General features: G+C 41.8%; 2 protein-coding genes across 2 annotated transcripts; one reads left to right on the forward strand and one right to left on the reverse strand.

Annotated features, from left to right (window-relative positions):
• The first annotated feature begins 20,499 nt into the window (after positions 1-20,499).
• Positions 20,500-34,114, forward strand: SGO1 (shugoshin 1). Its single transcript, XM_016198780.2, has 8 exons — positions 20,500-20,892; positions 22,142-22,290; positions 22,371-22,567; positions 25,477-25,553; positions 27,210-27,268; positions 28,237-29,046; positions 31,473-31,659; positions 31,862-34,114. Coding segments are annotated over exons 1-8 (1,602 nt in total). The 5' UTR covers positions 20,500-20,890; the 3' UTR covers positions 31,983-34,114.
• A 5,278-nt stretch (positions 34,115-39,392) lies between these two features.
• On the reverse strand, positions 39,393-112,479 carry KAT2B (lysine acetyltransferase 2B). Its single transcript, XM_087824922.1, has 18 exons — positions 112,192-112,479; positions 90,110-90,236; positions 80,074-80,219; positions 76,392-76,484; positions 74,898-75,079; positions 69,723-69,914; positions 65,272-65,378; positions 61,425-61,550; positions 61,058-61,194; positions 58,674-58,882; positions 57,513-57,639; positions 53,481-53,591; positions 51,118-51,261; positions 47,027-47,141; positions 45,476-45,512; positions 45,176-45,239; positions 44,993-45,077; positions 39,393-41,481 (listed from the first exon to the last, which is right to left on the reverse strand). Exons 1-18 carry the CDS (start codon positions 112,477-112,479, stop codon positions 41,288-41,290), a joined length of 2,484 nt encoding a protein of 827 aa, XP_087681048.1. The 3' UTR covers positions 39,393-41,287.
• Positions 112,480-121,896: the final 9,417 nt, after the last annotated feature.

Raw genomic sequence — 121,896 nt, forward strand, 5'->3', positions numbered from 1 at the left:
GCTATTTCAAAGGAAAAATAAGCTTAAATATAAGTGGACAATTACACCTTTTCCGGGTTTACTATGCAAGGCACTGGTTTAAATGCCTTATATTACCTCATTAAATCCTCACACCTTATTATATTATCCTGTTTTAACAGAAGAGGAACTGAGGCACAGAGAGGTTAAGTAACTTGCCAGAAGTCAACCAGCTAGTAAATGATGGAACCAGGATACAAACCCATGCAGTTAACCTTAGTGCTGGACTTCTGCTGTCCTTTCCTGTGCTATACTCTCTCTTAAATTTAGAGCGTCTCCCTTTTCAAAGTTACAGTCATTCAAGTGCTATCTATGAACGTCAAACCCTACTGCCATCCTTCACTGCTTCTATGACAATATTGCAAGATTGATTTTCTTTTTTTAAGTCTATGTTCAGACACCATGCCTGCCACTTAACAAACTGCATGGATCTAGGCTTATCATTTAAACTCTCCAAGCCTCAGTTTCTTCATCTGTAAAGTAGTACCTACTTCACAGAACTGTTTTGAGAATTAAACAAAAAATGCATATAAAGCACTTAGCTAAGGGCCTGGCTCATAGCCAGCACTTGATAAACATTGACGATCACTATTACTAAGGTTTTAACGTTCAACAAAGGGAGGGCATGCATGTGGTGCTCCATTCAAGAGTCAACAGACTTCCCTACATCGTTAAACCAAAAATAATTTCATATTTGATACAAGGCTGTGTTAGTTTTGTCTTGTTTTGTTTATTTGAACACTAAGAGGGGCCTTTCAATAACACAGATATGCTCCATGAAATAAATGATTTTACTACTGGAGTTACAAATCTTTCTGATAGATTAAGAATATAAATTAAATAACAAGAAAGTACCTGTACCCTTTAAGCTATATTTTTGTATTATATTTTCTAATGGTATATAGAATGAATGATGGTGAATGAAAAATTAAAGTCCTTATGCCTTTATTTCCTTCAGCGCTCTTTACTAAAGCCAAGAAACAATTCTTAGAAAACATCTAGAAGTAACATGCCCTATGTCTATGTTCTCCCTGTATATACAAGAAATACTCTTTAAAATGTTTTTATCCAAACTTACCATCCCTTTATTTGTGAGTATCCTTAGTGTTAGTGGTTTCCTAATTTTTAGTCACCTAAAGACAATGTCAGTCTTGCCTGGCCAGTGTGGCTCAGAGGTTGAGCTTTGACCCAGGAACCAAGAAATCACAGACTTAATCCCCCGTAGGGGGCATGCAGGAGGCAGTCAATGGATGTTGTTTCTCTCTCATTGACGTCCCCCTCTATCCCTCTCCCTTCTCTCTTTCTCTCTAAAAAAATGAATAAAAACATTTTTTAAAATAAATAAATAAAGACAATGTCAGTTTTAACCATGTGAGGTGCATCATGATAGAATGATTTTTTTTTAAGGTAGAATTATTGTGGAGCTAATGAAGTTTACGTTTCAGGGCTCCTCATTTGCATAGGGCCCTTCCAGAGCCCTGCGATGCTGAGTTGGAGGAACATTTAGTTTGAGTTTATAGGAGCTGCTTATGTGGTTTGCAGTCACTTACTTCCCTGTTATTACTGGCATTCCTGATATACGAGTGGATTCCAAAATACTCCCACTGCACAACTGTAGTGGATTTTTCAACACTGTTTTACTAAGGTGAGAGATAGAAGTTATTTAATGATAAAACTGGGGTGATCACTTCGTAAGGTATGTAAATGTCTAATCACTATGTTGTATGCCTGAAACTAATATAATAATGTATGCAAATGTAATTGAAGAATAATTTTTTTTAAAAGATGTCCTATAGTGATATGAACATGTCTATGGACTCCAGAACTGGAATTATATGGATCATAGAGAAGACACAAGATTGCAAATATATGGAGCCAGAAGCTAGTCTCCGGAAAATTATTATGCATATGTGTTGGCAGTTAATTTAAAATACATTATTTCTCTGGATCCTGTGATGTTCTAGGGTTTTAGGTGGGGTTTTTTTTTTAGATTTTCTAAATTTTTAATTTTGTATTTTAAATAAATGTGGACATTTGTGCCTGGTTTTGCACTTGTAATTTTGTGTCCTTTTACATAAATGAGACCAAAACTGCAGAGGGCTTCAAGGTCACGTCCTACAAAACCTGGACCTACCCTAACAATAATGTGTCACAGAAGGCTAATTATCCTATATCCACACTTCTCCTAGATAGAGTCACCTACAGGGTCAAATGAAATCTTTCTCATTGCAAAAAAAAACACAAGTAGTTTATGAAAACATAAAAAAAATACAAGTGTGAGAGTATCAGAACCAAGTTAAATTAAGAAATCTTTAAAAACCACCAACTACAATTCTTTTTCACATGTCATTGTAAGGGTCCATATCAACACTAATTTTATCATTCTATTTGTATATTCAAGAAATATATATCTTAGCTAAGACCTCTTAAGAATGAAAGATATTAATCTTATTTCAGAATTGGCCCTTTTGAAGTATGTCTACTACCTGAGAGGAGAAGTTGGCAAAATGTAACCTTGATGAAGGGACAAAATTCTACCTACCTACCCACACATAAATATAATCATCTGTCTGAATTTTCAATTTTGGGTAGGTCAATATAAAGAAGACTCTGATCCAAAATTTTTCAAGAGTTCAATTCATTCTTGGGAAGGATTTCCCAAGTCTATCATAGCCTTCATTTAATGACCACCCTAAAATTTCATCTTAAAGGTTTTAATCAATATTTGGTGCAACTCTAAAATCTCCAGCCTTGCCAGAGAACCCGAAAGGCAGGTAGCCATCAACAAGCACTTGTGTAATATCTACTGGGTACTTCGTTCTAGGCATCATAAAAGTCTACATTGATTTTACAGTTATTGACTTAGCTAATGAAATGATTGTGGGCTTTTAGGTACCATGTAAAATATGCTAAGATATCATTGAATCAGTAAAGGACATACCCTGACTTCTGGGGCAATGAGTTTATAGTGTTGAATTCAGCTTGATGAAAATAAGTAAAAGATCTTTCTGCTCGATAAATTTGGCATTTACTTAAACTCTGGCACAATAACAAAGAAAGCCATAAAAATCGGTTTCCTCAAAGCAACTGGGGTATTAGTCTTAAATTTTGCAATAAAGTAATTTTTCCCAAGAAATCTGCTTAAAGAGTGTATTGGAATTGCATAGTATTCTAGCTCCACCAAGTGACAGTTTTATTTTGTTGCTATGTTGCTGCTACTCATCTGCTAAACTCTGAGAGGAATACTAACAAAATAATATATTGTACATAAAACATGCTCCTCCATCTGATCTAACTTGAGGAGATTTCTCTTTATTCATTAATGGCTCCAAAAAAGACACTGGCATTTAAACCTCTAAAATTTGATCTTTGCTAAAATATATCAGTTTGAAATAGAAAATCATGAAATAATCGTGTTTTTGTTTTTAATTCATTATTTCACATTCCACTCTGAGTTTATGATTACTTTTGGTGAGGGGGGAAAAAATAGATGAAAATTTCCTATTCTACTCACATACTGTGTTTTAGAAATTAAAGTTTATATAACTAACAGTAGTCATTTTATTCTTTAAAAATTCTACCCAGCACATAAGGAAGCATCTGGACATTTTTTAAAACAGTTTTTGAAGAACAATGGTTTTTCTAGCTCAAAATTTCTATTTATAAATTACAGAATTATGGGGAAGGCCTTTTTTGTCAGATAAAAAGCTATATTGTATTTCTATTAATAAAAGTAACACATATTCATTATTCAAAATAAATAATTAACTCGTGACAAGGAAATATATTTTTAAAAGGGAACAAAAAAATTAGAGACCATTCATAATTCCTCAACCCTATAGTTACTAATATTTACCCTGGTAGATAATATCAGACTATTTGCTCTACACATACTTACATATGTATCTAGGGGGGTACAAAAATAGTATCACTATTATAAGTTATTTTCTAGTTTTCTTTTTTCTTAATGATTACGAGATATACTATTATGTTATATTGACGCATAATACTCCAAAATGTGACTATATTACCTTTTGTATATCCAGTGTCCTAGTGTTAAGCATTTTTGTTGCTGCCAATTTTTCTCTATAAAAGACAAAACTGTACAGACAATACTGTGGTGAAGGCCTGGATGGGGGGTGCAGGGTGGAGGGGACTGATGGGGGGAAAAAGGGGACATTTGTAATACTTTCAACAATAAAGATAAATTAAAACATAAAAAAAAAAGTAGGACAGAAGTATGTAGCTAGTCACTAAGAATTTAATCTGTTCCACTAATTGTTGTCTGTCAAATTCCTGATTTTGGAAAAGATAAGTCTTGGAAGAGCAAACTGATTCTTATTTAAATTTTATTATATTTCCTAATGAATTTGGTGTCTGATTATTATCAATGAAATGACCATTGTTAAACAACAATAAAAAAAAAAGTAAATATAAAATTTAGTAAAGTTTAGCTATATTATTATCCAATCGAATAATCTTTTAAAAACATTATGAGAAAAAAAAGAATGACTACTTAATGATTAAAAGGGTCATTTCATCAAAATGATATAAAGATTTTAAATTTGTTCACATCTAAAACATAGCTTTAAATTTAAAAACAAAAATTTACAAAAGAAAAGTACATATGTTGACATTATGTAAAGAATTTATATAGGAAGTTTTATAATATATATGTATTATATGAGGAATTTTTACACACTTTTGGTTACTGCTATATTAAATTCTTACCCAAAAAAAGGTAAGAATATACAAAATTTAACAACATAAACAACTGTGTTTTAAAAACACAGAGGATAATGAACCCAACAATGAAAAAATACCTACCCTATTTGAGAACAAAAAAACTATATAAAAATTCACCATTTGATACCCATAAAGCAAAATTCAACAATTTTTAATAATTGTTTTCTTATGGACAATAATGCAATTTTAAAAGGATGTTACAAAGAGAATTTTTAAAGTGCATTTGAAAATTAAGAAATTTCCCAAAAACTTCAGACTACAAGATATCATTAAAACAAAAACTAGAGAATATGTACAATTGAATTATTAAAAAAAATACCTTTAATTTTTATTTACTTTGTTAGAAAAGAAGAAAAGCTTAAAATAAATTCACTGAGCTTGCAACTTAAGATGCTAGAAAAAAGCACACAAAATAATAAAGAAAAATAATAATAAAATAAGAATAGAAATGAATTTGTTAGGGCAATCAGTTAGTGGATGAAGAGAAAATAAGCCTCTTCACCTGAGGATTGCGTACATTCAACCTTCTAAACCATGTAGAGATCTGAGGAGCTATCCAGACACTTAGAGGTAGGAGACCAAAATCTGCAAGCTCTAGTGAATGCCAGCTGGAACCACATTTTCTGAACTCTCCATTACAGCTGCCTCACATCGGTCCCGTCCCTCACGGAGAAATGGATTGCCTCCCAAACCTGTTTAAGTCCATTTTTTAGAACTCAGAATACATTTTTCTCATAGAAACAATGTTATAGACAGTGTACAAGAGCCCACCGAAGTCCACTCAGCCTATCCAAAGATGAATTATATTGTTACAAATAGGCCCACAAAACCTAACCATCATTGACAAGTAGTTTCTCAGGGAAAACTGATGCCAACTTCTACCCCAAACACCATAGTACTTGTTCCTTCTTAATGTTGCTCTACCCAAAGCCATAGGGATGAGATTCCAGGGGCTCTGTATGCACCAGCAAGAAAATTTAAGAAAGAAAAAAGCATCCACAGTCCTAGATGCCCTCCACCCTCTACCCCAATCAAATCTCCAGCTAGATGGTCTCGGACATATCCAGTGACAGCACTGAAGAGTCCTGGGCATACCCAGAAGCCACAGTGATCAGAACCTTTGATTCTTTCTCAGCAAGCTTTGTGAACAGGGCTCATGGCAGCCAGTCCTAGAAATGATCCTCTGGTTAAGGTTCCTGTCTAAGGTAAGTCTATGAGTTCCATGTTCAATCCAGAGCTGTCTGAACAGTAGCAAATAAATATTATCAATAGGAGGTTAGGGGATATTAAGATATCCCTTCCCTAAAGCAGAAGAAACCAGGAACACATTACAGAGCCAGAGAGGCCCATTGGCCTGTCTGTCACAGCATAGCATTGTGGATAAATGGACTTTCTATATATGCTCTACAACACCCTTGGGAGACAAATGGGTGACAGACACAGTTCCTTCCATTTTTCATGAAACGGAAATGAAGCCCAGAAAGTGTACGTGGCAGACTTCCAGAAAGCTTTTAAAAAATAAGGAGAAAGGAGACTTGACTTGGGGTAGTGAACATACAACACAATATACAGATGATGTATTATAGAATTGTACCCCTGAAACCTACATAATTTTATTAACCAGTGTCACCCCAATAAATTCAATTAAAAAATTAAAATAAGAAATGAACCTTCCAAAGTCAGCCGCCGCCTCTCTCTCTAGGTGAAAAGTCCCACATCAAGTATAAGTATTTGCTGTTGAGACCTGCTGAAAAGTCTTTTGGGATTTGTTGATGAAGCATTGCTCAGGTCCTCATGAGGAGGGTAAATGGTAATTTATAACTGTGACATTTTGCAAATGCTTCAACCTTCTTCATAGTTAATTATGCTTCTTGGGGCTTTTCCTAGATTTTTCTTGACTGAATTAGTGATGAATTACTTGGCATATTTCTTCTGATTACACATGATATTAAATCTTCTTATTTCTAGTGGGTTCCCCCACACACTTCTTTTCTAATTATCTGGACTACTCAAAAAGAATGTATCTACTCTCATTTCTCACAAATATGTGCTATATAATTTTTGTGCTTATATGTCAGACTTGCCAAATTCATCTTCCTGCTCTAGAAGATTATCTTCTGGTCTACTTTATGTTCAAATTATCTTTATGAATTTTATTTTATTATGGAAATTCATCTTTCCATCACAAACAGGACTTCTCAGAAATCTTTGGACTGAAAGAGGCAAAGGGTTTAGAAATACAGGTGTTGGGTTTCTTTTAAAGATGACAGATATACAAGATAGAAAAGATAAAGAGAAAAAATGAACAGGCTGGTAACAATCAATGCCTCTTACTCTACCGTTTTATAAGACTTAAGAAATTCTTGTTACTCTGTCATCAGGCATGTCCATTGAAGTTCTTCCAGGCATTCAGCATGCCGCCCTTCACGGAAATTTCCCTCATTCTAATGAAAACAGTAATGCACACTTCAGAAGGTTCATTTCTTAAAAATTCATTTCTGAAAAGAGAAGATACCAGCCTTCTCTGAGTTCATTTGTGGTCAAATGTAAGGCCCTTCACACTCACTGTCTCCCAGAATAATTAGCAAGAAAAAATAATTAAAAACAACACAAATGCCAAAGAACAGCAAGAAAGGCCATTTTCCCTGTTTAAGTTATAGTTCCTAATGTCTGCCACCCTTTGGGATGTGTGGGCCATGCTGGCAAACAGTTGAAAAAGCTGGAGGTAGTCGCACAATCACAATGGTCAGCACAGAACAATGGATAGGGGAGAATGAACCAGACCAAGGAGCCAAGGCAGGGACCAGGGGCAAAATGGATTTCTTTCTTTCCATTAATCACAAGAGCCTTGCTTCTTTCTTCCCTGTGACACACAATTCCCCTCCAAGCCTGAAAATTATCTCTAAGAACAAAAACTGCATTTTAGCATGGAGTCATCTTGTCATCAACCCAAGGACCAGCCACCCCCCACCCCTACCCCCACCCCCACCCCCACCCCCACCCCCACCCCCACCCCCACCCCGACCCCGTAATTAGGCCAGAGATCAGGTGGAAGAGAAGTTGCCTCTAGGGGGCGGGACAGCTGCTGTCAATGACATCTAGGCAAGGAGCAGCCACTGCACTGAGAATGGGATGACCCCAAACAGAGCTAGAGAGAGATTCTACTCTATACCAATGACTGGGGAGAAACTATTTAAGTCACATGGATCCTGCCTGCAAGGATATTATTTCAACAGATAATTTGAATTTTTATTTCCTCAGCTTCTCTACCAGCATTTTTTTCATATAATAGGAGATTATATATATATACACACATATACATACACATACACACATATATATACACACACACACAACCCACACACAATGCAGGGGCTAGGGGTGCCACTCCCCCCCACTCCATGCAGTTAAAAATCCATGTATAACTATATTTTATAACTTGGCTATAGGGCGCCAACCCCACTTTTAGCAGAGCTTCCCAGTTTTGTTACTGAGACTAGTGCAAAAGAATTGCCTATCTCATGTCAAGTAATGAAATCAAAAGCAATAGAAATAACCAAATCACTCAAAATAGATGAAATAACTTCAAAACAATAAAAGGCTAAAGTAAGCAATTCACTCAAGATTCAGTAAGGCATTTTGGCATAGCTTGATAGCACTTTGGATGAAATATGGTAAATTCTTTCCCCTTAAAATACCTAAAATAGTTTCTATTTCCTGCACCTTGACTAACATAATCCACATTTATTTAACTTGCCTAGAAGAATTTTTTTAATACTCTATCTATAATGTTCTATTGATCTATCAGTAAATTAGATAGCTAGATCAGTAGATAGATAATAGATACACAGGATAACTTGCTCCTTTGAAACAAGATTAATTCCTAACAGCTTCTTAATATAATTGTTACTATAATTCTCCTTAATATAAATGTTTAAAATTATTTTATCTTCTCTAGAATCTTTTCAGGATAGTGAGAAAATTTAGATTATTTTATAAAATCTGCTTTATCTATTTTTTTAAAACCAGGACAAATTTGCCTATCTCTAGTTTTCTTATTTCCCTGCAGGATGACGAATACTGACTCAGTGATCTAAACTGCAGTTTCTTTCAATATTATGAAAAATTATTCTTTATCAATAAGTAAGTAGATCCATTTAGGATATTAGAGTCGGCCACATGTAGGACTATCTCTGGCAAAACGGTCGGCTCACAGCAGCACATACTGCGAGGAGAAGGAGCCAGGAATGCATAAGATTTGTGCACTAAAGCAGAACGAGGAATGAAGGGGTAACTCAAAACAGGCTTTCACTTCAAAGCAGCATCCAGATGAGCAAAGCGTAACGTCCTAAGGCAAAATGAAAGTAACCACATCACAATTTTCCATCAGATCTGTCTTCCGGTGTACTAATTCTGTCTTCAGCTGGGTCAAATCTTTTGTTCAATCTGTCCACTGAGTTTTAATGTCAGTGACTCTAATTTTCATTTCTAAAAGTTCTACTTGTCTCTTTTTTTCAAGTCATCTTCGTCTTTTCCATGGTGTCTGCTTCTTTTTCGTGGTTTTAATTCCAGTTATACCCTTCACTATTTTAAGCACACTTATTTTTTTCTTTACTACTCAGTAGTCCTTTTATCTGAAGTTCTTGATAGTATATTACAGCTGCTTATTGTGTATGCTGACTCTCAGTGGTGGCATACGGTCTTCTTTGCGCTTTGTAACTTTGTATTGTGAACTCTTCAACACCCTTCAGGACTCTACTGGTGGGAATCTTGTAGTATCTGGATTGAGGGAGTTCCCCCAGAGAGGTTTCATATTTACTTTTCCAAATGCCCAGGCTTTTCACAAGTTCACACCTCTTTTATGTTAACTTATTGGCTTAAAGTTTCCAGAACCATACAGATAGAAATATTTTAATCTCGACTCGATAGAGATATAGTCAGGAATTTTCAAGAAAGATTTTTTTCTTTCTAAAATCTAAACAAAGACACACAAATGTCCTTCAGACACTATTCTTTAACAGTGAGTAGTTTTTCTACTGTGAATCTTCAAAGGCCCCAGCTTTCTATGGAGGTCTCAAATGCACTCTTTAAACTCATGGAATCCCATGGCATTATCTCCTACTCTTGCATAGGGACTAAGACCTAAACTTCTATGTGACCGAGACAAGGATTCCATCACCAGCGCCTGATCCCACTCCTCCAGCTGTCAAAACACCATCCAGTGTTGTTTGGCTCTGGTTTTCAGTGTGTACTTCATTTTTAGCCCACTGGGAATTTTCTTAAATGCTTTCTAGCTCAGCTACACATTTTAAAATGATATTTTTTTATATTTTATCTAACATGTGTGAGCGTTTTATAGCAGGAAGCTTTCTGGGTAATCTGGTTTGCCATACTGCCAGAAATAGCAATAGCAAATTTTAGCACGATGCCATAAATATTAGTGGGATATGTTAAAACTAAGCATCTCAAACCTGAAGGAAAAGCATTACGATTTTTCAGGGATTGATAAAATCATGCAACACTAAATATAGGATTTTACAAAGCATCATGAAATGTGGTAATAAATATTTAGTAGCTTCTTTTGAGGTTTCTCATTTTAAAGCAATGGTAAAAACCACAACCACGTCCATTGGGGAAACACTTGTTCTGTCACAGTTAAAATGGCTAAAATAATACCCCCAAAAAGCATGTGGTGAAACCTAAAATGTATATCTTTGTCAGCAAATACTGTCCGATGATATATGGAAAGCACTATAGAAGAGTAAAAACACAAGTGGTGGAACAAATTACATAGTGCTGACGGTTTGCTATGTATTTGAATGAAGCACTGATGTCTCTAACACATTTCAGCGTATGGTGGTCTCTGGATTGTTTCCAATAAAATATATAAAAACCCATTTTTTGTGAGCCACTAAAAAAAGGACCAAATAATATTTTCCCTCAACAATAAATAACTTCTTTTAGAAAATTTATGATGTGTAGTAAATTATGGGGAACTATTTGAATTGGAATAAAAAAATTCCCAAGCAAGGGCAGAAATAAGGCCCCCACATGAAGCGCATTCCTCTGTCGTTTACAGGCAAACTCTTGCAGCAAAGATGGTGACACCACAAGCGCGCAAAGTGCTACAGAATATCACGGCGAGGTTAGCTTTATAAAACAAGTCATTAAAAATGTAGGGGGCTCTCTGCACTCCTTCACAGAGGGTAACTTTCTTAGGTCACGCTCCCTGGAAAACAGACTCTGAGGACAGCTGTCTATAGAAATTCCACTGGGGCGTGCTCCCGGGATCAGCTATCTGGAAGTGAAGCAGGCAGGAGCAGGCAGAGGGAGAAACGGAACTGAGACACTACCACGCCCTCAATCAGTCCCACAGAGAGCTCTGGAGCTCATCAATGTTGTCCCAACTTGCAGCAAGCTGGCCAGGCCTGCTCCTTTATATCCAGCACTGACCAGTTATGGAACGAGAGTTGCCCTGGGGTGGAGGGAGGTGAACTTGAGTGAGGCGTCTTTCTTCCACTGCATGCAATCCATAGAGAATGACCTGTCAGCCACCAACACAGTGTGAAGGACTGTGAGCAGGGCACCACAGCATCCACTAGGGCAATCACACACAGGACCGCAGCTGAGACTGTGGCAAAGTCTTTAGAACAGTTGGCAGACTTACAGATGAGTTCTTCATTTTTCTCGTAAAAACAAATTAACTGATCCAAATGTGCTGATCTGTGCTATACTGACAATTAGTGAACATGAGAATGTGACACACCACAAAAAATTCAATCTAACAATAAATGTGAAAATTATGGTTTCTTGAAAGACACTTACGCTATGGAGAGAGCTTTTTGAAAACAGAAGTTTGGAAGTGTTTCCATTATTATATGCTGTTGTTTCCAATTATGTAGCCTATAAAAACTCTAATACATGCACACTGAAGTAACCTGAGAAATTGTTTTAACTTGTTAACTTGTTAAAATTTTTCAATTTAAAAATTTTAAATTATAAACCTTCGACAGATAAAAATGTATTCTTTTTTTTTTTTAACAAAAAATATTTACATAATTTTGTATTAGCTTTGAAAGATGATATTACAATTTGGAAAGCAAAGTCAAAGATATAGTTTTTCCACTTACATATTGGGCTTATATATTGTTAGAAGAACTTTTTCAACTATGACAGCCATTAAAGTCAAGCATCTCAATAGAGTAAAAACATACATTTCAAAATTTCTACATAACAAAATATTAAACCAAGTTTTTTAATTGGATTACAGCAATTTCTCAGGTTACTTCAGTGTGCATGTATTAGAGTGCTAAGCTTAGAATTATGTACTTCTCCAGGACCTGGTAATTCAGCAGCCCAAGGCTCCTAGGCTCCCACAATTTCCAAACTGAAACACTCATTCTCTTCTTTCTAGGACGCAGCTGCTCGATTACAGCTGGTTACCCTAGTTTATCACTTAGCACAGTGGCCTCCATCTCTTTATCTTCATGTATCATCATCAGTAAAAAATAATTTGAGCATGTACCTACATTTGTTTATAAATTATATACGTGCTACTCTTATGATAAATTATCTATTTTATATACCATACACAAAAATAGAAATTAAAAAAACATAAGAAAATTCTTGCCCAAAATACGTAAGTTATGAGGAAACATCAGGCAACGCCAAATGAAAAGAGAATCTGCAATGTGACATTTACTCATCAGAAATGTGAAGGTTATAAAAGACAAAGATTTGTCCACAGCTGGCTGCAGGCATAGCTGTCTGCTAACGATGCAGAGTGTTCACAGCTGGATTCAACTCATGCACCTACCTTCCTAGATACAGGGAAGGGTTATCCATTTGCGCCTTCGCCAGATAAATGAGCAGGGCCAGGTTGATCTATATCACGTTCACATTCCCTTTTTTCCTCCTCTGTGACAGTTATAATTTTGACTTCAGTCCTGAGAAAAACTTCAGGTTTTAAAAACAAGATGTCTGGCCCAGCTGGCATGACTCGGTTGTTGAGCATCAGCCTATGATCTAGGCTATTGTGGTTCGATTCCCAGTCAGAGCACTTGCCCGGGTTGTGGGCTTGATCCCCAGCAAGGGGTATACAGGAGGCAGCTGGTTAATGTCTCTCTCATCATTGATGTTTATATCTCTCTCTCCCTTTCCCTTCCTCTCTCTCTGAAATCAATAAAAGCATATTTTAAGTAAACAAAAATAAAAACAAGATGTCTGTTCCTTTTCCAAACCCCATGCTTTGAAATCCATCTCAAACTCTGCATTGAAGCACTTCTGCTGATATACTACACCTGTTACCTAAATCATGTAATCTTGAGATATGTACATATATTTATATATATGCCTGTTGCCAGATTTTTCATAAATACTCCATCTACTGTAATAATTGATTTCCCTGAGTTGTTTTAGAAAGTTAGTGCAATGTATTAAAATCAAGTGTTGGGGAATTGCATGGTCTCACCTACAACTTTTATTTTGTAATTGAACTATAAAGCAATTTTTTCCATACTTTAAAAAAAAAGTGGTAAGATTTTGTTGGTGAAACCAGGGTCATGAATCAGACCTTTCACTGACAAAAACAGTAACACTCCCCTTCCGGGACCCCCACCGACCCCACTCCCACCTTGGTGTGCTGTCTCTCACCCACTCTCCTGTGAGCCCGTGCCCCCGGGACTCCAGCCATTCACCAACCCTGGGAGCCAGGCCTCCCCACTCCCTGCCCTCCACCCGGGGCTGCCGCAAACACTACCTGCTTCTAGGCGCTTTGGTGCCAAATCCCAAGGTTCTCTGATGATCTTGTTTCGCCATGGCTACAGATATGGATGGCCTGGTTCGGTACAGAGTGGGGACCCAGCAGGGGGCTGAGGTACTGCATACATAGAGGCCGGAATTTCCAGGAACGACCAGCCCCCCCCCCCAATGCATCCAGATAATCTTGGCTGTGGAGGAGGCGCATCCACATCATCAGCAGAGACCAGCGGTAGGCCTTCTCCCTTCAGACACTCAGCGTCACATTTAGGCTCACGATGCCCAGCCCAGTTCGAGACTACCTCAACACGCACTACATTCGCAAGTCCACATTCTGCTGCTTTTCCTCCCCCGGCGCTGGGCCGGGTCAACCCCAGCTGTCCAGGCACATGTGCAGGAACAGTACACCAACCAGGTGCGGGCGTGCTGGAACCAGCTCTCCTCCCTTGGCCTGGCCCAGCGTGTCCAGGTCATGGGGGTATCTCCACTGCCCTGGTGGCCACCATCAACCACTTACAGAACAGCATCCAGGATGACAACCTTCCTGGTGACTGGATAAAGTCAGTCATGGGGCACCACATTTCCAGTGGGGAAAAAAGATCCTCAGGCGAGGATTAAAAATAACAAACTTATGATAGACATTTACAAATAATTTGTTCAACTTAAATTGTCACCTAAGAAGTTTTATGAACAGAGTTAAGAACACAGTAAAGTACGTAGGTAGATGACAGAATTCAAGCTAATATTCCCCTGACCTCTTCCAAAACATAAAACCACAAAGGAGCACTATGCCCTTTTGCTTCATACTTATTATAATAATTTGCATTAACATGGTATGTGATGATTTTCCTCATTATATTCAAGAAAACAGTTAATTGCCTATTAATAACTTATCCTTTAAAAAAGATTAAAGCTTAGCAAAAATAAAACTGCTCAGACAAGATCTGATCTTTTAAATGTCAAAAGGAAGGTAAACCGTGCTATTAGTTACTTATCATGTGTTAAGTATAATATATTCCAGTGTGTAGATACTTTTTAAAAACTATAGGCCCACCTAAAATTATTTCCACTCACCTAATTTTCACTTACATGTGCCATTATGTTTAATTTGAATTTGAATTCTGAATATAGGCTGTATATTAGGTAACAGTGTTGTGTCAATGTAAAATTTTCTAATTCTGATCACTGTGCTGAGGCTACGTATGGGAATGTCCTTTTTCCCTTACGAAGGGGACCAAAAGTTTTGCCTTTTGGAATGTTGATTTTAAGCTGGTTATTAAGAAACAAGACTCAGAAAGAACCTATGACCTTCCCCTCTTTCCTACCCAAGAGATTCAGATAAAAAAACCTGCTTCAGGAAGGAAATCAGGATTTTGCCCTCACCTAATTTGATTTAGATATGGTAAGTGGGAGGGCTGCGGACAGGGGCCTATCATTGTCCACTTCCTTCTGAATTGCCTAGCAAAAGTTTGCCTGCCTTGGGTGTTCCACTCTTCCTCAACTACCTATAAATTGTCCATTCTCACTTCTGAAATCTAAGATCCCATTCCCCCCCCCTTTTCCTTCATCCAAAATGTCTTATATATTCACTGTTGCCTCACTGTCTGTGGAATTTTCACGTTTATGCAAATTCCCTGTGTGCATGTATTAAAACTTTTATTTTCTCCTGTTAATCTGTCTCTGTTAATTTATCAGCTCAGTTAAAAGAACTTAGAAGGTTGGAGAAAACGTATTTTTTTAGCCCCCACACTAGGAAATTCATGATAAAGTTTTTAGTGGTAGGGGCACCACGTTTCCAGTGGAATAGATCTTTCCCTGGAAACAGGAAAGTAGATCTCCCTCCTGAAGGGGCTTTAGAACCTAAGTGGTCAAGAAGGGTGAGTGGCCAAAGACCAGGTGTCCTAGAAGTGGTCATGTATTGCAGTGGTTCCCAGGCTTCACTGCATGTTAGGATGACCTGGAAGCTTTTAAAAATCCCTAATATCTAGGCTTCACTCCATCTATCTGCTCACCAAATCAAGCCATCTAGGGGTGGTACTCGACAGTAATTTCTAAAGTCCTCAGGCAATTCCAGTGTGCACCAAATTTGAAAATCACTGTCTTAGACGAGCAGCATTGGCAATACCTAGGAGCTGGTTAGAAATGCAGAATCTCAGGCTTACCCTCAAACGAACCAGAATCTGCATTTTAACAAGATCCCCAGGTGATTCGTGTGCACATAAAGGTCTGGTTAATGTCAATCAGAATCACCTGGCAAACTGATAAAGAGGAGCAGCCCAGGTTCAATGAGGTAAGCGAAGACTTGTGCCTCTGTGTCTTTACCAAGTTCCCCAGTGAAAAAGTTGAAATACCTTGCCTCAGTGCACATTTACATTCTTCCAGTCTGATAGAGTTAGCTAACTACTGTTAGCAGGAGTAATTCACTATTTAATGTTCTGCAATGAGGCAATTTAATAGTATGATCTCCGTCTAGAGTTAACTATATTTATTTTAACTCCATACTAAATCGTGACTAAAATCTGATGCTATTAATAAATACTGCACTTCTATTTGAGCAAAATCGTATTTAAAACACAAAAAGGATGGAAAATAATTCTCATTTTTTCCTATCATTACACATTGCACACGGAGCTGATACATTTCATACATAACTAGCCATGTTAACGTAAAAGGACTGCCGTAGAAAATCTAAGAATTAATTTGGGGTTTTGCAACTGTGTGGCATCTCTTGACTGCTATAGAAATCACATTCTAGTTGTAGTATTTCCTTTGCAATTTGCCTCTTTCTCTGACACACAGTGCCATCTTAAGGCAAAACTTACTTTCTCTCTGCACATTTCCATTCTAGTCTTTCAGCAGTGGTAGGACTAAGAAAAGTTCTGTTTGAGGAAAGTGGTTTATAAAAGAAATTAGAACATCAAATGGAATAAAGATTTCCAAGGATAAACCACAATGTAGATACTTGAAGATATTTTGTATAATAGAAATGAACATAGAATAAATGTTTCTAAGCAAAATGTATAGTTGACTGTGTATGATTCAGAAAGTTTTTAAAAAATGAAAAGCTGTATCAGAGTTTCAATCTGTGTGTACTTACTATGAATTTCACTTAATAAAAAATGATGTGAGAGGATATGGAAAAAGAGACCAAGTGAAACTTCAAACTCTGTTGTCTCTATCAGTAGTCCCCCTTAAGTGGAGGGGGAGGGAGATAGGTTCTAAGAATCCCAGTGGATGCCTGAAACCACTAATGGTACCAAACCCTGTATGTACTGTTTTTCCTATAGACACACACCTTCAAGGGGTGGTATTGCAAATGAGCTTCCATCTAAGTAAAGAATCAGGTGGTATTTAATAAGAGGTATTTCTATGGAAACAAAAAGGGGAAAAAAGGTTAATAGTTGGAGCAAATTATAAACTTATTTTCTGAGTCTAAATAGAAGTCAGTTGAGACATTTTCTAGGTTTGATATTGAAGCATCATTAGATGGCAGAATGAGGATGACAGTTTCAATCTGATGCATTTTCCTGGCTTGCAGTTTGAATGTCTGGTGATGTCAGGGTGTTCTGGTGAACTCTCTGAGTGGCCTACACAGACGTAGGCATCAACATGGCACATATATGATCTGTTACCGTGCAGTCTCTGAAGTTTATATTGAGTTGTCCCCCTTTAGCTACAGTGTGGGGAAAGGACAGTTTTAGTTTTTAGTGATTCTAAGTCAGAAGGGTGGGAGAAAATTGGAAATGTTAGTCTGGAGAGTTGTACCCAGATATTAGAGGAAACTCGAAGAATTCAGGATCCAGTCCAGTTTGCAGGTAGATAACAAAACCTCAAAGACAATAAACAGGACTAAATCTGATAATGGGTACACAGTAGTTTTCTATTGAAACACATTTTTTTTCTCTACATTCTCCCCATTTTTACCAAAGATATTCACAGTAACACTAATTTGTTTGAAAATAAGTCTAGTCTCATTAAATTTGGCCTAGGTATTTAAATACTTATAGCAAGAATAATAATTTTATGTGCATTTTTTGGAGATGATATTTCACTTAAAGTTTTGCTAATATCCAAGGGGTTTTATTGGCTCCATAAAGTCAACTTCAGTTTCTTAAAATTGTTTGCTAATAAAGAATCTCAGATTAGATTTTAATAATAATCTCTTTAGGCTAAAAAGCATGAAAGTTCAATGAGATTCAAAGTGAGTACACAGTTCAAAGATATAACTGTCAAGAATCTGAAGAAGGCCGCAGAGCATTAAAATCAAGTGTGAAGCCCCACTGAACACATGACCCTAAGTACAAAGTATATCGTGAAGCCATTTAGTGAGCATCCTGCACACTGTATGGCAATAAGGCAGCAAAAGGCAGGAATGGGCACACGTATCTCATATATTCATGTGCACGCTCCACTGTCTCATCAGACTTCACTTACAAGAGCAAAGATAAATTATTAAGCATTTCAAGATGGCAAGAGCAGAGCATTAGAGCAACTGCAGGGCCTTTTTGAGAACAGGTCACATGCCCATGAATCCAGCCCTGCTCTCACCTTCCACTTCATACCCACTAGCCTCGGGTAATTAAAAAACCTCTCCTCTCCTTTTTTATTCTGCACCTATGAGCCACACTGCCCACGTGTAGTAAACTGAGGACTAATGGAGGTAATCTGGTGGATGACACCGGAAAACAAGTTGTGTTGGCTGAAGAAGGATGTTCTAATCTCTTCCACTTAAACCAGGAAGGCCTAAGGTGAGGCTTAGACTAGGGTGAGGGTGTAATATCAGTTATCTTTTTTTAAATTTAAGTATAGTTGGTATACAATTTTACATTGGTTATATTAGTTTCAGAAGTACGATACAGTGATTCAACACTTTTATACCTTACAGTGTGATCACCCCACTAATTAAATGTTATCTTCTTAAAAAACAAAACAAAAACACAACTTCATAATAAATTGAATGCTTAAATTCAAAGCACTTGCTTAGGTTTCATTTATCCATTGCTTTATTGTCCCAGTGAGTATTTACCAACTTACTTCAAATTTCTAAACAGATGCTAAAGATTTAACTATGAACAGGTAGATACAGTTACTACCCGTATGCAACTTGTATGAACAGGTAGATACAGTTCTTGCTCGTATGCAACAGGCAATGAATGACAAGTCAGCGCCACAAGGTAGCCCAGGGGAACACGCACGGCACTAGGGAAGCACAAAGCAGGGTGCTAACGGAGCTTTGGGGACAGACGGGGCCTCGGGAAGAGTTTCCCTCCGCAGTGACACCTGCAGCATGCAAGAGTAAGCGGGGCTCGGGGGGAGGAAACCCTCTTCTTGACACACACAGCAGCGTGGGCAAAGGAAGCAAGAGGCATGGCCAGGAAACGGAAGAAAATTCAGAAGAGGTGAAACCAGGAGCCACGGGGCTCTTGAAGGACCAAACGCCGAGGAGTCCTTAAGTGCCGCGGGCGGCCGTGATTTAGGAGTTCCGTAGTCAGTCACGGTTGCTTTGTCAGAACGCCACTCTGAAGGGCCTGCGGGAGCGGAGGCCGCGGTCGGAGTGGGTGCCGGGGCAGCTCCGAGGGACTGGGGAGCAGGCGGACTGGGGCGCGGGGAACAGTGAGGTCCGGACGCGGGAAACACTGAGGAAGTGGAGTCGCCGGGCTGGGTGACCGACCGACGCTGAGGCCGAGGGGGGAAAGGGGTCAGCGAGGCAGCGTCCCCCGACCCCCGGGCGGTATGGGTGGGTGCCGGTGCCACTTCCCGCGGGCAAACAGAAAGAACCTGGCGCTGGATACTTCAGGTACGTGCGACTTCCCCAGTAACGTCCCGTTAACCCCCGACTTTCTCCCTGCTGTTGCTCCCTAAAAGCTGCCTCCGTGCAGCAGCTCGACTGCTTGGGCGGGCAACCGGCCAAGGGGATTCTTCTCGGCAGAGGGACCCCTAGAGCACAACCGCGAAGACGCGACACCGCGAAACTGAAGAAACAGGAAGCTGCGGACGCCCTAAACTACCCACCGCTCAAAGGGCCGGGAGCGGCTCCACCCCTGAAGCCAGCAACTCGGAGCGGAGACGCGCAGGCAGGCGGACCAGCCGGACGACCCGCTCCGCCCTCCCGGGGCTCGGGCCCGTGGGTGCCCGGATGTGGATGCTTGCCGACAGCGCGTCACGTGGGGACGCCCGGGGGCGGGGCTCTGCCTGCGTCAGTGGCTGCGCCGCCGCCTCACGTGACCGCCCCCCAGCCAGCCAATGGGTGAGCGCGGCTGCGAATTTCGAATGCGGCGGCGGCGGCCGGCGGGTGACGGGAGTCGGTGCGGGCGGTCCCGGGACGTGGGGCCCACTCCGCGCGACGGCTTCGCGGCGCCTTGGAATGTGAGGAGCGAGACGGGCGCGGCAGAAGAGGCGGCCAAGGTATCGTGGCGGACGTCCCTGGGGGAGGCGGGTCTCGCGGCCCTTCTCCGGCGACGCGCCCACCCCCGCCGCCGGGCTTTCTCGCGGCCCTTGCGGGAAAGAGGAGGCCGCAGGGTTTCCTGATGCGGATCAGAGGCGTCCTGACCCCTCTTCCTCTTCCCTCGGGTCTCTCTGTCGTGCTGAGTTTAGGTGGCCAAAAACTGAGGCTGTGAGGTCGCACTAACGGGGTGTCTTTGCCCCACCACCCGATCCTCGCTTCCCGAGGACCCCGTTTCCTCTTCTGTGAAATAAATGGGGACCCGAACCTCCTGCCTTGTAGAATTGTGTGAATTAAGTGATGTGCAAAAAAAGCACGTTCAGTAGTCAGAAGCCGGGCTCGACCTAAGGCGCACAACCTGGCAGCTGTTTTTTGTGCCACCCACGGCCCTTGCTCAGTCGATTACCCCGGAGAAGTCGCCCGTCCAGCCCTACCTGGCGGGGGCCCCGCGGCGGGAACGACGGAGGGACTGTGACGCTGAGCAAATATTCCAGGTTCCCTTGAATCCAGATCCCGGGACCGACGCCCTTCGGGTCTGTCTTCCGCGCGGTGACCTGTTTTCATTGGTTCTCTCCACCACACCCCCAGATTTTGTTGATTAAATTTAATAACAGGTGGGGGGGGTAGATAACACTTGGTTTTTAAAATACCTTAACTAAACTAACTTGATCGATTACTTACTCTGTATGGCTCTCAAACATCTCCAGTTCGAACTTCAAAAACTACACTGTGGCACGTTGTTCTGTACAACCCACATAACGTGTTTTAAAAATAGTTGTGCTTTCTCTGCTGGGAACTTCCCCGCGTGTGTTTTATTGTTGTTGGCAGAAAGGAAATATTTAAGTGAGATCTACAATATCTATATTTAAGACTCCAGACGCTGCAGAGAGGAAAATAAGTAAGGCCTGGAGAAAAATCCTCAAGAAAATGTAAGTTTCAGGAATATATTTGACGAAAAGGAGATCAGGGTAGCCTTGTAATGAACATTGTATGCATAGATTGTTGTAGGAAACAATTACTTTTTGCAGCTTTAAGATCTGCAAAAGTGCAGTCTAAGGTAAAAGATGTTCATGAAAGTAGTTTAACGTGCTTAGCAGCAAAATACCAAAGCCTGTCTGATCTGCCACATTTAAGTATACTTATGCATTAATATACTCAACAGCATATTCCACCGATGCCTGTTTTGCTTTTAACTGTACTGTAAAACAATCATTATTTAATGTCTGATTTGCTGTGTTCACCAGGTACTAGGAGTTAGCAGGCCTGAGTTTTAGAATAACTGAGAAAATTGACACATTCCTGTGCCCCAGTTCCTGCTGCTTCTAGCTCTGTCATTGTTATAATAGCCTATTAAAATTGTATATAGTGCTGCATAGTTTAACTAAATCTCTGAAGATCACTTTGACTTTATTGAGAGTGTGTGCCTATCTAAAGTAATATTGGGTTACAAGAGTGTGGGAGAGAGAGAAGTAATCAAATTACCTAATCTGATAAGCAATGTAAAAACTGGAAAACAAAGCTCACGTGTATGATTGCTTCTGAACTAATGCTGTAATCCTAATAAACACTAAAAGTTGGTCATAAGCATTGCCTGTAGGAAACATAAATAGCAATAGCATCAAAATATAATATTAAGCATTTTCCATAGTGCTTACTATATGGTAAGCCCCCAATGAGTATTTGTTTAGTAAAAAATAAGCGGCATATTACAGTCTTTGGGTTGGAAGTCCATATTTATTAAACCTTCCCTATAAAGTACCTGAGGAGGATAATATGTCAGAAATATTAATGAGATTTAAGAGCTGCAGAATCTCCCGGCCTGGCGTGGCTCAGCGGTTGAGCATCGACCTAGGATCCAGGATATCAGGGTTCGATTCCCGGTCAGGGCACATGCCTGGGTTGCAGGCTAGGCAGCCGATCAATGACTCTCTCATCATTGATGTTTCTGTCTCTCTCCCCCTCCTTCCTGCTCTCTGAAATCAATAAAGATATGTTTTTTAAAAAATAAAATCTGCAGTATCTAGTTTATTACCGAGTTAGCTATGTACTTTTAGCTAATTCTTCAATTACTAAGTCTCTATTTAATCATTCTTTATGAACAGCCTGTGTTTTCAAGCTTGTTTTACATTTGATATCTTTTAGAAAAATGAAATATTTTTTATTGTTTTAAATTCCTAGGCAGAAGATGGCCAAGGAAAGGAACCTCAAAAAGTCCTTTCAAGATAGTCTTGAAGACATAAAGAAACGAATGAAAGAGAAAAGGAATAAAAGCTTGGCAGAAATTGGCAAACGAAAGTCTTTTATAGTTGCACCTTGCCAAATAATCAGTAAGATTTTCATGTTGTCCTTTGCATCACTTTTTTAAGTTTAGATTTAATAACTAATAAAAAAAATTATACTCTTTTAGCCAACACTTCTACACTGCTAAGAAACTACCAAGACAACAACAAAATGTTAGTTTTAGCTTTGGAAAATGAAAAGGCCAAAGTGAGAGAAGCCCAAGACATCATCCTGCAGCTGAGAAAAGAATGTTACTACCTCACGTATCAGCTATATGCATTGAAAGAAAAATTTACTTCACAACAAACGGAAGAACCTGCACAGGTATTTTCATTATGAAGGCTGAATTTCTTAGAAGAAGAAAAAACAGTAAAGCTGTGTGTTCAGATCAATTATGCTCTTTAAAATTAATTTACTGATTACTGTTAATCGGTACTATAAACCTTAGCTTTTCTATATAGTTTTGCTGCATCCAGTGGGGTTTTATAAGAACTACCTAAATTTGGGGGTGGGAAGTATTTATGTGCTTTTAGAGAATCATGTTTACCTACTAGTTGGCTAAATAAGATTACACTTTAATTCCCAAACAAGAAATATCATGAGTATTTTTCTGTCCACATTTTTTTATCTGACTCTGTTTGTGTCCAAGGTTATACAGAAGATCCAGCCAAAATATAACAGACATGGTTTAGAATATTTTTTGTGTCTCATTGCACGTTAATCCTGAGTAGAGCAATGATGAACCAGTTTCTTCTTCCTTTTCCCTAGAAGCCAGTGCCAGGGAAACTCATGGGGCAGAGAAAGAGAAAAGCCGCGTTGAGTGTCAGGTGTTAACAAACACTTCTCTGGTCGCCATTTGTTTGCTGTGCCAGTGAAACCGGTTGTGTTAGCAGGAGACCAGAGAAGAAAGCCAGACGATAGTGATTAGGGTAGGGATACGGACCTGAGAAAGGAATTAGCGTCATCTCTCTGCTGACAGGAGTCAGTGAAAGACTTCTTGCTTCCCTGCAACTAAAGCAATTCCGTATTTTTTTCTATGTGTGGTATATAAAATATGTGTGTGTGTGTGTGTACACATACAGGGTGTCCCAAAAATGTATACACCCTTAATGGCTGATAGCTCAATTCTGAAAATGAAATGTATTTTAATAAACACTGCCTTTATAATTATTCAAAGTGTGTGTATACATTTATTGGGACACCCTATATATACACACCCACACATATGTATTATATTCATGTACAGTGTAGTAGCAAATTTTCTCTATAAAGATTAAATATGATTTCTTTACCTTTATGTGAGAGTTAGCTTATTTAATATAATTTTTTCCTTCAGAATTTAATCTTTCCTAATTTTTTTCTTTTTCTGTCAACTAGTGAAGAAGAAAACTCTTCCAGTGACATCTGAATCTTCCTTTTCCCAGTTTTTGCTAAAATCCCACAGAGGATAGTGTAAAATAAGTACCCCATGAGATAATCACAAAAACCCTAGGGGCAAAATCTGTTATTGCAGGCCTTTTGACATCTCGTCTATCAGTGATTTCTGATTATATATTAAAACATTGTTAGTGGCTGGGCAAAAGTGTTCTCAGCATTTAAAACATCAGTTTGTTTTCTGCCATGTGCTTGTTGTATGTCACTCATTCTCAACCAATATGTATCTCCCTCTGCTGAATCATTCTAGCTGTCATACAGATGTGCCTTAGAATCTCTCACCTTCAGAGGTAAAGAAAATAACTGAAACCTCTCCTGGTCTCAACTCTATCTGCTTATTTCTCTGCTCTGGTTCACAGCAGAACTTTTTCCAAAGAGAACAAAGTGATCTTAGCCATATTTATTTATTTATTTGGGAGGGAGGGAGAAAGAAACATTGATTTGGTCTTCATATTTCTGCCCTGGCTGGGTAGTTCAGTTGGTTAGAGCGTAATCCTAATACACCAAGGTTGCAGGTTCGATCCCCAGTCAGGGCACATATAAGAAACAACCAATAAATGCTTCCATTCACTTTTAAACTCTTATCTGGCCTTTATCCATGCCATTCTATTGTCACTATGTGTCAAGGTGACCAAAACCTCCATGTTGCCAAATTCAGTGGTCACTTCTCTTTCTTCTTGACCTTGAAGTAATATACAACACAGGAGTTACACTTTGCTAGAAATACTTTGATCTCGCTTTCTTACCATCATAGGCTCCTAGCTTTCTTTCTACCTTTCTGACTGTTCCATGTCAGCCTCTTGCTGGCTTCTTTTAAATGTCAATTGTCCTAGACCCATCTTATCCACTCCTATAGCTTTAAATACTGCCTGTCTACTTCCAAATTTATAGCTCAAGACCTACACACACAGTACAACTACTTGATATATCCACTTAAATATTTATAAAGGATCTCAAACATTTTGTACAAAACTCTTTTATTTCCCACTCCACCAATGATATTGTGTGCTTCTACCTCCCTCTGTAAGTCTTACCCATCTCAATAAAACACTTACCCTTTTGTTCAACTCAAAACCTTCCACCTGGCTTCACCTCCATAGCCACAGAATTCTAGTCCTAACTATATGTCTTGTTTCATTTAGTATGTTGACTTCCTATCTTCCTGGCCCATTTCAATCCATGTTTCACACAGTGGCCAGACTGATCTTTTTAAAACTTAGATCATTTTACTTCCCTGCTTAATATTTAAGTGCCTGCCCTTCACACTTAGACTAAAATCCAAACTCATGGCTCTGAGAGCCCTACATTATCTGGCCTCTGCATGCACATCTACTTTTCTTCTTAGTGACTGTTTCCCAGCTACAATGCCCTTTCTTTTCCAAACACAGCAAGGTTTTCCCTACATCATGACCTTTATATTTGCTGTTTCCACACCTTTCTCTACGCCCTGCTCTTTCACTGGCTGCTCCTTTACATTCTTCAGATGAAAGTCACCCTATCTAAAAGAGCCCTCTGCTTCAGTTACTCTATCACTTCACCAAGTATTTCCTTCATAGCACTTAACACCATCTGAAATCATTTCTATATCTGTCTTTTTAAAATTTTCTCTCCCTACACTAGAATGTAAGTTTTAAGAGGGTAGAACTAAAAAATTTTTTTAGCTACTGTAAACGAAGTTCCTAGAACAGTACCTGGCACCATGATAAACTGTCAATAAGTGTTTATTTTTGAATAAATGAATGCTTTGTTATGAATTCTTCTATTTTACTAGTGTTTTCTTTCTTTTAATACATTCACAGAACCATGAAGTAAGTTCCTCTGGAATGGACTCCAATAGTGACAACAACTCCGGGGATTTACTTGTAAAGGATTTACCGTTAGTATCAAATTCAATATTATGCTTATTAATATCAAAAGGATGTAATTCTGTGATCCATTTATGAAAGGAAATTTGCATCATAGACTCTTATATTTTGAGTCTGATGTTCTCTCTACCAAGAATATATTTAAGAAAATTCGGTATGTTAAAATTCTGTTATATATAGCCAAACCAAATCTTTCTTATAGTTACTTTTTTGATGTCTACAAAAATAAGCAGCTTTTCTAGAATTTTTAAGTTATTACCTTCAGTTATATTTTTCTTATACCAAGTTTTTATTCTAAGAAGGTTTGGTTTATAGGTTTAGTTTATTCAAATGATAGTATTTTGCTAGTATTACAGATAGTCTGTTTTAGAAAAGAGATGTAATTAAACATATTTAACACCACTATCACATTGTCTTGCTGAACCAATTTATCCCTAAGTACACTCAGATCCCATATATCCTCTTTCCCTTCTCTTGGATCAGGTGTACTTTGTTTGCTTATGAATTATTGAGGTATAATTACATACAGTAAAATGCATAGATGATAATTATACAGTTCAATGAGTTTGACTAATGTGTAGTCAAACCAAAATCTCAAGATAGAGAGCATGGCCATCACTCCAGCCTAGGGTTTCTCAGTCTTTATACTATAGACATTTGGACCAGACCACTCTTTGTTGTAGAGAGCTGTCCTAAGCATTGTGGGGTATTTAGCAGCATCCTTGGCCTCTACTCACTAAATCCCAGTAGCACCCCTCTTTCCTAGTTATGAGAACCAAAAATGTCTACAGACATTGCCAAATATCCCTTAGGGAAGCATAATTGTCCTCAAGTAGGAACTATTGCCATAAGCTATTTCCTCATATCCCTTTTGAGTCTATGCCCCAGTCCTCGCAGAGTTAATCATAATGTGATTTCTATCCCCATATTAATTTTAATAATCCTAAAACTGTTAAACTTTAACATCTGGCAAAATATGTAATGGACAAAAAGATAAGGTAATTGAGTCTCTGTAAGATTTCTAAAATTGTTATTAGTTTGTTACCATAACTCTGTTGCCTAAACCTGTATTTAAATTTTGATGACTAGAGGTGAAAATTCTCTACAGTCAATACAGAATAAAGTTATAATTAAAGTGAAATAGCCAGCAATAGTACTGGACCATAAAGAAAACTTCTTTTTTCATGCACCAAAAAGGAAGAAGACTTATAAAGAAAATGAACAGTGTTAACTTCAGAGCAGTCAGTAGTTAAGCATCATAAAAGCTGGTACTACCAAAAAAAAATCACAGCTCAGCTAATGATAAAGCAGGCTCCTAAAGAGTTGAGTAATCAAACCACATTTCTTTAATTAAAGTTAAGTCAGTTCTGATTGGCTGTTTCTCCGGTTAAATGAAATCATGAGTTATGGCATGTTTTAAGGAGGAACTATCCAATTCAATACGTTAGTTATTCCAGTAAGAATTGAATGTCAGTCGTAACAAATCAGCCTCCATGTAATCAGTATAAATGTTTTTTGGTTTCCTTTGATGTAGAACACATGTACTGATATAGAATGGAATTATGAAATAATACTAAGGAAAATTTAATATTTTAATTTTAAGAAAATCTTAAATTATTTTAATTACATAATTGTTAAATTTCTATTTTTCAATGGTATTTTCTAAGGCAAGCTCCTCTTCAAGATGCTCATCCTCCAGAACAAGGAGAATCATTCCAAATGGAAGGTAATTCAAGTAAAAATCTGAAAATACGATTAAGGGCAAGAAGAGGTCTCTGAGAATAAGTAACATAATTAAATTTCCCCAGTTTTCCTTTTTAAGTTTTTAAATCTCACCTGGTATTCTTCTGCTCAAAGCATGTCTGTTTATTTTACACAGAATAGTAAGAATTTTAAAATACCTCCATTTATTTTGCCACATCTTTAATTAGAAACCTTGGCTGTAACTATGGCTGCAATTTACTGAGTCTGACAGCATGTTAAGCTCTGTGTTAGGCATTTTATACATATTGTCTCACTTACTTAACCCTCACAACAACCTTGCAATATAGGTACATTCAGTCTGTTTTATATAGACTCAGATGGTAAGAGTTAAGGTTTACACTCAAAGCTGATCTCCAAAGCCATGCCCTTCTTTCTACTTTTAAATCAGTGTGTCCCTTTTCAAATGTCAATCCTCTACTGAACTAAGCTTTGAAGAAGGGAAAGCATTTGAATAATTAGCTCCAAATTTCCCCACTTCTCTTTAAAATACAGATTATATTTCCTACCTGAAAGGCTTTCCAGTGATCCCAGTTTTTCTCATTTTTCAAAGAACAACTTAGCTCCCACTTTCTTAGTGTATTTGTCCTACTTTGGAATATGAGGTTCTTTTCCTCTAAATCCTATACACATATAGATACATGGAAACTAAGTATTCTTTAAATGAGGGGCACATAAAATTCCAAGTTAGAATATTTTTGAAGGCTATGTAAGATTCTTCCACAGGTGAGATAAAAGCTGTCAACTGATTGTTGCCAAATAAATGGATGGTAATATTAAGTTCCCTAGATTTTTATTTACTTATAGTACATATGGGGAAACTGCAGAATGACTTTTCATTTATTCCATTTTTAACTTTGAATTCTAAGGTTCCTGAAATTAAAATTTCCATAAAGTGAAACTGTTTTTCTCACTTATTTTTTAAATGCTCAGAGCAAATACCTACTATTCCTCAAGACAGACTGGGATTTGATTTGGATTCAGATGAAGATAAGTCTACTGATAATATCTTACCTAGAACTGTATCTCTCCGTCGCAATTTAAAGAGACATTTTAACAGTCTATGCGAATTCAACACCTTGGATAATTTTGAAATCGGTCCTCTGTCAAAGCAGCCTTCTGGATTGGAAACAGTTAGATGTGTAGAGCCATTAGTAAACGTGCACATATCTGAAAATGTAGAGCAAAATGTTTGTCAATGGAACAAAGATCAAGTTAACTTATCACCAAAGCTGATTCACCCAGGAATATCTAAAACAAAAGAAAACATTTTAGAATATAAATCTGAGCAAACTAAAAATAAGCATACAGATGCACAAGGAAGGAGAAAAGGAGAGAAAAGAAAAGCTAACCGGAGAAAGTCAAAATCTGTATCTAAGTACAAAGGGAGCAAAAGTAAAACTAAAAAACCTGTTTCCCAAAAAAAGTTGAATGATTTTATCACTTCCAATGATGCTTACAATTTTAATTTGGAAGAAGGTGTTCATCCTACTCCTTTCCGACAAAAAGTGAACAATGATTCTAAGAGAGAGGAAAACAGCAGTGTATCAGAAGAGAGCAGCTCTGAGTCAAGCAGTTCAGAAGATGATTCTGATGACCTCTATTTGCCCACTTGCAAGCCCAGCCCAAGTCTCGCCAGCCAGTCAGATACGAGCCCAGTCACCAGGCCTCGATCTAAAAGGATACTAAGATGTAGGGATGAAAAAGAAATGGAGAATTCTCAGCCAACAGAAACTCCTACCAGTAAGTGATCTACTTGTTTTCCTGCATTTTTAATGTTTATAATAATTGATCGCTCCTGATGCTTATATACTATACTTTACCATCTGTTTCTCTGGGGGAGGTTAGAGACTTGCCATCTGTCTCTTTGGGAGAAGTAACAGTCTGATTAAATAGTGAGGGACCGGAGTGGAAATCACAGTAGTGTTGCCCTGAACTGCTTTAAGCTAATTTAGACCCTCTTTAGGAACAAATATGGGGGAGGGAGAAGAGGGCAAAGGGGGATAGATGGTGATCAAAGGAGACTTGCCTTTGGGTGGTGAGCACACAATACAATATACAGATGATGTATTACAGAATTGTGCACCTGAAACCTATATAAATTTATTCACCAATATCACCCCAATAAATTCAATAAAAAATTTTTAAAAATTAAAAGAACAAATACTTCTTGTTGTGGAAGAAGCATTTTTACTTTCAGTAAATGAAGCATTCCAAGGAGAGGAAAAAACTCTTTTGTAGATTCAGGTTAAATTAAAATATCTTTTATACACTCACTTGAAACAACCCTTGAAAATGAGATCAAACTTAAATCCAATGACCTGTCATTTTAATGGCTTTGCTTTATATTTGACTTGACAGGAACCATGATTTTAAATAATTTTCCAGTTAGAGAACATGGCCTAATAAGACCAAAAAACTCTTTCCTCAGTTGATGGGCTGAGTCGTCTCTTGTAAGATATTTGTAAGACATCTAAAAACTGTGGCTTAGAAGATCTTGCTTAGTGAGATCAAAAGTCAGCATGATTTAAAGGCTGAGGATCTAGCCTGCATCTGCCCACAAAGATTCTTATCTGGGAATTTTAGTTTTGTAAAAATAACACATCCAGTCAGGTTGTATCCTCACATTTTTGTCATGCTATTTCATTTAATCCTAAGAACAACTGTAGTGAAGGTATCATCATGCTTGTTTTGTTTACAAGGAAACGGAAGCCGAAAAAGTTCAATGGCTTTCCAAGGCCAATCAGTTAGGTGATGGCATGCAAATATCTTTTTAAAACATATCCTGTAATGATGTTAGAGTAAATCAAGATTGGCAAGATGTTGATAATTATTGAAGCTGGGTGACTGGGTTCATTATACTGTTGTCTCCATCTTTGTGTACATTTGGAAATTTCCAGAAGTTTTTAAAAGGAAAAAAGTACATTCTAAATAGTGTTACTTGGGGTGTGGTCCCTGGATCTTCAGTATCAGCATTACTTGGAAATTTCTTAAAATTGCAGAATCTCAGGTTGTAACCTGTACTCTTAAATCAGAATCTGCATCTTTTTAACAAGTTCCCTGGGGGATTTGTGTATACATTAAGCTTTCCAGAATATAACAACTGATCTGATGTTACTGCTTGACTGTATTTTCCAAACTGAAAAATAGAATAATTAGTATAGTACAATATCCTTATGTGCGGACAAAAAAGAATATTTGAAACCCAGATTACCCTGGATTACAGGGTTGCTACATATAAAGTCATTTTACAGTTACAATGTAATTTTTCTTGGAGAATGATTTGCTCTTTAAAGCTATCTGAAGAGATTGTTCATCTTGCCGTGTCCTTAATTTCTAGCTGGGTATCTGTGTCCCAATATAGATGTAGTTCCAAAGTAGAAAAATTTGGATACTTTTATGATAGGAAAAACTTTGGGTAACTCTTTAACCTACTAGCTTTACTAGAGGAAACCCTGTTTCTCCTGGTTTACACAGAGGCTATGATTTATTAGAGTTCTCATTTAATAAGTAGAATGAGTTTAAGTGGCTTTATAAAACTATAGGAATCCACGTGATGATAAGCTTTGGCGTTGAAAGAGATAGAGGCCTTGATTCTAAAGAGCAAGGTGTGACTAAAATGAAATTGCAGTTTAAACTAATTCATTATGCCCAAGGCACTCTAGAAGAATTTTTTTATTTTCAAGATTTTTTTTTTTTTAATCCTTGACTGAAGATATTGTTCCAATTGCTTTTTCAGAGAGTGGAAGGGGGGGAGAGAAAGACATTGATGTGAGGGAGACACATCAATTGGTTGCCTCCCACACGCGCCCCAACTGGGGCCAGGGATCAAGCCTGCAACCAAGGTACATGACCTTGGCCAGGATCGAACCCATGACCATACAGTTCGTGGGCCAACACTAACCACTGAGCGAAACCAGCTAGGGTTAATTTTCAAGAATTTTAACTTTTAGTAAACTGTTGTATCAGTTCTTCACATCTACACTACTTAATATTTCAATGTCATCTGGGATGAAAAGCTGATGAACAGGTTAAAAAATCTGTATTATGAAATGCTGCATTTTGTATACATTTAGGATGTGTAATTGCATACAATTTTATTTCCTGTGGGGGGGGGTTGTGTTTTGGGGTTTTTTTGGACCCATATTCAGTAAAAGTTGTTTTTGTAGGTGCAGTACCTGAAACTCACCAGTCACCTTATGTTAGCCTGAAGGATATCACCAATGTCCCCTTGTATGCTGAAGTGAAACTGAGAAAACTTTCTCTTTCTCCAAAGAATAGAGAAAGCCCGGCAGTGTCCCTGCCTAAGCGTAGGTGCACAGTCAGTGTGAACTACAAGGAGCCCACCCTCGCTTCGTAAGTATTTAATGTGTGGGAACTCACTTTTAATGATACATTTGGAGGGGTTATGGAGCTTTGTTCAAGGGTGAGTCTTATTTGAAACACAAAATTTTGATAAACCTAAGTGGGAATACTAACACTGGCATATTTTATAATAACTTTATCCTGAGGAGTAAGTTAGTATTGGGGCAATAAAGAGCTCTTTTTACCTTTATAGGAAACTAAGAAGAGGAGACCCTTTTACAGATTTGTGTTTCTTGAATTCGCCTGTTTTCAAGCAAAAAAAGGATTCCAGACGCAGTTCTAAAAAAAAAAAAAGTATGAAGCAAATACAATGAAGCATTTATTGGATACAGTTTATATTCACCCCACATCCCCTCCTATTGCTCCAAGAGAGAATCTATAAGATAGCACACAAGTGGGTTGAACTACTGCCACAGAATAATCTCTTGAATGGACTCTAGATCATGAACATTTCTTAAAATCTATACTTAAGATGTGATCTTTTTTCTTAAACTTTTAATAAGATTTGGTTTATTTCTTCTTTTAAATATAATTAACTGGGCTTAAGCACTATTATAGTTAGATTTCTTATACTGCCTAAAACCCGTAATTTTAGTCAAAATTATACTAACATTTTGGGAATTAATGATTATTCAAATAAGATGTTTTAATTATAACCTTCTGGCCCTTTTACTTTTCCCTTTAGTGGGGAATACTAGAATGATTTTTGAAAACAGGCTGAGGTTCTTTTGAAACTCCTTATATGATATTTGAATTAATTCTTGACATTCACAGTAGGGTATGCCCTATTGTTTGTGCCTCCTTTATACCATTGCTGTATTTAATTTTTCAGATAAAATGTGCATGACTAGAAAATTGATGGTGGCTTAGGCTAAGGGACTAGGTAAGCAACTATGAACCCCAAGCTAAGCTCTGGGTGTATATTGTTCAAAGTGATCGCTCAGCAAAATCACAAATTATCTCATGGGCTTTCAGGATAGTTATTTATTCAGTCAAAAACTCAAATATTAAATTTATGAATGCCAAGGATTTTTTCATATTTTTCATCAACCAATGAGAGGGAATTAGTTCAGTTCTGAAAGTTGAAGCCACTGCTCGTAATACACCTCTTTAAACTTTAAAGCACTGTAGATTACCGATTTTTAAAGAGCAATAAAATTTGTATACTATAGTGCTTGTGTTTTTCATCTGTTCTTTAAATATCAGAGTATGTATATGGTCATCGTACTTTCTAGCCTTCACTCTTCTAATCCATCTTGGACATTTCTCTCCCCATTTTGCTTTTCTCTGTAGTCATTGCCATGAAACTCTTAGCTCCCCCACCATACTCTCAACCTAACTCTTCTCTCAACTTTTTATGGTGGAATCTCCAGGTCCATGAGCAACAAATTCTATTTTATTGGAGGACTCTTCAATCCTCACCTCCAGTTTTCTTGACTATATCTCCATACCTTTCTGCATTCTATATCAGTCACACCCCAAATCCTTTTTATCAGCCAAAATTTTTTTATTCCTGACCTCCAAAGCCACATGCTTTTTTGTACTTTTAAATTGATGTCCCTGTTCTCAAATATCAGTCCTCACTGATTTATATGTCCTACTCTCCCAACACAATCTTTTTTCCCCCTACTTTATTTGTTCAACCATTCCCCTTACACCTGTTCTATAAATTCATAAAAACTCTTGAATGGCTACTTTAACTTAAGATTACATCCAACTTAAAATTTCTCAGTCATAGTAGCCACATTTCAAATGCCCAATAGCCACATGGCTAGTGGTTATCATATTGGGGACAATGCAAATGTAGAATATTTCCATCACCACAGGAAGTTCTATTGGACAATGTTGCTCTGGGCCAGCAATGCGCAAAGTATAGCCTTTAGGCCAAATACAGTCCTCTACTTGCTTTCATATGGTCTGTAAGTTAAAAATGTTTATGTTTTTAAATGGTTGGAAAAAATCAGATCCTGGCAATCAATTTGGGTGATAAAAAAACACTAAATTTGAACCCCTACGAAGTACTTACATAAAATCTTTGATTGCATCTTTTTGGCCTACAGCCTAAAATATTTATTCTCTAGCCCTTCTACCAAGAAAGTTTGCCAGCTCCTGCTCCAGACATTCACTGCCTTTACTTGGATCCTCTGTTGACATTTTGTGATCTAGCTTTGATCCTTCCCTTCGTCTCCAAAATCATTACTCTAAATTTGTTTTTGTTCTTTTAATATTTCTGTATTCTTACTGTAGTGTTTATCCATAGATTGTAAAGAATTGTTTTGTGTTTTAACATTTTACATGAATGTTACATTGTATATATCTTTCTGTAATGACTTGTAACTCAACATTGTTTTTGAAAATTTATCCATGTTGGCAAATGTAGATTATTTTCATTGTTGTATAGTATTTTGTTACATAAATAAATCCAGAAACTTCCTTTGAGAGATAATTTGCTTCCACTTTTTCATTACTACAAATTATTGCTGCAGTGAATATTCCACATCCTTGTACACATGTAGGTTTCCAAGGAGTTGATACCTAGGTGTGGCTCTGCTTTCCAAAGTGGTTGTACCCACTCCCCTGACACAAGGAGTGGGTGTCACTCTCCTAATAGCAGTTTAAGTTTCCAGCTTCCCCACCACCACCACTTGGTGTTACTGAACATTAAAAAATTAGCCAAGCCAATGAGTGTGAAATGGTTTCTCTTTTAATTACTTAAAAGATTTTATTGACTTAATTACTTGCGAGAATTAACGTGTTTATTGGTCTTTCTAATTTTTTATATAAATTGCTTGTTTTGCCTACTTTCCTATTAAAACATCTTTTTCTAGTACTGTTACTTCTTTTTATTTACATGGGTTATAGCTATCTTTCCTTGGTTATTGGTTTATAATTTTCTTATAATATTTCTTTTCTGGCTTTAGGTTCAGGGTCATAGTACGAGCCCCATAAAATATTTTCTGAAAAATACCTCTTTTCTGAGTTTGCGTAGGATATTCCTTTTTCCTTACATGTTCAACAGACTAGTGAAGTTATCTGTGCCTTGAGTTTTGTTTGAAAAAAAACATTTTTCGTTATGAACTTAGTTTCTTTAATTGATACGGGAAAGTTTAGGTTTTATACTCCTTGAGTCAGCTTTGCTAATTTGTGTCTCACGGGTATTCACTTCACATTCCATCTAAGCGACCAAGTGAGCTGGCATGCTGCTCTTTAAAGCAGCCCCTTGTCCTTCCGGCACCTTGCATGTGAGAGCTCTAGTCATGTCCTCTTTCCTTCCCGACGCTCACCTGTGCTCTCTTCTGATCACTAGCGAGCAGTTCTGTGTTGTAAAGAACTGGGCATCTCACCGGTTTATCTTTTGTTCACTCATCTCCTGTGTCAGTGATTTGTAGTCCTTCACATTCTTCCTTCTGCCTTCTTAAGGTGGGCTGAATTAGGACCCCCCTTATTTTAAGGCGATAAATTTCCCCTAGAGCACTATTCGCTGTGCCCCGCCAACGTTGGTATGTTGTGTTTTCACGTTCATTTAAAGATATTTTCTGATTTCACTCTGACCTTGTCTTGATCCCCTCTTCTTTTTGCGTAGCTTCTGCTGCCGTATCTTCAAGTTTACTGGTTTTCTTCTGCTACGCCAAACCGTTTCTTGATGCCTTCCAGTGACCTTTTCACTCTGGAAACTCCATTGGTTCTCTCTATACACGGGGTGGGCAATTTCTGAAAACAGCTTATTAATATACCAAGTCCAATTTTATGTTCACTTATAGTAGGTGAACAAGTCCCATAGTAGTTACACCTTCACAGGCAGAATTGAAAGCCAATAATTTATTCTGCTTGGAATTCACTGATTATAAATATTCATGCCTTTTATTGATTGCAAAGGAAGTCTTAGTTTGTTGAACATTGCCTTTTCCCCATTCTCTCCTTATACAACTTCCAGTGATCGGTGGACTCTGACTTAATTACATTCAGCACTAGGCACTGTTCTAGGCATTTGAGACACCTCAGTGAACAAAATAAATATTCTGCCTTAATGGATTTCACATTGTTTTACAGCCTAGCCTCTGTTTCTTAACTCCTTTCTCCTGTGTCTTTACCTGTGTTCTTTGTTTCATATCATCAGTTCTATATTCCAGGCCACTCCTTCTATCCTTGGCTGTATCATACATACGCTATTTAATCTGTCACTTACGTTTTGCTATTTTTAACAATCATAAGCACTTATTTCAGAGTTTTGGTGTTTTCTCACATTAGGCGTCTAAACTTGATATTTGTTTTGTCTGCTTTTATGATTCATTTGCTCGTGTTCCTAATTTTTTGTGAGCTCATCCATAATTTAATCACGCTTCACAGCCATTTCCCATTTCCCTTCAAAGAAAATCCAGTATTCTCCAAACGGCCTGTTAGGGCACTCTACCACCTCACACACTCCTCTGCTCCCTACCACTCCTGTCCTGTTGGATTCTCTGTTCTGGGATTCTTGACCGCTTCAGGGGTTTCTCAGCCTGTATTGTTTCTGCCTACCTTCCTTCAAACTTTGCCTTAGTCAATGCCCATTCCTGTTTCAGCACATTTCCTCTGGGAAGCTTTCCCTAAGCTCCCACTTACCAGAATGTCCCTTCCATTCGTGTGGTCTCAGCCCTATACCAACAGAAGCTCCAGAATTCCCCTACAGACAGGACCCTATGATGGTGATTTTTTGAGGTTGGGGAAGGGAACAAGGGAGTGCTTAGGAAACTTCTTGAAGCTACATATGCTTGACAAGTATCTTTTTAATTTAACTTCTATGTTGATGAAGCCACCCTTGGCACCACCGCCATAAGCTCTACCTTCCATTGCAGCACTGACATTTGTAATTATTTATTCGATGTCTTGACTCCCCCATGAAAATGTATACAACTTTGATCACTTTTTACCAGACATACTCTAAGTTTCAGTAGCTCATGTGGGCCCAGGCTCCTTAGCAAGGTGTTTCATGACTTTCTGCAACCTGATCCCCACAACAAACACATCATCAACCTTCACCCAACCTCATATTAAACTCTCACCTCTGAATTCACAGATGTTACCTTGTCACATGATTTACATTTCATTTCCAGTAATAGATTTGAGTCTTTAAAAACTGGCAATTCATATTTGTAAAATGTTAAAATATAGGAGGGAGATAGCACAAAGCTACAACTGTATAAATGCGTTTGGGTGTTGAAGAGAGGAGCAGTGCTCCCGCACTTACTTAACAGCAGTCTGTGGAAAAAAGATTTGAATCAGAGCTTGATGACAAATGCATTATGAACCAAGTGTGGACTCCAACTCTGAACAGCCAACAGCCACCAAACCCAGGGAATTTCTTACAGCCCTTTGCCTATTCTGTTGTTGGACAGCCTATCACACAAAAAGGCAGATCTCTGTTCTTACATATTTTAAAGCGTAAGTTAGATTAGATGTCTGTCTATTAACTGTAGAAACCGGGAGTTTAACAGAGAGCAAATGAATTTTAGGAAGAGTCGCAAGAACCAGGTAAACTTGTATGCAGAAAGTGAACATGTGTGAACATGTGCATTATTTTGAGAAGGTCCTTAGCTTCCAACAAGTTCTCCAAGGGATTTCTTTTAAAGAACCTAAACTAAAATTGATAACCTTTGGTTTAGCTCAGAAAATCACACACACACACACACACACATTATACAGGTGGTTTCTCATCTTTTTAAGCTAACTGCCAAGATTGTATTGGACTTTCTAATAATAAGATGGAGCAAGAAAGGTAGCTTGTTTTCCTTGCTTTCTCTGCTTTGTTGAAATTATGCTGCTTCTTAATAAACCCAAAGAAAATCTCTGGCTTTGTCATTGTGAAACACACACACACACACACACACACACACAAAATGCTCCCATGAAAGAATCCAAGGCATCTTGTTTATTGAAGCTCTGTCCAGATGTAAGTGGAAACCTCCTTCTTGCTTTTTTCCTAAGTTCATTTTTCATCTCTTTACCTGTGACATTACTAACAGTTTATGCCCTGCCAATCTCCACCTTAGCTTAGATTAACAGCACTGACGCACCCACAGAAGGTAAACAGCACTACACCACCGAGAGGCACAGATTTCACTCCCTGCCACCACTTTCCCTGCCCCCAACCACCACCCTCCACACACACATTTTTCTGCCAGGAAAAAAAAATGTTTAAATAGTCAAAAAATCAAAACCTATGTTTCAAGATGCTGGGAGGGGCGGGGGCGATGGCAATTTAATTACTACCTCTTACAGTCATCATGACTTTTGATACTCTGAAGTAGCTACCCCCTTTTCTTTGGGGTTTCTACTTTGCTAAAAGGACAATGCTAGTTAAGGGACAGAGTATGGAAAAGGCCGGGCTGCCCCCAGCAACACTTCCTGGTGCAGCTCTTAGGCCCTTACACAAACACTGAGGGTTGCTTGGAAGACTATCAGCTTAAGGCGGATGACACATCAACCTGCCCCTGCTCCCTCAGTCTGATCCTATTTCTACCTCTTAGGTATTTATAAATTTTATTTAATTATAAATTTTACTTCTAGGTTATGTGAAAAACTGAAAGTCTTCTTCTCCCTCTTCTAATGAATACCACCACTTTTTAATTATGTCTTGAATAATCAAAAGAATTAAGAGTGGTTCCTGACTATGAATACATGGGGCGGCCGAGGGGGGAGCTTCCCCCCACCGCAGACGCCCCCGCTCCGTGGGGCAGGCATCGCCCGCCGGCGCCCTCTGCCGTGCTCAGTGCTCCTCGGGGACGGCTCCCTGCCGGAGGAGCCGGGGGAGGAACTGGCCGGTCGCTCTGTGCCTCTCCGGGACTGTCCTGCCTTCATTCAGCACCATTGCTCTCGGCCTTGCACCGGGCTTAACGCTCGAGGCCGCGCCCGCGGCGGGGGAAGCTGGCAGAGCTGCTGGCGATACTCTAACAGGAACGTCCCAGAAAGTCAACCTTCACCAGACGCCAAGCTGGACAGATGCTTCGGCAGCCAGTACAGAGCGCTGTTTAGAGCTGGCCCGAGACACTTAACCCAAACTGTATCGTCACCTACATGCCAGTCGAGGGGGTTTCTTACACTTTGGGAAGCTGAGGCATTTTTCACTGCAAGCATCCTGAATACCCCTTACATTCTAGGGTTCACTCTCAGAAAGCCCATTTTCCACAGAGATGTAAGCCCTATTCCCCAATATCCATTTTATTATTAATAAAGACATTTTGGCAATTATATATGCTTTATGCTCTTGACTTCTCAGTTCAGAATTCAGAAGGAAAGGAGGATGCTTTTGGTGGGTCCTCTCATACCCCAACAGGATACAGTGTTATTTCCTACAGTCAGCATTTTGAGTAACACTGAAGCACATATGGGAAAAACCTAAAAATCTGCTGTATTTCTCTCTCTGCTCATTCATCTACTTCACTAATGCAAAGTAGAAAAACGAGGGAGGTGTTAAATTTCTAAATTTTCCTTGTTTAACGAGTGACAGTGGGCAAAATGCAGTGGACAACTCGAGAGACACAGGTCCAGTAAGTGTCCCTCCTCTTGAAAATCGGTCACTAACGGGCTGGAGATTTTTATGAAACTTCCCACAAATGCAACAATTCTAAACATCTTCAACAAAATGCTTAAGAACTAAGAACTGAGGATACAATCCATGGTCACCAACCAGATCGTACATGTTCCCTGCTAAAATCAATCTGTTAGAAGAAGAAAACACACCACAATTTGAGAGCTTTTTAAAATATAATTTAAAACTATTTTGTACCAGTACAATATATTAATTTTACAAATGTAAAATTTTATCAGCTGTTAAAGCATTTGCAAAAACCACACGTCCTACTTCAGCTTTATTGCACAATATCTATAAGAAAATATTAATTTTTAAATTAGAAAACATAAAAATGCTTTCAATATAGAAGAGACCATCTGATTTTAAAGACAATACTCTATAAGAATGTCTACCCAGAAAATAACAAACTTTCACAGGATACCAAGCTGGACAGATGCTTCGGCAGATCCAGTACAAAGCACTGTGTAAAACCAGTCCAAGCAAGATACTTAATCCAAACTGTATCTTCAATTCTTCATTAGAAATCTAGATGCCACTCAAGGTGGTTTCTTGTACTTAAAAAAGCTGAGGCATTTTTCATTGTGAGCATTCTGAAAATCTCTTATCTATTCAAAACAATACGTCCAACTTAATAGCCATTTGCAAGTTTTCCCCCCTGACGCAGATTATCTCTGGCAATTGTTTTTATTGACTACTAAATGATCATCTTAATTCATTTATGCAGATAGAAAACATCAAGTTAAATACATTTTTAAAACCTACTTCTTTACAAAAATCAGTTTATAAATTTGTGTCACAAAAATTAGTGTCGAGGCCATCAAGGTGGCCTTCAATTGTTTTGCATTAGTTGGTTCTCCCAGAGCTGGGATGGCAGATGTCCCACTTATCTCTGTAGTGTTGATCAGGAACTAAATCCAAGCACGAGGCTGGAATCCCGAGACAGGTTAATAAGGTTGTTTGGTGGATTTTAGTGGGATATTACCCTGGGTCTATAAACCAGTGTAGGTGTTAAAATACTGACAGCAAACCTTGGTGGTAATTTAATTCATCTTAGGCAATGAATATACACAATCTGAAGATGCAAAAGGAAAAATGTCCATATATACATTATCAGTGGGGCGTCGTGTATCACAGAAAAGGAAAAAACCCTTAGTTATCAGAACTAGAACCCACCATCTTTGACACATACATAGATTATACCTCTCTTCCTATTAAAGCATGTTGATTCAATTTCAAGTGTTTTCAAATGCATGCCTTTGTGGCCCAGGAAATGGCCTTTTGGAACTTATGGCCTGCATAAGCAAAGTCAAATATAATAGTATACATTTGTGTAGAGAAAATAATTATTAAAATAGTGGTTATGTACTCGCAAGTTTTGTTGTTTTTTTCTTGTAGGTAGACAGAATTATCAAAAACCCAGATGCTTATAAAAAAGTTTGCATTATTTGGAATTTCTTCCTTAGGCATCAAAGCAGTTGCTTTTTCGGAACTGCGTTTTTCAGAACTGCTCAAAGCACCTCATCTAGATGAGTGTTTTTAAAATATATATATATGAAGTCTACAGTGAGACTTCCAACATCACATAGTTCACCTTTTACGGGCCTTTTATCACATATCCCTTCCTTAAAATCCTTCAGAAAAAAAATAAAAATAAACTCTCACATTCCATTAGGAAAAAATGGACACATTCACGGTCTGGAATTTTCTGGTTTCCCCCCCATCTTGGTACTATGTGCAATTTCCTCAGATACAGGTTTTGAGGAAACCCCTGGTCATCTACTCTTGGCTATTCAGCTAATGAACATGCCATAGAAATTTACATTAATAGTAGTAAATAGATTAAAATCTATTTCATAAAATAAAAACGTTCTATGACTTCCATTTAAATACATATCCGAAAAGCTAAGAGGTTGTTTTTGTTTTTCAAAAGTGCTAATTATTACATTTACAAGTATCTCCAACACATTATGTCCAATTCCTTGTAAAACTAAACCACCTTGCTTTAGGCACACTGCTTGATGAGTTTCTAAGGAGCAGAGGGGGGGACCATCACTTGTCAATTAATCCCGCTTCCTTAATTTTACTGAAGAAGAACTTCTCCAGGATATTGGCACATTTATAGTATTCACTCTCAGGGGGGTTGTACTCTTTGCAGTTGGTAAAGACTCGCTGCAAGTCAGCCATGAACAATTTCTTGGACACGTAGTACCTATTCTTGAGGCGCTCACTCATGGTTTTCAGATCTGCACAGGAAAAAAATATGTTAGCCATCTTTGACTCCTTTTGAATACCAGCTGACAAAAGTGAGACTGAAAAAGAAATTTATATCATCAGTTTGATTACATTTTTACTATCCCGATGCTTTTGTTTAAGAGAAGTTCGTATGATCAGGGAAAATGGTTCTTAAATCTTTTGTTCCTTCTTTGGTGAAGGTTTCTTGTAGAAAATCAAGCATTTTAACACTGAAGGGACCATTATTAGTCATCTGGCCCAATCCCTTATTCAGCACAAGAAGCTAAGTAGATTAGCAGCGATAAGTATGTTGAACTGAGTACTGTTAGCTATTCATTCAGATTTATACAGAAAAGGCTCTATCTACACGGAGCAGAACAGGTGGAGCACGTATACTGAATCATGTCATTACTTAGAGCGATCAAACTTAGTTTCACTAAAGTCACAGTTGTTCTAGTGTTGCAGGCCGGGACTAAAGGAGAGAAACTGATCATAAATACATCTGCAAATACACCAATGAATTTGCAGGTAAAATGGTTCAAATGAATTTAGTTTCATGCTCTATCAATGACATAAGACTGAAAAACTTAATAATGTATTTTCTAAAGCAAATAAGCTTTGCAAGACTACTGTAAAAAGACTATTTTCCCAGTATATCTACTTGCTTTAAGTCGTATTATTTTTACAAATGAACACAGTGCTTCATCTAAATTATAAGAACACAATGGGGCTTCTTTAATCCTCAGTCTCAGGACTGATTTAAAGAATTCCATGCAGATTAGAAGATGCTAACATCTTCTACTTATTAACATTAACTTATTAACTGCCTACTTGTAGGTCCCTAGTTGTCGCTAAGCCTGGTTCTATAATTAAAAATTACATGAACTGTGCATGGAAAACTAAGTCAAAATCACTAAAGAAATGCTTCTGAATATCCATAACCCCAATTCCCACTATATTATCAAATTTTCCAGAGGGAAAGAAACATATAACCAAATACACTGGGATTATCACTTAATAAGATAGATAAATTTACATGCAATATCCCCAAACTGGGAGAAATAAACCTGCACCAAAATCCTAAATCTTCCACAAAGAAAAAATGGGAAATACCTGCTTTTGCTTTTTTTTTTTTTTTTTTACTAAAGCCTGTCTGGGTTAGAGTTACGTCATCACATCTGAGTTCAACTTCCAATTTTCTTTCTACTCTAACTGAAATAGTTTGGGAAGTGAGGAAAAAAGTGTTAAGACACACAAAGGCACAGCAAATACCCCACTAAATGTCTCACCCTAGTGTGGCTGAGCAGATAAAGATTCCTCTTATTTAACAAAGAAAGTGCAATTAAATTGTGCCTCTGTAGGTAAAATTACATGTTTACCGTCCTTCCACCTAAACACCTACCACTTAAGATATGCTGCCAGACATAATGTTTTAGAGGAGATGTTTAACAAAATGAACAAGAGAAGGCAATGAAAATTAACCAAAAAAAGTTTATCTAAAAGCTTTTCAAACTATTTTTTGGAAAGGAGAGGGTAAGGAGAGACAGGGAGAGCCTAAAATATAACAGAAACAAAACAAGAATCATAGAAGTGTTTGGGCCTTTCTGAATAGTTATAACCAATTCTGCATATTTCCATATTTCCTCTTTATTCTAAAGTGACAGATAGCATCTTTCTTCCTCTAGCCTTTTTAGATTCTTTCCGTTGACCAAATAGCATAAGTTTAAAAAGAAGGTGAATAAACATCAGTGATGCCTAATATGGAAACGCCATTCAATGACTCTATTTTCTGAGGGGGATCCCACCAACTTGGGAATTCTGGATAAATCAGAAAACCCTGCCTAGCAACCCACGTGTGCTAAGAAGACATGCTTGGGGCAGCTGATTCTGACAGTGTTTCCCTAAATAAAACAGGTTAGTGCTCGTTCATATGGAAGAAAAGATTTTTTTTAGGGCACAGGGGGGAAAAAAGAAATGCCTTTGGAAAGAGCCAAGAAGGTAATGAGGAAAAGTAAAATTACTGACTTGTCAGTCTTGTCCTTAAACACATGACCACCTTATTAGGGGGCAAGATTACATATTTTGCCCAGCACACACCTTAGCCCACCATGGGTTTTACTCAATGTGGTCAATTTTGCCCTCTCCAGCATTCGGCTATGCGAACAAGTGGTATTCAACTGGAGAGGCTCACAACCTTCTCAGACAGGACCAAGCAAAAAACTTCCAGAAAGTAGGCTGTGAGCGGACTGCGAGAGGCAAGCCCGCTAGGCCCACCAGCGCAGGTCCTCAGAGCGCACAGGGAGGGGCTGGTCAAAAACGCTTCTCTCCACAGGCACACAACCTCCCATGAGGGTTTAACAAAAGCAGCTGAGATGGCCCAGGACATGAGGATGCAAAGGTCAGTTAAGCTCTGAAATGTACATAAAGGGTTTTAACAAATTTTTTGACATCGTGGAAAACATTAATTCCCAAATCGCCCTTCTATTCAGAACTCTAGACTCACTCAACCCCACTTCGGTCGGCATGCGCTGAAGTGCACAGAAGCAAGGCAGAGGGAGAAAAAAGGGAAAGGAAAGCACATGGGGGTAGGTCCACTTTAAGGGGTACGGGCTACTGAAATCACCGCCACGCCTATATAAAGCACCACGTGAAAATGAATGCCACAGAAAACACCTACAATCAACTCTGTTATCAAGGAGCTCCTGGATCCCTTTAATTCTTCCTGTCACCTTTCAATTCGTTCTTAGTGCCAGGAACAGATGACAGATAGAAAAGGGACAGAAGACACAGGCTCTCTCCAAAACAAATGGCCACACAACCGACTGAAACATTTCAGCGAGTTGTCTATCATGTGCACGATGCCAAATTGGTTTAACTTGGGGATTCTCGATTCACCCAGGCATTCCCTTCAGCATGGTGCAGGCACAGCGGCAAATTCCTGAAGCCTACATTCCTAATGGTGTTTTCTGTTTGTTTGGTTTTGGATGTGGGACGAAGCCTGAGATAGAAGCATAAAGAGCGGCATTAACAGTATCCGTCGAGAGCATGAAAAACCAAGGACGGCACTGACGGGGATTTCTCCCTCTGAAAGCACAGCAACCAAGCTGCTTCATCTGACTTCTGTTGCACTGTCTTCAAAAAGTCTCAAACAGACTCAACACGTATCAAGAGGACACCCTGACGTTTATCCATCTGCAACCCAACAGACAGAATATAAGCGAGGTTATATCCAAACAGCCAGCTTTCCAGTGCTGTCCGCGGGCCCACCTGGGCTTCTGCATCTCGTGTTGGTGTGTGGGCTCCGGACACTGCGGAACGTCCCTCAGGAACACAGCCACCCTCCTCCTCTGCCATTCTGCTCCCACATCACTGCCCTCCCCGGGCACATGGAACCCCACCACCCCTCACACACGCCCTACCCTACCGCAGAAGAGCACAAATGAACCTAGGTAACCATCTGTCCCCCACGCCCCCGCCGTCCAGAGTCTTCAACCCATACTTAGAAAACGTCAATGGCATTACCCATGGGGAACCTTATCACTTCATAATATCCCGGAGCTTCTGTTCTCTTCACAGGTTCCATGAAGGGCCAAGCGCTCTGATGGCTCTTGGGTAAAGAAAAAAGTAAGGTACGTAATATGGCAATTCCAGGTGGGGAATCATTTCCAAACATTTGCATGCGGTAGATACAAAGAAAACACCCACCTTCACCTGCTGGAGGATGCTCTTGAGGGTGCTGTAAAGCTGGTCAGAGTCTTTGGGCTCTTTACTTCAAAAGAGTGAAACAGCAAGGAAAAACAATCAGTTTTTTTACCCTCTTGACAGCTGATTCCTACTCAGCTCATTTTTACAAAAACCTAAAACTGGATTCATTCCTGATTATTTTTATGAAAACTGAAACCCAACTAGTGTACTGGTGATTACCACAGGCTTGCCCACTTTCTCTAATTTGCTGGGAGGGGGGAAAGCACTTCTAATAATAAACCCCTCGCCCATCACACTTACCTTTTCTCTTTTCCACTCTGTTTCCAGCCTGTCTCTCCTACATGTCAACAAAATTAAACACTGAATGAGAACTGCTTTTGGTCAAGAGCATAACAGTTAAACACTTAACAAAAATGCAATAAATTACAGGCCTGCCTCAATAAGTCTATTCCTGGGAAGAGACTGAAATGAACTGCAGTTAGTTCCCTCCTAATTCAGCTAACAGTACAGAACAGTTCCAAGACTAACAACACTGCTCTGTCTGTTAATGTTTTTTAAAGAAGGAACTCCAACCCTTCAAAGAAAATCATAAAAAATAAAAATGTCCAGTCCTGTGGTTGTATTTTTTAAACTCAAAGTCACATTTTTTTTGCCAACACAGTGTGAAAGAGTTAAGCTGTTATTTTAGGTTAGAACAAAGTCTGTCCTGGTCTTTATTTTATTTGGCGAAGACCCTGCTTGTAACACAAGATGGTTTAGTGTCGCAGAAAGAAAACACAGGCTGGAGTCCAGCAGACCTGGATTTGATTTCTTGCTTTCTCCTAAAAGCTAACTTACCGTAGGTAAGTTATTTAACCTTTTGTCTCTCTGTTTTTCAATCTATAAAACAGAATTCTAAAAATTAAGTGATGTTATCCTATAGAAGAATGCCTGGCACAAACCGGCATTCAGGGACATAGTAGCTATATTAAAATTAACTGGGATAATATGGGGAAGTAAAGTTTCTGGGTCTGGCCGTGAAAGCAAGATGTCCTATAAGCATCGATTTTGTAAAGAAACATATGAAACAAATCGTGAACAAATAATGTCTTATGGGTTTTCTCTGGAGAATTTTAGTTTGTATGATTTTGCTTTGCTTTCTAAATCTTCACTATAACAGAAGACTCTGGGCTTGAACCAAATGAAAGTGAGAATATTTGATAGCTTTTGATCTACCAGAAGAGCTATCTTGTATGTTTTAACTCAATACAACTCTGCTAACATACAGATAAGAACCCTCAGGAAAACTGTTGTAAAACAGAGAACTGGAAACAAATTACGTGATTTCCAATCATCCTTATTAGAAGTTAGAGAAAACGAATTTGCCCAAGCACAGATCTATGCCAACTGCAGCCAGGACGGCAGTGAGACACGGTGAGAACAGCAGGATGTTTAGAGGAGGTAAGAAATGGGCTGCTTTTCATTCTGCCAGTGCTGGCCATGTGCACGTAAGGTTAAAGGACTTAACCATCCTGAGACTGAACTCACCCATTTGTAAAAGCAGAATTCCCCCACTTTCAAGGTCACATGTGGGTAGTGCCTAGCACTGTGCTACGACTAGCAGGCTCCTGATGGATATTAATAGCTACGCCAAGGGGTCATCTAAGCTCTCTCCGGTTTGTTTGCAATAGGAAGTAGAGAAAAGATATCAAAGGAAAGCATCTGCTGCCTTTTTAAAAGACTAGAAATAACACAGATGGACAAGGGCAGGGCAAACAGCTTTTCAAAGTACCGCACTCTGCTAACAGTTTCAAACCCATCTGATGGCATGACCGAAAGATTTTGCTTTTAAAAGAAGATCTATATACATACTAATTCCAGGAATGCTTTCTATCGGAATCTGTCGAACTCCGTCTTTAAAGCATGAAAGTCCAGGGTAGACTTTTCGAATCTGGGCCTGTTTTCTTTCTATCAGCTTTTTAATGATCTGTAAAGCACAGGAAGAAATATGATCAGTGACAGAAGTCTGTGGCTATAGCTCAAGCCGGCCAAGCTATGGAGCTCTCCCCCCAACAAAATCAAGTCTTTAGGGAACAAACAGGGTGAAAGGCGTGAACTCTACTTACATCATGAAAACACTCTATGACACCACACCCACTTAGTGTCATTCACACAACAGGCTTTGAGGACTGGTCCCCTGCCACTGGAAAAGTCAGAGCGAGAGAACACACGAGCCCGAGGGCCCACTGTCCTCTAACTGGCATAAGAGCCAATTACTTTGCCCTGCTTCTCCAAGGAGGCTCTGCCAGAGCTCCAGGAAAGCCGCCGAGATCTGCTCCCCAGACCAGCATCAGAGCCTCGTCACATCCACGACTAGGAATCTCCCCTTCGGGCTGAAGGGACAGAACAGGCCTCAGAAAGTTCCCAAAGCCTGGGAGGATGACCTTACTATTTGAATTTTTCAAGGCTTGAGCCCCAATCTGTGCTGTCTGTGTGAAAATAGCAGCTCTAAAGTGTTGTCTGTTAAGGCATCACAACCATGATATGACGATTTTGAGAGGTGTTTGTTTTATGAAATAATTCCTGAGGTACTAAGGTGATTAGTTCCAAACTAATTACAAAAAATAAGAAAAAAACACCCGGAACATCGCTATCCTGAAATTAACCATATTAAAACTGAATTTTGGAAAAGAAAAAATAAAACAGTAGAAGTCATTAACTGAATTCACAAAAGAAAACAAAAAGGTCTAGTTCTTTACTGCTTGACTTCAGACTTATCATTGGTAAATATTGCAGCATAAATTCACAATCCTAACCATTAAACAAAGAACTTCATAAAATAATGGGACTGGTAAAAGGATATTCCTGTAAATTTGGTTCAGTGCTGTCCAACAGAAATATAATGCAAACCACTCCTGTGAATGGTTTAAAACTTTCCAGCAGCCACATTTTTTAAAAAGTAAAAACAGGTAAAATTGACTTTAATAATATATTTTTATTTAATCCAATATATCCAAAATATTATCATTGGAGCATATAATCAGTAGAAAAAAATATGTATTTTACATTCATTCGTGCTAGGTCTTCAAAATCAGAGTATATTTTACACTGATAGGACAAGCCACTTATCAAGTACTCAGAAGCCACACGTGGCTGGTGGCTGCCACTCTGGACAGCACAGGTCTAGACAGATGCTCTCCCTTCATTTACCTGTAAGTACCAATCTTTTTGAAAAAGACTCCCAATGGCAATTTCTTCAATGAATACCTTTAGAAAATATAATCTCAGATATAATTTGAAAACTTTTTCTCTTTACCAAGGGACTCTCCAACCTGATGACCCCCCTCGAGGTGGCTTCCACAGCCCTCACGCAGCACCTTGAAGGTGGGGGGCTCCTGCTGAGTGACTGGCAGCAGGAGTGGGTGCCTTCCTAATCTCTGTGCCCCCAAGGATCACGCTGGAGAAAGAAGACATCTTACTTCTGTTCCAGCCTCCTCACAGACCTAGAAAATGTCTTCACTTTCCACACTGTCGTCATCTTCGCTGCCTCAAATCCATCTCTCATTCCTTTGCTGTCAGTTTTAGTCTTCCCAAACAAAAAATTGGGGCGAGTCCCCCATCTTTACTATGTCACCAAGTCTAGCATGTCCTCTTACGGAAAATCTCCTTCCTTTCCCTTCACCCTGACTTTGGCTCCTCCAAACCCAGGCCGCTGTAGTCTCACAGGTGGATTCACGTTGAAGAATTACCCCTCCCTCCCAGCCTATGCCCACCCGCACACGCACGGCCAATTCTGCCGGCCCACAGCCTGTTCACACTTCCTCAAGTAGTGGCTTTCATTACCCACCCACCTGTGGGCCTAGCCATTCTCGTGTCCATGAATCTGCGTGGACTCTGAGTACTCTTTCATGCTGGGTTCCTCACCAGGCTGCCCAGTTCAAAACACATCTCCCACGAAGGCTCCTCAGATGACACTAGGCCCCTGTGGGTCCCACCGTCCCCTGGGAGTCAGCACTCACAGAGCAGCCTCCAGCTCTCCACTCTGCCCCACCTGTCCGACGGCACTCGGCTTCTCTCTCCATCTCCACTAACCACGACCACCATTTATTCTGCTCTTTATGCTTTTGGGGGCTAGGAAAGTCCTCCGTATAGTTACAGTTTGTCTGCTACCACCATTAGTCCCTACCTTCCTCAGGGGGCATTTCAAAGTTGAAATAAACACACTTGCAAAAATCATTTCATTTCAGTGGAAGAAGGTGCTATGTGGACCCATATATTTTATTATGGTGATTCCGATCTCTTTTAAAAGAACTAGGTTAACCGCTCCAAGCCCGCATCATCTATTCAGCGGTGTGTGTTAAAGAAGACTGGCGGGACAGGAGGTGGGGGGGAAGCACAGAAGATCCGAGAGAAGAGAAAGGGCAGGGGAAGGAGCTTTATCTCCTAAAAAGGTGACTGCTTTTGTCAGCTCTGTGCGTATGGCTTTCCCTTCGTGGAGGAAGAGCCGACAGCTCTGGACTAGGTGAACATGCAGACCCGGCCGGGGGAATCCTGGGCGCAGCTCAGACTGTGGGGCTGAACTGGGCCACTGGGAGGACTGAGGGACGAGCAGCTGACAGCGCCCGGTGGCTTTAGCTGGCCAGCAGCCTCTACTGCTGAACAATGAGCTGCTGAATTCAGACCTGCTCATTAAGCCCCAAAGAGGACAATGAAGAAAGCCAGCTCTTCAGAGGGAGACAGAGAGAGGAGCCTGCTGGGCTTTTATGAACTCTCCAAGTACCCTATTTGGAATTCTCTCTTAGGCTGACATTTTGACCAAAAAACAACAAAGGTTGTTTTGAGTTCCTAACTTAAAAAAAAACACATCTTTTGCTCACTTCCCTAAGAAGCATAAAAACAAATTTGAGCCACTTTAAGTAAAAGGAAAGTGTTTATTGAGCACCTACTATGCACCAGACACTGTGTGAGTTATGTCTGTTACATTGGTGATGTCTAATGAGTAATTAATAACTGAGATTAAGGGTCATTAATAGAAACCAGGAAAAAAGAGATAGGTTTAAGATAGAAAAATGTCTAGAAGTTTTGTCTTGAGAAAAGAGCACTAGACTGAATAACAGAAGTGTAAAGTGGATTTGTGTAGACTGACCTAGCTGCAAACTCCCAGTTTTTTTACCTCCATCGCACCAGAGGAGCAAGGAGGTGATCCTGGGCTTAACACACAGAGTTCATTCTTTTATTAAATGGCCTCTGTGCACTCCCAAATTATGCTCTTTTTGTGTTATTTTCCTGTCTTAGAGGTGAAAACTGCTACATACTTAATGCTTCTCTCTCAGTTGATATGTGTAAAAGACTTCACCCCGATATTAGGTAACAAATCCCTTAATGCCCAGAAGCGTAGCCTTCAGAACTTGCAATGTGAGAGGAGAGATTAATACACGCCAAAGTAAATGTCTGTGTGAGATGATGCATAACTGCAGCTCCAATGGGTGCATCTAATGAGCGCTACAGAAGCTCCAGGAGGGCCTGGACCACAGGTGGAAGTGGTTCCAGTTTACACGTGTGTTGGAGAGGGAGGCGGCTAAGGGAGGAAGGCCCCAAGCGAGAGGGCGAAAGCATCAGTAATGGCCTTTGGAGAATGGTTTAGAGAAGAAAATAAAGAGGTTAGTTTGGGGGGAATGCTTGAGACCAGAAGGTAAGAGACCTTGAAGGTGAAACTAAGATGACCCGTCGTATTTTACAAGTTTTGGTTTTTTTATGCCAGTTTAACAAGTGTTGACGCTCTCAGGAATGGTGACCTAGAGAGAAGGCAGATCAAGGGCACCTTCAAAGAAGAAATCTAGACAAACCATAGCAAACTGGCGTGATGCTACCCAGTAACCCACCCACACAGAGCCCAGCGATGCGCAGCTCATCCCAGCTGAGACTGGCCTCCCTAGAGGAACATGAATCAGCCACGTGCTTACCTCTTTCTGCTTCTTAATGATGACAGAAAATTCTGTGTATGGGATCTGTGGATTTAGCTCACATCCCATTAGAGTGGCTCCTTCATAATCCTTGATGTAGCCAACATATTTGGTCTTAGGTATTTTAATTTCTTTGGAGAAACCCTGCAAAGCAAATAAATTCATTCATACGGACGCTGTGCATCAGCTATCCACTGAATGCTACTTATGTGCTAGGCATCAAGATGTGCTTCTTTCAAGTTCTCACCATACCATCAGGGAAACCCTCACCATACCTTCATGAAACCCTTCCATGAAGTTCAAAACCATCAAAAATTAAGTATGCAAACAGGAAGCAAGACAACATCTAAAAAAATAATCCCAGTAAAACTAATATTAGCAAGCTTTTTTTTTTTAAGAGAAATGAGTATTAAGTAAAAATATGGTTTATTTTTGCATTAAATTGCACAAATTCTCCCGATGTGGGGAAGGGGGTCCCCAGGAGTCTCAACAAATCAATAACGAACATTATCTAAAGTCTGAAAGAAAAGCTTGTCAAAAAATACAGCTAATAAAACCCTGATGTTGAGAAAATGAAACCCGGACTTCACAGGCAAAAAACTTCCAGACATCTCAATGTGTGGTTGTTTCGTGACATTAACACTTTGCAACACATTCATTTACATACTTTAAGCTGTAATAACATAGTGCCACAGGGTACATATTCACATATTTATAATATAAACACAATTTTCCTTACAGTGCCTATTTCAGTTTTTTGCAGAAAATTACTTGGGTTCAGAACTATCATCAGCAGTTTCCTGCCTCCTCTTTCAGCGAAAACTTATTTTCCAAGCAATTACTGCCATCGCCTTCAAAGGGGACCACAGGCAAGTCATTTCAGAACCATGGCTGAGATTTCGTGCTTTGTAATGTACTTATAACCTAGGAAAGCTCAGTCTCAAGCCCTCAGGGAAACAATCCTACTGAGTTCTGCCAGGTAAGTTTAATTACAAAAACCACAAACGCATCCCAAAAAGTGAGAAAAATATATACAGGCGATTGATTAGCTGACATTGGAAGAGGGAAAGCTTTCGACTCATATAAGGACAAATATATATATTTTAATAGAAAAAAAGGCAAAATACAATGAATTGGCAATTCAAAAAAAAAGAAAAATTAATACAAAGGGCCCATGAGCAAGGAAAAGCATGTCAGACCTCACGATGATCATGTTAAATGCAAACGTATACAGTCTGTTACCGAGGAAAGGGGTAGATACATTTCAATTACCAACTCATTTCCTGAGCCCCCTTACATACTGCTGACCAGAACAGAAACTGTTAAATATTTGGCAATGCATCACAAAGCCTTCAATATGTCTGGAAGCAACTCTACTTCCAGGCATCTATTCAAAGCAAATTACCATAGATGAGAGCAACACACACACACACACACATTCACACACACACACACGTAGTTACATACAAAAAAATACTTAAATGTCCCCAAAATGTGGAATTGGTTTAATAAATTATTTTCTATTTATACAACATTTCAGAGAACTATCAAAAGTCATATTTTAAAATAATCAGAATATATTAAGTAAAAAAGGCAAGTAAATTATAGTATGAATCAATTTTTATATTTATATACACATACACTCACAAACACACACACACAATCCTAGAAGGGTATATATCAAAACATTAACAATTAACATTAAATTTCTCTGGGTGGTAGAATTATAAGCAACGTTTCCTTTTTTCTTTGTGCTTTACTACATTTTCCAAAATTTCTACAATAACCGTATATTACTTTTGCAGTCAGATTAAGTGAAAAATGTAGAAGAATTATAAAGCACTGTGAAAATAAATATGCAGCCAAATAATAATCCTTAAAAAGCCAAGCTGAAAACTTCTGATAAGAAAGGACTGGGAGCAGCCAATCTCCCAGCCTGCTGTGCGCTGTGGAACCAGAACTGTCTGGAGCTTTTCCTAAACACGAGAATTTCCTCCCTGCTCCTAAGAGAGGCTTTCCACAGACTGAATCTACTTCTCCCACACAGAACTCGACTCACCCACACTGGGAATGTCTCCTTAGCTTGGAGATACTATAATTTAGGGTGGTAGGATGCAATATTATACTTCACTTAGAGATGACATTCATTCACTCAACAAATATTTAGTACTTACTATGTGCTGGTCATAGCCTCTAATCCAGGCTGAAGCTTGTTCTGGCTTAGAGCTTATAAAATAAATGTTATGTCCGTTTTGTAAGCAGAAAACCCTGGGTGTGGGGGGGGCACTTATTTGAATGAAGGCTACCTTACTGCGTATTTTAAAAAGGAATGACAAAATAGCGTCGCACAGTGAAAAACTTACCTGTTTCTTGAAATATCCAATTGCATATTCATCTGCATACGTGAGGAAGTTCAGGATGTCGTGTTTTATATGAAATTCTTTCAAATGATTCATCAGGTGTGTTCCATAGCCCTATGTGGAAATTAGTATACAGGCAAATATATTAGGTTCTGAAGAAAAAAAAAGTCCTACAAATTCGTCTGGAAATAGTGCCAAGTTTAGGAATTTGTACTTTAGATATATTTTGCCGATAAAATACTCTATTGCGTGTGAGGCTAGCAGTCTCCCTCTTCCGGAAATCAGTCTTCTATTGACCTTACCCAAGGACATTCTACCTTTTCCCAAACATATCACAATACTGACACACTGTGCGTCTGAATAAAACTCGAATAAAAGGATGAATGAAAAACCTCTCTCCTTGAGGAGAAGACAGTTAAATGGGGAAGATAAATATATAAACACGATTAGAGTACAGAGCTACACTGTTCAATACGCTAGACACTAGCCACAAGTGGCTTTTGAGCAACTGAAGTGTGACTTGTCCAAACTGAGAGGTACTGGAGTGTAAAATACATATCAAGGGAAAAATTCTTACTAATAACAACTTACACTTATTATATGCTGAAGTGGCAATATTGTGGGCATATCAGTTCTGTTTACCTGAAATGTCTGCAATGATGGGAGTGTCCTTTAGCTATATGGTAGCCAACAGTCACACACGGCTACTGAGTACTTGAGTGACTAAAAAACTGAATTTAAATTTTATTTCATTTTGTTGATCTAAATAAAAATTGAAATAACAAGATATATGCACTCAAGTTGAAGAATCCCTAAGACAGACTGGAAAATTTTTTTTTAGTACGTACGGTATGAATTCTATTTATGTAAACAACGACGACAAAACAGCCACCTCGTACATGCCGGTGCATTTCCTGGCACATAAATCAGCAGAGAAGCAACTGGAAGGACGCACACCAAGCTGACAACAGTGAGACGGCAGGGACGTGAAGGGGGAGTGGCATTTTTGTTTATCTGAATATGTATGTGTATAACCTCTGTAATTTTAAACTATTTTTTTAAAAAAATGGAAAGAACTGGAAAAAAGAGAAGGATTGGCTACTTGGAGGGAACTGCCTGTGCAGAGAAACAGTAATGTCTGAAAATCAGCAGGAAATGTATTTTCTGATGAAATGCACTTTAACACAGGTGTGGCTGACGGAAGAGAGCTGGGCTCCCGCTGTCTACATCATCTACCTTGTGAGGAATTAACAGAACTAGGTATTTCCTCCCCTTCACCCGCAGCCCAATGATTGACTCAAGAGCAACAATAAAGGTTTTTTTGTAAGTAGCTTCTCAAAACCTGCATAAGGTATTTTTCATCAGTGGCCACTAATTTGTCACTTCTCCAAAGAAATTTTCCATATTCCACGTTGCTTGCGAGTTGAGGTTGTGTCTTTTAACTTGGATCCTCTCTGTGTCTAGCTCTGTGGTGGGCAGTAATGGCAGCTTCAATATTTTTTTGGTTCAAGAGGCATTGACAACGTTAGGCTTTTATAAGCAAATGTTTAGATGTGCACCCCAGAACTATTTCCCTTGTTTGTATGATTTTGTTTATAATTGCCACCACAAGGATTCTTTTCCAAATCTGGTAACTTCCGTGTTTACTTAAACATTTATTATGGTAAACAATTATTAGGTATGTAACTTCCAAGTTGCATATAACATCAAGTCCAAATAATTCTTGGTTGATGAGATATTCACAAACCAGGCGGGGAACTTAAAGTAAATGCTCAAATGCTATCTTGTATGTGCTTTGGACAAGATAAATTCACATACAAATCCTACTTAGAGTGTTCATAAGAATCTGACGGGAAGCACAATATTCCAAAATGAGTGGATACAAAAAGTATCATGTAGCCAAGATTCTTAATATATTAAATAAAAATTTTAAACCACTTTGGAACACTCTGATTTCACAAGTAGGTGTTATCAAGCACTGACCTCTACCAAACTCATCCATTCTTTTCAGTTTTAAAAGAATAATATTTAATTTTCTAAAGCTACTGTTATAAGTCACTTACAAAAAGTGATTTTTTTTCTTCTTCTAGTTATTCCTACTGAGTTTGTGATGTTTGGCCACCTTCCTTCAAACCTTTAGAAAATTACATGGTTGGGGAAAAAAAACAAAGTACCCTTCTGGAAAGTAATAAGACAAAGCGTCCAATTCATATTAAACACCTTTAGTTTCCCTCCAGTATCCCTAAGAGTGTCCAAGTCAACCTCAACCAACCTTTCCAAACAAGGTGCTTGGTGTAGCTTTCTCTGAAAACAAAAATTATGCAATCTTTTTTCTGAAATTATAAACCAAGGACACATTTGCCAGCTCCTCTCCCTATGAAAAGCCAAACAAAATTTCCCTTTTAAGTACGTTCCTAAACTCTGGACATTCAGAATTGTTTCTCACTTTGGCTAGAGGGAAATAAAAGGAAAAAAGTGATAAACACAACAGCACCATCTCAAGACACACAGTCAGAATTCCTTGGAAAAGAACCACAGATCAGTTTCAAGCAAATTTGGGCCCTCGCCTTTTCCCGTCGGAATGAGAAATATAAAACTAATAAATTTTTCTCTTTGATGCCTAGTTCTATGAGTCAAAAGCAAAAAGCCCCATTTGTGCTTTGTGAGAATAAATAACCTCAGTGGCTAAAATTGGCACCACGTCCAGAGTAAAGCTATTGATGGAAGCAAAAGTACCCACAGCGCTAGCTGTGGCCCTCAAGCAGAGAACGACCCCACCCGGTGACATATTTTTGCCTTCAATCAATGGCATTGCTTCTTTGTAGCTGCACGAGGCAGCAATGCTTCGACCTGCACAGGGAGCATGTGAAATGTGGCCGGTCCAAGCGGAGACAAGCCGTAAGTGTAAAACCCACTCTTGATTTCAGGGACTTCGTACAAAGCAAAGAATGTGGAATGAATCCTTCATAACACGGAGCACCTTTGCAATGACAATACTTTGGATATACTGGGTAAAATAAAATATATTTAAAAAACAAATTCTGCTTTATTTTTAATGTGGCTACTAGAATACGTGAAATCACATATACGGCTCACGTCTGCACGGCACACTGTATTTCACTGCACAGCACTGCCTCAGACCCTCCCCGGATTTTCTCAGCAGCCATCTAATCCTGAGATGCTTATCTTTCCCCCGCCCACCATACTTCTGCACGATATTCTTTAGGGGTCCCCAAATGCCAAATGAATAATATTCTAAAGACACATTTCCTGCCTCCATTCTCCTAAGGGCGGCAGAGTGGAACACAACCTAATCGAGATCAGAGCTCTTTCTGCCAACCGAGGGTCTAGTTTATTCCAGTCAGGCTCTGACACCGACTGTGGTATCAATAAAACCACCACAGCTCCTGGGGCGAAGACGACCTAGGCCAGGAATAATTGGGAAAGTAAATTAGTCGCACACACACCACCCCCTAAAAACACTCCATTCCAAACCCAGCATGAATACTTCTAAAACGTGGTCATAAATTTCAAATTTTTCACAGCTTCCCTAATAGAATATCTTTAGTTCCTGCCCCCCCAACCCCCTGTGAGGAAGGATTCGTAAGAAATCCTTCTGAGGTGTAAGTCACCTAAATCATCTTCCTAATCCACATCGCACCATATCCTTCCTGGTGGTTCACTGTCACCCAGGGTGGGGGGGTGTGTGTGTGTCAATTAACAATGAACACTGCAACTGATTTTCAAACATCCCTCACTTGCCATAGATTATACTTGAGTTGCCTGTGGGGCTGTGCAGTGCCCCTGTACCTTGTCCCCAGGTCCAACAGAGCCTTGGCAGAACCGCACCTGTCAGTCTGTGGAACATTTATTTCCTCAGACACACACACGTACACTCATGGTGAGAGGACGCTTCTCAGAAAGTCCTGAGCTCCACTTCGAACCTTCTCTGGACATGGCCCAGAGAGACCTCCCCAAGCTCTGCAGCTTTAGTGAGAAACACCACATTCTTCTAAGACCCTGGGGTCCCCTTACCTTGACTTGCTCGTTTGAGGTTACAGCACAGAAAACAATCTCTGTGAATCCTTGGGATGGAAACATGCGGAAACAGATGCCACCAATCACACGGCCGTCTTTAATTAAAGCAAGGGTTTTGTGTTTCCTGAAAAAATAAGATTATATCAAAGTTTTACCTATCTTGGTTATATATTCTTCTTGGGGGTGTTCCTTCTTAACCAGCCAGGAAGGGGGGCAGTATTTTTCTTGGGTTTCTATGGAAACTGCCTTTATCTAGCCACTATCTCACCAGCCCATTCTTTATTGTGGACTTTTCAGAGCAAGCTTGCCTACGCAGGTCTTCGTGAGAGATTCCCCCAGAACAAAATGCCAGCCACCTAACAACGGCCTGAGGTTTGCAAATAAAGAACAGAGTACATGTTCCAGAGCCCTGGAACGGGGGTACACCCGATGCCAAGGGACTCACGGTGGGGGGCCAGGAGAGAGCACAAAGTCATGGACAAAGTGGTGTACGTTTCCGAAGATTAGTCTTACTCAGAAATATTACAGAAACATTATGGACAAGAATATAAAATCCACATGTACAGTCTGCCGAAACCTGTATCACAGAAGGCTGGCAGACCTCCTCTGTCTAAAATGTCACTCTCATTGTCATGTGCATGAATCACAGTCCACATGGGCTACTGAGCTATAGAGTTAAAATACAGTTATTAGAGAAGTTTCTTTTTTTTTTTTTGTTTTTTTTTGGGAGAGTTTTTTTAAAGCAATAAATGTTCAATGATAACTTGTCTGATATCCCAATAATTTTCCCAGTGCTTACAGACCTAGGCAACCAGGGTACCTAAGACACCAAAATCAAGAATGTTTTGACTATAAAAAAAATGGGGCATCCTCTTAAGTGTTTCTACTCTTTCATTGCTACAATGAATGAAGCACAGGATAGTCACCAGCAACTGAAAATACAAAGCGTCATTATTATTAACAAAACCCTGTGTGAAATGTTGAAAAGTTAATCTTAATGCTTTAGACGTGGCAATTATCTTAAGGTAGCTCTGCATCCACAGTGTGACAAGAGGCAGCAGGATCTGGTGGGTGCCTACGGTGACTTTCACTTTCTGAGTAGTTCCTTTTTCACTAAAAAAATAATAATTAAAAAAGGAAGAGCTGAGCACCACTCACGGGTCAAAGACAAGCCGTGTGATGTACTCTTTCGGCATCCGGGGCAGCTGATGGGAGAACACGTTCTGCAGACCGACCAGCCACATCAGAATCTTCTTGTTGGGTTTCTGGTTCAGGGAATTGCCGACCACGTGAAATTCAATCACGCCCCTGCGCTCTTCCAGCCTCGCTGCCTCATCCCTGGCCGAGTGTGCTGACAGCAGATTGTTCTGGGATGCGGGAGACAGGAAAAAATTACAGAGCTCTGCTCTTCAGACGGCGGAGATAGGACATACCAAAGCTACATTGCTCAGGGTCCCAAACAACACACACGTGATGGAAGCGGAACAGAAAAGACAGGTAAAGCATTTTGAGAGATCAGAGTATTACACACGGACATGGATATTAAGCGTAGATTAGGAGTCACCTAAAAAAGGGCCAGGTCTCTGGCAACTAGTCAACACTGTTGTAGTGTGAAAGCAGCCACAGACAACACATAAAGGAATGTGTATAACAGTGTTCCAATAAAACTTTATTTAAAAGTGAAAGGGCAGACTGGACTTGGCCTGTGGGCTACATTGCCAACCCCTGGTCTAGAGGAATCCCTTGGCTGAGTTTATAGGACCATCAGGAAGACAGATCCCAAATTCTCGTTACAGGGCCAGTGGTGGCTGTCATGTTCATATTTTTGGAGGACAGTTTTCTTCCCAGAAGAGCACCTGTTGACCCACTATCAACCACAGCAGGCAGCACAACCTGTGCCAACACCTTCTGCTCCCCATCCTATTTAATGCACCCAGTGGTAAGCAGGCAAGTGCCCCAGGGAAGAAAGGCCCTAATTGGGAGCCCTTGCTCATCTCACTGGTCTACAGGTGACCTGGTGCCACTGAAGCCAATTTCAAGCTACCAACATATTTAACAACCAGCCCAGAGAATTCTTGAAAATTTCACAATTGTCTCCGCACACCTGTATGAGCCAACTCCAGTACACTACTACATCCACCCAACAGTTCTGAAAGGTGTGACGGCACCTACATTTTACAGCCGAAACACCTGAGCTAAGCTAATCTGTGAAGTCACTAAATCCCCAAAAGACAAGTATATAAACGGTACTATAGTCTTCGACCTCAGGTTTAGATAACTAGAAAGAGATCTTTCTCTTACAACATTCCATTCCTCTGAATTACCCTAAGACCGTAAAATAAATATTTAAGTAAACGACAAATAAAAAAAGATACTTTAATCTAGCAGAGCAATGCTAAAAAAAAAAAAAAAGTTTTAAAAGATGTTTTGCAACATAATCTCCAGGTCATTTCTTGATGTCCGGGAAGCTGTCACAATGCCTTAGTGCCCTGCTGCTGGGCGGCATGCCTGTGATCACAGCAGTACCTCTACACCAAATGCTTTATTTGAGTCTAACCTTGAGTAAACAGACAAATCCAAATGGAGGGACATTATTCAAAACTAGTGACCAGGACTCTTCAACAATGGCACTGCCATAAAAAAACAAAAAAGGACTGGGAACTGTTCTAGATTAAAGGAGACTTTATAAAGAGGTAAAAACTTAATGCAACAAATGTCATCAAGGGTATAATTTGGATATATGGGAAATTTGGATATGGGGTGCACATTAGGCCAGGGATCAGCAAACTTTTCTATAAAGGGCCAGATAATAAATATTTTAGGCTCTGCAAGCCATACATCCCCTATCTTAATTATTCAAATCTGCTCTTGTAGTTGCAAGGCAGACATAGACAATAGTTTCAATAAAACCTTATGGACAATAATAGACAGTGGGCCAGATGTGGCCTGCAGGCTGTAGTTTGCCAACCCACGTATTAGCAATATTGTAACTTAGCTGAATTTTCTGACAGTGATAACTACATTGTGGTAATGTAAAAGAATAGTCTTAGTCTTACAAGATACAGGCAAAAATAGTTAGAAGTGAAGTGTTATGACATCTATATTTAATTCTAAAATAGTTCCAAAAGATTCACAGGAAAAACGGAGAGAGAGGAAGAGTGGGAAGAAGGGTTGGAGGGAGAGGTAGAGTGAGAGAAAGACAGCAAATGTAGCATAATGTTAATAACTGGTGAATCTAAGTATCATAGAATTTTTGCAACATTTATGATAGTGTAAATTTTTCAAAATAGAAAGCTGAGAGAGGAGAAAAGGCTTAAACTGTGTGAGATCATTAGGAAGTCTCCCTGTGATGTGATATTCATCCAGGGGGAATCACCTCTCCAACTAGCTTTCCCTGCCCTCCCTACCCTGACCACAGGTGAAATGCAAACCCGGGTAGCATCGCAGGCTGACTCTGATCCCACCCCTATTTCACACAGCTACAGTGGCTAGGAGAGCAGGAGAGGTCTACCAGCTGGCCTGCTCAGGGTTTCCCTGCTGACCTCTGGTCCAACCATCACCGCAGGGTCCGTGATGGTAGACATGACTTCGTTGATTAATTCCATTGGAATATCCCCCATAACTCGGGGCTTCTTGGCCTCCTCCAAAACATGAGAGTCATTCATTTTCCTCTTTTCTCCTGTGAGGATCAAAATAAAAGGGTAAACAATGGGTTATTTGGAACACAAAGCAGGTTACATATGTTGATTAATCCAACCAATTTTCTATGGGTATGAAAGTCAAATCTCCATTAAAATCCCGGACATGAACAATCTGTAGTTGGTGTAAGTCTACCTCTGGCACTTCTCAAACTACAACAGAACTTCTAGGGCAAATCATAGCCCTCTAGTAGGCCCCCTAAGTGCTTACCTGGGTTTGCCTCAAGCCCAGAAGAGCCTTTGCCGGAAGGACTGCTGCTCCCTCCATTCGGCTGCTCCAGGGAAGATGAGTTTGAATTGTATGAAATCGTCCCAGCCACAGGAGGTGGACTGATGACTGCCCCGAGAAACGGAAAAGAAGGTATTAGATGACTCTTTTCTTAGGCAGTGAGGAACCAAGTACAAGTGAGACCATCCCATCCAATACCACAAAGAAGTCATCTTTAAAAGAAATCGGGTCAGTGTGAGCATAATAAAGACTATAATGGAGTATAACCCACTGAATAGAATATCTGAGTTCATACTGATAAAATCATACATGAATAGATAAACAAATAAATGGGAAGAAGGTAAAGCTCTTCCTTACAGAAGAATGCCAACAAATACACAAGGAAAGAATAAAGTGTAATTCTAATGAAGACAAGATAGCTTCCAAATATCTCCCCACAAAAGTACTTTTTTAATACAAAAGGAAAAATGGTAGCAGTGCAATGGAGAAACCTTGTAGTTACCACCTTTACCAAGTGATCGAACTTAATACCAACCATAACGGGAGAGGCCAACATTATGTGCCTCCTGATGTGATGCAGAAATTACTATAAACCACACAATTAAGAGGCAAAAACGGAAACTAGCCTATAGATTCAATAACAAGGTTTAACCTTGCATCAAAGTTAAAATTCCTTGCTTTGGTAAGTATGCTGTTAAGTAAGAGAATGGCCTTGTTCTTGGGAGATACCCACTGAAGTCAATAAGGAGGCATGATGTTTGCAACTTTCAGATACTTTAGAAAAAAACAGACAGAGACAGAGAGGAACAAACAGCTAGAGAGGAGAGATGATAAAGCAACTGTGGCAAAATGTTAACAATTGGTGTAGATACAGTATACAAAATCTCTTTGTTCTATTCTTGTAACTTGTCTGTAAATTTGAGAGTATGTCCAAACAAAACCTTTTTTTAAGCCATTGTAAGGAATAGGACTTTGCTTTGCTAGTGGGCTGCTGATCTGCAGCTGATGAGGCGTAGGGATGTTTTCGGTGACTCTGATGACAAATACGACAGAGCACGGCAGTGCGGGCAGATGTCCAGACAGAACGTTCATCTAAGTTTCAATGCAGCCACAGCTCAGTGTGCACAGCACACTCCCAGCAGCCAAGAAAGTGATGCAATAAGTAACGCAAGCAGCAGAGAACACCAGTCCACAGCACTCCTAACTGAACAGCAGTCTGCGCGCAAAGACTCAAAATACACTGAACTGCCAGGCTATCTGGTCTTCCTTCCAGCATACAGGCCTCCTGAATTTCAAAGTGCCCTGGAGTGATTCCACACAAAGAGGAAGCTCTGTGACACCTGAGTACCTTGCACAACTTCAGAGCCATCATTATGAATGGCATTTATCACCGTTGCATCGATGTGCAGACGTGCCAATTAAGTCGATGATTACACTCTTCTCTCCCCAAAGAGAACACGCTGCAATTAAAGCAGAACAGGAGAAGACAGCCTGTTTCTGACGGCTCCAGGTAATGCTGAAGAGTACAATCCAGCTTAACTGGGTTACAACCTGAGCCACAGAAATAGACATGAAATTCCCAAGGGAGAGAGACAAGCTCTGCCTTCTCCGTCCTGTGCTGTGACAGGTAATTTGCTGGAAGTGGAACAGGCTGGGGAGCATTTTGAATAGGCAAGGGTCAGGGGGACTTTGGAGCAGGGACAGTCTCTCCGGAACACCCTCCAGAACAGACCTACGTCAACCCCCCTGCGGACCAGCTTTGGTGCTCCCTGCCTGAAGGAGGAAACGGTTCACTCATTCCTTCTAACTAGCAGTGGCCTGCACATTTGCAACGCACAGCGAAGCAGCATCATGTTGTGGTTAGAGCTCTGGCTCATGGGTACTTAACAGTGTTTAGGGATTAGACAGACCCAGGTGTAAAACCCAGTTCTATCACTTGACGAGATCTGACCTTGGGCAACTCTCATCTATATAAAAGAGATAATAATAGCAACTTCCCAGGCTTTGTGCTAAGGCTTAAAGACATGAAGCAAACTTCACAGGCAAGCACTAAATGGAAGTATCAGTTATTATTATTATTATTATTGTGGCAAAACTTGGTCTCTGTCCATCCAGGAGTCACACTCATAGGAGAGAAAAGACGTACAGGGGAAAATGGGCCTAGGAGAGCATGAGGTGTTATATGACACAGTAGTTCTCAAATATTACTGCACATCAGAATCACCTGGGAGCTTTTAAAATGTCCAGGTCACACCCTCGACAAATTACATAGTGCACTCTTGGGAAGGGACTCAGAAATTAGTATTATTTTAAATCTCGATGGGTGATACCTTGTGCAGCTAGGTTGGAGAACCAAGGATAGGATACATTCAAGGTTCTGTGAAAGGGGGGAAGAAAGAACATTCAGTCCCGGCTAGAAGGCACAGGAAGACCTAGGAAAGAGTTCGTGGGAGAGACGCCACTTGCAAGCTGGCAGAGATAAGACAAAGTGAACAGCACAGAGCGATTTGGAGGACAGGCCAGGCTCCACAGAGAGCACGTCCAGTGAACTCAGGTCTGGAGGGAGCACGTAACATGCATAGATAGGCCCAAAGCTCTATAGCGTTTGGAGCAGAAAAAGATAAAGTTACATTCTATGGCCTAAGGTAAAAAAATAAATAACACACACACAAAGATGTTTTTGGTAACAAGAATGCAAACAGAAGGGGTCTGATCCAAAACAAAATAGCTCATTCCTTATGTATACTACTTTAATTATATTTATACCCACACTTGGGCTCTAGATGGAAAAAAAAAACAAAACCAAAAACTTTTAAGCACCTTCTCAAATGCATTATGCTGTGTAGAAGCCAGATTCAAAAAGCTATGTACTATATGATTCCACTCATATGACCTTATAGAAAGGGGAAAAAAACCCTACAGGAAAAAAACACACAAACAGATCTGTGGTAGCCAGTGCTGGGGGTAGGGCAATGCAGACTACCTAGGGGTACAACAGAATTTTCCAGGTGATGCAACTGTTCTATATTCTGACGATAGTGGTGGTAACACAACTATATGTGTTTGTCAAAATTCACAGAACCACATACTAAAAGGGATGACTTTTATTGTATGTAAAGTTCTTTTTGGAAAAAAATAACCTATTATACATTGAGTTAGAGCTACTAAAGTCTTTGACGTCAGAATTCTTCATTCTTTCTTTCCCCATGGCCACATATAAATAGCTGCTCTGGCATCTCCTGCCAAACTTCTCTGAATCCTCCTAGTGTCAAAGGCAGGAATTCAGATCCTCTCTGTGGAATCAGTGTGACTCCACAAGTCACGTCTTCCATCCCTGCAAAATGCCAGGTGATGCCACACCAGCTGACCCAAGGCAATGGCAAGGATGTCCTAGCCCCACTGGGAAGTTCCTCATGTCCCAAGACCCAACATTGCTATCTTCCACTCATCATGATAGTAACGTGATACAAAAACAGACATCATGGACTCAGCAACCAGGCTGGGAACTTGATTCCTAGGCGTATCAGGCCACTGACGGAGCCTATGAGTGTCTTTAAAAAGAGCCAGCAGTGGCCTACGGAACTGAGCTGCCTGGTATTTTACACCTCCTATAAAACTGTAATGTGCAAGCTAAGCAAACCCACTAGCAGGAGCAGTAGTTGTTCTCACTGATTTGCACCTGCTCTCCTCATTAACAGAGGTGCAGATGCAAAATTTGCTGGCTCCCATCTTCCATATCTTGATGAAAAACACAAATAAATGCAGAGTGAGCTGAAAGTAACACTTCCTAGTTGTTCTCTGATTGGTGCAAAAAAAAAAAAAAAATTACCTGTTTGGATTCCTAGCTGGCTGGTTCTGGAAGAGGCTGACAGGAAGTCCTGATCCCAGATGGGAGAGTTTTGACTATAAACTTCTTCTTCTAACATGGACAGAAACCTAGACACAAGAGTAAAAGCAATAGTAAGATTAAAAACGAATGTCCTGCCAGAGGGACAGAAGCCCTAACCACCTATGGCAATCACCTGAACATCAGCATCTCACAGTCAACTCAGAGATATGCTAGTAAATTATGACTCAAATGATGATTTAGTTGGACAGCCCCAGTATATTCAAACACAGATACGCATTTCTATGAATTTATTTTCTTTGACTCTGCATAGATCAACATAACATAGACTACACGGAGCATTCCACCAGTGGAAATGCACCCCACTGAGTCCTCCTGGGTGAGCCTCAGCAAGGTCCCAGTCCTGCAGGGAGCTGTCATTATCAGTCATCACCATAACAAAAGTTGGTACCATTTATCGCGTGCTTGCCATGTGCCTGCAGTGTTCTAATTTACTGAATCCTCGCATCAACCCAATGAGTTTCATAGTTTATTTTTATTTATCCCACATACCTATAGTTCTAACTCTAACTCACTTGATCTTCATAACCTTACAGATGAAAAAACTCAAGGCAGACAAGAGACTAAAGAACTGGTACAAAGTCCCACAACTAGCAAATTCAGGGCCAAGAGTGAACCAGTGATTAATGACTAAGTTATACTTCCTGTCATGGTATAAACCAAATGGATCCCAAGTTTTGGGGGCCCATAGAAGTTACCTGGAGACCTTGTCTGAAATACGGCTACCCCAAATCCCACTTACACTTACTGAATCCAAGTCTGTGAGAATGGGCTTTGGGGACTAAATTTTGGTAAGTGCCTTAGGCAAGTCTTATGTAAACCAAAACTGAAGAACTATGGTTAAAATATCGACACAGATCTACACTCCTGGTACTGGAATGTCTTCCTGCAGCCCCTTTTAAGGCACATTAATTCTAGTGGAAGAACACAGAACACTGGCTAAGAACCTGGGTTCTAGAATCTATTTACGAAGCTCCCCACTTTTTATTTGTATAATCTTGAAACAACTGCTTAGCTTTCCTCTTCCCCAGTTTCCTTTTTTATAAAATGGAAATATCAACAGTAATTCCTGCATAAGGTGGACATGCCTAAAATGATGCCTGATGCCTAGTAAGTGCTCCATTCACTCAACAAATATCCAACCACATGCCAGGGACTGGGTTGGGTGCTGGAAGAACAGGGTGAACAAAACCACCGCTTGCCCTCATGAAGTTGACACTGCAGCAATGTGATAAAGGTACTATAAGCCATCTAGTTCCCTTCTCTGAAGCTGTAAAATCCAAAAGCCCTTAAAATAAAGACTACATTTATAGTCTTTATAATTATAAAGGATTTGATTTGGGGGAATTAACTGTATCCCTGGAGCTGTGATATATGGCACGTGTTATATTCATTACCTTTAAATTTCTGAACTGTAAAACATACAAGGTTTCTGATAACCGATCAAAACCTGTTATCATGATCCTCACTCACATCATCATCATCACTATTACTAAAAAGTGCCACTATTCTCACTCATCAATGCCTGGAGGATTTCAGATGGTTTCAGGGGGGAGAGAGGGTGGTTTCTTGGAAGTGAAAACAGGTGGGAAAAGGTCCTGGGGGGGAGGCTTCTGACTTGCTACTCCTGGAAGATTTAAAAACAAGGCACCGTTGGACTGAACACTCAGCCTCACTCGATAGTGTAATTCATGGTTTATAGAAACCGCATGAGTCACTCACTTCTCCCTGCTAAGCAAGCCACCATGAAGGCATGTTTTAAAACACTTGAGTGTGCCTCTTACCAAACACAGACAGACAGCAACAGGAGCCAAAATCCTTACTAAGGTCACATTCTGATCTTGCAGACGAGCGGATTCTTTCCCCCTGTTCCTAAGCAGACCTGCCTCTCCCTCCCACAGCCCTCAAGGTGCCCACAACTGCCCTTCAGCACAGAGGTAAACTGCCTTTCCTTTCCTCGGCTCCTTCTTTGTTCAGTAATTACATGATCTGAACACTCTTCATAACGCCAGGCACAGACTCACCAAAGAAAAATGCCATTAACAATTTAGGAAAATAATTATATGTGTGTGTGTGTTATACGTGTACACATATGTAGTTGTTTCATTATAAAAAAGAACAGTCTCACATACCGACACAAGAAACAAGAAAGCGCTTGTTTTGTAAACACAGGATACAAAATTATATGGAGAATAAACTGAAATATCTAAAAGCCCGAAAGGTAGGGCTATGGCTGGTGTTTCGCGGCTTAACCAAATTTTCACCCATATGTACAACGATCACTTTTACAATAAAATACCGACGCTAAACCTTCTGAACAACCACCTTGTAAGCAGGCAGATGGGGGGAAAGGCACAAGTTAAAGCCACGTGGAAGAAAGAGTGGCACGTGAAGAGGAGGCAGGTAAGGATGAAGGCCCTGAAAATCCCTCGGAGAGCCACCTGACCCCCCGGGTGGTATGGGGGGGACTGCGGCTCTCACGTGGCGACAGTGCCCAAGATGCAACCAGCACCTCGGGCTTCAACGTATGTGTGATTCTGCTGCCAAACCTGTGGGTATAAATGCCTAACAGCCTCAAATGTTGTCCTGGTCCATGAAAAGAGATCTGGAAGGAGAAGTGGGTGGTAGTGTTACCCTACCATTAGTAAGAGGGACGAAAAGGCAGCCTTGATTAGCTCAATAGCAGGAGCCGTGCCAGAACTAGGGGCTGAAGGAACAAAACACCCTATAATTAGCAAATATCTGCAAGAAGCGAAATGCACTTGCTGTGGGGGGAAAAAAATGTTACTATGCAAGGTAATTAAAATTTCTCTTTAAGCACCATTAAAGGTGGGGAGGGTGGGTCCTCTTTGTCCCTTGGCTTAGAGATGGGATGACAACTATAATATGAAATCATAAAATGCTGCTTATGTGGCAAATGTAATAGAGACATTAGTAAGAAAATTGCTTTAATCTCTAAGGAAAGGAGCTTCAACTAGTTAAAAGGCAGCCACTGACATAGACGAGCAAGCCCAGAGTTCATAACCCGTTGAGGGGCAACAGCCACACTCCAGATTAAGAATCTTTCTCCCTGGAGGAAGCCAAATCATTCATGTCATGCCTCAGTCTCAGCTGCTGGCGTCCTCAAGAAAACACTGAAAATCAGGATGCTAGGGGCTACGTGCGAACACTGGACGTTCCGGGAAATCTCGTGGGATTTACCCATGACACCCTTTACCTAAGGCTTAGGATTTGTGTTAAGCAGCAAAGGACTTTTCAGTCAATTTTTACCGGAAAAACCACTTTTGTTGTTGTTTTGGACCTAACTTATTTTTTTTTAATTATCTTTCCTAAAACACAAACTGGGTAATCCAGTAATAGCAACTTAATGATAAAAACCCAGCTTCGCAACGAAAACAGAGCTTCCCCCATCTTTGCTGAAAGAATCTAATACCTCCTCTCTTAAACTCCATACTCTACACCAGCAGTTCTGGTCTTCGCATCGGTGGAGGAAGGCTCTGCCACACCCGGAGCCTTTTCCAGTTACAACGTCTGCCCCGCCAAGCGCTGCTCCAGGCAGAATGACACCCGCGAAATGAAGCGCCTCGTCCATGCCCTGCTGTCAGTGCTCCACGACAAGTCATCCACTGCACACCCGGCCCCTCTCACCAGCAGCCAGTCTCGCGGCTTAAATATCTGGTTTTCAGATTGGAAAATGCATTTCCGAGGCCAACGGTGCGACACTGAAACTCCCTATTCCCTTTGGCACACTGCCTTCATTGGAAAAAATATTTAAATGATTACATGTTGGAGCGCTGGCAGGTGTAAGCAGCAAGGCGCACAAGAGTATGTATATCCTACAAGAAACTGAGTGTGGGGCACCAAGGTCCCTGTGAAGGAGGCCCCTCTCCTCCTGCCCTGCTCCGCATTTGGGGTCTAGTTTACAAAGAGTGAGGGGCAGGCCCGCAGCAGCTGACGCAGGAGCCTCTCACCAGTCTGAGAAAGGGCTGGCGAGCTCGGCTGAAAAAAACAGCCCCTTGAGTTCCGAGTAGATGGAAACTCTTCTGCACACTCTCCCCACCCCCCTCTAGCTTCCTGGCAGCTGACTGCACAAAACGAAGCACCAGCACCGCCCCATTTTCTGAAGCCCAGAGACAATGTCACCCAGATGGGATGAGGTGGGGCTAAGGGAGCTACACCACAGTCAACACAAATTCAAGCCAACAACAGGCGGGCTGTGCACTCCCCAAGAGGATGTGCAGAGGGGGCTGAGGAGTCCCTTCGTCCCTCCTCCCTGGATGCTTTTCCCAGCTTTCCTGACCTTGTCGCTGACGCACGTATTTATTAATGCCAAGTGCCCGGTTGAAACAAAGGTTTGCAAGAGCGCCCCTTACTTTGGGAAATGGGTAAGGATTAGGGTTCGTTTCTCAAGTGGCAGTTTGTCTTTTTCCTGCCTTGCTTGTTCCAGGAGCTGTCGTCTCATGACGGTGAAGACTGAGCGAAGCAGTGTTCTCCCGAACACCTGGGTGGTTTCATACCGAGGTAGACTGTCGCAGAACTGTGGTACGTTGCAGTAACACAGCCACCTGCGACAAGAGGAGACAAGCACCGTCAGTGTCTCTTAAACCCCTAGATCAGCTGAAATACCCAATTATGGTCACTCTCGTACCATGAACCACACAGCAGAAGAAACTGAGGCTGCGGTGACAAGCAATAGTATCACTACCAGCTAGTGACACTTGTGAATTAGATGAGCTCGCCCTCCTACAACCACTTGGGTCCAATTCTACGAAAATCGTTCCCCTCTGCAGTACCATGCAGTGAGTCCTGCAGTCAGACAGCCCGGGATCAAATCCCAGCTTTGTCACTTAACTGGGTGCAGGAAATGTAATTATGCTCTTAAGTCTCCATTTCTTCACCTGCAAAACAGGGACATCAATAATACCCACCTGACTGGGTTGTTACGAGCATTATATGAGCTACTGTATGGAAAGTGAATAGTGCAACTAGAGTTTCTGGCACATAAATAGTAGTTTAAACAAAAGAAGAAATTATAAGGGAAGTTTCTGTGAAAGAATCAGAATTCCACCATCAAGTCCTCTGAGTAAAATTCAAAAGTTTCTTTAAAATGCCTACACAGCACTCAACATAGCCCTGAAGCTGGGGTGGGAAGATAAAGATCTTCAAGACTGTTCAAAACGCAGTCAAAATGCAGGAAGTAATAAGCTACCACCATCTGTTGTTTCGGTACGTTCTCAGTGACTCAGGCTCAAAGTCAAAATCACGTTCGAGCATTGCAGGAGACTGGAGGAGTGCCGGGGCCCGGAGGGAAACCAGGGCGTTCTCGAGATCTGACCACAGTTCTGGGGCTCACGGGCTGGGTAGGGCAGACAATGTGAGAAGCTCATTCAGCACAGGCAACTATTTAAAATCAACCCTCCTTTTATTTTTTTGGTCTCCTGGAGCCAGGACCCAGCAACATGAGCGCACAGTGGGGGTCACAGAGGGTGGGCAGCACCAGGCCAGGGAGGGCCAGAAGCTTCATTGCACAGATCCTTGGGAGCAGATCTAAGCACTCTCTTCCAGGTCGGGCCTGCTTTCCAAAAATTAAAGCCTAGCCACCTGGTGTGTCTTCCAGGTCTCCTTTAAAGTGCGGGGAAGGGCTCCAACGGGCCCGAGCAGGTACAGGAAGCTCCCCAGGAATGCTCAGCCTCTTAATAAAGAGTGGAGTAGTATTAATTTACTCCTGCTCATTGGCTTTTTTCCTTTGTCCTAGGTAGTCTGTCACAAAACTGTGGTACGTTGCAGTAACTTCACTGTAGAAAAAGATTTTGCCTAAATGACTGGTTTCCGGTGTTCTAAAAAGTAGTGAAAGGCTAGTTCGTCATTTCTGCACGCCTAATAGAGATGGCATGTGTGCGCCATTTACTGATTATTCAAATAACTCAGATTTTTTTACAGCATCATGATGACTGGCAACCACCTTGCTTTCTTTAAAACGTGAATAGGCCAGGCTGGCGTGGCTCCGCAGTTGAGCATCGACCTAGGATCCAGGCGATCGGGGTTCAATTCCCGGTCAGGGCACATGCCCAGGTTGCAGGCTCGATCCCCAGTAGGGGGCGAGCAGGAGGCAGCCGATCAGTGACAACTCTCATTATTGATGTTTCTATCTCCCTCTCTCCCCCTCTCCCTTCCTCTCTCTGAAATCAATAAAGATATATTAAAAAACAAAAACCATGAATAGAACTGGAGAGCTTGAGGGCAGAAAACCATGTCATCTTCCTTACATGCTGGACTGAAAGTCCTAAGGTTTTTCAGGATCTAAGTGATCTCTCTTAGTTCACCCAAACTAAGACCAGAAGCTAGGGCTCCTAGCCCCTAGTCCACTGTTCTTTCCATGCTTCCTGATAAATACTGTCCTTGACTTACATGCCCAATTGTGAATTCTCAGTAAGCCTGGTGGCTGGCAAACAGAAAAATGATTACATAGAACTGCTTCATCAATGTCAGCTTAGTTATATCTAACTTTCCCTGTACTCTTACAAAACATCTCCCCGATATAGAGGTGACGTTAACTTTCAAAACCTCTGCACGACTCAGAAATGAAGACACAATATTTGCCACTTTCCTTTAGCAGGTTCTGTTGGACAGATTCCTTTTGTTTGTCATACCCTTCTGACACTTGATTTTCAAGTTATTTCTTCATGGAATTATATTAGTGCGCCATCATGAAGTTCAGAGAATTTCAAAAATATTGTCCAGATTTTCTTTCTATAAACCACAGTGATTTCTGGGGAATATGTATAATGTATGTTTGATATGTACCTATATTAAGTGTATCTTAACATTAATGTCAAATATTTTCAATATATCATATATCCTTCCTTTATTCGGAACAGAGAGTGTAAGTAATTTAAGCAGTTCTACTATTCCATCCACATTTAATTTTCTATTGGATACAACTTCAAGGGTTAGCTCTGTAATGAACATAATCACTTTCCAGGTCCAGTGTTTTCCACAGAGAATGCCATTTTAGCCCATTTTCAAGCTGATGTGAGCTCCAGAAGTTTTCAGCCCCTTTGTTCTAATTGCTACAATTCCTGTAAATTAAATGCTGAGCCAGCACTACAGGTCCTAAGGCTCACTTACACATCAAGATAAAGTCTCGCGGTGCCTGCAGCCTGTAATATTACCCATTTTTAAGAAGACTGGTATCAGTGAGACACCCTATCACCCTGGTGTGTGTTTTTTTTATATTCCCCAGTAGTCATGACAGCGAGGTTTTACCCTGAAACTATTATTCTCATAATGTTTCACAAGTTGTTTCTACTTCCCTTCCTTCGTCAACATGGTGTGATGGTGGGGAAAGCCGGGGAGCTGTTGTCTACCTTCATTTCCTTTATTTATTATTAACAGAGGTTCTTGGTCTACATTCCACCTAGAAATCAGCAGGTTTCAGAGCTCAGCAGGGCATATTCATTTCCGTCTCTCCGTGGTTTCTCTTCATCACTGTCGGACTCCACTCCTCCGCCTTCGGCTGTTGCCTCAGGATGCTGAGCTGAAGAGGGCTCCGCGCCTGCCTGTCTCCTTGCTACCTTAGTTTCTAAAGTAATACTCAAATAAGTGCATTCTCATTCTACTGTACATGCTCTCGCTTAAGTGTCCCCTGTTCGCAGTGACTGAGTTTTAGACAACAATATGTGTGGGAGGAAACTGATGACTAGGATCCTCCCAGCGCAAACCACCTCATGGAACACTCACAGCACGTAGGAGACTTGGACGGAGGAAGAAACTGAAGGTCAGGGAGGCTCCGGTGCCCGGTCTAGAGCACACAGAGCCAGGAAGGAATGAAGCGATGATTCAAACCCATCACTCATTCCAAGTTTGATTTCTGCTTTTACTATTCCTTAAGTATTTCCAAGTTCCACCCATTTCTTGGTAAGTCCTAAGTGCTCATAGTATTTTTATTCTACTTTCTAAAACACTGTAACATCTCCCATGCGATTTCACAGTTAATTCTCCTTGATGAAACAATTTTTCCTCTGTTAGAAGTGGCAAATAGTTTCAAGGGTTCAGCACTGACAAACATTCAGCATTGTTAATCATCCACAGATGGGGTTAAAAGATACGTATTTTTGAGAGATGTATTATCTCAACTCTTATTTTAAACAATGATTACAACAATTTAGGAATTATCATTAATGTAAAATTCTGAAATGGAGGTGTAGTAATGAAGATATGATTTAAAAATTGATTTTGATGAAATCTGTAATCCCTTTAAAAGTCAATATAATTAAGACAAAATATAACACAACCTGTATATACTGTAAAAGGGGGGAGGAGAGGGAAAATAGGTATTTCTCTTGAAATCAGGCCAGTGATCAGGAAGGGAAGCTTATCTTAAACCATACCCATTCCAACATGTCATCTATTGCAGAAAATAACCTGGGGACAAGGCTACCAAAAACACTCTGTTCTTTAAATCAGAAACACATAATACCCCATGAAGCAAGCTTGCTTACTGTACCTACAAAATCTATAGGGAAGGGTACAGAAAGGTGAATAGAGTGGATAATCTAAGTCACTTTCTTACTTTAATGAAACAAATGTAGGTTATTCTATTTTGAATTGCCCACATTTAAGACTTTTTTAAGGCAACTTTATTATATTGTAGTTCATAAGCAATAAAAATAAACTCCTACTTTAGGAAAAAAACTTGCACTCCACGAATATTTGTGGAGTTTGATGCCCACCAACAGGGAAATAGGGAAATTACGGTACATCAACTCAATGGACTGTAACGTAACCAGTAAAATGTGTGATACGATGTTAAGTGTGAATACAGAAAGGATGCAAATTCTGTATTTTCTTTAATTCTAACTAATGTAAAATATTTACTTAAAGAAGCAAAGACTGGAAGACAATATATATAATGATATTAGTTCTGCCCTGGTGCCGGGACTAGGGTGATCTTCCCTTCTTTAAAAAAACTTTTTAACTCTATTATATTCAAGGTCATTGCTTTTTTAATCAGATCCTTGTACAATAATTACAGAGCTACAGTAGAGCTATCTAGATCAGCGATGTTCAATAGAAATACAATGCAAGCCACACATGCAATTTAAATTTTTCCAGTAGTCACATCAAGAGAGTAAAAAGAAACAGGTAAAATTAACGTATTTTATTTAACCCAATATACCTAAAATATTATCATTTTAAGATGTAATCAATATAAAAAACTATTAATGAAATATTTTACTATCTTTTTTCGTACAATCTTAGAGATCTCAATTAATACTAGCCACATTTTTCAAATGTTCAATCACATGTGGCTAGCAACTATCATATTGGATAGTACAGGTCTAGATGATTTGTATACCTCACTCCCCAAAACATCATGATATGAATGAAACTAGGAGTCTGAAGAGTTAAATTATAGAGACATTCTCTCTGAATTGATGAAGTCACCATGATAACTGGACAACCCCTGCTTGCGGAGACAAGTAGCAATTTTATGTCTGCAGTGCGCTCTATGGGGCCCAAAGGAAAAGAACTGGCCACCTGATTACCTTGTGTAGTTCTCTTTGTATCCAGAAATATCATCATTGGGAGATCGAAGTCTTCGTTGAGATGGTGCCTCCAGATGCCAATAGTTGATGCGGTTCAGGAACATTTTTGCCAATTCCACTATTGTCTGCCTTTCTTTGGATGGCAGGTGACTGAATTTGTACTGTACAAAGTTATTCACGCCCTTAAAAGGAAGGCAGGCAATTTATTCACGTAGCTGTGCAATCACACTAATTCTGAACACCCACAGAGTCAGCACCATGGGTGGTACCTTAACAAAAGAACACATTTCTCTAGTCACAAAAATCTCTTCCTTTTCCCTATTAGAAAACAGGAATGCCCAGAGGGAATCGCGCTGCAGATCACAGCGAATGAAAAGTGACAAGGCAGAGAGGCTGTGAGTTGCAATTCTATGCCTGCTGCAACCCTGACAGGTTAAAGAGAAAATCAAAATCACAGACTGAAAAGGTCAAAAACCCTTCAACAATAAAATAGGACTATTTTGCAGAATAATTCTTGCTGTACTATCAACACAGTCGCTCACATATAATATGTGATGATCTTGGATAGATACTATGTTTTTACATTAGCAAAATCTTATTATACTAGGACACCTTCCATGGATCTTAAACTCCACTAGAATTTAAACTCTTACCATCACTCTCAGTTTCAGCAAGCTTACCCCTCTGCCAAAAAATCTTCTTCAAAGTTATGAGCTTCTAAAATAATCTGTGGATTAATTTAATCTTCCTGCACAACACTTCCATCTAATCTAATTTCAAATAAAAGAATTCTTACTGAATAGAGTTTGGAGACAAAATTCCTTCTACTGAAAACTGTTGATAAAAATTCATTTATTGGTAAGGACTCCGATATCACATCTTCTGTAATCATCATCAAGAAATTCAGTCAACAGGATGAGATTTAGTCAGCCGAACAATGACAGGCCAAAAAAGGGATGCTGATGAAAGATACTGACAACACCTAACACAAAAGGTCTATACATGTCAACAGATTCCCCAAGTAAATCGACTTCCTTCCAGGAATCATAATGTAGCAGGAAGTCAATATCTGGACATAAAAATCTCATCTCTTTTTTGCGTTTTTTTGCTGGGCTTACAATGTTTTCCACATTGCTACTGAATCCCTTACCTCAATAGGCTTTTTCAGACAGTGCCAAACAAAAGGACAAAGACTTAATTTTTAAACATCAACAGCAAGAAAAAGCACATTTCATGTGTTTTTATGAACAACATGTTCTACTTGATTTTTTTCTTCCCCAAGCACACAGTGAATTCTGAGTACACAGCAACCCTAAAAGACAAAAACTAGATCGTTTATTAAATTAAGCATTCGCTTCTGAGCTAAAGGGTCCAAGATAGTTTCTACGGAACTGGTGAACATCTCTAAGCCAGGTACCAAGGACAGAAAAAAGACACGAAAGGAAGGTGAAAGGTCTGTTCAACAGAAAGAAAGGGATGCTTTTTTCTTTTTACCTGTTCAATACTAGGTTTTTCAAATGGGGGTTTCTTCTCCAAAGAGCCTTCAACCACAGGTTTCCCTCTCTGTAAAATGGACTTTCTCAAGAGCTGCAAAGAAATCATTTTACAGAATCAATCAAAGTGCCCCCCTCACACACACACACACGCACACACACACACATGTAAATAAATCCTTAAATCAATAAAATGGGTAACTACCAGGTAACCCAAGCTTGCCTTCACACCAATGACCAGAGCAATGAGGAACTGGACACCTTTCACGTTCTGGGCAGACTAGAGCACCCAGCAGTGGCCACCAGACACCTCTGTCCACTCGTTTCCCCTCTCCCCACTCTGTTTCCGGCTTTCCACTGACCCAGAAGCCTGTGTACACCGTGCAAACTTTGCACATGCCCATCGAGAACACTGCAGGTGGGCTGACACCCTGGAGGGTCTTGCCTAAGCCCCTGAAAGGCAGAAGCCCATTTTGCACAAATGAGGTGGGGGTGGGGTGGGGGTTGTCTGCAGCAGCTGTATGTCATAGGCATAATCTATGGGGCCCAGGCTCTCTGGGAAGGAATTCTGCAGGGCTCTCAATTGGCAATTTGCACTGTTGCGGTCTTTTTTCATTTCCTCTCCATCCACAGAATGCAGGCCAAGTGTTCTGGCATCTCAATACCCACAAAACAAAACACTGCTCTTAATCCCTGCCACTGGAATTTCAAGCCCTCAAAGAGCAAATAGTAGAGAGAAAAGGGAACAGAGCCACTAATCAAGACCTAATTTGAAAATAAATTTAATATTGAAATTCTTTACCTTCCACCTTTGCTTGAATCCTGTGTAATCTTTACATATGGGCTGGTCATGATACACAGCCCTGCATTTATTTAAGTTACTTTTTCCCTCCTTTCTCCACTTACTGCCTTTTCAAAAGAAACAAAACAAGGCAACCATTCTCCCAGGAGTTAATGAAAATGAACAATCCCCTAAGGTTGAAGGTCACCATGTGTCCCCACTGGATGTGTGCCACAAGGGCCTCAGTTCTCCCTGGGCGGTGCCACGTAAATTATTAGTGTAGGGTATTTGTGGATCCTGACAGATGTATTATGCCTATCTTTCAAAAACAAATGTGTAGTAAGTCACCGTATGTGATTCTAAGGATAAATAAAAATTGATAATGAAATTTAAATACAAATAATGCTGGTTGCCCATATTTTTTGGCCAGTGAAAATAAGACCATTTAGAAACTTGGCCCATTGGGGGTTTCAATTGGGAGATAAACTGATGGATTGGGGAGATGTTGAATCTCATTTTCTACAAAAGAATGAAGCTGGGATAAATGGGCATATAAACAAAATTTAATAATAGCAGCAAGCATTTGCATCCTTAATTTTTCCAGGCATTCTTTGCAGTTCTTCGTATATACTGTATAATTTAATAGTTATAACAATCCTTTGATATAGGTGCTATTATTATTATTTTACAGATATTGAGGAAATGGAAGGAAAATGACTTGCCCAAGGTCACATTGGATTAAGTGATGGAGCTGGATTTAAACCCAGGTAGTAGGGCTCCAGAGCCTCATGCACAAGCACTAGGATACACTAAGCTGTAGAAAGCAGCTTTTCACTGAGTTTATTTTCAACATCTAAGACTGAAGATTTTCTAATGCTACTAAAATACATAATACATTTTAATTTAATTATTGAGACATATGAGATCCAGGAAATGCCCTTCAAAAGCTAAGAGAGGATGATTTAGGACTTACTTGCCCAAAGAATGATTGTGGGGGGAGGGAAGGGGGAGAATGCTGAATATTTTGGGTTTTGTTCCCCAAGCAAATGTATTTGTACTGTAAGAGATGAAGGAGGTAAGACAGAGAGAAAATGTACCTCCAAGCAGAGCAGGGCTTTCTGGCCTCCTTGGTTGGTTACAGACAGAATCAAGAGGAGGCTGGCAGGATGGAAACCTTGACACCACCTTCACTTCCAACAGGGCAGCGGGCGCTGCCAGGGAGCTTAGCTCCAAGACAAATAATAGCTGCGGTCATGCAGGCGCTTTCCTTCAACTAGGATCTTTTTCCAAAGAAGCTCTAAACAGTATGAACCTGCCAGGGGTTCAATATGATGACTCAGGCCTCACAGCCGTGTCAACAACTTGTCACCTGGAGTAGCCTAGTGCCTGCTAATGGCTGTGGGGAATTCAGTTATGCATTCATATATTTTATTTCTGTCTCTCTTTCTTCCTCTCTTTCTCTCTCCCCCCATCTCCCTCCCTCTCTCCTTCTCGCTTTCTCCCCTCCATTAATCTTTTTAGTTAATATCCCCACATGGCCCCAAAATTTAAAAATATAATTCCCCCTCCCACTCCTATCCCCTATCTACCCCAAACACCCCATTAGTTAATAAAAAGGGAGAAGGGAAATGATGTATCAGGTAAATTCAGACCAAAAAAAAAAAAGAGCCATAAGAATTGGGCACAAAAGTTTCACCAAGATTCCTAGCAGCCAAATCAAGAGAGGAAACTCAGTGCTCATGAGAAGAGGCAAACCTTTCCTAGCTGTAATCTCTGAGTGGAGTGTTCTGCTTTTTGTTTTTTTGTTTTTAAAGATCCTTATAAAGGTTACACACTACAACATAATTAACAGTACCTTCAAAAACGGGTGTGTGTTATTTTAAATTATTCCTTCTGTCAGCCTTCTTTCTGAATCTATTTTGGGCAACCTGAAGTTTTTCTATCCGTTCCCACCACCAGTTTCCCTCCCACATCTGTCAGTCCCGACTGGAGTCTGAAGCTTCGGGAGACATTTATCTGTGGAGAGGAAAGGACATGACCCAAGGGAGCTGAGGCAGAGCCATGAAGGGGCGGCTTTCGGGAATGAGAGTGATAATCAGTGGCTGGTGTCAACAAGACACAGAGAGCAGCGGCAGGACGCCAAAACTAATTTGGAAATTCTTCATTGCTCCCCTAGAAGCCTAAGAGTCGAGGCCCTCAGGCCGCCCTCTGACCCCATCTGACCCCCTCTGCCCCAGCCTCCCTTGCTCAGGGCTCCACACGCTGGCCCCCCTGCTGTTCCCACATCTCATCAGGCTCACTTGGTGCAGAGCTGTTCCTCCCGCGGCCTAGAAGGCTCTTCCCCGAGCCTCTTTCAGGGACGGCTCCTATCATCCCATCTGCCATCTCAGAGAGGCCTTTCCCAACTGCCCTTCCTCACTGCCGTGTCCCCCCACCCACTACTGTCCCTGCCATTCTGATTCCACTTATCCTACTTTGTTTCTCTTCACAGCACTTAGCACCGCCTGCAAATATATTATTTACCTGTTGGGTGTCTGCCTCTTCTACTGAAATGTAAACTCCACAAGGGCAAACTGCTTTGCCCACTGATCTATCCCTCATGCCTACGACTGCCACACACAGAGCAGGTGTGCAAGAAACATTCATCGGATGGATGGATGGACTGGCGAGTGGAAAGAAATCCGTCAGCATCAGCGAACAAAGGGACTGAACTTTGCGTACAGGTATGAAGGCTCTCGAGCAGAGCCTCGTGTGTCATGAAGGAGTGCACGCGTCAGCACACCCTGAGGGCACAACGTGTCTAGAGCTGAGAGCCTTCCCACCCACGGCCCGGTGTACAGAAACGAGGCAATTCCAACAACGAGGGAAAGAAGAAAAGCCTCTTAACCCGTTAAAATCGCACCTTGAATAGGTAGAAATAAACCTGTTTGGTATCGGCATCTTCTTCTTTATGGACACAGGTAAAGAGATACTCCACATCCAACACTATCCCCAGCAGTCTGTTCATTTCTTCCTCTGACACATTCTCCAAGTGGGAAACGTGGGCAGCTTAAGACAAAGACCAAAGGAGCACATGTGAGTAGCTGGAAACTGCAGACATTCTTGACTTCAAAACGGAAGGTTCTCGCTCAGGAACCTGCCAGGATATCAACCCATTAAGTTGGACAGTAAATAGAGGGTATTTCTGAACCCCTGTGAGATCTAAGTCTTCTCACAAAACTCTTATAATTAAGAGACGCCACCTTCTTGAGCTTTAGCCTCGACAAGAGAGCGGGCCTCCAACTGTCCATGAGGAAACCAGATTAACAGGGTTAAAATTAGAGGGGCCAGGGCCACCCAACTTAAATTCCTTTCTAATGCAGAAAAGTAAATGAAAGGCAGAGGGATGGGCCCAAGGTCATGGGCCTTCGCTGGTGAGTATGCATGTATACACACCTACACATGCATGCGTGTGCCCCCTTATAGAGCATTTTTTAAATGTAAGAGGGAGGAAGGAAATGTTGGTGATCTGTCTGCCTTAGATGTTGCAGTAAATCTAATGATACATCTAAACTTGAAAATCCCAACACTATTATTATATTATCAAATAGGAAAGGAGTAACTGATAGTGTTTCTGAGAACATAATTTATGTCAGAGAAAGATTAAAAATACGTGTGTGTATAAACACAAAAATTAATATTCAAATCTATTAGTTTACACTTGGCTATACAATATGTGGCTCCCTCAGTTCCTAATAAAGGCCTGAAATTAGACTTGCTTTTAAGTAGTACGTTTGCCAGGTCACTGTTTTCTGAAAACTGCAAAATTTCCCTTGGGGTCAGTCTGAAGCCTTTGGGATACAGGCCTCATTCTGAAGACAAGTAGGTTGAGATTTTTATGTCAGTTATTTACAGAAATAATTTTATTGCAGACTATTTTTACCTTGCAACGTTTTCATCTGTTTCCAGTGATAAGCTATGAAAGTAAGCAGTCTACAATATAACATAATTTCCTTCAGATTCTCCACATTATGAAACACTCCAAGGTGCTAACATATAATGGGTTTAGCTCATGGAAGAACATGCCATGATTTACTGTTAAAACCAGTGGCTCACTTTTTTTTTAACCCACAAAACACTTCACCCAAATGAATTCTTAATCAGAATTAAAAAGAGTTGCTCTGAAACAGAAGGAAGCTCCTATTCTGAGAAGGCTGGGGGGTCAGGGGAAGAAGGGCATCCCCATTCCTTGTTGGGGCTCCATGGTATGAAAACCAGTTCCTCAGCCTTTTTCTTTTATGATTTTGACATTTAGTTGGAGGGATGTTTTAAATTAAAAAACAAACCTGCTAAAAGAGCTGGGAGAAAATACATTCTGTTATCTTCTGTTTATGTACGAAAGACCTTTGCAAGCAAGACCTTAAAAGATCTGCCAACCATAGATGTGACTTTCTAAAATATTTAAAATTCCTATACAACCAAACCAACCAACCAACCAAATACCCCAACAAAATCCAGGAGCACTTGCAGTGAATATGATGACAGACATAAAGCTCTTTCAAGGCAAAAAAACAAAAACCAAACAAAAAACCCCAGCATCCTATAAAAGCAGGCAGAGGACATAAGCAGGCGGTGCACAAAAGAACAAATAAAAATTAGCCAGTAACATGAAAACAAACAACTCCAAGGGCATTCCAATCAATGCAGATCAAAACAGTGGGGGACTTGCATTCATTTTTCTGAAACATTGATTAAATTATTGAGAGTGATTCTCCACCATAGGCAAGGGTGGGGAAAGGGTGTCCTCTCCCACTGATGATATAATGTCCATTGATGCAAACTTTACGGGGGGGGGGGAGATAAGGGATAAACAGTAAGAGGGAAATTCTTTTGCTGGGCACACGTGCAATAGAAGCCAAGGTGGCGCACAGGGGCAGGTCCACGCACTAAGCACACAGGCAGGAGCGGAAGCCAGAAGAGGAAGCAGAACCTTACGGTGACCATCAAGGGGAACAGACTAGCCTGGGAAAATCTGGGAAAAGAATCAGATAGGAAAAGGGCACGAAACCCACAAGACCCAGGAAAGGGATTGGCTAGGGGAGGCACCAGCAGAGCCCTGGAAGAGGCGGGAAAGAGATTGGATAGTTTGAAAGAAAGCTTGCCCCTTCCCAAACCATGGAGAGATAATCGAAGTTTAACAAAGGCCTGAGGTGCGAGCGTCAAAGGCGGGCCAGAGAACAGAGGCTAAGCTAGACCCCTTAAGCTTTAGACGCCAATGCAGGGGTAATGCACAGCATCTCTGGGCCCGGGCCTCCTCCGGGGCTTGGCGCAGCCCGAGGCTGGACTCCTCCTGCTGCGAGACAGAGCTAAGCCACCTGGTCGTGGATGAGGCAGTGGGGCAGCCTCTTCGGGGACATCTGTGCCCTGAGCCTTTCTGCTTCCAATAAATCTCACCACTGTACCTCAGAGTCCCTGAAATTCTTTCTTAAGGACTTCGTAAGAATCCTATTTCCAGACCAGTGCGGCAGAACCGCCTTGGTCCCGGTCCACATCTGACAACAGCAGGTAAATATGGTCAAAGGATATACAGGGTGTTCTTCCTGATTATTCTCAGGGCTTGTCTGCAAATTGGAAATTATTTCCAAATAAAACGTTTTTAAAAAAATCTTTCCTCTACCTGGAATTTGATAATCAAACGTAAACAACCCTGCTTTCATTTCAAATAGTCTTTCAAGAGCCTGGTACAGAGCATCGCCATCACGACCCAAAGAACGGCCGACCCTTGCCTCTTGGGTCAAGGCGGCTCCTGGTCGCGAGCGAGGGGGGAGGGAAGGTGTGAGTCCGAGGCCTGGGGAGGCTTTGCTGTCTTTCCATCTCTCCCGGAGGGTGCTCCGTGGCACCCCTCAGGGCTGTGTCGGACTCGCGATGCCCAGGGTGCCACGCAGCGAACTGCCAAAAGCCTGCTGCGAGGAGTCGTGGCGCAGCTGCTGCCCTGCTGGGAGCGGGGGCACGGTCACCGTGCGCTGTGACCCTCACAAGCTCCGGCTCCATGCGCCGCTGGCCTGCACTTCTCTCGAGGACGCCCGCCAGTTCTCACACGCCCTGCAGGGCGAGCGGGCAGCCACCGCGTCTCTGGCTCCTTTCACTGGGAAGAAAGCAAACGGCGTGGCATTCGCAGGGTCTGTAAGCTGTTCAAATGCATTTTTGGTTCATGGCCATTTGAGGTCAAGGCGAAAAGAGGGAAAACAAATTCCTTCAATGAAACCTTCTGAATTCATGATGTGCAAAGGGCTTATAGTTTAAAAGTGGTTTCATCTTTTGTAATCTCAATTCTGGACTGGAGAAAAAGAGAAGTTTAAGCTGAAGAGCCCTTTAGGTGGGTTCGGTCCAGTAAAAATATAATGCAAGCCACATATGTCCATTTAAATATTCTAGTAGCCACTTTAAAAGAGTTAAAGAAACCAGTGAAATTAATTTTAATAATACATCTTATTTAACCTAATACATACCAGATTATTCACTTCAACATGTACTCAATATAAAAAATTATTAACATTTTACATTCTTTTGTCACACGACGTCTTTAAAACCTATGTGTATTTAACATTTGCAACACATTTGCATTCAAGCTAACTACATTTCACATGCTCAGCAGCACACATGTCTAGTGACTACTGTGCTGGCCTGTGCAGGAACAGATGATTAACTACAAAAGCCTCTGCAAATAAAAGCAACCCGCCACCTTGTTCCTATTACTGAATTTAATGAATATTTATTGATGAAGGAATAAACCCAACTATGCCCAAGGAACTAAATACATTAGGAACTAGAGCAAAAGTCAGTCCTTAATCTCAATCCAGTATAGAAAACCAACAAGGGTATAGATAATTATAGTTACCTAAGAAGGTGCATTGCAATTGAGTCCCAAAAAGGTCTTTATTCTCACTACTGAGTTCTATAATAACAAAATCTTGAAGGTGAGTAGGGGCTCCCCTGGCATGAAAGGAAGGGAAGGCGTTGCAGGTGGTGTGGCAGAGGTGGGAGAGGGTGTAAAGAACCTTCAAAGAACATGGAACAGCCTACGGGACAAAATGCAACCAGGTGCCGGATAGAAGAGGCCCGAACAACCCGACATGCTCAGCTGAAGTTGAACTTCATTCTGAGAATAATGGGAACGTCAGGGGCGTTAAGCTGGAGAATGTGATCAGAGTAGATCACTACTTCCTTGGGAAGATGGGTGCACCAGAGTGGGGATGTACTCCCGGCAAGGGTGCAGATACAACCAAAGACTACAGAGAACATGCCCAAATTCGGGCAGTGCTAGAGAAAATCAACAGGACTTCATGACCACGGGAAGGTAGGGAAAAGTAACATATCAAGCAGGAAAAATATCCGTTTATTCCCTTCACTCCTGCTGTCCCAGGCTCACAGGTCTGGACAACTCTGAACCCCGTGCGTAAAAGGCGGCATTAGGAAAACAGAGGACAGCCAGCCAAGAGAAATACGCTGACTCAGGTGGCTGTGTCAGTGTGCTGGCTGAGCACCATGTCACTTGGCATCTGCCCAGTACATGTGTGAATGGGAACTAGGGGGTGACTGAGTGGCAGAGGTCTACGCAGATGTGGTAAGGCCAAAGAAAATGTATTGGGTCAAATGATTTGCCCATGCTCTAAATCTCTGAAATAGTCCACGAAAATAATACTGGTAGTTCCTTCATACTTCACACTGTTCAAGAAACAAGTTCTAGTGTAATTGTTAACGCTAGTTCTTTACTTTCCTTGGAAAGTTTCTACTGTAGATAAGCAGGTAAGCAGAGGTAGGTAACTGTGGTAATAAACAACTGCCACTTTCTACTACAGTAATGTTTAAAAATATGTGTGTGTGTGTATAATATATATCTATGATATGTATTAAATATATATCAGAAAAAACTGATGGCATTGAAAAACAATTTAAAAAACTGCAAAAAAATTTATGACTAGTCAAATTTAACAATCCGTATGTTCTGGCACAGTTCAGAACAATGAACTCAAAAATGACAACAAACATTCCATTGTGTTTTGATCACAATGGTGTTTCCTCTTCTCTTGTCATAGAAGCAGGTTGCTATTTAAACAAGCAGGCTCAAAATCAGCATTTTTATTACTACCAACATACGGAGAAATGTCTGGGCCAACTGAAGTGCTTTGCTAGGACCCTTCGTCAAATTTTTATCAATAATTTTAACTGTCCCAATCCCAAAGATCAAATAATTTCAGAAAATGGACTAGAATATTCTAGGCCAGCACTATGTAATAGAAATATAATGTGAGCTATACACATTTAAGTTTAAACAACAGGTGAAATTAATTTTAATAACAAATGTTATTAACACAATATCTCCAAAATATCATTTCAGCATGTAATCAATATTAATGAGATTTCTCACCTTTTTTTCCCTAATAACCTTTCAAAATCTCGCATGTAGCCCTGGGTGGGTGGCTCAGCTAGTTGGAGCATCATCTCATACACCAGAAAGTTGCAGGTTCGATTCCCCATCAGGGTACATACCTAGGCAGCAGGTTCGATCCCCCGTCAGGGCACATGCAAGAGGCAGCTGGTCGATGTTCCTACCCCCACCTTCCTCTCTCTCTAAAGTCAATACAAGCATATCCTCGGGCGAGGGAGACAAAAAATCTTGCATGTATGCTACACTTACAGCACATCTCAGATTGGAGTAGCTGCATTTCAAGTGCTCATTAGCCCCATTTTTTGAGAGGCCATAATATTAGACAGTAGGTCTAGACTAACCATTTCATTCTGTGGATAAAGATACTGAACTGCAAAGAGGTTAAAGGACCTGGTAAACTGCCAAGCGAGGCCTAGAATTCTTACTTCCTAATCCCCAGTTGAATATTCTTTCCATTTGATCAGCCAGTCCTGTGTTTTATACCCAGGAGACACAGAAGAGTATCAAATTATGGCAGGCCAAGGATGCCTGCGATGGAAGCAACTGTCAAGAGACCACATGAAACCAGAGCTCACTGTCAAAAGAACATGTACGGCTGAGCCAAGAGATGCCCAACACCAAATCAACAGACTAGATGTCATCTCAATCGATGAGCCTGAATGTTTTGACAAGTCCAGCAACATTACACATTGACATATGTATATGATTACTGGTGAATAAATTAACCATGCTCAGTACAGTGACGGTGAAAACAGAACAGCATACACAACCTGAAAGGTATTTGCAATTAAGGCTTGCATGATGCTTTACAGAATTCCCTAGACCCCAACCTGTACTTTGCTGGTGATCACTAAGAAGTAATCTGCATGTAAGTGAAATAAGTCAGTCAGAGAAAGACAAATACCACATGATTTCGCCTATACCTGGAATCTAAAGGGCAATATAAACAAACAAACAAAACAGATACAGACTCATAGATACAGAGAACTGATGATTGCCAGAGGAGGGGGTTTGAGAGCTGCATGAAACAGGTGAGGGATTGGGAAGGACAGATTGGTAGTTACAAAATAGTCACGGGGATGTAAAGAACAGCACAGAGAATATAGTCAATAATATTGTAATAACTAAGTATGGTGCCAGGTGAGTACTGGAAATACAAGGGAACACTTTGTAAAGTATATAAAAATTAATTAAATAGCCATCTTTTAAAAAAAGGAGTAATCTACATGAATAAGGAAAGATGTCCAGAATTTACTTAATATACTCTGGCAAAAAAATGCGGAAGGGGTGCCCGGACAATGTGGCTCAGTGGTTGAGCTTCAAGCTAGGATCCAGGAGATGGAGGTTCAATTCCTGGTCAGGGCACATGCCCAGGTTGAGGGCTTGACCCCCAGTAGGGGGCGTGCAGGAGGCAGCCAATCAACGACTCTCATCATCGATGTTTCTATGTATGTCTCTTTCCCTCTCCATTCCTCAATCTGAAATCAATAAAGACATTTAAAAAAAAAGAGGAAGGGGAAATGGCAAATGTAAATAAGGTGACAGGTAGAAGGCAGTTTATCAAACTATTCTTTCAACCTTACATATGTTTGAAACCTTCCATAATAAAAAGCTTTTTGTGGGGGAGGAAGGAAGGGTCATCTCAGAATAAAGGGTTTTCTATAGCCTTGTTACTATTCTTTCAGCCTTTATATATATTTGAAACTTTCCATAATAAAAAGTTTTTAAAAGGGAAGGGGTGGGTGGGAGGAAGTGTAATCTCAGAGAAAGGTTTTCTACAACTTTGATACTAAGATACTATGGCATTCTGGAAATAATCCCAAGAGTAGTTGAAAAGGTGTTGATATTTTAATTTTAAGAAAGCAGGCTGAAAAAGAACAGTCGGGGAAAGAAGGAGAAATGAAGAAAGGGGTAATATTTTGAAAGCATCTATAACCCCAAAACGCTCAGAAAATCACTGTCAGTAACTCAACATACATCCTTCCATATCTTTTCCTGTTTACATATATTAAAATGTCGTATTTTCTAAACTAATAAAATGAGATTATACTCATGATGCTGTTCTTGAGTCAATATCCACGCACTTCGGAATGACCGCCTTCCATGTAGCTCTCTGTGTGGGTGACACACTGAGAGACGGAGATGGGCACGTGACAGGCACTACACCAATCAGATGCTCTTCTCTGGGGATTTAAATCCTGAACCAGTATTCACAGGGATGGAAGCAGTTGGGACAGAATCACCCAGCAGCAATGTCCAAGGCAGTAGGCCCATAAATTCCTGCAGCTGAGATCCTCTACTAAAATCTGGTTTCCCTTTGTTCTCAGCTTCTGGGAGCTACAGGTACCCTTCTTATGAACACTGTTTTCTTACTTAAACTGCACAGAATTCATATCTGTTGTTTGAAGTGAAAGAAAAGCTCATAATTTACCAGGCATGGTTCTAAAATCTTCACGTTATCTTATTTAACCCTCACAACACTCCTATTTGATAGATACTATTATCAGCTCCATTTTTGAACCCAGAAAACTGAGATTCAGGCAGACTAAACAAAATGCTCCAACTCACAGCTACTGGTTGTAGAGCCAGGATGTGAACTTGGGCTGGCTGATCCTATTAATTCCTAAATTATAAAACCTTCCATTAAGCTGCCTTATGACCTGCTTTTTCTGGTAAGAGTTTCTATGTGGGAAAATACATCTTCTTCTAATGGTTATATTAAATTTCACAACATAGATTTTCATAACTTAACCAATTATCTCCTACACTGGGAAGTTTAAGCTGTTTCCAGTTTTTTAATATCATGAATAAGTCCATAATAACTGTCCTAACTGTCCCATAGGTTAATTTTAAGGCACATCTTAACTTATACTGTATGTAGGTTAAATTTCTGGCACAGATTTGCCAGGTAAAAGGGTATGTACCTTTTCCCCCCCATTCTATTATGTATTGTCAAATAAGGGTATTTGTTTTCAAAGCTTGTTAAGAAATATGAAAGGGAACAGAGCTGGCTTTTCTTTGTAAAAGGCTGTTTTTGCCTCTGGGTACTAATGTGTGTTTACATGCTCAGAATGGGGACAATTTGCTCAGCTAAGAAAAGAGACTAACAGAACCAAAAAGAAAAGAAAAAAGACTCTGTTTTTTTCTGTTAACTGATGTAGGATAATCGGATTTTCCCAATCAATACTAAATACAGTTCAAGCCCGGTATTTAAGGAGTTCCTGAGCCTCGCTTTTTATTGCATCATATTTTCTGCAGCAATTCTAAAGGACATTCACCAGGGATCAATTGTGAAAAGGGTGAGTGATAAGCAAAGTCGTTTCTGTAACTTCTGAGATCTTCCCTTTGCACTGGCCACTTCAAAAATCAGAGCTTACACTATTTTAGAAGCCAGTTAAATCAGCACAACGCTGTAATTATTAGTGTGTTTATTTCTTTTGTGAGATCTATGTTCGCAATTTCCTTTTTCAGAAGGTTACTCCAGTACAGTGAGTTCCTGGGAAGATCACTGTCAACTTTTTTTGCTCTGTAAGTATGGAGATACTCTCCAGCTGAGTACAAAATAAAACCTCAGACTCGGCCTAACGCCATGCTGACCTTGAAGGGCTGAGGCTGTAGCATTTGATATCAGCTGGAAGCTGGTGAGAAAGATGATGTCAGAAAGAAGCCACCTGCTTATAAATGGTCAGGTGGAAAATGCAACTTTAGTGAGAATATTCTGCCCAGCATGTCCTTGCAATAATGGACAGTAAACTGGACATAAAGATATTCTTTGGGACACTGGATAACTGAAGGCAGGAACGTTAAGTATAATCTTCCAAGATCCTTTATAAACTGGAATTTTAGTATCTGGGGAAATCTAATTACCCATTAACTTTTATCTACTCAAACGAAATACAGTTTAAAAATATATTTATCCTAAAACCAGTTACAGGACAAGAACATATTAGCAGAGTCCAGTTGAGTAACTCTGGCAGAGTCTATGATTATCTTGCAGGGACAGATAAAGTTGAAAGGGAAAACACAAGTAAACATTTACTGAACACAAGCCCTATGAAAAAAGAGCTACCAGATACAGGAAACTAAAGAATATAGAGAGAAAATGAAGCATTTCCAGAAAGTTCAGGGAAACAGGAAATAATAACAATAAGAAGACAACAAATCAGTTGGTTGAGGTTTCAACCGAGGGGGCCAAAGACCCCCAGGCCCCCATCAGAATGAATCAGGACACGTTACACTTCACTGTATCTCGGGTGCCCGCGGTTCATCTTATCTGGCAATCCCCCAGCGGAGCACAGCTCGTGGGGAAGGGGGAAGAGCAGTGCAAACAGTGCAGGGATTGTCTCTCACGAAGCCCTCCCCACAAATCCATGAGACTAAAGAGACTCATTCTTTCGTTGTTGCCTCATACAGAGCAAGTCTGGTTCACCCACGGATTTCATGTAAGTTAGAATTTTCTGGCAACAGTGAGTGACATCGGCTGAGTTTCCTGGAAGAGCTGGGAACTCACCTAGGGCATGGCTACAACTCCGGCAGGATTCGGTCAGACTGACAATCATCTGCTGCAGATCGGCTCTGGGGGGAGTGGGAGAAGGGTTGGGGTTTTTCCAGCCGTTGCATTTACAAGACTCCTCGGCCTAAGAGGAATAAAGAGAGAGACAAAAATTATGCAGCAGGCAGCAACAGACTGACTGTTCCACATGAGAATACATACTAGTATATGACGGCCACCCTCCGTGCTCCTGACTTTATAATTTAACAAATGTGCACAAGAAACAAAGAGACAAGGCAAAGAGGGTGTCTGATTCAAGCATTTTGGTTTTTGTTATTTTGTTTGTTTTCAGCTGGCTGGAATCCGACTACTGCAGCTCAGACAGCAAACCCAGCCACTCTGGTACCACTGCCCCAAGCAAATGTCCATGGAGTGGTCAGTTCCAAGGGAGTCCATCCAGAAAGCTTCCTAAAGCAACTCCTGAGGTGCCTGGAACACAGCTGGGGCCCAGGCCATGGGTGAGCCTTGCCGGCTCCAAGGCTCCAGCTGCAGGTCTGCCCCATGGACCAGAAGGGAACCCCGCAGAAATGAAGTTAGCAATCTTAGGGGCATGAAGAAGGACACACCCAGCTGAAGCCACACCTGCAGGCTCTTCCAAGTCCTTTGTAGGCTCCTAGCTTTAGAAATGGAAAGGGCCTCATCACGTAGTCTGGGATTCTACCTGTGTCTATGTCCCAGGTCACCTGTATAGAACACTATTATTTTAGCAACACTAGATAGAAATCTTCCTTAACTTTTTCCACAAGCTCTTCACACTTCCCTACCTTCTTAGAGAACAGTGAATGTCAGTTAGCCTCTTTGTGGTGACTTGGGTTATGAAGTGGAAGACAAGCATGGAAAGAGATTAATTCTTTTCAATTACTCTACCAAGCAAGCTACCACATTGCATACTTCCAGGGTCATAAGGATTGGGAGGCAAGCATGCTTGCATTGAATGACTCGAGCCACTTAACAATTCTTCTACCCATTCCCTGCTGTCCTTTACCACTCCATTGCTGCTCTCCCATTTATTTACTGCTTCAAATCTGCTGTGGCAGGGAAACCAGAAAATTGTTAGAATAACATGTAACATATGCTGATTCACTCTGGGTGAGAGCCTTCCATGAACACCGTCCAATATGGCAGCCACTAGCCACACATGGCTATTGAGCACTGAAATGTGGCTAGCCCAAGTTGAAATATACTGTAGATGTAAAAATACATACCAGATTTAGAAAACTAGTGCAAAAATAAAATAAAATCTCTTATTAATATCCTTCACATTAATTACATGTTGAAACATGGGTATTTTAGATACATGGAGTTGAAACAAAAGATAACATAATTCATTTGACCTGTCTCTTTTTACTTTTTTAATGTGGCTACCATAACATTTAAAATTACACATATGGTTCACATTATACTTCTAGTGGACAGCGCTGGCCTATAAAACAAATTGCATAGATTCTTGTGCTAGGGCTTTGTCTTAGATCTTTGTACCCTCAGAGGTCTTTTCTCCACCCTACCCCCTGCCATGGACCAGATGGCTGAAGTTAGCAGAAGTCTGATTTGTAGAAAATTACAGAATGGCTGCTGCCTTGATCTCATACAGAAAATTCTCCAAAACAGGGACAGTTTCCGAAGTGTGTGTGTATATATAGAAGAATAAGAGAGAAAGAATAAATAGTTGGCAAGGCAAGAAGGGTCACAATGGAAGAAGGAAAACCCTTTTCAGTGGGCCCTGGGAATCTGGCAAGCCCAACCTGATTGCTTTCCACATTTCATCACAATGACCAAGGCAGGACCAAAAGAAGGCCCTTATGTCAGCAACCACAACAGCACAGCCTCCAGTGAGTAGATCAACTGACCCTCTTCTGTTTGGCCAGGAATCAGGCAGGGCCTGGCCCATTACCCTCATCGCTCTGTTACTAAGCTGAACAGGGCCCTGAAATTCTCTGCAATGAGCCATCTACCTCTTCTGAGACTGGAAAGATCTGAGGCCATGTTCTTTAGGAAGGCGCTCATGAGAACTCGCACCCACGAAAGCATCCCTACAGTCTTTGCAGAAACAGAGGAAACCAACCCCATTGTGGACTACTCCCTTTCCTAATAGTGGAATAACTACTTCAAGGGCCTCCCAAAGCCTCCAGCTTTTCTGAGCAGTTTGTTTGATCTGACTGCCCTTTCACAAAAGGCCTTTGGGTAGAGAAAGAAAAATGATGACAAAACAGTCCCAACAAATCAATTAAGTACAGCAGGCCAAACCTCAAAGGAAAAAACTGTAACAGCCAGAACCTTAGAGTTTGGAGAACAGCATTCTAAGCCAAAGAACTACTATGCACATTGAGTTATTCATTCAGCAGTACATACTGAGGGCCTACTATGTGCCAGGTACCGTTGCTAGGTATGTAAGGAAACAATGACCTTGCCCTTGTGGAGATGACATTGGGGTGCCAAGAGGTGAGACAACAGGCAACACAAGTAAGTAAATTATACAGTATGTTAGAAAGTGATGGTGCTATGAAATGAAAAATGAAAAGACGAGTTAAGGAGAACTGGTGGAAGAGAGAGACTGCAATTATCACTGGGCCTTTTCAGGAAGGTGGCATAAAAGCAAAGACTTGATGCCATTAGACATCTGGAGGAAGAGCATTCCAGGCAGAGGGAACAGCCAATGCAAAGGCAAGAGAGAGTCTGGCTTGCTCCAAGAGCAAAGACCAGCGTAGCTAGAGCACAGTAAGTAAAGCAACGAGTTGTAGATGGCAATGTAATTTGGGAGTGGAAACAATCCTATAAGGCCGAGGTCATAGGCAATCAGAAGGACTTCAGCTTGGTTGCTCGATCTGTTCTCTCCTTCTTAAACAGATCTTCCAGGTATGAAACAGGGACAGGGACAGAACCCAAGGGCATGAGGCAGATGTCTCCAAACTCATTTCTTTCTCTTTCACTTTCTCTTTCGGTCATTAGGGTAAAGCATCCCCACTTTCTTCTTTTCACTAAATATGTAGTCATTGGCCCTGGCCGGTGTGGCTCAGCTGGTTGAGAGTCATCCCATGTACCGAAGGGTTGCCGGTTAGGTTCCTGGTCAGGGCACATGCCCGGGCTGCGGGCTTGATCCCCAGGAGAGGGTGTGCAGGAGGCAGCCGATCGATGTTACTCTCTCATTGACGTTTCTCTCTCTCTCTCCCTCTCCCTTCCTCTCTAAAATCAAAAACATATTTAAAAGAAAAGATAATGTTAAGTTACATGTGGCTTACATCATATTTCTATTGGACACGGATGTACTAGAATTTAAAAGGAATCCACTGCCCAAACCCAAGTCTTCACTATGGACAAGAACAGGTTAGATATAAAATAGTCCCAACAGTTCCTAAGTGGTTCTAAGTGGTTAAGCTATACTCCATTGAGATAGCTGAAGGCGCCTGGGGCTTTACTCACTTTGTCTTAGAATGTTTTTGGACAGGATATGAAAAGCACTTTCTACAATGTGTACATATATCATGGGACAATTTGAAACCTAAGCGCACAAAATTTTTAATACATGTGGGACTTATTGCCCAATTTACTTAAAGAGGACACCCTAAGTCCTTTAAAAAGCATTCAAACATTATCCTTTGACTGCCAGCAAAGCATTTTCTGCCAAATGTTCCAAGTTGCTGCCACCATGCCCTCTGCCTTGGCCTTCATATCTCCCTTCCACATGTTCAGGCCCAGCCACTGTTCTTTGAGATAAGAGGTCTCCCTTCAAAACACCTTTCCCATGTCTCTCCTTAATTAGGCAAGACAGCTGCTGTCTCAAGGAACTCCAAGGGGAATGGCCTTGCAGCTTTAACGAAGCGCCAGCTGAAGGACAGCCTTTTAGGGAGTGTGCTGCCAAGTCAATTACCGCAGCAGCTAGCAACCCAGGCGCAAGGAGGGGCCAGGCTGCCCAGATGACTGCACCTCCCCCAAGAGCAAGTCTCTGTAGACATGGCAGAACCACGGAAGAAAAGGCCACCGTATTGCCTTGGATGGGGCTAGGATTAAAATGTTTCTACCACAATAGGACCCAGAGCTAGAGGTCAAGAGAATGCAAAAGACTTTGTCATAGGATTCAGGAGCCAGGATGGATGGTGAAAAGGCAGCTAACCTGGGTAAACAAGTGATCATGACCCAGATGACAGACAAGGGAGCAGGGCGCCCGCAGTTCACGCAGTGTGGATGAGTAAGATGGGTGTGAAGGTATTTGGGTAACATCCAGAACAAAAGAAACACAGCCAAGCTGTCTAGCAAGTGCTTAAAATACTGGGAAGTCATTCTTTACTAGAATGCTTAAATTGGTCACAGGGATGTCCCACCGCAAGAGCACACAGACAGGAAATTTATGGCGTAAAACTGTGAATCCAACACTTAGTGAGCACCTAAAATGAGAAAAGCACTTGAATATTTGTGTGGGAAAGGTATTAATTATTCCCATAATTCAGAAGAGCTAAGATTCTGAGGAACTAAGATGTTAAGAGACCAGGCCGAGCTTATTCAGTCCACTCTGCAGAAGAACTGAGCCAAGGCAGATAACTGGTCCTGAGGTCGCGTGTGGTCCTCACTCCGTTACTACCCCCCTGCTCCAGGCTGAACAACGGACCCATATTTAAAAGTCAAGGACCAAAAAAATAGTGAGATACAACTTCACACCCACGAGGACAGCTACAACCAGAAGAGCAGATAATAACAAATGTCCAGGATGCAGAGGAAGGGGAATCCCCCCATACATTGTTGGAGGGGATGTAAAATGGTGCAGCCACTTTAGAAACCAGTCTGGCAGTTTCTCACAAAGTTATGCATAGACCAGTGAAACCGAATAGAGAGCTCCAAAATAAACCCTCACATATACGATTGAATTATTTTCAACAAGGGTTCCAAGACCATTCAACAGGGAAAGGGGGAGGATTTTCAACAAATAATGCTAAATAAACTGGATAGTCACAGGCAAAAGAATGCAGCTGCTGGACCCTTACCTTACGCTCGATACACAAATTAACTCCAACTGGATCAAAGCCCTAAACATAAAACCTAAAACTATAAAACTCTTAGCAGAAAAACTAGGGGGAAAGTTTCATGACATTGGTTTTGGTAATCTTGGTATACAACGCCAGAAGCACAGGCCACAAAAGAAAATAGTAGATAAACTAAACAATCAAAAATAAAAGCTTGTGTGCGTCAAAGAATACAATCAACAGAGTGAAAAAGCGACCCACAGAATGAGAGAGAATATTTACAAATCAAACATCTGATAAGGGGTTAAGATCCAGAATATATAAAGAACTCCTATAACTTTACAACAACAACAACAAAAACATCCCAGTAAAAAAAAAGAAATAGGCAAAGAACAACAAATAGATATTTTTCCAAAGATACACAAATGACCAATAGGCACATGAAAAGATGTTCAATATCACTAATTATTAGAAAATGCAAATCAAAACCACAATGAGATACATGGCGCCTCACACCAATTAAGACGACTATTATCAAAAACACAGAAAAACAAGTGTTGGCGAGCACTGGAGAAACTGGAACTCTTATGCACGCTTGGTGGGGATGTAGAATGGTGTAGCCACTATGGAAAATAGTATGGAGGTTCCTCAAAAAATTAAGAATAGAGTTACCATATGACCCAGCAACTCCACTTTTGGGTGTATACCCAAAAGAACTGAAAACAGGAACTTGAAGAGTATTTATACACCAATGTTCATTATTTACAACAGCCAAAAGGTAGAAGTAACCCAAGTATCCACTGACAGAGGAATGGATCAACACAATGCAGCATATGCATACAACAGAATATTATTCAGCCTTAAAAAGAAAGGAAATTCCGGCACATGCTATGACATAGGTGAACCTTGAGGACATTACGCTAAGTGAAATAAGTCACAAAAGGAAAAATACTGTATGATTCCATTTGTATAAAGTAGTCAAATCAGAGAAAAAAAGTAGAATAGTGGCTGCCAGGAAGAGAGGCGGGAAAGAAATGGGGAGTTATTGTTGAATGAGTATTGAGTTGAGTTTTGCAAGATGAAAACAGTTCTGTGGATAGATGGTGGTAAAGGCCACACGACAATGTGAATTACTTAATGCCACTGAACTTTACAGTTAAAATTAGTTAAGATGGCTAATTGTTCAATTTTATATGATGTCTATTCTACCACAACTAAAAAAAAAAAGTTTTTTTAATGTTCAACATAAATTTACCACATGATCCAGCAAACCCACTCCCAGTATCTAACCCAAGAGAAATGAAAACACACACCCACACAAAGACTGCACACAGATGTCAACAGCAACATCATTCATATTAGCAAAACAGTGGAAAGAACCCAAATGTCCATCAGCTGGTGAATGCATTAACAAAATGTGGCATATCCATATATTAGAATATTACCCGACAATAAAAAAGAATGAAATGCTGATGATACATGCTCAACATGGATGAACCTCAAGAACATTATGCTAAGTATAAGAAGCTGGTCACAAAAGACCACATGTTCCAGAATTCCATTTATATGAATGTCCAGAAAAGGCCAATTTATAGAGACAGAAAGTAGATGAGTTGAATGGGGGTGGGGGTACAAATGGAGCTGACCACGAATGGATGCAAGGATATTTTTAGGGTGATAGATACCTTCTAAATTTGGATTATGATAATTATACAACCCAGTCAACTTCCTAAAAACCACTGAATTGTACACTTAAAACCAGAGAATTTTATGGCATACAAATTATACCTTAATAAAGTTGTTTTTTAAATATATTTTTATTGCTTTCAGAGAGAAGGGAGAGAGAGAGAGAAACATCCATGATGAGAGAGTCATTGATCAGTGGCCTCCTACACGTCCCCCACTGGGGCTTGAACCCGCAACCCAGGCACGTGCCCTGACTGGGAATCGAACCGAGATCTCCAGGCTCAGAGGTCTACGTTCAACCTCTGAGCCATGATGGCGGCGCTAAAGTTGTTTTTTAAAAAGACAAGAACTGCAAGCAACTTAATCATCACTTCAAACACGGGTCTTCAGCAACGTAGCCCAAAGGGCATCCTCACAAGTTAAAGAGCTTACTAAACATTTGAAAAAAAGAAAAAAAAGACCAGCACATAGGGGGTCTCCTTCTGTCCTTTTCTGATCTAAAAAAGCAACAGGAGTTACAGTGTCTAGGTGGCCACACCTCCACTGTTAAAATTTGTCTCAGCAAGAGAGAAATAGCAAATAACAGGAATAAGTGAGTCATAAAGTAGGTTGCCCTGTTTTTAAAATTAGTGGAGAGTTTGAAACAATTAAAATTTGCTAATAATAAGGCCGTGTTGCTGGTGTTCTTTTTGGGCTCCCTCACTCAACACCTCTGACTTGCTGACATCCAACTTTCTGGCAGGTTCACAAATTTATCCGAGCTTAATTGAAATCTAAAGTGGATTTCTGTACAGTGACTCTTGTTCCCCGCCTTGAACGTCAGTATGAAACGTAAGCCACAGAGCTCAGGGTGAAGGAGGGGAGACTAACAATTTCTGGAAATGATTTAAAAGGGGTGCGGAGTGAGACTGGGGATGGAGAGGATTGGGGTAAGAGGGTTTACATTTTCATTTGCTACCACTGTGAGCTGTCTGAATTTTCCTCTTAATGGAGCACGTATATTACTTAGATAAAAAATCTTTTAATCCTATTTTAAAAGCACACCACCACCTGGAGTCTGCCGAATGCAGCTGTGATCCCAATAAATGCTCCCTGTCCAAGTGAACTGCTTTGGAAGCGGTCTGAATAATGCCCTTGTGGTGTGCAGCCATGCTTCTGGAACTTGAACTTGAACCTGCTCAGGGATCACCTAGGACATCCTATGGAAATGCAGATTCCGGCTCAGCAGGTCCAGGGTGGGGCCTGAGAATCTGCATTTCTAAAGAGTTCCCACCTGAGGAAACACTTAGAGGAACAAAGATCTGAAGGGGAGGGGGATGGTCTGATGGGTGTGGGTGTCAATACAACAGCCTCCACTGAAAATACAACAGCCTCCACTGAAATGGCTAAGTGATCCTTTCCAGGGCATAAACTCTCTTTCTTTCTCCACTACGTGACAATCCTTCCGGGTGACCCGGTGGTACAGGGAAGGCCAGCAGACACCATCAAGCTCTGAGTTGAAACTGGGATTTTAGGAATCTGAGGACTTTTGGCACAAGTGAAAAGAAGACAGTGGGAGTGGGGGAGGTGTTAGCTCAGGAGATCAGATAGGCCTGGAATTGAAAGTGAAAACAAAACCAGGAGGTGAGAAAAGATCACCGGTGAGGCAATTCAGTAGCAGAAGCAGAAGCGACTCTGAACACCTTAGTTCAGTGCCATTTTGGTCTGGACAGCCGCAAGAAACAAAACAAAATTTGAAGAGTGGTCAAGGATACAGAAAGAGAATGGAGTCCAGTCATGAAGAACTGACCCAGGGCAAAACAAACCTGGTACGCACACCCTATCTGAGAGCTTACCCCATGCTAAGATCAGTCTGACATCAAAGCAACCGAAAACCATCAGGACATTCCTGGCTGGAGGAAGTCCTAGTGCCTGCACACTGGAGGTGATAAGAAACTGTCCTCTTTATGCTAATTGGTCAGGTCTGATAGAATTGATGACCCAGGACCTTCAGACATTATCTCAGGAGGGGCTAGGATGACTCCAGTGTTACTAAATGCCCTAGGGGTGGGCCAAACCCTTCATTTCATCTGAGTCACCTCTACAGGACCAAACCCAAACAGGCACCACCCCTGAAAGGGCCTCAAGAGGTCCTAAGTGACAACAGGGCCAAGAAACTGGTGTCCCAGAACTCTAAATCCAAGACAATTCCTGGGCCCTGACCAGTGTGGTTCAGTGGTTAGAGCGGCAGCCCCTGTACCAAAGGTTCCCAGGTTAGATTCCCGGTCAAGGGCATATACCTGGGTTGCAGGTTTGATCCCCAGCGCCAGGTGGGGCAGGTGTAGTAGGTCACCAATCAATGTGTGTCTCTCACATCGATGCCCCCCTCCTATCCCTACTCCCTCCCTTCCACTCTAAAAAATCAATGGAAAAATATCCTTGGATGAGAATTACCAACAACCACAAAGGACAATTCCTGGAATCTCTTTAAATACACACAAATCCAATCACAAGACTATTGGTGAATCTGCCAAAGCAGTCAGCTCAGTCTCCAACACACTGGGAAAAGATTTGTCAAACTCTTTGTCTGGAACAGAGCAGCCGGGACAAGCAGCTGACTGACAGGATTTTTCACTCTTCAGCCTGTTGTTTTGGCACCAAATCAACCGGGATGAGCAAAATAAACAGCACCTTATAGGCTGCTTCCTTGGACAGCTCAGGATCTCATGGTATCAGTCATTAACTGGGCTGAGGACTGGCAAGTGCCCATAACCAGCTCAACCTGCAAAACAGAACTTCCAGCCCACATTCCCAACGGCCGGCCTCTGGCAGGTCTGCCCAGCAAGTTTTACACTGAGGCCTGCCCTCAACGCCAGTACCCCCTCCTCAATTATCCTGTTCTCTTCGTTGGCATCCTTGGTCTTCCAGCTCCCAAGGCTCAATTCATCTGCACCCAATGCCCTCGCCCTTGGCCATCTGCTGCTTCTTTCAAAGCCTCTCCCAGCTTCATCCCTTCCCCACTCTCACAGGGTCCCAGGTCAGGCCCTTAATAACCGGTTAAAAGGCAGGGCCTCCTCCGCACTTGCAATGCACCCCCACGCCCAGCCCTCCTCCGGCACCCGCTGCCTAGCACATCGCTCAACTCTGAAAGGCCACTTAATAATGTTGAGCGTTTCTGCTCCACACTTTCCAAGGAAATCGCCTGCGTCATCTTATTTCTGTTCCCCACAGCCCCATAGGCCAAGTAACCCGAAGCTGAGCGAAGGGGTGTGGCTGGCCCCAGTTCACCCGGCCTGCAAAGGAGCCAGGAGCCAGGCCCTAGGACTCCTCGCGGCTCTAAACATCTCGTGTCCCCTCCTCCTTAAAGTGCAAACACGCGTTATTCTTAAGCGGATTCGGTTCAAAATCTTCTACCTGAAATTCAAAACCTTCTATCAACTGATTTTCTTCCTTACCCAGTGGATCCTACTTTTCACTATTCCTGTTTACTCGGTTTTTTGGGTTGTTTTTTTTTTTCATTTTTCTCTAATTTGGCTAGTCTCTTTCGTAAGCGCAATAATTATGACTTAGCAGTGCTTTTAACTGTAATAGTAGCTACCATTTCCTGAGCATTTAGAATGTTCCAGATACTATACCAAACTGCTAAATCATCTCACTTTACCATCAAAACAACACCTGGCTACTAAGAGACCTACCAAATTTAATACACCCGCAAAAGAACTCCTGAGTCCCACCACCCCGAACGTGCTTCTCCCCATGGTCTCACCCATCTCGTAAATGGAACTACCATCCTTTCATTTGCTCAGGCCAACAACCTAGACATTAGGTTCATTTCTTTTAGTCACACGTCACCCTCCAAGGGCAAATCAAATCCTGCCGCTGCTACACTTATAGCCCCAAACTGTCTGCTGCTCACCCCATCCACTCCTACCACCCCCAGCCAGCACCACTGCCCACTTATACCCAGACTAACTCCGACTGACCCTTTTTCTGCTTTCTCTCACACGCTTTCTCCTCAAACCGGTCAGAGGGGATGCTTTAAAATGTAAATCTAATCAGAGTCCACTGGAAACGGCCCAGATGTCCATAACAGGCGAATGGATAAATGCACTGCGGTACATCCACGCAGTGAGATATTCCTCAGCAATAAAAATAATAATAATAAATTTTACTGATACACGCAACAACATGGACGAATCTCAAAAACACTATGCTGACTAAAGGAGAGAATGCAGCATGTGGAATCATTTATGTGAAATTCTAGACTATCAAGCCTAGCCTAGGGTGACAACTTAGCCCAGCGGTTACCTCTGGGGGAAAGGGGTTTGAACGGCCAGGAGCGGGAAGGAACTCTCCAGGGCAGCGAAAACGTCTTGTATCTTGATATGCATTGGTCCAAACGGATCAGAAGTAAAGATCAGATCATTTCACAGTGTGAAAATTACACTCTGGCAATCTGGCCACCATCGTTCTCTTCCAGCTCTTCTGTGCCTGCTCCCCCAAGCCCTGCCTGTCCCCATCTAGCCACAGCGGCCGCCTGGCAGCTCTCGAACCTGCCAAGCCGTTTCTGGCCCTGAGTCTCTGCACTTCCCACCCGGCAGCCTCCCCCTTGGTTTCACTCAGGCCCCAGATCCTGTCCCCTCCCAGAGCGACCTTTCTGGCACACATCTGAAGGGACTCCGCAGGCACTCTCATTTACTTCTCTGTTTTCATTCTCTGTGTGGCACTTACCACTCTCTGTTATTTTCTTATTTACTGTCTGCTTCTGCTACCAGAAAGCAAGCTCTGCAAGAGTAAGGACCCATCTGTCACTGTATCCCCAGCATCTAAATCAACGCCTGGCACATTAAATAACAATTTGTTGAATGAAGGGGAAAAGTTGACAACCTCACGATCACCATTTTACAGCTATGAAATGTGAGGCTTGCAAAGGGTTAAGTAATCTCCCCCGAGGTCCCACAGCAAGAAAGCAGCACATCAGGATTCACACCCAGGCCACCTGTTGGCCGGGTCCACATCTCAACCATTCTGCGGTCTTTTCTTCTTTATTGTGTACAGTTCACTGGACCTGGGCTGGGCCCCTCCCCTACACTTCCACCCGCCCTCAGCTCATGATGGCTTCTCTCTCCATTGACTTCATGCTTCAATTTTTCTTTCCCTCTGTATCTGTCTCCCCAGCAAGATGAGGGGCTCCTAATGACTTTCCCTTCCCTCTGTCTCCCACCACACACGTAGGACAGAGCTGGGCGCAGGCACCTAACCAGCACTCGTGAACGTGATCCCTTGGAGGCGGGGGCGAGTCAAGTAGCCCTGTGGGTATGTGCCAATCCTGGGTTATATGACTCACTTAGCTATTTCAAAGTATGCTGACCTTAGCTTCCTTGGCATCCTGCCATCCAGTTTCAACACCAGCTTGTTAGGGCTGATGCAAATTAGAGCGGCCGCCATCAGGCACTATGATATTACTCAGGTCTCATTCCTGTACCTCTGGAATCTCCTGCATAACCACAGAAGCCACGCAGAAGACTGCAGAGGCTGAGCGTGCACGATGCATGGGGACTGATCAGGATGGTGTGGAATTAACGGAAACATCCACACGTCTTCCCCTGGGGTCACTTAAGAGAGTACTCAAAACTTCCTCCTAAGGTTAGGTGGTGTATCATTCCAAGTGGATCATTAGAGAGATCATTCACACTTTTTTTTTTTTCCCAGAGTAAACGCATTCATCTCCTGATTAACAAAATACTGAGCCCTGTGTCCAGGCCTCTGTATGCAAACAGAAGAACCAATTAAAGAAAGCCTATTAAAGCCTTTAGTTAAAGCAGACAGCAAAGCAACAAGAAATAGAGCCAGGAAACATGCCTTTATAGGCAACCGATTTTTCTCTCTAGATTAGTAACATAATGTTCACTTTTAGAATATATCGTAGGGGCTTTTCCTCACTTCACAGGTTTTAACTTGCTGGTCCCACAATACTCGTGCTACCCATGTGAGAATTTAACTCTCATTTGGGGAAGAGGAAACGGTGGTCAGAAGGCCGCATCACTTGCTCAAAGAAGGATTAAAAGTAGGTGTGAGTTCTGCTTGCTCCATCTTACAGCAGAAGTGCAGGCCATCGAACAAGTACTGCAGGTCACCAGGTCCACCGGGAGTTCACGGGAGCCACGCTCAGCTCCAGGTCGGGAGACATTGTTCCAGCCCCAGCTCAGGGATATCCCGGCTGCTGACCACATGGCTTTGGGTAAGTGACTCAACCTCTCTGAGCCTCAGTTTCCTCATCTGTAAGATGGGATTTTCTTCCCTTCAGTCTCACAAGCGAATATGAAATTCACTGTGAACATGAAATGACACATTTATTTAATAAATAGGTATTGAGTAGCTACTATGTATAAAGCGAAGTCCATGAACCTGGAGTAGGGAAGGAACCAAAGTCCCTGCTTCATGGAGCTCCTATTGTCATAAAAGAAACAGACAAGAAGTTATTTAAAATATACATGTGATTTCCAAGTATTGATAAATGCTATAAAAGGAAAACAAAACAAGGTAAGATTACAGAGATGGGCTGCTGCTATTTTAGATCCAGGGCAGTGGAGGGAGGTGGTCACAAAGGCTTCTCTGAGAAGCTGGCCCTTGAGAACAGACTGAAAGATTTGATGACAAGCCACACCAATATCCGGAGAAGAAAGGTGGGCAGTGCAGGGGGTACCAGCAGGCACATTTACATGCCAGAGATGAAAGCAATTCAATATTATCCAAGATTCAATTCTACTTAAATTATCACTAGGTGATGAATTGTCATAGTTTGGGCAGGAGCTACCTGAGCAGAAATCTTCTAAAGCAGTCCATGGAAATAAATGTTAAATGAATAAATAAATGGCAATAGGTATAACATCCCTGTGTACATGAACATACAAGTAAAAAAAAAAAAAAAAAAGGATGAAAATCCAACAGTGTTAAAACTATCAATTATGGAAAAATCTACAAGTGGATGGTCCATAGGAGTCCATTAAATAGTAAGTTTATCTGATATTTTAATACAAGTTTTCTAGAATGAATTGTTGCAAATATAACAGAGGTTTCAATGTCCACTGGAGCTTTATATACTAGGTTCTGCCCAGTCTTCCAGGAACCCTGCCACAGACCCAACATGTATGGTTCTGCCTGGCCTGCAGGACAGTGTACACCTATAGTCACCTTCCAGAGCCTGGATGGGTGACAGCAGAGCTTCACCCGGATGTTTACAGTGAGGACTCCAGGAGCCAATACACACACTGGGAGACAAGAACTCGGCAGGCTGGCATTCTGCAAGCTGTGACATCACAGGCCCTGCACTCCCCTCCCCAGCATTCTGTCTCTCCTCCATTCCAACCCTCATCTACATCTGCTTGGCCAGATACGCCTCCCTGATTCCCTGTTCGCATCCCTGGCCACGTCGTGGGTCCTCTCAGTACACCTGAGTTCAGATTCCCATCTTCTCTTTCAAAAGCCTCATTAAAATTCACTTTTTATAAAGTTGTCCATATCCAATGCCTTCCATCCTGAAAATGGCTGGCAATTTTTAACTTGTTTTTTATAGTTTTTAAACTGTGTCTTTACACACTACCGCTGGATGCCACAGCACGGACGCAGCTCACGGACATGCTGAGTGACAGAAGCCAGGTGCAAAAAGAGTTCACGCTGTGTGATGCCACGTATGGGGCATTTAAAAAAGGCAAGACGAACCTCTGGTAATGACACTGGAAGAAGGGTTACCAAGGGTGGGGAGGGGGCACAAGGGGGCCCTCTAGAAATGCTCTACAGCTTTTCCTGGGTGGCAGTGGCATGGATGCATGCATATGTAAAAATTCACTGGGCTGCCCTAGCCGGTTTGGCACAGTGGTTAGAGCATCGGCCTGGGTTCAATTCCAGCCAAGGGCAGGTACCTCAATTGCAGCCTCAATCCCCAGCCCTGGTCAGGGCGTGTGCGGGAGGAAACCAACTGATGTGTCTCTTTCACATCAACGTTTCTCTCTCTCTCCTCCCTCCCACTCTCTCTGAAAAGTAATGGAAAAAATATCCTCGGGTGAAGATTAAAATAAAACAAAAAAAAAAACAGCACTGAGCTATATACAGTACTTATCATTTCAGCACTTTACTGTCTGGTAATAAAATTAAACGTTAAAAAGCAACTTTCCTCTGGATGAAACACTGCTATGTACACACAGGCATTTCCTCACCTCTCTGGCATTTCTGGCACCTCCTACAACCTGAGTAGGGATCTCTTTCATCTTCCTTCCTTCCTGCAGGAAATTCTACTGGGCCAACAGTTGCCACTCTTGATGGTCAGCTTTGAAACAATCAAGGGCATGCATCTGTCTGCCCTGGGCCAGCAATAAAGAACGCTCATTTTGCTGCTTTATGGCCTGCACGGCTTCAATGAACCAGAAAAGCCTTTGAACATACCTCTCGATAGGGGGGCAATAAACAGCAAGTGAGAGCAGCGGAATGATTGAAACAAGTGAAATCCTCCCTGTCAACCACGCCGAGGAGCAGCCCCTCCACCCCACGAGGAAGTCTGGGAAGGGGGTGCAGGATGGGGCGCTGGAAAGAGAGCCCACAGGGCCCAGCTCGTCCCTGAGCGAGCACTGCAGCTTCAGAAAGCGGCTTAACCTCTTTAAGGTCTCGGTTCCCTGCTAGCAAAATGACCTTCCTTCCCTTGCTCTTAACCCCAGCGAGGAGAATCGAGTGACAGGAGGCCTACGCTTTGGCAAAGCATGAACAGCTGAGACCAGTGGAAAGTTTTAAAAACTGAAATAAAAGAGACGTCTGTGAAACGCCTATGTTCCAAGAACTTTCACATCTGCTAAGTGATTTCACCTTCACAACAAGTCTCTGAGGTGGCACCTTGACTCCCACTTAGCAAGGAGGAAACTGAAACCCACGCAAGACAGCTCAGTGAGTGCCCAAGGGTGCTCAATATGTTGAGAGAGAGAGAAGGAAGGATGCTCCGGGTTTCACCGAGGAGCCAGGTAGCCTGCCGGTTTGAAGCAGATTGGAAGTAGGAAACCGATGACTGGCAACTGTTCCTAAATAGCAACCTTTCTCTCATTTAGAAACAAATGAACTACATCAGAAGCCACTGAGCCTTGGAAATTCGTGTTTTATTGGCACTGTACTGAGTATCCAGATCTTTCATCTGAGAAGCAGATGTTCTGATTGTTCCAAGGTACCTCCCGTGAAACTACATTTTACCCTCAAGACTCCCAATGATGGGTCTAACGCTGTGGATTTACCTGGTAGGCACAGGATAAAATCCTGCCCATGTGGACAGGTAACTAGGTTTCTTAGTGGTAAAACAACAATAACAAGAACTGAACAAAAAAACCCACCGGCGCTGCATCACAAAATGTTATTTGGAAGCATATGCTTCCTAAAACAAAACAGTCCTGGGCAGATTTGGTGCTGTTTTGCCCTATAAACTACTTTCTCGGTTACATAAAACTGCAAATTGCAATCTGAAGGCTTTGCAGGCTTGAATTTCCATCTTCCCTGAAAGTTTATGAGCAAACAGAATTAAATTTGGACCTCTTTCTCTCAGACTTTTTGTATTGTTCCTGCCAAACGAAACATTTTTCCTGTGTGTGTTGGCTCCATGATACCGCTTTTTAGAGAAGTCACCACACATGAAATAACTGTGTGCTACAGACTTACGTGGCTAAAGACTGGTTTTTTTAAAAAACATTTTCTTTACCCCCTCCGTGTTTTGTGCTTTGCTGTAGCAATACTACTTATCTAAAGAATCTACAAGGAGATACTTTTGTTTGTATTTGCAAACCCACAATCGATACAAAATATGCCCTTAAAAAAACAAACCCACTTCAGGAGATGAAAGAGTTATTACTGGACTGTGGTGAGGGATGCACAGCTATATGCGTTTACTCAAAAGCAACTGACTGCACACTTAAGTGTGTGAGTTTTATGACCTATAATATATACCTCAATAAAGCTGTTGAAAAATGTGCCCATGATTCAGAGTGAGATAGTTCAGATTTTGAGTGTTACAGAAGTCAACATGAGAAGCATTGATTTTTCCTGTGCTGCCAACGTATTTATGGTATGATGGGCCAGCGCAGTTTTCCACTAACGCAGGGTTTCTCAACATCAGTGCTACTGTCATCTGGGGCCAGATAATTCTTTGTTGTGGAGCGCTGTCCTGTGCATCATGGGATGTTTGGCAACATCCCGGGCCTCTAATCACTACTGGCCAGAAGCACTCCCCTCCCCCCAATTACAATGGCCAAAAATGTCTCCAAATATCCCTGGAGGGCAGAATAGCTCCTAGGGGAGAGTCACAGCTCTAGATGTTGACAAGCTGGGAAAAGAAATTTGTTCTCTGAAGGAGTGACTGACAAATACAAAGCGCTGGGGGATGCTCCCCAACTATAAGGCTTGTTCTAGTGCCCCATTCACCAGCCCCCAGCCAGCACAGGGCAGGCACTTCTCTCCTGGTGGCACCTCTGCCTCCACTCCCTGCATATTGTCCAGTCAGTGTTACTTCTAGACTATAAACCATTATTTTTTAAATTAAGGCTATTGTATAGCCCTGTGCCCCTGTGGCTCTCTAGGTATGGCATTCAGCCAAGAATCCAAGCCACTGGGTTTTCCATAAATGCTTTGTGGCCACTGATTCCGCGACAATGAGTAAAGCACCAGACGATTCAGTTTAGCCAGCACGAACCCAGCAATTTTAGGTCCCAGGAACTTTGGGGGACCTTCTCTCTTTTAATTTCAAGGGTGAAGTTCCCATTTTATAGATGAACTAACCAAGGCTCAGAGAAAAACTAAATAAGTTGTGCCCAAGATCACACAAGTGGCAGAGCTGAAATTCGAGACTTTCTAAGTCCCAAATTCTTTCTTGACCTCCGAGATAAGAGCGCATCCCCCACCCTGAGCTTTAAGGGCTCACCTTGGGCCAGACACCCTGCTGGTTGCCTCATCCCTGTTCGACCATTTTAAATCCTCACTGTTAAGCCATGAGGGGAGCATTATTATTCCTACTTTACAAAGAAATGAAGGCTGAGGTGAAGTCCTTGTCCAAGGTCACACAGCTGGATATCCTGAAATTCAAACTCCTTAGTTTGAACTCTGAGCTCTGGCCACTATACCTTACTGCCTCTCAAGTATAAATGGCCTATTTCATTAAGAAGAGTCGTTAGGGGGGAACCGAGGAGACCTCAGTTCTTGTCTTCAAGGAAAGATTTCAATCAAGAGATAAAGTGTAGAAAAGCAAGCAGGAATTTATTGCCTGCAGCAAAAACACACTTAGGGCAGCGAACCGAGGAAGGGCATGGAAGCAGCCACAGGAGAGCCTGGGCTGGGCTGCGTTGGCTCACTGGGAAGTCAGAGAAAAGGGGGCCTTGGAGACAGGTTCAAGGGGTTAGCCCTGAACAAGCTGCCACTGCCCACTGCTCCCCTGGTTGCAAGTCTCAAGGAGACCCTTAGAGGTTAGGGGACACCTGCCTGTGGGGGAAGGAGAGGGGGAAGGGAATGGCTAGGGCATGCAACTTGGAGGGAGAGCACCCTAGGACCTTTTCTTGGGTTTGAAGGGCTGCTCAATTAGGGTAGGCCTATTCATCAGGTTTATGCGGCTGTGCCAAAATGAGATTTATTCTCTTAATTTGTCTGCCCCTGGGTGTGGCTGGCAAATGGCACTAATTGGATTTCTGATATGTGTCTCCCTGAGGAGGGTGATTTAGGCTATTTACCCTCTAGCTGGGGAGGAGAAGTGCAAACCCATTTACTCTTAACTGTCCTTGGTTTAGGGAAGATAGGATTTACTAGGTGGCTGCAAACTGCTGTCTCAGTTTCCCTATCCCACTTGCCAAGGAATTTTCCTAGCTTCTTACAATTCTATTAACAGTTGGTCAATGGTTTTCATTTTTTTAGTAGATAAATTACACTTTAATTCAAGATTTGGATTTGGGCTCATACACTCACTTGGGGTTTCTTTTATAGCACTAAAACCCAGTCCTATGGGCATCTGTGAGATTCCTAGAACTGCCCTGCATGAAAAATTCCCTCTACCCAATTGTCAAGAAGCAGTCAAGCTAAAATTTCACTACTGCTATTCCAACAGCTAATCATTCCTCATTTTCTCTTCTCTAATTCATTTATTCCATCAACAACCACTTCGTTTAAAATCTATTCAGAGAGACAAACACATATCAAATAATCACACAATTAAAAGTAGTGATAAAAGCACAAAGAAGGAAAAGCAAGTACAGAGGGGTTCAGAAAACTTATAATGGGAAGGCTGGACAAGGCAATAAGGGAAATGCGAGAAATCTGAGATGTGCAAGAAAAGTTGGGAGTTAATTTGAAAGTGAGGTGAGAAGACCTTCAGCCCCAGTGAACACTATGTGCAAAGGCCCTGAGGAAGAAGGGGACTGTGCACACGTGACCCTGTAAAGGGGCCAGAGATCAGAATGTCCAGGCCATGCAGGGCACTGCGGACTCCAGTAATGAGAAATTAAAGGGTCCTAAGCAGAGGCAGCACTGAGACAGATTTATATTTTTAGTGATCACTCTGGCTGCGGCACAGGCCAGCCAGTGACTCTCTGAAGCAATCTTTGCCAGAGCACAGTTCAAAAAACTACTCTGGATCCTGAAAAACAAGTTTGTTTGTTTGTTTCTTTTTTTTTTTTTCTCTCGGGGGTGTGGCACACCACCCCAGCTGTGAACTAACTCCCTTCTTTTTGTTTCACTTGTGAAGTTTAAAGGCCAGATCTGGGACCTGTTTTTCTTTCAATAGCGCCCGGTAAAGTAACTCATCTCTTTCCAGTCCTTCCTCATTCCCTAATCTCTCTGCCCTCCCTGACTTGCCAAGGGGCCAGTCAGTACCGAAAGGTAGAGCAAAATCTGTTTTCGGGCCTTCTTATTTGAAATGTAGAGACAAGCTAAGAAGGAGCCACGGATTCTGCTCTCTTGCACCCTTCTCTCACACCCAGTCAAGCAGTTAGAAATAAATAAATAAGAGCAAATCTGAGATGTCACTCCCGAGGTGTTAAGATCCCTGGATTCCCCAGTGCCCTCTTGGCCACACACACTCCCCTAGCCAATGGAGCTCTAGCTCCTGTTGGCACAGCTCCATGCTTTCATAACTGCTTTCAGTTTCTCCACTACAAGAAGCCTCACGTCGCCCCGCCCCGCTCTGCCAAGGCACTGACACTTCCTCCAGGAAGCCATTCCTAATCCAATGGTGCTCCAGCTCATGAACTGCCCTGCTCTGACTTCCAACAGCCCTCTAAGAAAGCAAGATTGTTGCATTTTTAATTTCATTGCAACTGGTTCACTGCCCACCTTCCCAGGCCCCAACACATGCAACACAGTCAGTAGCTCCAGGAGGACAGAATTTGGGTGTCATAGCTCCGGCATCTAGCACAATGCCTGACGCCCAGTTGGGACCCCTCTAAATATTTAGTGAATGAATGAGCAAATACAAATTGACACTTTCAGAGTCTCCCAGGCACAGGAAGAGAGGCCTTTATCAAGAGAGATTTTTCCCTTCCTATAAATTCGATTGTGAATGTGGACATGAAACACTCCAGCCACAAATCTTAGAAAAGGTGCTGCGTCTCACTCTTAGAAATCTGAAGGGCACATATACTCATACAGTTTCAGATAGGACCAAAACTTCAGGAAAAGTTTTCAGATATTAAGGCAACAGCAGGCAACAGGGAGAGAAGGTGCTCGTGGAGCGAACCCAATAAAAAGCCAGGACAGAAACAGTGAGCTGACACAGTTCCTACATGAGCCCACTCTGGTTGCTAAACACCAAGTCCACCCAGCAACTGACCTTGTCCTTGACCTTGCTCTTGATTAGTCTAATGCCCTTCACAGCCAACTCCTGGCCCTTCACCTTTCCTAACGCACACTCCCCACTTTTTATCTTTTTTGCATTCCTTCTTCAGAAATACCAACCATGTGCCATTATTGCTTCACAGTTTCCGTTTTCTTGGTTGAATTCTAAAGGGATGAATAACATCTTGCCCAGGCCTGCAAGAGGGTCTTGCTAGTTGGAGTGTAGTCAATGGACTAGCATCACATCTCCAGAGAGCTGGTCAGGAATCTCAGCCCCACCCCAGACCTACTGAATTAGGATCAACCTTTTTACCAGCTCGCCAGGTGACTCCTCTGCACATTCAAGTTGGAGAAGCACTGGGCTAGATCCTTTATTCATCCAACAAATATTGACCCAGTGCAGGGCACATGGTAAGCGGTCAACATACACATGAGATGTGAACGGCGCGGGGCAAGGGTAAACACAGGCATCCCACTGCGGCTGAGAGGCTCCTGTGAAATACTAAAAACAGCATGACCGGGGAGAGAGCAGTCCTAGCAGGAATAATCATCTTTACACCAAAATTCAGAAGCGGCCACTGCAGCTCGGGTATGAGAATCTGGAATCTGGGAACTTGACCCTGTTTGCAACAAGCGAGAAAATACAGGGAGGTGTGTGAGTGTGTGAGGTGTCTCTTCCCGGACTCGCCACAGGCCGCAGGAGCTGACAAGGCCAAGTCCCCGCCCCTCTCAGCTGTCACCCTGTCAAAACAAAGCCACCGCTGACAGCGCGGGGCCAGGCTGCCCCGCGGCCGCGGGCAACCCCCCACCGCGGAGCCCCGCGCCCACGTCGGGATCCGCAGCTGAAGGGACACGGGGTGCCGAGGGCTCGGGCGGAGAGGGGACCGCGAGAGACGTGTGTCCGCAAACGGAGCGGGAGCGCTCGCCGCGCTGGGCTGTCACCTTGCCAAACGCTGTTTACACCCCGGAGCAGCTGGGACAGCGTTTTAACTAAACAAGTAATAATACAATGGTGACGGGCTGTCACCGCGCCGCAGCGCCCGCGCCCGCAGCCGAGGGCGCCCGGGGCCCCAGGACCCTCGCCTCGGGCTGTGCCCACCTCCCCACTGGGCGCGCTGCGCCCCGTCCATCTCCGGAAAAGCGCAGGAGTCCGAGAGCCGACCCCCTCCCGCCCCCCAGCGCCTCCCAACGGGACGCGGGGAGAGCGCTCAGATCCCTCCCCCCGCCCAAGACGTTCCTTGGCCCCGGGGCGCCCGCCACACAGCGAGCGCTGTTCCACTCCCCGGAAGGCGCCCCCGGCGAGCTCCTACAGAGCAACAAAGCCCCAGGGCAGCCCAAGAGCGCGGGTTCAGAGGCAACTCCTCCCAAGGGCGAGGAATGAAAGGCTCTGGGTCCGGCGATGCCCCCTCTCCCACCCCGACCGCACCGCCGTCCGAGAAGCTAACTGGGCGCGGGCGACAGCGGCACTTCCGCGGTGCAGCGGCCCCAGGCGGGAGGCGGGGGGGCGGGAGGCGGGGGGGAGGGGCGGGGGTCCCGCGGGCCGGGCCGGGGCCCCTCCGCGGTGAGAGCGCCGGGCGCGGGTACCTTGCAGGCGGAGTACACTCCGAGTTTCTCCAGTTTCTTGGCCCGCGGAGCGGAGCGCAGCTGCGCCTTCTTCACGGCGATTCGGGCCGAGCCGCCGCCTCCGGGTCCTTCGGCCGTGCCCGTCGCCGGTCCGCAGGCGCCCGAGCCCCCGGCGGCGGCGGCGCACGGGGAGCCCTGCGGCGGCAGCGGCGGCGGCGCGGGGGGCTGTGGGGGCAGCGCCCCGAGCCCGGCCCCGGCCCCGGCCCCCGCTCCGCCGCCGCCCGGCCCGGCCCCGCCAGCCTCGGACATGCCGCCCCGCAGCCCCGCAGGAGGTGCCGAGCGTCAGGCGCCGCCGCCGCCGCCAGGGTCTCCCTCGCGGGCTCTGGTCTCGGGGAGCGCGAGACCCTCCCCCCGCGCCCTCCCGCCCCGCGCCCACCCCCCTCCCGCCCCGCCCGCCCCGCGCGCCGCTCGCCCGGCTCGCCCCGGCCGCGGCCCGCGCTGGCGGCGGCTCCCCGGGAGGGAGGGGACTAGCGGCTCGGCGGTCGCGGCCGCTGCTCGCGCCCTCCCCGGGCCCTGCTCCCCGCGGCTCCGCTCCGCGCCCCGGCCGCGGACATGCTCCTCGGGGCGCGGGACCGAGGGCGCGGGCGGGCGCTGCCGACCTCGGGGACGCCGGAGCGGGGCCTCGGCCTCCTGCCCGCCGCCCGCGGGGTGTGCGCCCCAACCCCCGCGCCTCCGCGCCGCGCGCTCCCCGCCAGGGGGCGAGGCCCCGCTCGGGCGGGGCGGGGGCGGGGCGGGGGCTGCGCAGGCACCTGCCGGCCGCCCGGGTCCCCGCGGCCCCCGCTCGGGCGGGGGGGCCCCGGGCATTTGTTCCTCCACTTTGTTCCACCCTCTCTCGCGGCCGAGAACTTCCTCCGCCCTAGCGGGAGCCCGAGGAAAAAAACATGTTTGAAAAGTACCCGTCCATGCTAATCCTTTGTTGCTAATTCACCAAAATAAAGGCGTCGCGTTTCCTGCGTCTCTCTTTAAATACTTCTCTGTTCTACTTTTTTTTCTTTCTTTTTTTTTTTCACTAATAACGCTTTCTCCCTGTAGCCGTTGCTGGATGCCGTCGGCGGAGGAAGAAAGACTGCTCCTGTCTGCCGTGGTTCTGTGGGGGAGGCTCGGCGACGGGAACGGCGTCCCACCAGCCCCGGCCGAGTGCAGTCCACGCGCGGCCGGGGAAGTTTGAACCCAGAAAGTTTGCTCTCCGGGCTCATCTCTGCGGGGGGGGGGGGGGGGGGGGGTTAAACGTGCTATTTTCTGTGTTGTTTTCGGTTTTCAAAAGTGATAACCACCAGCATGCGTATGCATCAAGAAAAAAAATTAAACATCCAGAAAGAGGAGTGTTGATTTTGGCCTCAAACTTCACAAAAACAAAACACCACCACCAACAGAAAAACACCTCAACTCAGCGTTTTCAGCCACCCTTGAAGCTTACAACACCGTGGTGGCCCTTGTTGATGACAATGGTGGTGGTTAGTGACTGGAACGAACGTCCCAGCTTTTCGTTTGGAAGCTGGGCACCCTGGGTCAGCCTTTCGGAAGCAGTTTTGAACAGCCCAGGGCTATGCCTCAGGACCCTTCGCAAGTGTCCTGGGTTTGTAGCATGAGTCATAATTTTTATGTAACACGGGTCATAATGCGAGTATTATAAAACTCTTCGCATGCCTTGAAGCTCTCGCCCAGCTCCAGGCAGTGTCGCCTTAGGAATGTGCTTTTCCCTGGAAACGTTCCCCTGCCTAGCCCGTTTTTTCCAATTAATTTTCTCTACCCTTTTTCTAGATTCTCTATGTTCTTTTGGTTTTTAATGCAGAGTGATACGTAAAACGGACACTTTTTTGAAGTTTGTAGATCTAAACAGTGATGTTAGGGCAGAAGGAAACATCCTCTCCCCGCCTGAGTCCAGCCTGAAGGTCTGAAATGTCACTCAGGTTCTTCCAGGACAGTGCCTGGGTGCTGCCTTCCCTCGCAGGGTGTGCTTCAGGTCGCCAGCTTCACTCTCCCCTGGCTCTGCTGTTTTGCAGATTTTTGCCATTCTCTCCAAAGCAGGGTGGAGTCTTAAAGGCTGTGAACCCATTGATCAAAGTCTAACATCATGATGTTAGCAGGTATTGATGGGGGGTGGGTTCCACACGTGGGCTGTAGGCATTCATCAAACTGATGGACTAGTCCACCTGAGATTTGTGCATTTCGTGGGGTAGAAATTTCCCTCAAATATTTTTAAAAACCATAAATATTGAACTCTAGTTCATAGTGCTCATCCTGAAAGTTTCGGTGTGCAGTGCCCTGATATCTGCAATGTGCTTTGTGATGCATCAAAAAATAAGATGGATTGATGCATCCATGAATGGGCAGATGAGCAGATATACGATAAGCTAGAGTAAAATGTTAAGGGCGAATCCAGGTAGTGGGTATAGAAGTGTTCACTAGGCAGTTCCTCCAAATTGTCTATATGTTTGAAATTTTCCATAATAAGAGGTTGGGAGGTGAGGGAGGGGGAGACCCAGCTTTAATATGAACTCACCTGTCACCTCCCCCTCCCAAGCCTCTCCCAGAATCCGGGATTCAGGCTATTTCCAGGATCTTTTGAAGCAGAAGAAAACAACCTCATTTCAATCCACCCTGAAAACCATCACTGTCTGAATGATGAATTGCTTGTGACATCAACTGAACATTATTTTTCATTATTTCCCTGCTCAGAGCACCCAGATGACACACTGCCTTAGGCTGAAGGCCGAGAGAGTTTCAAGGCCTATTCAAAGTGCCTTATAAGCACCAGGTAGGGACGTGTCAAGGGCAAAGGATTTGGGAGGCTTCCTGGTGAGGCTGTTGTGAGCATTTAGATCCTGTGTGCAGAGCCCTTTTAGGAAGTGGGTATCAAGTAAATAAAAGGCAATGTTTTAGTTTACAAAGTATTTACAACTTACTGAGTTAAGGAAGAAGCCACAGTTAGAAAATAAGGGGCATGGGGAGTACAAACAGTAAGGGGCAAGTTGACCACTGGAGGTTAGTTACTTCTGGCGTTTTAATACTATTACGACACTGTTTCAAAGAATGACCTTTATACAAATATAACAGCACAGATAGGTCTCCAAGAAATACTGTAGAATGAACCCCTGTACAGTAAATATACCATTTATGTTAAAAAACATACATCTGCATATAAACACAATCCTGTATATGTTCAACAAATGCACATAAAATTGCAAAACGGGAAGAAAGATTTAGAAAGACATAGCAAACTCAAAAGTAGTTGCCTTTCACTGGATGCCCTTGAGGGTAAAACTTATTTTTCTTACTTTTGTATATTCCCAGTTCGTCACTCAAAGAAAGTTCACAGTAAATACGAGTAGTCATTTCTACCTGTAAACTCTGTCTCCCATCTGTTCATATGTCCATGGCCATCACCTTTCACCCCGACTGCTAACAGCAGCCTCCTAACTGGTCTCTCTGCTTTTACCCTTGCTCTACCACGATCCCCTCTAAACAGCAGCACGGAGGTTTGCAGCAGTTAATGCAAACCTTATCCCATGATTCCCTGCTCAAAACCTCCCAGTGGCTTCTCATAACATTTAAAATACAATTTCAACTCCATAACCAGATTGGCAAGACCAGCCTCTCCTGACTCTTCCCCATGGTGCGGTTTAGGCCACTCAAACTCAGGAAGCTCTTTCCTGCCTCGGGGCCTTTGCATTTGCTCTACTGCCTGTAACTCTCCCCCAAACTGCATGGCTGGCTCCAAATACCTTCAGTGCTATTTTTTTTTTTTCATTTTATTTTTAGTTATCCTTAATAACAATTTCCCATGTTTAATATGAATAGACTTAAATGTGTTTGGCTGAGCATTGTCCTTGTAAAGAGGGCCTGTTCCCATTGTTTTGTTTTAAATACTAACACATGTGCTTGTTTTACCAGCCTACCTACCATTTATAATAAAGGTACAAACTAAACAGAAAAAAACAAGTCCCCTTTCTTCCGAACTCAGGCTAAATGTCTGACAGCTTTTTTCTAAAGCAGCCTCTCTTTGAGCACCTTGAAAATTATATAAGAAAATCAAATTTCCAAAGAACCAAACTTAGGTATGACCTAGATTTTCTATAACAATCTGAATATCATGAATTTTATTCTTGTTAGTGCCAGATAATTGTTTGTTAAAAACCTAAGGGGATTCTAATTCCCTAACTCTGCGAAAATGTTCATACACATAATTTTACAAATTAAGAAAAAAATTTATCAGGACAGTTTTTCTTGTTTAGGGTTCCCTTATAAGAGTAAACTGACTTCCTCCATTCCTTTATTGTAAGTCCTGGTTGGCTGAACACCCTGCAGCTGACTCTCCCGGTCTAAAATCAGTTCAGAGCAGTGAGTTTTAACTTGTGAAATAGGGGCTATGTATCAGGAAACACTATACATCAGAAAACAAAGAAGAAAAATGGAGAGTAATATAGTACAGTAACTATACTATGATAATATGATATCCTCACCTAACACAAATGTGCTATCTGTGCATAGTAACATATCTTCCCAAAGCACTAAAATTTGTGTATTGTTATAAAATACTTTAAACACAGGAAAACACAGTGAGTGATAAAAATATCTGTTCATTCACTAACTAGATTTTCTTTTTAAAAAAAGTGTTTTATATACTTTTTTTGAGAGAGAGAGAGAGGAAGAGAAACATTGATCTGAGTGCGGAACATCTACGGGCTGCTTCCTGCATGCCCGCAGCTGGGTATCAAGCCTGCAATCTTGGCATGTGCCCTGACTGGGAACTGAACCAGCAGCGTTTTGGTGCACAGGATGGCGCCCAACCAACTGAGCCAAGCAGCCAGATTTTCTTAATGTTTTCATTTGCCATAGATATAATTAAAGAAATCCTCCTTCATATCTCTCTTTTATCTCCTTTCCCAAATATCCTTCTTGCTTAAGTTTTTTAACATTTACAAAATAAACCTTGCAGAGAAAGATTGGATGAACCTTTACTGTGAAGAGCTAGATTGTAGATTGAGCTTTGTGGGTCATAGTCTCTATTGCATCTACTCAGCTCTGCCAAGATACAGTGTTCTTGGAAAGAACACCTCTTTCTTACATAGTTGGAAACCAAGCAGGATATTAGCATAACTACCCACCAAACACGCCCGTCGTGCTGTTTTTATCTACATTTTTTTATGACATAGAGTTATTTTACTGCAATATGTTGGTTTGCTAGGGCTGCCATAACAAAGTGCTGACAACTGGATAGCTTAAACAGCAGAAATTTATTTTTTCATACTTCTGAAGGCTAGAAGTCCAAGATCAAGGTGTTGGCAGGGTTGGTTTCTTCCAAGGCCTTTCTCCTTGGTTTTCAGGTGGCCATTTTCCACAGGTGTCTTCACATGGTCCTCCTGTAGTGTCCGTGTCCTAATCTCCTCTTCTTACAAGGACACCAGTCATATTGCATTAAGGCTCACCTTAATGACCTCGTTTAACTTTAATTCTTCTTTAAGACCCTATCTCCAAGTATACTCTCATACTGAAGGGCTTCAATATGTTAATTTTTTGGTTAGGAGGGGGGCAAAATTCAGTCTATAACATGCAGTAGATCAGCGATTTTTAACCAGTGTACGGCGAATTTTTATAACATGCAATTCCTGACTCTTAGTCAGGGGCACTGACCTCTTTTCCCTTAGATTGTCAAATAAAAAAATGACAACAGCAAACACAATAGCTGTCCAACGTGAGTGAATCAAAATTACAAGTATTTTTTTTGGTCAGATCAGCGAAAATATATTTTTTAATTATTAGTTTATGTGCCGTTAAACGAAAAAGGTTGAAAATTGCTGCAGTGGATAATTAACATATTTAACATATTTATGCCAACATATTTTAAGTTTCTTGCCCTATACTCCTTCAATCTAGGTTTGCTTCTTTTTCTTGCTGAACATACCCTTTAGTAATTCTTTCAGAGAGGATCTACAGAATTACTTATCCAGTCTTCCAATCAGGGAAGGTCTTAAATCTATCCATAGGAGGTAAAACATTTGCAACAAGTGTGTTATATCTATTTAGGATTAGCTTAATATTTTTTGAAACTCTGTAAATAAGAATGACAACTTTTACATTGAAATGGTATTTTATGTCAATTTTTAAAGATAGACATTTGTGTTTCTTTCACACAAAAAGGAAAAAAGGAAACAAAGAAAATCAAAAGAATCAGAGTCCGTCATGTTTATATTTTTCAGCTGTTTTTACTCCTTTGTCTCTCTGTTTTGGGATTTTTTTTTTTAATAGATTTTTTTTTAAAAAGATATGACATGTTTAGTTAAGTGCACTAATTTTAATTGCCCAGCTCAATGAAATTTTGTCTGCATATACTTGGCTACTCATCATTCAGATCAATAGATACAGATTTCTCGCCTGGCCAGTGTGACTCAGTGGTTGAGCATCGGCCCAGGAACCAGGGGATGGCAGTTAGATCCCCGCTCAGGACACGTGCCTGGGTTGTGGGCTTGATCCCCAGTAGGGGGCGTGCAGGAGGCGGATTGATGACTCATCATTGACATTTCTGTCTCTCTCTTCCTCTCCCTTCCTCTCTCTGAAATCAATAAAAAATTTTAAAAAATATATATATATATTTCTCAGTAGCCAAGAAGGCTGCTTTTTGCCCCTTTCTGGTTTACCCAAAGGTAATTGCTGTTCTGGCTTTATCATCGTAGATTAGTGTCGCCTGCTCTTACTCACACCGCATGGGCTTTTGCTGAATAGCGTTACGTTTATTACATCCATCCTGTTGTCCCGTTTAGGCAAATGTCATTCTTATCGCTGCATTGGACTCAGTTCTATGACTATGCCACAGCTTTTCCATTGTCTTATTGATGAACGTTTCCAGCTTTTTACTACTATGAATAAAGTTGTTATGATGCCTTTCTGTGGTCCCACGCACTCACTTCTCCAGGGTATGTACCTGGGAGTATAGCTGCCGGATCACAGGGAAAGTGTGCGTTGAGCTGTAACAGACACTGCGGGTGTTCCAACGGGACCGGGCCAGCCGATACTGCTATCTGCAGGCTATGAGGAGCGCAGGGCTGCACCGCCTCATCAAACTCTGGTATCCTCAGTCTCTCCCCTTTTCACCAGATCGGTGGTTATATATTGGTGCCCCCCTGGTTTTAATGAGCATTTACAACGTGCATCATAAGACTGAACATGTTTTCATCTGCTCCCTGGCATTTTGGGAATCCTCTTTTGTGAGAGAAATGCCTGTTTCGGTCTTTTGCACATTTGAAGATTAGTTTGTCTGTTTCTTATTGATTTGTGGTAGTTTATTTATATTTTGCATTTGAATCTTTCTGCGGATGCGTGTGTTGCAAATTTCTCGTGGCCCGTGGCTTGCCCTTTACTCTCTAAATAGTGATCTTTGATGAACAGCAGCTCTTACTTCTGTTGGTCTGACTTATCGATACTTTCTGTAACGTTTAGTGCTTTTGCTTCCCATTTAGAAACTCTGCCTACCGCGTGTTTGTGAAGATACTCTCCTGTGTGTCCTTGGAGTTTCATTGCTCTTACCTTCCACGATTAGATCCCTGCTGCACCTCGATCAATCGCTCAGTATCATGGGAAGCAGCAGTCACCGTCTTACTTAAATTTTCTATTTCATTTTTAAACTATCAGTGTTAAATGTTCCAAGCAGGAGTGCTTTCATAGCATGACCTTATAGCTCAGTCTTTCCCGAAAGTTCACCGCAGTGCTTTTTAAGAGTAGTCTTGTAGCCCATGAACGATCGCATGTTCTTTAATTAGTTTTTAAAGCAGCATCACCCTTAGCCTCAGGCAGGAGGAGCCCCTTACTCCAAGACCCACAGTTTAGAGAGTTACACACATCAGAAAACACTCAAAGACAGAGTGGGGGCTGGAGGAGGGGCGCCTCTGTCACTTTGTCACTCGGTGTGCGCGCCAGACAGGGCGACCCTGTAAACCTAGACATTCACCCTTCTGGCTCACACGATGGAGCCCCAGGGAGACACACTCCTCGCATCTCTCTCCTGCTAGTTCCTCAAACAAAGTGCCAGCCTCAGAATCCTGAGACGTTTTGCATGTGAGAGAGGCATAATTTAGGAGCACAGGAAGGATTTGAGTGGCACGAATGCTTAGGTAGGAGAAAAGACAAATTAATTAACTTGTCAAATCCTTCTTCTTAGCATGAATGCAACAGATTCTTGCATAACCAAGTATTGTTTCCCGGAGTGCGGAGCAGCCGTGTTCCTGCTGCTTTGTGCTCCAATCCATGCTTCTGAAGATCCCCATAAATCAGCACGGCCCTCACGTGCGCACACTGCCCGGTGTCTGAGGAACACTTTGTAACACTGGACAGTTTCTTTCACCATGAAATGTACATGTATATAGATCTAAACATTCCCTACGGGAAGTGCGACACTGGATTTTTCCACTGGAAGTAGATGAACATTGAATGCAAAAACTGTAAACAGTTTTAAAACAGTTATTTTAAAAAACACTGCCTTTTAGGTTTGTTAGGTTCTTTCTCATATTTTCGAAGATAACATTTTTTAAAACTTAAAAAAAAAAAATCTAATTTTTTACATTTACTGTCATTGACATTTTGGGGATGAATATACACTCAAGATTTGACACTTTAAAAACAATTACAGCCCCAGCTGTTTTGGCTCAGTGGTTAGAGCGTCGGTCCTCGGACTGAAGGGTCCTGGGTTCGAGTCCGGTCAAGGGCAGTACCTCGGTTGCAGGGCTCGATCCCTGGCCCCGGTCTGGGCAGGTGCAGAGGCAACCAATCGATGTGTCTCTCTCACACTGATGTTTCTCTCTCTCTCTTTCTCTCCCCCCCCCACTCTCTGAAAAACAATGGGGAAAAAAATATCCTCAGGTGAGGATTTAAAAAAAAAATTATAAAACCCACAGGAAGAGGCCGTCACTAATTGCCAAGTGCCTTATACCAGGGGTTTTCAAACTTGGCTGCATGTTGGAATTACCCGAGAAAAAGAAATAAATAAAAGCAATTACATTTCGACCATGTACATGTATTACTTTGAATTAAAATTAAATATAAAAGAAGAAAAAATAAAGAAAATAAAAACATCCATAAGAAAAAAAAATGGGTCTGGCAAATGGTGGGTGTTCAATAAATATTAGGGATCCCCTTTTTGCCACTCCCACTTCCCTCTCTTGCTTTTAAGTTGACATCAGATTAAACATCATTTTCCTCCCTTGTTTTCCACTCTCCAGCCTCCAAATACAAACATTCATATCCTGTTTGACATTTGGTTGCCTGATGGGAACAAGTGTAAAGTTTGGAAGAAAACAGAGCCAGCAGAGTTGACAGGAGACATTAGGGGAATATAGCTGAGTCCAAATAAAAAATTAGATAAAAGTTCAGTTGCTTAAGAGGACCAGTACATCTTAGCAGAACTCTGACACATAGCCTAGGTCAGGCGTTTCTTGGCTTAGTGAGAAGTCATGGGCGCCTCAGAAATGCGCATGTGAGCAAAGGAAATTTCATTAACTCTTACTAACAGGTTGGGCTGCCAGCCTTCAGCAAAACCAAAGGTAAGTTTCAGGAAGGTAACACTACTGGCCACATCCACACATCTTCAGGTACATACCTGGAACGTTTTAACAGCGGGAATCCAATTTCTGAGGTGACCCATGAGAAATTCAAATTTGTTATGGTACCCAACGA

This window comes from Miniopterus natalensis, chromosome 15 (genome assembly GCF_054644295.1).
Source record: "Miniopterus natalensis isolate mMinNat1 chromosome 15, mMinNat1.hap1, whole genome shotgun sequence".
NCBI lineage: Eukaryota > Metazoa > Chordata > Mammalia > Chiroptera > Miniopteridae > Miniopterus > Miniopterus natalensis.

What these genes read in the sequence shown, in the direction of transcription:
- SGO1 (XM_016198780.2), top strand. An exon ending in TGCACCTTGCCAAATAATCA is followed by an intron (nt 22,291 to 22,370) that starts GTAAGATTTTCA and finishes ATACTCTTTTAG; the next exon opens with CCAACACTTCTACACTGCTA. An exon ending in AAACGGAAGAACCTGCACAG is followed by an intron (nt 22,568 to 25,476) that starts GTATTTTCATTA and finishes ATACATTCACAG; the next exon opens with AACCATGAAGTAAGTTCCTC.
- KAT2B (XM_087824922.1), bottom strand. Translation starts at nt 112,479, where the DNA reads ATGTCCGAGGCTGGCGGGGCCGGGCCGGGCGGCGGCGGAGCGGGGGCC. An exon ending in AAAAACCTAGTATTGAACAG is followed by an intron (nt 75,080 to 76,391) that starts GTAAAAAGAAAA and finishes CTTCCTTTTAAG; the next exon opens with GGCGTGAATAACTTTGTACA. An exon ending in CCAGCTAGGAATCCAAACAG is followed by an intron (nt 61,551 to 65,271) that starts GTAATTTTTTTT and finishes TTCTCGGGGCAG; the next exon opens with TCATCAGTCCACCTCCTGTG.